This window comes from Macaca fascicularis, chromosome 8 (genome assembly GCF_037993035.2).
Source record: "Macaca fascicularis isolate 582-1 chromosome 8, T2T-MFA8v1.1".
Classification (NCBI taxonomy): Eukaryota; Metazoa; Chordata; class Mammalia; order Primates; family Cercopithecidae; genus Macaca; species Macaca fascicularis.
The window spans coordinates 103,780,218-103,924,396 of NC_088382.1; the positions used below are offsets into that span (position 1 = coordinate 103,780,218).

The 144,179-nt window shown below is 42.1% G+C and overlaps 2 protein-coding genes across 6 annotated transcripts; both read right to left on the minus strand.

Annotated features, from left to right (window-relative positions):
* Positions 1–2,680: 2,680 nt before the first annotated feature.
* Positions 2,681–90,388, minus strand: CDH17 (cadherin 17). 2 transcript variants are annotated; one of them, XM_065519444.2, is made up of 18 exons: positions 90,288–90,388; positions 67,323–67,393; positions 61,838–61,936; positions 49,982–50,116; positions 48,950–49,088; positions 46,511–46,669; positions 46,206–46,405; positions 43,157–43,288; positions 42,685–42,835; positions 38,104–38,319; positions 34,458–34,534; positions 32,351–32,542; positions 20,160–20,404; positions 17,077–17,207; positions 14,279–14,518; positions 6,351–6,467; positions 6,101–6,214; positions 2,681–3,853 (listed from the first exon to the last, which is right to left on the minus strand). In XM_065519444.2, the coding sequence occupies exons 2-18, from the start codon at positions 67,371–67,373 to the stop codon at positions 3,753–3,755; spliced, it is 2,499 nt and encodes an 832-aa protein (XP_065375516.1). In that variant the 5' UTR covers positions 67,374–67,393; positions 90,288–90,388; the 3' UTR covers positions 2,681–3,752. The 2 variants fall into 2 exon arrangements, with proteins under 2 accessions (XP_065375516.1, XP_005563762.3); XM_005563705.5 differs by lacking the exon at positions 90,288–90,388 and adding an exon at positions 81,426–81,512.
* A 31,454-nt stretch (positions 90,389–121,842) lies between these two features.
* Positions 121,843–135,082, minus strand: GEM (GTP binding protein overexpressed in skeletal muscle). 4 transcript variants are annotated; one of them, XM_005563707.4, is made up of 5 exons: positions 134,968–135,082; positions 132,960–133,296; positions 125,954–126,030; positions 124,619–124,823; positions 121,843–123,177 (listed from the first exon to the last, which is right to left on the minus strand). In XM_005563707.4, exons 2-5 carry the CDS (start codon positions 133,285–133,287, stop codon positions 122,900–122,902), a joined length of 888 nt encoding a protein of 295 aa, XP_005563764.1. In that variant the 5' UTR covers positions 133,288–133,296; positions 134,968–135,082; the 3' UTR covers positions 121,843–122,899. The 4 variants fall into 4 exon arrangements, with proteins under 4 accessions (XP_005563764.1, XP_065375518.1, XP_065375519.1 ...); XM_065519446.1 differs by having other exon boundaries at positions 134,878–135,082; XM_065519447.2 differs by having other exon boundaries at positions 134,787–135,082.
* Positions 135,083–144,179: the final 9,097 nt, after the last annotated feature.

Consider the following 144,179-nt stretch of genomic DNA (forward strand, 5'->3'; position numbering starts at 1 on the left):
GCTAGCTTTTGAATGTGTTTGCTCTTGCTTGTCTAGTTCTTTTAATCATGATGTTAGGGTGTCAGTTTTAGATCTTCCCTGCTTTCTCATGTGGGCATTTAGTGCTGTAAAGTTCCCTCTACACACTGCTTTAAATGTGTCCCAGAGATTCTGGTATGTTTTGTCTTTGTTCTCATTGGTTTCAAAGAACATCTTTATTTCTGCCTTCATTTCGTTATTTACCCAGTAGTCATTCAGGAGCAGCTTGTTCAGTTTCCATGTAGTTGTGCAGTTTTGAGTGAGTTTCTTAATCCTGAGTTCTAATTTGATCGCACTGTGGTCAGACAGACTTTGTTATGATTTCCATTCTTTTGCATTTGCTGAGGAGTGCTTTACTCCCAATTTTGCGGTCAATTTTAGAATAAGTGCTATGTGGTGCTGAGAAGAATGTATATTCTGTTGATTTGGGGTGGAGAGTTATCTGTAGTTGTGTATTAGGTCTGCTTGTTCCAGAGCTGAGTTCAAGTCTTGAATATCCTTGTTAATTTTCTGTCTCATTGATCTAATATTAACAGTGGGGTGTTAAAGTCTCCCACTGTCTCTTTGTAGGTCTCTAAGAACTTATTTTATGAATCTGGTGCTCCCATATTGGGTGTACGTATATTTAGGATAGTTAGCTCTTGTCGTTGCATTGATCCCTTTACCATTATGTAATGCCCTTCTTTGTCTTTTTTGATCTTTGTTAAAGTCTGTTTTATCAGAGACTAGGATTGTAACCCCTGTTTTGTTTTTTTTTTTTTTTTTCTTTCCATTTGCTTGGTAAATTTTCCTCTATCCTTTTTTTTTTCTTTTGAGCCTATTTGTGTCTTTGCATGTGAGATGGGTCTCCTGAATACAGCACACTGATGGGTCTTGACTCTATCCAATTTGCCATGCTGTGTCTTTTAATGGAGCATTTAACCCATTTACATTTACGCTTATTATTATATGTGAATTTGATCCTGTCACCATGATGCTAGCTGGTTATTTTGCTGATTAGTTGATGCAGTTTCTTCATAGTGTCATTGGTCTTTATATTTTGGTGTGTTTTTGCAGTGGCTGGTGTCAGTTTTTCCTTCCCATATTTAGTGCTTCTTTCAGGAGCTCTTGTAAGACAAGCCTGGTGTTGACAAAATCGCTCAGCATTTGCTTGTCTGGAAGGGATTTTATTTCTCCTTCACTTATGAAGTTTAGTTTGGATATGAAATTCTGCAATGAAAATTATTTAAGAATGTTGAATATTGGCCCCACTTTCTTCTAGCTTGTAGGTTTCTGCAGAGAGATCCACTGTTAGTCTGATGCGCTTCCCTTTGTAGGTAACCTGAACTTTCTCGCTGGCTGCCTTAAACATTTTTTCCTTCATTACAACCTTGGAGAATCTGATGATTATGTGTCTTGGGATTGCTCTTGAGTAGTATCTTAGCAGTGTTCCTGAATTTGAATGTTGTCTTTAGGATAGGTCTTGCTAGGTTGGGGAAGTTCTCCGTGATATCCTGAAGTGTGTTTTCCAACTTGGTTCCATTCTCCCTGTCACTTTCAGGTACACCAATCAATCGTAGGTTTAGGGTTTAGTCTTTTCACATCATCCCATATATCTTGGAGGCTTTGTTCCTTTTCATTCATTTTTCTGTAATCTTGTCTCTTCTTGCCTTATTTCAGTAAGTTGATCTTCAATCTCTGATACCCTTTATACCACTTGATTGATTTGGCTATTGATACTTGTGTATGCTTCATGAAGTTTTCGTGTTGGGTTTTTCAACTGCATCAGGACGTTTATGTTCTTCTCTAAACGGGTTATTCTAGTTAGCAGTTTCTGTAACCTTGTATTAAGGTTCTTAGCTTCCCTGCGCTGGGTTAGAACATGCTCCTTTAGGTCACAGGACGTTGTTATTACCCACCTTCTGAAGCTGACGTCTTTCAATTTGTCAAACTCATTCTCCATCCAGTTTTGTTCCCTTGCTGAAGAGGAGTTGTGATCATTTGGAGGAGAAGAGGCATTCTGGTTTTTGGAATTTTCAGCATTTTTGCACTGGTTTTTTGTCATCTTCATAGATTTATCTACCTTTGGTCTTTGAGGCTGATGACCTTTGGATGGGGTTTTTGTGTGGGGCTCCTTTTTGTTGATGTTATTGCTTTCTATTTGTTAGTTTTTCTTCTAACAGTCAGGCCTGTCTTCTGGACTTTGCTGGAGGTCCACTCCAGATCCTGTTTGCCTGGGTACCACCAGCATAGGCTGCAGAACAGCAGAGATTGCTGCAGCTCCTTTCTCTGGAAGGTTTGTCCCAGAGGGGCACTAGCCTGATGCCAGCCAGAGCTCTCCTGTATGAGGTGTCTCCCAGGTTGGAGGCATGCGGGGTCAGGGACCCACTTGAGGAGGCAGTCTGTCCCTTAGCAGAGCTCGAGTGCTGTGCTGGGAGAATCTTCCTTATCAGGATTAGCTGCACTCTTCAGAGCCAGCAGACAGGAATGTTTAAGTCTGCTGAAGCTGCGCCCACAGCTGCCCCTTCCCCCAGGTGCTCTGTCCAGGGAGATGGGAGTTTTATCTATAAGCCCCTGACTGGGGCTGCTGGGGAGGCAATTTTTATACACAAAAAGTAACAATTGTTATTCTGTCCTTCCCCTCCACAAATAAAAAGGAAACAGGAAGCAGCAGATCAACAAATAAAACTGACCACAACCAATGTTTATTCTTGATTTGTCACCACTCTTTTCATGGCTTGTTTTCTTCCACATGTTAAATATATAAAAACCAAAACTTTATTAACATACAAATAAAGAAAACATGCGCAGCATGTATGCATGACAGGTAGTGAGGAAACCCGGCCAGCTGACTGGTTCCTGCACCAAGGTTTGCAGAGTAGGTTGTGTTTGAACATCTTCTGTGGGTCTGTGTCATTTCCAAGTTGAAGAATTTCAACCAAAGAGCAACATGTCACATTGGTTAAAGACAGTTAATGACACAGAAGCGTTTCTGTTCATACTAAGGGAAAAGGCTGTTCTTTTATTTATTTCTTTTTCCTGAGTCTTCACTTTTTTCTTCTCTGACAAATGTTTGAAATTCAGTGAAATACCAAAGGAGACAAGGATGAAGGGGACACAGGATGGAATCAGAAAAAAACACAAATGGAATCCAGGAAGTTCTATGGGAGACAACTGATATATCTCCTTGATAAAGAAAAATTGTACAGAATATTTAATGAGTCTGTCTTGCCCCAAAAGGGAAAAACACAAGTAGCTATTTGCAGAGAGGAGAAAATGTCATGGGAAAATGAAAAATATCTCTAATGTCTATGTAGCACATAAAATATCTAAGTAGGCGAGTACAGTGGTTCACACCTGTATTGGGAGACCAAGGCAGGCAGATCACTTGAGGTCAGGAGTTCAAGACCAGCCTGGCCAAGATGGTGAAAGCCCATCTCTACTAAAAATACAAAAATTAGCTGGGAGTGGTGGCAGGTGCCTCTAATCCCAGCTAGTCAGGAAGCTGAGGCAGGAGAATCACTTGAACCCAGGAGGCAGAGGTTGCAGTGAGCCAGGATCGCACCACTGTACTCCATTCTGGGTGACAGAGCAAGACTCCATCTCAAAAAAGAAATATTTAGTAAATATTAAAGGACAAGAGGGAATATCTGTTTAAAAAAGCATAATGCATATGTTAGATGAAAAGTAATAGGATGAGATGGTCGTTATTGAAATAGCACTTGCTGTATAAATTCAAACATTCCTTTTCAAATTCAGCTTCTCAGAGGTTTGACTTCAGATGCTTGAGCACTTTCAACATTATCTTTGCCTTTATCTGTCTTCATGCGGATAAACACAACTGCTAAAATTATACCTAAAAGAAAAAACCCAGGGTCAAATAAATGGGATCTTTTAAAATGTACTGTCACATTCAGTTATAAAGTAGTATCATGGTAGGAAAAAAAATGACTCAACTTCATTTTTGTATGTGGTTCAACAAAGTTTCACTGTCCTAGTGAATAAAGGACTCTAGTCATTGGCCTTTGTAGAGAAATGAGCTTATCATTTATCCTGTTGTATGTATCAAGTTCCAAATCATAGCTGACTTAGCACTTGCTGGATCTTGCCCTAAGAACATAGGACCTAATGTCCCACACTATGGAGTGTATAAGCACCGACAAAGTTCCTGAACTTTATATATACTTAATGTTGATTATTCTTCCCCTTTACTAGAGAAAACAATACAATTAGCACAACCAGAAAGCTGTTCTCTGACCTGCTCACCTCCCTGAAGCTGATTTTCATCGTATCCACACCAACTATCGCATTTCTTTGGGCACCTTCCTCTTGGATCTGGCCTCTGTTGCTGTGGGACCCTGGGTAGACTACTCAAGCTTCTTGGTTTCTCTTACCTGATACATCAAAATTACACTGTGCAGCTCAGCACTGATTGTGTACTGTCAAACAGAGTCCACTATGAAGAAGGGAGTTGTTTTAAGGAAATTAACCTGCTAGTAAGTTTATAGGAGGAATCATGGCAGAAAGGACTGGATGCTCAGAAACTTATAATTGCAGCCCTATCTTGAAAAGAATAAGGGAATGAAACTGTAAAATCCTATTCTATTTCTGGATGTTTCCAAACTCAAGCAGTCTTTAACTTGTGGTAAGATTATGGAATTAAGTTGATATGTTAGGAAAATTGCTATCTGATGTGTAAATTCAAAAACCCTTTCAAGGTGGGAGGGCAAATAGAATAAGAAAAGGCACAGAGGCAGAAGGGACCTTATGTAAGTGAGTGGGACCTCAAAAAGCCAGTGCAATTACCATGAAAAGTGTGCAGCAGATGGTGGTTCTCAGGGAGGAATGATGATCACCATGCACACATTAGGATGGGCAGTGGCCATGATGTGAAGGACCTCCCATGCCATAGGGAGTCTGGACTGAAGGGTATAAAGAAGTGAGACCCCCTTTAGATGCATGAATCAGAGTCCAGTGTGACACAATCATGGGAGAAAAGACCAGATGCTGAGAGAACAATCAATAATACTTAGAATAATCCTAGTCCTTCTTTTAAAAGAAAAAGGATATGAAACCATAAACCCCTTCACTCAGGTACCCATGAAATAATGAAGTATCTATTTCTAATGCTTAACTTGTGGTGGGGACAACAGTTGAAAGAGGGCAATTACTATATATAGGTTGAGTATCCCTAATTTGAAAATCTCTAATCTGAAACTTTTGGGGGACCAACTTGATGCCACAAGCAGAAAATTCTACACCTGACCTTATGTGACAGGTTGCAAGCAAAACTTGGTTTCATACACAGTATTATGTAAAATATTGTATGAAATACCTTCAGACTATGTGTATAAAATGTTTATGAATCATGTGAATTTTGTGTTGAGACTTGGGTCCCATCCCCGAGATATCTAATCATGTATTTGCAAATGTTCAAAAAAAAATCCAAAATCTGAAACACTTATGCTCTCAAGCATTTTGGGTAAGGAAACACTTGGAATAGGCACTGAGTTGTTTGCAAAAAAGAAAAAAACAGCTAGATCAGGGGATTCTACTGTCTAGCCAAGCCAGGGGCTATGGCAGAGGCTGTGGTCATGATGCAATGGGTTATTCTGGGTAATAAAGAATCAGGTTTCTATGCATAGGGAAGTTCTGCACTATACATTTCAGGTATCTCAGCATCATCACTAGAAGGCTAACTTCAGCCTGTAACAATAATGGCAGGTGAGACCATAAACTCTGGTGTAGGATCTGTGTATGTCACTGTTTCCACTACATCAACACAGTGCTTGACACATGGTACCACTACTGTATTTTTTCCCTCTTTATCACAAAAGCTTTGTAACTAGGCATAATATGTAACAATTGATGACCATAAATCCCCTTATATTTCTAAATTAATAAGGCAATAGAGACAGAGGGTGGTACTAAAGCTGTAACTCCAAGAAAGTCTGATGTAATTTGCTGGTGATCTACCTTCTCGGCTATTGCCTGGGTTGCCATTTGAGCAGCCACCAGACCAATCCAGGAAGACAGGCCCTGAGATAAGCTCACATTTCTGAGGCCCAGGATATGACTCTTTGAATTAAGAAATTACACTCACCAATGACCAGAAGAGTGGTCAGCAGTATACCAACTGCCATGCCCACAGTGGGTATCCCAGGCTGGTGACCTGCTGGCCGGAAACAACCATCTTCCCCACAACTGCAGAATGTAACTGAAAAACAGGACAGTATTTGGTAGGATAAATTCTCAAGTGAATAGTTGCAGAATCCCATATCAAAGACAAGAATCTCTTCAAATGGCCCATGGTGACAGATACTAGCCTGAGTTGCCTATAGCAGAATATCTACCTGTTAAAGAAACAGTGCTTTCCAAGGGTGGCCGACCCCCATCATTGATGCGGATCGAGACAACATATTCCTTCTCCTCAAAGTCTGTGTGCCTGGTAGACAGTCGGGCATGAGTACCTGCCAGGACAGGAAAAAAAGACAAAAACAAAAACATGTGAAAATACAACTTCAGACCCTGGATTAGCGGGAATAAAGCTCATTTTGTATCACATACTAAGGTTGACTGGAACATGGCTGGATATGAGTTAAACTGCCCAAAGTATCATCCACATCATTCCACATGTATCTTCCCATAAGGTAAGAAAGAGTTAAAGCATCCTTTAAGTTCTTAATTCATGATTTCTCTGTAGAAATTTATACTAAATACAGTCAATTATCATTTGTAGCACTTATGTTCTATAGTTGCCCCAAACACTGAATTAATGAATGCTGAACCATTGCTCCTAGAGGAAAGACAGAGTTAGTTTCCTGTGAGCTTCTAGTCACATTTTCCCTAACTGATCAATATATAACCTTGGTTTTTTGTGTGTTTCTGTTTAAAGATATCTTATTTAACATATATTGTTCATTCTAACATTTAACTCACATCTAACAGCACTAAAACTTCCTGAACAAAGCTTATCAAACACACATTTAGGTTGGTGGAAAAAAATTACAGTTTTGGACATTACTTTTAATCTGTGACCCAAACCACAATTTTTCTCTGTAAGGCACACATCACAGCCTTCCTGTGCTTAGGAACTCTAGATAGCACTTCAGCACTATAGTTCAGAGCCATTTTTTTTTTTTTTAATCATGGGTCATCTTTTAGGTTTGACCCTGTGTGTGTGTTTTTAAATACTTTAAGTTCTAGGGTACATGTGCACAGTGTGCAGGTTTGATACATAGGTATACACGTGTCATGTTGATATATTGTACTCATCAACTCGTCATTTACATTAGATATTTCTCCTAATGCTGTCCCTCCCCCAGCTCCCCACCCCCGGACAGGCTCCAGTGTGTGATGTTCCCCACCCTTTGACCAAGTGTTCTCATTGTTCAATTCCCACCTATGAGTGAGAACATGCAGTATTTGGTTTTCAGTCCTTGTGATAGTTTGCTGAGAATGATGGTTTCCAGCTTCATCCATGTCCCTGCAAAGGATATGATCATCCTTTTTTATGGCTGCATAGTATTCCATGGTGTATATATGCCATATTTTCTTAATCCAGTCTATCATTGATGGGCATTTGGGTTGGTTCCAAGTCTTTGCTATTGTGAATAGTGCTGCAATAAACATACGTGTGCATGTGTCTTTATAGTAGCATGGTTTATAGTACTCTGGGTATATACCTAGTAATGGGATTGCTGGGTCAAATGGTATTTCTGGTTCTAGATCCTTGAGGAATCGCCACACTGTCTTCCACAATGCTTGAACTAATTTACACTCCCACCAACAGTGTAAAAGCATTCCTATTTCTCCACATCCTCTCCTGCATCTGTTATTTCCTGACTTTTTAATGATTGCCATTCTAACTGCCATTAGATGGTATCTCATTGTGGTTTTGATTTGCATTTCTCTGATGACCAGTGATGATCATGTTCATGTGTCTGCTGGCTGCATAAACTTCTTTTGAGAAGTGTCTGTTCATATCCTTCACCCACTTTTTGATGGGGTTATTTTTTTCTTGTAAATTTGTTTGAGTTCTTTGTAGATTGTGGATATTAGCCCTTTGTCAGAACGGTAGACTGCAAAAATGTTTTTCCATTCTGTATGTTGCCTGTTCACTCTGATGGTAGTTTCCTTTGCTGTGCAGAAGCTCTTTACTTACATCCCATTTGTCAATTTTGGCTTTTGTTGCAATTGCTTTTGGTGTTTTAATCATGAAGTCCTTGCCCATGCCTATGTTCTGAATGGTATTGCCTAGGTTTTTTTCTAGGGATTTTATGGTTTTAAGTCTAACATTTAAGTCTTTAATCCATCTTGAATTAATTTTCGTATAAGGAGTAAGGATCCAGTTTCAGAACCTATCCAGAAATTACACATATTACATAAATTGTGGGAAAAGACATGAATGAAACAGTTATTATATTCTATATGTTCAAGAAGCTACAAGACTAAGAAGTGTAGATAGATACAGAACATTTTAAAAACACGAGTTAATTTATAGAAGAAAACTACAAAGTTTGATATAAAAATAGACTAGGTTGGATTAATGGCTATAATATAGCCATTGAATGTAGCAGAAAAGACAGTAAACTTGAAGATACAGAAATAAAGCTATCCAAAAAGAAACAGAAAAAAAAGTAAGCTTTGAGACAACTTCAGGTGGCCTAATACATGTGTAATCAAATTCCTGAAAGCCAAGAAAGATAGATAGTGCAGAGAAAAACATTTTTGATAAGACAATGGCTAATATTTTTTCCATGTTTGATGAAAACTCCAAATCCTCAGATCCAAGATGATCATCAAACTTCAGGAACAAGAAAAATGAATAAAACACCACCAAGGCAATATAAGCATCAAATTACTTAAAACTAATAAGAGAATATCTTAAAAACACCCAGAGAAAAAAGAATACAAACATTCAATGGAACAAGGAAGAACCATAGTGGGCAGGGCACCCCCGGTGGCTCACGCCTATAATCCCAGCACTTTGGGAGGCCTGGGCAGGCGATTACTTGAGGCCAGGATTTTGAGACCAGTCTGGCCAACATGGAAAAACCCTGTCTCTGTGAACCTGTAATCCCAGCTACTAGGGAGACTGAGTCACGAAAATCACTTGAACTTGGGAGGCTGAGATTGTGCCACTGCACTCCAGCCTGGGCGACAGAGTAAGACTGTCTCAAAAAAAAAAAAAAAAAAAAAAAAAAAAAAAAAAAAAAGGGGTGAAATACCTTTGAAGTACTACAAGAAAAAAATGTCTAAATTTAAAATTATTCTAATCATGTTTTCTGGTTATGATGTAATTAAATTAGAAGTTAGAAAGGTATAGGAAATATTCCCAGAATATCTGGAAACTAAATAACACACTTCTAAATAACACATGATCACAAAAGAAATCTAAAGGGAAAACACAATGTATCAAATTTTGTGGGCCAGGCATGGTGGTTCACTCCTGTAATCCCAGCATTTTGGGAGACTGAGGTGGGAGGCTCACTTGAACCCAGGAGTTTGAGACAAGCCTGAGCAACATACTGTGACCCCCATCTCTACAAAAAATTTAAAAATAAAAAATTAGCCAAGTGTGGTGGCTCATACTTGTAGTTCCAGCTACACGGGAGGCTGAAGCAGGAAAGCTCGTCTGAGCCCAGGAGTTCAAGGCTGCAGCAAGCCATGATCACACCACTGCACTGCAGCCCGGGTGACCGAGGCCCTGTCTATTTAACAAAAAGATCTCAAAGTAATGGCATCAGCTTCCACCTTAATGAAAACAACAAGAACAAAAACACAATGTAAGAAAAATAAAGGAAACAATAAAGATCTGGCCAGTGAAATATAAAACAAAAGCAGAAAAAAATGAAACCAAAAGCTGGTTCTTTGAAAATATCAATAAAATAAACTTCTAGCCAGATTATCAGGGAAAAAGATAATTTGCCAATATCAGAATGAGCGATATCACTATGTATTCTACAGATATTAATATCATGAACTATATCAATAAATTAGATTAATGAAATAGATGAATTATTTGAAAAGTACAAGCTAACAAGCTCAACCAAAAAGAAATATATAAATTGAATTTTTCTATATCTATAAAATAAAATTGAATTTGTAGTTAAAACTTCTTAAAAATACACCAGGCCCAGATAGCTTTACTGGCAAATTCTTTCAAGCTTTAAGAAGAAATACCACTTTTATGCAAACTTGACCAGATAATTGAAGATAAACAGGTGGAATCCTTCCTCATTCTACAAGGCAAAATATATAGACAGACCAACATCCCTCATGAATATAGATGCAAAAATTAAGTTTTAGCAAATCCAACAATACATAAACATGGTAATATTTCATCACGAAGTAGGTGTTATCCCAGGAAGGTGATTTTAGATTCAAAAGTTGATGTAATTCATCAATTAATAGGCCCAAAAAATCAAATCAGCCACATAGTCAATACATGGAGCAAAAGCACTTGAACAATATAATATCCATTTCCAATTTAGAAAAAAAAAAAAAAACCACCTTCAAATAGGAATAAAAGTCAAAGTCCTCAACCTAATAAAGATCACCTACAGAAATAAACCCCACAGCTAATGTCTACTTAATGGTGAAAGGCTAAATGCTTTCTTCCTAAGATCATGAACAAGCCAAGTATTTCTGCTCTTACTACCTCTATTTGACATTTCACTGAAGGTTTCAGCCAGTAATAAACAAAAGGTATACAGATTGAAAAGGAAAAAGTCAGTATTCACAGACAACATGATTGTCTGTGTAGAAAATCTATGAAATCTAAAAAAACAAGGTCAGCAAGGCTGTAGAATACAGATCAGTATACAGAAATCATTACATTCCTATATCTAGAAATATTTAAAATATCAAAAATCTGAAATGCTTAGGGAAAATTTTGCAAGAACTATACACTGAAAACACATTGCTGAAAGAAATTAAAGAGCTAAATAAATGGAGACATATACCACGTTCATGAGTTGGAAGACTTAATTTTGTTAATATGTCAGTTCTCCTCCAGATTCCCCAATAGATTCAACACAATCTCAACAGGAAGAAACGGGCTACATTCTAAAATTTATATAGCAATGAACAAGACAGAATGAAGGAATTTTGAAAAAGAACAGTCAGAAAAATTAATCTACCTGATTTCAAGCCTTATACAGCTACAGTAATCAAGACAATGTTTTATTGGTATAAAAATAAACAGATTGATGAAACAAAAAAATCCAGAACTAGATTTATATATAGGTGGTCACTTGATTTTTGCCAAAGTTGTTAAGATAATTCAATGTAAAAAGGATGTTTTAAACAAATGGTGTTAGAACAGTTAGATAGCTAAGTTAAAAACAATCAACTTTGGTCTTTACCACACCCCGTATGCAAGAATATCTCAGCAATATTATGGGTTTGGTTCTAGATCACTGCAATAAAGCAAATAGCTCAGTGAAGCGAGTCACACAAATTTTTTGTTTTTCTACTGAAATAACAGCTTATATTATACTCTGGACTGTTAATAACATCATACCAAAAAAAAAAAAAAAAAAACCCTAATGTCCATACCTTAATTTAAAAGTACTTTGTTGCCAAAAAATGCTAATGATTATCTGACCCTTCAATGAGTCAATCTTTTTGCTGCTAATCATTTCCTGTCTCAATGTTGGTGGTTGCTAAAGGCTGGGGTGGCTGTGGCAATTTCTGAAAATAAGACAACAATGAAGTTTGTTGCACTTATTGACTTCCTTTCATGAGAGAGTTCTCTGTAGCATGTGATGCTGGCTGATGGCATTTTACCCACAAGAGAACATCTTTCAAAAACTGGAGTAAATCTTCTCAAACACTGCCACTGTTTTATCAACTATGTTTATGGAATATTCTAAATCCTTGCTTGTTATTTCAACAATGTGCATGGCATCTTCACCAGAAGCAGATTCCATTGTTCAAACAAGCAAACAAAACCCACATTGTTCAGTTGTAAGAAGCAACTGTCATTCATTCCAGTTTGATCATGAGATTGCAGCAATTCAGTCACATCATCAAGGTTCTGCTTCTAATTCTAGCTCTATTGTTTTTTTCACCACATTTTCAGCGACTCCTCCGCTGAAATCTTGAACCCCTCAAAGTCATCCATGAGGGTTGGAATCAATTTCTTCCAAACTCCTACTAATGTGTATATTTCAACCTCCTCCCATGAATCACCTTTTTTAAGATGTCATCAAGAATCAAATGTTCTTGATGACATCTAGACTGGTGAATCTTTTCAGAAGGCTTTCAATTTACTTTGCCCAGATCCATCAGAGGAATTACTATCTAATAGCAGCTATTACCTTATGAAATGTATATCTTAAATAATTTGAAAATCAGAATTACTCCTTGATCTGGGGCCTGCAGAATGGATGTGTTAGCAGGCATGAAAACAACATTCATTTCCTTGTACATCTCCACCAGAGCTCTTGAGTAACCAGGTGCATTGTCAATGAGCAGTAATATGTTGAGAGGAATCTTTTTTGGGAGAGAGGAGGTCTCAACAGCGGGCTTAAAATATTCAGTAAACTATGCTGTAAACAGATGTGCTGTCATCTGGGCTTTGTTGTTCCGTTGACAGAGCACAGACAAAGTAGATTTAGCATAATTCTTAAGGGCCCTAGTATTTTAGGAATGCTAAATTAGGGTTGGCTTTAACTTAAAGTCACCAGTTGCATTAGTCCTAATAAAAGCCAGCCTGTCCTTTGAGGCTTTGAAGCCAGGCATTTACTTCTCTAGCTATGGATGTCCAAGATAAAGATGGCATTGTCTTCCAAAAGAAGGCTGTTTTATCTACTTTGAAAAGCTTGTTTATTGTAGCCAGTTTCATTAATGATCTCAGATCTTCTGGATTACTTGCTTCCACTTCAATTTGCTGCATCACTTTGCACTTTGTTATGGAAATAGCTTCTTTCCTTAAACATCATAAATCAACCTCTGCTAGCTTCAAATTTTTATTTTGCAGTTTCCTCACCTCTCTCAGTCTTCACAGAAGTGAGGAGTTAAGGCCTTGCTCTGGGTTAGATTTTGGTTTAAGGGAATATTGTTGCTGTTTTAATCTTCTATCCAGACTCCTCAAACTTTCTGCTTTAATGGCAATAAGGCTATTTTGCTTTATTATTATTATTATTATTATTTGTGTGTTCACTGTAGGTTCACTTTTAATTTCCTTCAATAACTTTTCTTTTGCATTCACAACTTGGCTAAGCATTTCATGCAAGAGGCCTAGTTTTTGGCCAATCTTGGCTATGAACATAACTTTCTCACTAAGCTAAATCACGTCTAGCTTTTGATTTAAAGTGACAGATGTGTGACTCTTCCTTTCACCTGAACACTTATATGCCATTCTAAGGTTATTAATTGGCCTAATTTCAATATTGTGTCTCAGGCACAGGGAGGCACAAGGAGAGGGAGAGACATGAAGCTCCACAACTTAATCATATACCTCCCATATGACCAAGCCATTCTACTCCTCAGTATTTAACCAAGAAAACTGCAAACGTATGTCCCTACACAAAATATTTGTTCACAAATCCTCACAGCAGCTTTGTAATAGCAAAAGTTGGAGTTACAATCAACCAGTGAACAGGTATAGTTCAATGGAACACTACCCCTCAATAAAAAGGAATGAGGTATTGATACATGTAATAACACAGATACATCTCAAAATGAGATGAAAGAAACCAGACCAAAAAAGGTATACATACTATACTATACTATACTATACTATTCTATTCAGATAAACGTATTGGAAATGAAAACTATAGTAATGGAAAGCACATTGATGGTTGCCTGGGGAGAGAGGATGGGTGGGAAGCAGAGATTATAATAGGGCATGAAATATCTTCTGGGGGTGGTAGAAAAGTTCATTGTCTTGAATGTGTTGATGGCGTCAGTGGTATTTACACATAATCAATTCTCATAAAATTGTATACTTTGAATATATATATAAAATATTCAATCTCAAAGTTTTTAAAAATTTCTATAAAATCTGCTTTCCATCTGTCATTGAAAATTTTGCAAATGATGCTTAGGTCATCCAACTGTTCATCTACACCAAGGGAATGCTGTGCGGTCATAATAAGCCTGGGGCTTTGTCCCCTCTGGAGTCCTTCCCTGGGCAAGCTTCCAAAGCATGAACTTCCTTCCTGGAGCATGAGAGAAAGCTCTGTGCTGAGTACTGCAAACCCACCAAGTTAAATAAAACCTACTTTCATCATCCATCTGTGTTTTTTCCCATGTATTTCTGACAACTCACCATTGATTTTGGAAACTTGCCAGTCGTTCTGTAGGCTTTCACTGGCGATGGAAAATGTAAAGTGGGGACCCCGAAATAAGTGCTGATCATCATCAGTAGCCTCGAAAATGAGACTTCCAGGTGCACTGAGGGGATGGCAGAAGTACAAGTCCATGTAGTCCTTGGCCAGCCTGGGAGGGTTGTCATTCACATCCGTAAGGATCAGGTGGAACTGTGACACAGAGCTCAAGGAAGACCCCCCTAAGGAATTGAATGATTGAAACATGGGATCAGCTCACTCATTTTCCTCTTAAATAGAAGGGTTTCCCTTTCTTTAAAAGTCAAGCAGTTAGGTACACTGAGATGCTAGAAAGAAGACGAGCTTTTAGAATCAAAGACCTAGTTTTGTTACTGGTGAAAAAGTCTTATTGACCATCATCATAATAACTAAGATCTATGTGCTAATATTTTACATATATTACTTCACAATAATTCTGAAAACTGAGCTCAGAAGTTGTGTAACTTGCTCAAGGCAGAGAGGTTTTCAATCCAAGAGGTCTAACTCCAGCACTCACACCTTCACTTGCTCCTCACCAGGCCTTAGCATGTTAGTTGAGTTTTCTAAGCTTATTTTCTTCAGCTGTGTAGCTTTGCAAGAATCCCGAATATGAGTGAATGTTCTGGAAAATAGTAAAAGCCTCCACAGACATTATGTAGTATATGACAGGAGTGAAAAACTTGGATCTGCAGCATAACCGGTTGGTAGCTATGTAATCTTGGGCAGTTACTTAATTTCTCAGTGCTTTGGTTCCCTCGTTCATAATATGTGGTCAAGAATAGCACCTACCTTATAGTGTTGCATAAGGAGTAAGTTATTACAATAAGTGCTCGTTATGGGGCTGTCAGTGCAACATAAACACTGACTGTTATCGTGTCCTCCCCGACACCAATCACAGACATTGTTTCTACAACTTCTGACTCTGACCTTGTTTGATTCCAGTAATGTTTTCTTGCTCCTGCTTCATTTCCAGTAAACCCTGTTTTCTTACTTTTCGTCTCAACATCGTCTATGTCCATGACTACACTTAACCAAAGGAGAAAAGGCCGCTGTGTTCTTGAAGTCATTGTATCTATTTATATCATGTCAGTGCCAAAAACTAAAAACAGAACAGGGTTTTGGACCCTGGTTTTGATTTCTGAAACTTCTAGAATGTGAGAGACTCTTGGGACACATCCAGAGTGAAGTTCTGATCCCCATGCTATGAGAAAGGGGTGTGCACAGCATAAAGGCTCAGCCAGAACCTGCCTGCTGCTTCACTGGGAGCTTTTAAATCAAGAGTTAAATGTATACAATGCGATAGTGGAATGTGCTTCACTCAAGCAAGAGACAGAAACAGAGGGCCTGTCCGCTCACACACACCCTTCCCAAGCTGGCACGCGGTTCTGCATTCTACCCTTTTTGGTTTGCCTTGACTGAAGTAATTTTGTTTTTCTTAATCTTTCTGCATGCAGGGGCCATTTTTATGATTCCTGTCTGTTCTCCATTTAGCTCTCAACCCTGGGCCTCACATTTTGAAAGTTTTTTTTTTCAGGGCTGTGATGGGTGGGGGGGTCTAAAAACATTTATTGAGTAATTTGTTTAATTCTCTTTTTTGGCAAACCTGGCAGATACATTTACTAGCTAATTAGAGCCTGATCAACATTGGATCAACAGATTTCCGACTCGTATGTCTGAAAATTCCATTAAAATGCAAAGAAACTCTGTGTTAGTGGCCAGGCTTATTATTGGGTAAACATACTATTCCTATGAATTTATTTTTATTTAAAAAAGTTCTCTGGAACTCCACATTTGGAGCCAGTAGGCAATATATATCACCACAACTGAAATAAATAGGATGCAAAGATTATACAGAAATGGCTCAAACATCCTGGGCTTTTCTGTATAACAGTCTTTCCTTTCAAAAGTTCACCTGATTTCGTCAAAACACAGATACCCTGGTTCACCCAAACCTATGGAATCAGAATCTCCAGGGGTGGACTCCTAGTGTCCATATTCAACAAACTCCCTGGGGATTCTGACACATATCAAAGTAGAGAATATTTCATAAAACATTTTCTGCTTCAAAAAGGATGAGAGTTACAATTTAAGGTTGAAGGAGCAAGTGGTGGTCTAGGTGAACAGGTAAGTGGTTTGACTCCACTCACAGCTCCTGGGAGAAACCCACAACCACATTGGAAGAAGGGAGGTAGTTCAGCCAGGGACACAGAACCCTCTAGAAGAGGCCGTAGCCCCTACAGGAAACCAGAGTGAGCAGCAGCCCTGCTGGGGGCACAGGTGTTTTTCACCTTTAACAAAACCATGAAGGGGCCCAGCGTGGTGGCTCATGCCTGTAATCCCAGAACTTTGGGAGGCGGAGGCAGGCAGATCACCTGAGGTCAGAAGTTTGAGACCAGGCTGGCCAACATAGTGAAACCCTGTCTCTTCTAAAAATACAAAAATTAGCCAGGCGTGGTGGCAGGCACCTGTAACCCCAGCTACTCGGAAGGCTGAGGCAGGAGAATTGCTTGAACCCAGGAGGCGGAGGTTGCAATGCGTGGAGATTGCACTACTGCACTCCAGCCTGACAGAGTGAGATTCCATCTCCAAAAAAAAAAAGGAAGATATGAGCACTCCCTTATACTTTTGTACCTTTCTCATCCTTCCACTTTAATGTTGTGATATTCTGGTGCTTTGGTTCTGTCAGTTTTCTTATCCTCCCTTCCATTTCAACCCAAGTATCTTCTGATAATCTATGTTCCTTTTTATTTTTTTTGCTTACCTACTTCAGTGGCCACCACTTGTACCCGATATGGACTTCCAGCTTCTCTGTCCAATGGAGCCACACTAAAGATCTCACCAGTCACATGGTCAATTTTAAGCCAACCTCTTGTGTCTCCTCTCAGTGAATAGCTTCATCAAATGAAAAGAGCAAAAGAAAGCCTGCATTACTTTGCATGAAAGTGTGAAGCTAGTTCGTGCATCAACTAAATGTTTGTGCATCCTTTAAATATGTTGTAAATAATATACAAATAATGTTAACGATAATCTCAACATTTGTATATTATTTACAACATATTTAAAGGATCTATTATCTCATATTATTAATGCTTTATTTGCATTTCATCTGTCTTCAAAAGGATTTGTTCATCCTTAAAACGTGGTGTTTGTGCTTGTGTTAGGAAGGGTATAGTTCAAAACTTCTGGGGAAAGTAGCTAAACTTTTCTGGCAATCAAAGAATTCAAATTAAAGTAACCCAGAAGTATCTTTTAAAACATCTTAGCAAACCACCCATCTAGAAAATTTGAACAGCCAGTGGTGGAAACGTTGGGTAAGATGGGTGGATACTTATAGACCCTGGTAACACAGTGAATTCCTCATCCAACAAACATATATTGAGTGCTGAGGAAGATCAGGCAGTGGACCAAGGGAGGTGGTCACAAAAAGGGCCTCTCAGGCAAGTGAAAGAGATAGACAGATGAACAGATAATTCCAATAACACGTGGTTAACACAACAGAGGGGGCCCTATGGAATCCAAGACAAGTTTACAGGAATCAGCAAAGTCTTTCTGAAGATGTTAAAGGCAAGAAGAGGATGCTTCAAGCAGAAGGAAGAGTGTGAGCTAAAGCACCAAGGGCCAAGGAACAGCATGGTGAGTGTGGGGTCAGGCATTTCAGCAGCGCTGGGGTATACATGGGAAGCAGAAGCCACAGAGATTTGAAGAGCCAGATTATAAGAAGCAAGGGGCAGCCAGCCAATGATTTAAGCAAGGTGACCTGGCCATATTTGTGTTTTCAACAGAGCTCATTGGTAGGTGTGTGGAAGTTGAGAGAGACAAGACTAGAACCACAGGAAAACCAATGGTACAGCCCTTTAAAAAGCAACACATCATAGTCATGACGATGTCCATGTCTTTAGAGCAAATAATTCCACTCCTGGAAATCTTACCTAAAAAAAAACCAATCTAATCGAAGTTTAAAAAGAATTACATGCATACATCTATTGAAAGCATTTTCTATAATCAAAAATACTAGAAGCAACCTACATGTCAAAGAATAACAGAATGATTAAAAATTATGATGTGTTAATTTCCCACAATGTATTTTTTTAAGTATATTCCATACGCCAAACACTGTGTTAGGTTATAAATATGGGTAATGAATATGAAACCCTTTATACTTCGGATTTCATCCTGAAAGAGATGGAATGCTTTGGAGCATTTTGAAAGAGGAGTCAGATGATCTGATTTACTTTTTTAAAAGGTCACTGACTGCAATTCAGTGAGTAGATTCAGGGTGGGGTGGGGGATGGCGGGGGTAAGGATGAATCCAGAACAGACACAGTGGTGCCTTTGAGTAGGCTGGAAGCGGGGAGAAGCAGGTGGATTCTGAATATATTTCAACAGAAGAATCTATAATATTTGCTGAAGGATTGGATTCAGATCCACTGGCTGCTAATTGATTTTAAGTTTGTGGAGCTTGAGAATTAAATTACTCAGAGCAACACTGGAGTCATCCTTAATTCTTAACAGACTTATTACTCATGTCTGAACTATTGATTATTCCTTACTCCTGAAACACTTCCTTCATTTGTCTTCTGGAACTGTACCTTACAGAACACCTCTTCTCAGTCTCCCTTGCTAACCTCCTCTTCCTGACCTCAACTTAATTGTATATGTATCCTTTCCTTGTTTCATCACGGTAATTTTCTTACGTGCCTTTATTTTTCCCACTGATAAACTTTTTTATTCTCATCTTTGACCAATGATTTTTATAGTATTTTCGTGAAGAAGGTAGGAACTTTTGTGAAATAAATGGTATAAAGATTAAAAACAGTGTCTCCTCATAATTTTTGACTCAGTAGTATCTACACTAAACCATAGAGTATATCCCCTACTGTTCTTTCTTCTCTATAAAACTACAGAAGTAGTTAGAGTAAAACTGTAGGTGGTAACCTTGCTTCTCAATGATCAGATAAAGGTCTTAGAAGTGGATCCAAGTGCCTGAAGGACAGCTCAATGGGAGGCAAGACTCCCTCCAGATGTTTAGAGAAAGTTAAGGAATTGTCTGTCATTCATAGCCACACGCATGATTTAAGTCATGCTGAAATATTTATTATGCCATAGACAGGAGGTGTAATGTACAACAGCAGCAAAAGATCTGAGTTCAAGTCTTATTAACTACATGATCTTAAAGATTTTATAGATATTATACAGATATATACAAACATATTTCTTAAGCAAATTAATCATCATTGTACTTTTTAAGGAAAACTGTGTGGGTCTTATTGAACTGAAAAAAAGGAATTGCTAAGATGGAAATGTTTATACATTTTGTTCAGCCACCTCAGCCAGAGCACCAGCTTCTCCAGGGGTGCTCTTTGGAGCCAAGGAACCTATGTATCCTACATCCAGAAGATTCCCTCAGCCCTGTAAGTTGGCATGGTCTGTCCAGTTGGGCCTTGGTCTCTCTGTCTAGATCTCCAATACACCTTTAAGGCTGGAACCCTTTCTTAAACCCAGCCTAGATAACTGGCTCAGACACAGGGCCTGGTTCATCTTGTCTCTCTCAGAGGTAAACCTCACCTGAACCATCCAGCTCTCAGCTGAGACCTGAAGCTCATGGGCTGGAATGGAACCTCACACTGCTTCCCACTTGTCTGAGACTAGATGCTTATTGATGAACCACCATCCCTCGGAATGCCCCCAGGGTGTTGACACCTTCCTAAACCAAGGCCAAGTTCATCATTGCTGGGTGTGCTGTGAGGGTCAGCCCTGGAGTCAGTGCAGGCCAGCTCCTCCTCCTCCTCCCCACTGACTTTGGTGACCACGCAGCCAGGCCTGCCCAGCACTGTTGCCCTTTACCTTATGTCCAGACCTTCTGGATCCTTGGCAGTCACATTGCCCACTTTAGTGCCTATAGCTACATCCTCACTGACTTTCGCTTGGAATACGTATTGGGAAAATTCAGGTGCTTCATTCACATCTGTCACAAAAAGCGTGAACTTGGCAAAAGAACTTGCATTGTACGTCACACCAGACACTAGAGGCTCAGGATTTTCTGCTTTGAACACAATGTTGGAAATAGCTGCTGTTTCAAAATCAAGAGGCTGTGTAGGAGAAAGAGAGAAAATTAATTTTGGGGTGATTAGATTCATTCCCTATGCTTCTTAAACTCTCATATATTCAATATATGATATTGGGAAAACTGGATATCCACATGCAGGAGAATGAAATTAGACTATCTTATACCATGTATGAAAATCAGTTCAAAATAGATTATAGACAAAACATAAGACCTAAAACTGTAGCACCACTAGAAGAAAACATAGAAGAAAACTCTGACATTGGTCTTGGCAATGATTTTTTAAAATTATTTTTTATTTTTGAGATGGAGCCTCATGCTCTGTCACCCAGCCTTTAGGGCAGTGGTGCGATCTTGGCTCACTGCAAGCTCTGCCTCCCGGGTTTGTTCAAGTGATTCTCCTGCCTCAGAATCCCAAGTGGCTGGGATTACAGGCACCCACCACCACGCCCGGCTAATTTTTGTATTTTTAATAGAGACAAGGTTTCACCATGTTGGCCAGGCTGGTCTCAAATTCCTTACCTCAAGTGATCTGCCCGCCTTGGCCTCCCAAAGTGCTAGGATTACAGGTATGAGCCACCGTGCCTGGCTGGAATAGAAGTTTATCTGACACTCAGTTCTAGAGGCTAGAAAGCCCAAGAACATGGTACAAGCATCTGTTGAGGACTTTGTGCTGTGTTATCCTATGACAGAAGGGCAAACCATCTCACGAGATAGAGGAAACTCACCCTTTTATTTTTAGTAGAGATGGGGGTTCTGCCATGTTGGCCAGGCTGGTCTCAAATTCCTGACCTCAAGTGACCCGCCCACCTCAGCCTTTCCCCATGCATGCACCAACACACACCATCACAACTCACTCTCTAGTTCCTAAGTGCTGTGGCATGATTTTTCACGTGGAAGGGTAGGAACTGTGTGTGAAGACTCAGGGTCATTTGAGATAGAAAAAGCAATTGAAATTTGTTCAAATATGTAAGAGAAAATCATGTAGGCCAACTAAGTGTGAAAATAGAGGTTGTTCATAGTGATAAGCACCCACTGTCTGCAGGGCCTGGCCCTCGTCGACCTCGTGATTGCTACATGTGGTCCATGGTTCAGTTTGGGCTTCTCCCCCTGAAGTGGAGGTGGGCAGAGCAAGCTGGAGTTTCTGACTCACAGGACCCACTCCCAGTGTCAGGGGATGACAGAACTGTCCAGTTGAGATAAAAGCTTAGTAGGCCAAGCAAGAAGGCAGCAGCCCCCAGAATGAGCCTGTGATGGGGACAAAGGACACAGTTCTCTGTTCCTGTCCAGTTCAGCAAAGTCCGGGCCCAGGCAGGCAGCACAGCTGTCCATATGCTTAGGCAGAGCACGTGCATCCATCCTCACCATGAAGCAGGTCCTAAGCACCCTCCCTGGCTTTTCCTCATTCCATCACTGGTCCCAGAGGCAATGGTTTAAAGAAATGAGACACTGTATGTGCAAATGAGAAGCAGCCTGTATTACCAGAAGAGAACGTGCAAGGCTGAGAGTGGAAAGAGAAGACTGTATGGCGAGCTGAGGAGTTGGAACTTCATCCTTGACTAACAAAGTCAGATCTGTGTCTTAGAAAGATAACTCCAGGAGCAGCTGCATGCGGGATGGATTCGAGGTGATCCACACTGGGGCAGGAAGACTAGCTAGAAGGCAGTGTCAGTGTTCCCTAAGCACTGGATGGAAGAACGAATGAAAAGCAGCAGCCTACCATTGAGAATTCTATTCACATAACTTCCACACCTGGAGAAACATCAACTCTTCTGGAGAAATTATAAATGGAAGATGCTACATTAGCAAATGGTAATCAGCAGAGCTGAGCCAAGAACAAGCCTTGTCCGGCCATGTGCATTGTTTTTCATGACATGGGGATATGACTGCAAGACCAAGTCAAGAGACCTGCACTGCCTCTTGGAATGGCCTCAGTCCCATCTGGCAAGACATATTTAAGTTAACTGAAAAAACCTGCTCACACCACAATTCCTTTTGTGCACACAACTGCCTGAAAGGTCAAACCTAGTGATTTAGATTCAACTTGGAGGCAAAGAAAATGCTGAAGGAGAGGGGCTGTGAGACTGGGATATTTACCATTTTCACTAGCGATCACTGATGAGATCAAAGTGTGCACATTAGTTTTCCAGATGACATTTGGGCTAGTTAAAAATAGCTAGTGAATTGAGAATTCAAAAAGATCAGCCATAGTGGAGAAGTGACAAAATTTGCCAGTTAATAAAAGGCAGAACCCTGAATTTCAAGAAACAGAATCCCAGGAGAGGTATTTGAGCCAGGCAGGGTTCAAAGAAATAGCTTTCCTGCTCATGACACACATTTGGCCCCAAGAGCATGATAACCAACCACACGAGAGGCTGGAGCTTGGGCAGCAGTAAATACAGAGCAGGGAGCATTTCTGACAGTTGTTTAATCTGAAGGATCGCTTTGGGCACTTGCCAAAATTATTCATTTCCAGGCTTTCCCCTTGAGAGACTGAGGCTGCAGTCCTCAGTATGCACCATTTGACTCTTTAATTAGGCAAGTTTGGCCCCCTTAGGAGAAAGCATACCTGTCCACAGGTAGAATCCTAGCTCTAATTAATTAGAATCAAGTGATGACACATGTTTAAGTTTGCAACCTGCTGGATGCTGTGTTAGGAACTATATACGTACTTTTGCATTTAATTCTTCAACATCCTTACTAGAAAGGTGCTACCATTTTACCCATTTTTACAGATTGGAAAACTGGGGCCTGAGAGGTTACATCATTTGGTCAAGGCCACAAGCTAGTAAGTGGCAACACCAGGACTCACAGAAATTACATCCTGAGAGGAGCTGGAGACGTGGAGTCAAGTTCCCAGCTCTGCCATCACCAGAAGGCCTGACTGTACCTTGCTGTGGGCCTGAATTTCTGCCTCCCTCAGAATCAGTAGGAGAAGCAAGAGAGTTTATGCAAACAGACTATAGTTGCCATGTATGAGTCCCTTGGTGAATTTTACCTGTGATTAGCACATTTGTAATTCAGATGAACTGTTAATGATATAATTGTGATTAACAAACTTAATTTAAACGTTTAAAAATTATTAACACAGTAGTTCAGAACAGTGGTAGTCCCTTGATGGCTTAATAGGCAAGGACTTAGAAGACAAAGCCATACATAAAAAACCAAATTATATAGTCTATAAAACACTTCAATAACAAATAGTATGGCTACATACCTTTGTTATATTTTTATTCTATATCCTAGTGGGGAATTGGCTAATATTTAGTGTATCCTAATCAAGAATCCACAGTCCAGGGTTGGTTGTTGCTTAGCATCTGAAAGAACCTAATCCAAGATCTGTATCCCAGAGGTAGCTATGATAGCCAACACTATCTCAATCAGAACTAGAAGGTTTGTTAATTAGCAAAGTGATCTTACAAATAAATTTTCTTGGTGATATGAGTGGTGTCCGAGATATGCACTTTGGGCCAGGCGCAGTGGCTCAAACACCTGTAATCCCAGCACTTTGGGAGGCTAAGGCAGGTGGATCACTTGCGCCCAGGAGTTCAAGACCAGCCTGGGCAACATAAGGAGACCCCATCTCTACAAAAATAAAAAATTAGCTGGGTGTGGTGGCACATGCCTGTGGTCCCAGCTACTCAGGAGGCTGAGGTGGGAGGATTACTCAAGCCCAGGAGGTTGAGGCTGCAATGAGCTATGACTGTGGCACTGCACCTGTCTCAGAAAAAAAGATATGCTGTTTGGTTAGTGTATCCCTTAGTCATTGTGAACAGGAGTATAGATATCTGGCCTGGCCAGCAGATTATACCCTGCAGAGTTCCAGGGCTCAGTTCTGTTCTGCCAGTTATCTCCTGCCTCTGGATGGTCGAACAAACCCACTTGCTCAAGGATTGTTATCACAGTGCCCAAGGGACAGACAGCTGGGATGTCATAGGCCTAAAGCACAGGTTGGATGATCACCTATGTGTCTGCTTGTTCATAATTGTATATGGGACAGAATTCATTTATTCATTAAGTCAAGCAATATTTATTGAACCTCTAATATATGCTAGGAGATATAATAGACACTTGAAATAGAATCACATATAAAGTAAGGATGTGACAAAGACTTTGGTCAGAGGCCTACTCTACTGTAGCATACCTCTCGTGTTAGGTTGTGAGGGAGGATACTTATAGCTCTCACCCACCGCTAATCATTGAGGTAGGTGCCAATATCTCCCTAAAAGGGCCCATTAACCACAAATGGCCAAGTTAAACCGCTGTTTAAAAAAAGATGACATATGGGCCTTGTTCATTCTGGGATGGATAGGCCTCTATCTTCCCTTAGATTCCTAGAGAGCTCTGGTCCTGCAAAAGGATAAAAGAAAGTTGCCCCCGTCACCTGCAAAGGAACACCCCAACCCACTGCAAGCTCTGAAAAGTGCCCTTCCCTTTATCCTTTCTCTCTGTGATTTTCTCTCTCCGTGTAGACTGCTGTGAGCACAAGAGGAGGTTGGCATGGTACCTTTTCCAAATGTCAGATTCACACACAAGGCTAAGGCTTTGAGCTGGTCCACAGCAACCTCTCTGCTGAAATGCAGCAGGGCCCTTGGTTCGAGCTGGAATGTTTGGTAACAATGGGATCAGAATTCCAAGACTCTGTCCCAGGGCTTGCTTTAGCACTAGTGCTTTTTCCTTTGTGCTTCTGTCCATTTTCTGTGAAATTATTCTATTTTGTCTTCATTTTTAGCCTCTTTCAGTTTTCTTTTATTCTAGCTCAAAACTGTACTCCAGAGCTTTCTTTTGCAATTTCCAGCACACTGCACTGCAAACCTTAAACAATTAGCCACCCTTGCAAATTCTCTCTGGCCCTTTTTAACAGCGAGGTTTCACTCTCTCCCCTAGGAAAGTATCTTAACTGTAAGTACATTGGATGGCATTGAGTGCTGCTTCCAATTGAGTCATCTGGTAAACCCATGACATGCTCTAAACACAGATGAGGCAGCCACAGAGAAAAGAGTCAAGATTCAGGTGTACATGGCAAGGGACAGGAGTAGATTGAGGGAGGGTTGGGAGAATCCTGTACAAACAGACAGGAACCAAGGTAATTAAGACTCTGACTCAGATTACCCAGTCCTTACAGAGGGAGAGACAGAATGAGAGCCCATGGGCTTATCAATACAGTAAAAGATGAAAGTAAAGCAGCGGGGAGGGGGATTGAAAAGAAACTTGTCTATTGAACCTTGAAAGGAGACCCAGCAGTTTTGTTAATCAAGAGGTATCTCTGCCTGGCACATTAGAATAAAGGGTTTAGCCTAAAAGGCCCATGGGGTCATCCAACCCAACTCCTCACATTTGCAAAGGGGGAAGTGAAAGTGAGGCCCTGAGTGCCACTCCTGGCCCCTAACAGCGTTGCCAGATTTAGCAAATAAAAACATAGAACACAGGGGGCGCCCAAGATGGCTGAATAGGAACAGCTCCAGCCTGCAGCTCCCAGCGTGAGCGACACAGAAGACGGGTGATTTCCGCATTTTCAACTGAGGTACTGGGTTCATCTCACTGGGGCGTGTCGGACAGTCAGTGCTGGTCAGCAGGTGCAGCCTGACCAGTGAGAGCTGAAGCAGGGCAAGGCATCACCTCACCTGGGAAGCACAAGGGGGAAGGGAATTCCTTTTCCTAGCCAAGGGAAACTGAGACACACAACACCTGGAAAATCAGGTAACTCCCACCCTAATACTGCGCTTTACCAAGGGTCTTAGCAAACAGCACACCAAGAGATTATATCCCACACCTGGCCCAGAGGGTCCCACGCCCACGGAGCCTCCCTCATTGCTAGCACAGCAGTCTGACATCTAACTGCAAGGTGGCAGGGAGGCTGGGGGAGGGGTGTCTGCCATTGCTGAGGCTTAGTAGGTAAACAAAGCCTCCAGGAAGATCTAATTGGGTGGAGCCCACCACAGCTCAAGGAGGCCAGCCTGCCTCTGTAGCCTCCACCTCTGGGGACAGGGCATAGCTAAACAAAAAGCAACAGAAACCTCTGCAGATGTAAATGTCCCTGTCTGACAGCTTTGAAGAGAGCAGTGGTTCTCCCAGCACACAGGTTGAGATCTGAGAAGGGACAGACTGCCTGCTCAAGTGGGTCCCTGACCCCTGAGTAGCCTAACTGGGAGACATCCCCAACTAGGTGCAGACTGACACCTCACACGGCTGGTTACACCTCTGAGACGAAGCTTCCAGAACAAGAATCAGTAACACTCGCTGTTCAACGATATTCTATCTTGTGCAGCCTCCGCTGCTGATATCCAGGCAAAGAGGGTCTGGAGTGGACCTCAAGCAAACTCCAACAGACCTGCAGCTGAGGGTCCTGACTGTTAGGAGGAAAACAAACAAACAGAAAGGATACCCACAGCAAAATCCCATCAGTACGTCACCATCATCAAAGACCAAAGGCAGATAAAACCACAAAGATGGGGAAAAAACAGTGCAGAAAAGCTGGAAATAAAAAAAATCAGAGCGCATCTCCCCCTCCAAAGGAACGCAGCTATCACCAGCAACGGAACAAAGCTGGATGGAGAATGACTTTGATGAGTTGAGAGAAGAAGGCTTCAGTCGATCAAACTTCTCAGAGCTAAAGGAGGAACTATGTAACCAGCGCAAAGAAACTAAAAACCTTGAAAAAAGAATGGATGAATGGATAACAAGAATAATCAATGCAAAGAAGACCATAAAAGAACTGATAGAGATGAAAACCATGACACGAGAACTACATGACAAATGCACAAGCTTCAGTAACCAATTCGATCAACTGGAAGAAAGAGTATCGGTGACTGAAGATCAAATGAATGAATTGAAGCAAGAAGAGGAGTGTAGAGAAAAAAGAGTAAAAAGAAATGAACAAAGCCTCCAATAAATATGGGATTATGTGAAAAGACCAAATCTACGTCTGATTGCTGTGCCTGAAAGTGACAGGGAAAATGGAACCAAGTTGGAAAACACTCTGCAGGATATCATCCAGGAGAACTTCCCCAACCTAGTAAGGCAGGCCAAAATTCAAATTCAGGAAATACAGAGAATGCCACAAAGATACTCCTCGAGAAGAGCAACTCAAAGACACATAATTGTCAGATTCACCAAAGTTGAAATGAAGGAAAAAATGTTAAGGGCAGCCAGAGAGAAAGGTCAGGTTACACACAAAGGGAAGCCAATCAGACAGAAAGGTCAGGTTACACACAAAGGGAAGCCCATCAGACTAACAGCAGATCTCTCGGCAGAAACTCTACAAGCCAGAAGAGAGTGGGGGCCAATATTCAACATTCTTAAAGAAAAGAATTTTCAACCCAGAATTTCATATCCAGCCAAACTAAGTTTCATAAGTGAAGGAGAAATAAAATCCTTTACAGACAAGCAAATGCTTAGAGATTTTGTCACCACCAGGCCTGCCTGACAAGAGATCCTGAAGGAAGCACTAAACATGGAAAGGAACAACAGGTACCAGCCATTGCAAAAACATGCCAAAATGTAAAGACCATCGAGGCTAGGAAGAAACTGCATCAACTAACGAGCAAAATAACCAGCTAATATCATAATGACAGGATTAAGTTCACACATAACAATATTAACCTTAAATGTAAATGGACTAAATGGTCCAATTAAAAGGCACAGACTGGCAAATTGGATAGTCAAGACCCATTAGTTTGCTGTACTCAGGAGACCCATCTCACATGCAGAGACACACATAGGCTCAAAATAAAGGGATGAAGGAAGATCTACCAAGCAAATGGAAAACAAAAAAAAGCAGAGGTTGCAATCCTAGTATCTGAAAAAACAGACTTTAAACCACCAAAGATCAAAAGGGACAAAGAAGGCCATTACATAATGGTAAAGGGATCAATTCATCAGGAAGAGCTAACTATCCTAAATATATATGCACCCAATACAGGAGCACCCAGATTCATCAAGCAAGTCCTTAGAGACTTACAAAGAGACTTAGACTCCCATACAATAATAATGGGAGACTTTAACACCCCACTGTCAACACTAGACAGATCAATGAGACAGAAAGTTAGCAAGGATATCCAGGAATTGAACTCAGCTCTGCACCAAGTGGACCTAATAGACATCTACAGAACTCTCCACCCCAAATCAACAGAATATACATTCTACTCAGCACCACATCACACTTATTCCAAAACTGACCACATAGTTGGAGGTAAAGCACTCCTCAGCAAATTTAAAACAACAGAAATTATAACAAACTGTCTCTCAGACCAAGTGCAATCAAACTAGAACTCAGGACTAAGAAACTCAATCAAAACCGCTCAACTACATGGAAACTGAACAACCTGCTCCTGAATGACTACTGGGTACATAACGAAATGAAGGCAGAAATAAACATGTTCTTTGAAACCAATCAGAACAAAGATACAACATACCAGAATCTCTGGGACACATTTAAAGCAGTGTGCAGAGGAAAATTTATAGCACTAACTGCCCAAAAGAGAAAGCAGGAAAGATCTAAAATTGACACCCTAACATCACAATTAAAAGAACTAGAGAAGCAAGAGCAAACACATTCAAAAGCTAGCAGAAGGCAAGAAATAACTAAGATCAGAGCAGAACTGAAGGAGATAGAGACACAAAAAACCCTCCAAAAAATCAATGAATCCAGGAGCTTGTTTTTGGAAAAGATCAACAAAATTGATAGACTGATAGCAAGACTAATAAAGAAGAGAGAAGAATCAAAAGACGCAATAAAAAATGATAAAGGGGATATCACCACTGATCCCACAGAAATACAAACTACCATCAGAGAATACTATAAACACCTCTACGCAAATAAACTAGAAAATCTAGAAGAAATGATTAAATTCCTGGACACATACACTCTCCCAAGACTAAACCAGGAAGAAGTTGAATCCCTGAATAGACAAATAACAGACTCTGAAATTGAGGCAATAATTAATAGCCTACCAACCAAAAAAAGTCCAGGACCAGACGGATTCACAGCCAAATTCTATCAGAGGTACAAGGAAGAGATGGTACCATTCTTTCTGAAACTATTCCAATCAATAGATAAGGAGAGAATCCTCCCTATCTCATTTTATGAGGCCAACATCATCATGATACCAAAGCCTGGCAGAGACACAACCAAAAAAAAGAGAATTTTAGACCAATATCCCTGGTGAACATCAATGTAAAAATCCTCAATAAAATACTGGCAAACCGAATCCAGCAGCACATCAAAAAGCTTATCCACCATGATCAAGTGGGCTTCATCCCTGGGATGCAAGGCTGGTTCAACATACACAAATCAATAAACATAATCCAGCATATAAACAGAACCAAAGACAAAAACCACATGATTATCTTAATAGATGCAGAAAAGGCCTTTGAGAAAATTCAACAGCCCTTCATGCTAAAAATTCTCAATAAATTCAGTATTGATGGAACATATCTCAAAATAATAAGAGCTATTTATGACAAACCCACAGCCAATATCATACTGAATGGCCAAAAACTGGAAGCATTCCCTTTGAAAACTGGCACAAGACAGGGATGCCCTCTCTCACCACTCCTATTCAACATAGTGTTGGAAGTTCTGGTTAGGGCAATCAGGCAAGAGAAAGAAGTAAAGGGTATTCAATTAGGAAAAGAAGAAGTCAAATTGTCCCTGTTTGCAGATGACATGATTGTATATTTAGAAAACCCCATCGTATCAGCCCAAAATCTCCTTAAGCTGATAAGCAACTTCAGCAAAGTCTCAGGATACAAAATCAATGTGCAAAAATCACAAGCATTCTCATACACCAGTAACAGACAAACAGTAAGCCAAATCGTGAATGAACTCCCATTCACAATAGCTTCAAAGAGAATAAAATACCTAGGAATCCAACTTACAAGGGATGTAAAGGACCTCTTCAAGGAGAACTACAAACCACTGCTCAGTGAAATAAAAGAGGACACAAACAAATGGAAGAACATACCATGCTCATGGATAGGAAGAATCAATATTGTGAAAATGGCCATACTGCCCAAGGTAATTTATAGATTCAATGCCATCCCCATTAAGTTACCAATGACTTTTTTCACAGAATTGGAAAAAACTGCTTTAAAGTTCATACAGAACCAAAAAAGAGCCTGCATTTCCAAGACAATCCTAAGCCCAAAGAACAAAACTGGAGGCATCACGCTACCTGACTTCAAACTATACTACAAGTCTACAGTAACCAAAACAGCATGGTACTGGTACCAAACAGAGATATAGACCAACGGAACAGAACAGAGCCCTCAGAAATAATACCACACATTTACAGTCATCTGATCTTTGACAAACATGACAAAAACAAGAAATGGGGAAAGGATTCCCTATTTAATAAACGATGATGGGAAAATTGGCTAGCCATAAGTAGAAAGCTGAAACTGGATCCTTTCCTTACTCCTTATATGAAAATTCAAGATGGATTAGAGACGTAAATGTTAGACCTAAAACCATAAAAACCCTAGAAGAAAACCTAGGTAATACCATTCAGGACATAGCCATGGGCAAGGACTTCATGTCTAAAACACCAAAAGCAACAGTAACAAAGCCAAAATTGACAAATAGGATCTAATTGAACTAAAGAGCTTCTGCACAGCAAAAGAAACTACCATCAGAGTGAACAGGCAACCTACAGAATGGGAGAAAATTTTTGCAATCTACTCATCTGACAAAGGGCTAATATCCAGAACCTACAAAGAACTCAAACAAATTTACAAGAAAAAAACAAACAACCCCATCAAACAGTGGGCAAAGGATATGAACAGACACTTCTCAAAAGAAGACATTCATACCGCCAACAGACACATGAAAAAATGCTCATCATCACTCGACATCAGAGAAATGCAAATCAAAACCACAATGAGATACCATCTCATACCAGTTAGAATGGCAATCATTAAAAAATCAGGAAACAACAGGCGCTGGAGAGGATGTGGAGAAATAGAAACACTCTTACACTGTTGGTGGGACTGTAAACTAGTTCAACCACTGTGGAAGACAGTGTGGTGATTCCTCAAGGATCTAGAACTAGAAATACCATTTGACCAAGCCATCCCATTACTGGGGATATACCCAAAGGATTATAAATCGTGCTGCTATAAAGACACATGCAAATGTATGTTTATTGCAGCAGTATTCAAAATAGCAAAGACTTGGAATCAACCCAAATGTCCATCAGTGACAGACTGGATTAAGAAAATGTAGCACATATACACCATGGAATACTATGCAGCCATAAAAAAGGATGAGTTTATGTCCTTTGTAGGGACATGGATGCAGCTGGAAACCATCATTCTCAGCAAACTATTGCAAGAACAGAAAACCAAACACCGCATGTTCTCACTCACACGTGGGAATTGAACAATGAGATCACTTGGGCACAGGAAGGGGAACATAACACACTGGGGCCTATTGGGGGAAGAGGGGAGGGATAGCATTAGGAGATATACCTAATGTAAATGATGAGTTAATGTGTGCAGCACACCAACATGGCACATGGCATATGTAACAAATCTGCACATTGTGCACATGTACCCTAGAACTTAAAGTATAATAATAAAAAAATAAAAATAAAAAATAAAAACATAAAACACTAAGTTCAATTTGAAGTTCAGATAAATAACAACTTTTTAGTATAAATGTGTCCCAAATATTGCAAGGAACACACTTATACTAAAAAGTTGTTCATCCTGCATTTTATATATTTTATGTGACATTACCTCCCTGTAAAATTTACTTGGCTAACTAGCGACAGAGCCAGGTCTAGAACCCTGACTTTCCGTCTGTCAGGAAGACAGGAATGACTAAGAGGAATCCAGGCATCCAGGAACCCATCACCATGCCTGAGAGGCGGCTGCTAATACATCACCTCTGCTTATAGATCCTCACACTGTCATTAGTAAATTAACCCATAAACAAAGACAAATTATATTAAATAAATGGGCTATTTACCTTTTTAATTATTACATATCCGGTGTTGGTGTGGGGATCTGTGTCAACCCCTAGGCGTCCCTCACTGTCTCCCTTTATGACATGATACAGAATTTTAGAACTCCCAGTAAATGGCTCATCAGCATCAGTGGCCTGGATGGTTAAGATGGTGGACCCAACATTTGTGTCTTCAGCAAGAGTCAGGTTTCCATACTAAGGAGAAAATGGAGAAGGAAACAATGAGGTCTATTGTCATCAAAGCCAAAGGACAAACTTATCTCTCTGGTTTCAGAATAGACACAAGTCATAGTTTGCATCAATCTTCATGGGGCATGTTTTTTCCTATTGATGAATATATTGCAGTTGATTTTAACATCAGTCATACTCATGAGCCGATATCCATTGTACCAAAGAACACAATATCTCAGAGAGCTACTGGTAGGATTCTAAAACAAATTCCCCCTTCTATATCCAATTTGTTAAATAACTTAATTATTGTAGTAGTAATGATATAAATAGCCACCATGTATTGAGTATCTATCAGGTAGTAGGCACTTTATATACATTATTTAATCAATTCTTAAATCAACCAATGAATGGAGGTTGATTAAAAGCTTGAACTTTAGGGTTAAACAGCCTGAATATGAATCATAGGCTTGCTTTTTATTAGTTGGGTGGCTTGAAGCAAGTTACTTCACTTCTTTAAGTGTCAGTTTCATCATCTGTCCAATGAAGACAATAGTAATGGAAACTACTTCATGTTTGCTGTGGGCATTAAGGGAGACAATGCATGTAAAGCTCCTAAATTCTTGGCACATAGTAAGTGCTCAGTAAAGAAAAGCAACAAAACATCGTATGGAGTAGTTATGTTACCATCTCCACTTACGAGGAGCAAAGGCTTGGAGAAGTTAAACCCACCAAGGGTCACACAGCTAGTGGGTCACAGGATTGGGATTCAAAGCCATGTTTGTGCAACTCCAAAGCCTGTTCTCTTGAACACTGGCCTAGACCATCTCCCACTCCGCTAAAAATCCCCCAGATCGTCTCTCTTGGCATTATGATTCTAAAGAGGGTTCTAAGTAGGGATCAGGAGAGAGGACCACGGCATTGAAAGAAGCAGGTTCACTCTCTCTGTCGCCAGATAAGTATTTAAGCTCTGAGACCTCAAGTGCAAGATTCTTACCCTCAATCTAAAAAACACTGTCTCGATAAAAGGCAAGGAGGTCACAAAGTTAGCAAAGGATCAAATGCCCAAGAGAATGGAGGCTGAGAAGAAATGAGTTATTTGATGCCTGCTGAACCTCAGTGCCTGTTATACAAGACATATCCACTCACACCTCTTCCCACCCCTATCCCCCTCATAAATCAATTCCTTTCTTTGTCACAGCCTTGTCCCTATTTTGATTTATGAACATCATCACAGGGCTCTGGGCTGCCTCATAACTGACTTCAAAAATAACATAACAGTCTAGTCAAATGGGCTTCTTGCTCCTTCAAAATAAATAGAGACTTCCCTCCTAAGGGAAACAATGATAAAGTCATCACCAAGTCTGAACGCCCTATCAATGATAAGAAAATAGTAATTTGCATTTTTCTTGAGGTTCTAAATTGACTTTTTTCTTTCTGTCCAGTTAGAATTCTCTCAAATGTCTTGGACACATTTTTCTTTGGCTTAAGTCATAGATTAATTTTTTCTTCTTCCTTTCTCTTACCCAATTATTATAAATTAAATTGCTAACATTCCAAATATTAAATTTTTGACTAAAAATGCTTGAGATCTAGCAGTAAATCTATTTATTGTCCTATACACAAAAATATATAATGACAAACTGCAAGCCGCCATTCAACTTTTTTCAATTTGACAAAGACTGTGGTTGTTGTTTTTAAGAAGCCCTTGGAATAAATGAGCTATTGGCAGGAGTTTATAAACAAATGTTCCCAGACACCTATAATAGTGTTATTGTTCCCCCAAAGATTTTCACTGAAGACGGCCTCTGGGTTATTGGTGCACTGATCAAGATTACCTGTTAAGTCTGGCACTTTTCCTAGCTACTGTCTGTGTCTTTATCCCAGAAGAAAGGGTCAAGTAAAATGAACAAAGTAAAGAAAAATAATGACAACTACTCACATCTGATTTTTCAAAGATGGGGATCTGATCATTGATATCAATAACGTTGATTTGCACAAAACAAAGGGTCTTGAAATCTGAAAACCAAAGTCATATGTCATAAAAATTTTCACTGAAAATCATGCATTAAAATCAGAAATCCACAAGAAAATACTTGGCAAGTGAAGTGACAGCCATAGCCACAATTTTGCAATTGACATGCAATTTATGCCGAGAATGGGTTCTCTGCTTCCCACCTGTACCCAAGTGGTCACCATGTGTGCGGCAGGGTGGCTAAAGACAGATCTAAGAGAGATTTTTCTGGGTTTTTCATTGCTGTCCACCTGCTGTCCTCCTAAGTAAAGTTACGTACGGGCTGTTCCTGAGCAGGATGGCTTTTTTGTGAAGCAGTCTTTTTCTGACTAGTGAAACTTAAGTAATCTTTAAAGTCCAGAGCAAAACTATCCTTCCAGAAAGCCTTCTCTGAGCATCCCAGTGGCTGTCTCTCCTTGTCTGAACACATCCATCCTACATCTGCTCTGCCTACTATGATGGGGAGGTTCAAGGGCCTGCTATCTTCTAAGTAAGGGAGGAACTGGCACAATTAGCTATTCACAAGAGTCTGGCTACCCAGCCTGCAGGAAGCAAGGTGGGGACAGAGGTAGCTCCTGGATCCCTGGAGAAATCACCCAGGCTTTCAGGGATGGGTTTCACAATTCCAAGACCTAGGCAGATAGCAGCTTCAGCTAGATTCCAGATATGTGTGGAGTGCAGGTGGGGACAGGATGCCTGGGGGAGACAGAACAAGAAATAAAATGACAGGTTCTTTGTTGGGTTGCTGTTGTTCTAACCATGGTTAGACATAATGGTTAAGACTCTGGGCTTGGAATTCACTGTTTGGACTCTGGCTCTGCCACTTAGCATATATGTGAGAGCTTGGGTGCCTCACTCCATTTATCTGTAAAATGTGAATAACAGAACTGATGTTTTCATCATAATACAATTGTTAGTGGCCTCTAGATACCAGCAACAGTATTGCTTTACCCGAGTTACTCATTCATCTTCATGATAACTTCATGATATAGTGCTACTGTCATTCCCATTTAATTAACAGATGAGGAAGCCAGGGAATAGAGAAGTTCAGGTAACCTGACCAGGATCACACAAACTAACTAGTGATGGAGCCAGGATTCAAACCCAGAGGCTCCCTTTGCCCTCTGCAGCCACCATCCATTCCTCTGTCTGTGCTCTGTAGCCCAAGGGGCTGATCTTACGAACTGCATCAATGCACATCCTCACCCTGAGGGTAACAGTTGGGTTCTGCCAATGGGAGGCCTGGCAAAAGACTGGAGGGAGAATAGGAAGAACGTGGCTGGGGGTGTCACACCCCTGTTGCCAACAGCCCTCTTCTAGTGACAGGCACAGGCCTTGCTCCTTTGGGGGATGCTCGCCTCCCTGACTTCTTTGGGTTTTAGGGCAGAAAATGCTGCTCACTGTGCTTCACACGTCCTGTTGGTTTCCCTTAACCCTGCCCACAACCTTTGCATACAATCCCTTCTTTAAACTCTTTGAGGGGAGCCTCCATTTCCTGCTGGGATCCTGATTAATATTCCCAGGTAGTTTAGAGTGGGTACTCAATGCACTGGAGATGATCCCAGGGACAGAATCTATTAACAATCCAATTACAACCAAGTGGATATTGACTGAAGTTAAGGCTGGTCCTCAGAACGTTTGTAGGCAACAAGAATGGCTGAAGACTGGAGTGGTCCCAAACCCGGAACCCACTGGCTCACTGCTCTGCACACACCTCGTTTGGCCAGCAGTGGGCCTTTCTGGGTAAAAGGCCCTCCTTGGTTTTATGTAAAACTGTGTTAATTATAACCTAGTCTCTAGTTTTCTGTAGTGCACAGTTGAATGTTTAGTTGTATCAACACACACACGTATTTGAATATATTTTATCATCTGGTCCATATTTTCTGTAGATTTACTCATGCAAATAAACAATTGTAATCTGATTCCCACTTTAAACTTTATCTTCAAATTGCTCCAGGTTCCCATGCATTTCCACATGGATTCCCACTCTCCCATAAGCCCTACATGATTTTGTAACTTGTCATATTCATCCTTCAAAGGCCACCTCAGAGACACCTCTTCCAGAAAGCTGTACCTGTTCTCTCCCTCCACTGAGTCACTTATTTCCTTCATGGGCTACCTTGTGCGGTTCCTTGCAATTTACTGACTCACATGTCCATCCCCTCTACCAGAATGAGTGCTCCCTGAGGATAGAATCATCTATGTCTCCCCAATACCTTGCATGGTGCCTCAAATAGGTAAATGTGGAATAACTGCTGAAAGAATGGACTGCTGAGAGTGTGAAATTGTTAGCTTGTCGTGGATAGGGAAGATTTATTATACTTACATCTGTTCTATCTCTTACAATAATGCTAGACAAATATTAGGGCCTTAATATTTGTCAAATTACTAGGTTTCAAACATTCTGCATTGGGGCCCTACTAAACCTGGCTTCTGCCTAGTATCTCAATATCCCTGCCAAGGAGAGAAACATGAAGCACAGTGTGAAACGTTTCTTATTTGTTCTCCATACCTGTGTCAGCCAACAGAACAATTACTGAATTATATGGTAATCAAAGATTCAGTATGAGTTAACTCAAAAGACCTTCTAGGAGTGTGAGTGTCCTTGAAATGAGTCTCTCTTTGAATCCATGTATTTTATGTGTCCGTGCTTATTTGTTTAACAATGTGTGCAACTGATTGAGAATGCATAGTATTTTATCAGATTCTCAAAGGCTCTTGTGACCCAACAGAGATTAAGAACCACTTGCTCTGCAATTGTGTAAGGAGTATAGGGAAGAATGTCTCCTGATACTGTCAAATGGCCAACTAGAAGCTGATAGGATAAGACAGAACTTCCCGAAAGATGCGCTTCTTCTCCACTTTCCTACAGTAGAGCCCTTTCAGTCTGAAAGCAAGTATTGGGAAATACAATTAGTTTTCCTGTTTGTGATCATGGTCTGCAGAATGTGCCTGGCAGACCTCCAACAACAGGATGTTAACTGACGACGGCCCCACCGTGTGCTCTGGAATCTATTACCACATTCGCACTGAGACCTCACCTCCTCTGGACTGTCCACAGCCAGTGACTGAGAAAAGCAGCAATGGTAAGGCTCGTTTTCAAAGACAATGAATTCCTTTGACAGCCACCTTTAGACTCCCCAACAGCTGTGCCAAGCTTTCCTCAGACTGTTCTAGTCTAGGACATTCCCAGCAGCCTTCCTTCTCCATCTCCCCTTCACTCAGGGTCAGGCATCAGGCTTGCATTTTGGTCTGATGACTCTCCCAGCCTTCTTTGTGCCCTTCTGCAATTTTTTCTCACAGGCTCCCCACCAATAAAATCCTTGTATATTTAATCTCCTTTTGGCATCTGCTTCTCATAGGACCCAAACCAACACAACAATGGTGCCTGAGCTGCAGCTCTGGCCTTTACAGTGTTCAACCAGCTATCTCTGTGTTATGTGTGTTTCACAAAGGAAGCAAAGAAGGTTTAAATGGCATCCTTCTATAACATACCAGACATTAGAGCAGGCAAGTAAGTCATAGCTAGAAGGAAAACAATGATTTGTACTCAAGACAATGGAGTGATACTAACCTTTGTCAGACACCTCTATCGTTAGGTTGTACTGAGGAGTATCTTGCTTCTTCAAGGACTGTTTAGCTAACTGTAACATTCCAGCATAGGTTTGGATTAGGAAGAGTCCATCCATGGGAAGTTTGGGAGTTTGCTCCACAATTCTGTAGTTCAACAAACTGTTGGCAGTATTTTCTTCATCGCTGTCATGTGCAGTAAGGGCCCCAATACTGTTACCTATAAGGAAGGAAAGAAGGAAATCCAACCATTACAGGCTCCATGTAATTAAAATAGTTTCACTGAATAAGCACATTCCTAGAAAACACCAAGAATAACTCGGGATAGCAGACAAACATTCTTAGATTTATTTTGATTCTTCTCATCCTATCATGTAATGGGTTGAATAGTGTATTAGTCAGCCAGGGCTGTCATTAAGTATCACGGATAAAACAACAGAGACTTATTTTCTCACAGTTCTGGAGGACAGAAGTCTGCGATCAAGGTGTTGCAGGGGTTGGTTTCTTCCGAGGCTTCTCCTGGGCTTGTGGGTGGCTGTCTTTTCCTTCCGGTGCCCTCACAGCACCTTCCGTCTGAACCTCCCTATGTCCACATTTCCTCTTATAACGATACCAGTCATACTGGATTAGGGCCCACCATAAGGACATTTTACCTTCATGACCTCTTTAAAAACCTTATCTCCAAATATAGTCACATTCTGAGGTACTAGGGGTTAAAATTTCACCCTATGAATCTGGGGGAGGGGGAACATGTAGCCTAGAACAGAAGGTTATGACCTCAACATATAATTTTGCGGGCATGGGGGACACATTCAGCCTGTAACACCTAGTGCTCCCTCCCAAAACTTCATGTTTACCAGAACCTGAGCATGGGACTCATTTGCAAATAGGGCCTTCACAGATATCACTAGTTAAGGCTCTGGAGATGAAATCATCCTGGATTTAGAGGCAGCCCTAAATCCAATGACAGGTGTACCTGTAAGAAGGAAAACACAGAGATGCACACACAGGAGGAAATGATCTGGAGGAGGAAGCCGGAAGTTGGAGATAGGCTGCCACAAGTAGCCAGGGAACACTAGATGCCAACAAAAGCCAGAAGAGGCAAGGAAAGATTCTCCCCTTGAGACTCTAGAGGGAATGCGGCCCTGCAAGCACCTTGACTTCAGACTTCCAGCCTCCAGGACTAGGAGAGAGCAGATTTCTGTTTTAAACCACCAAGTCAGTGGTGATTTGTTACTGTAGCCCTAGGACACTAATGCACATGGCAAATGGTATCACTAAACAAAGAGAAGCCAACCCTAGATTGCCTCTAAGCAACTTCATGGAACAATTGCAGAGACTGACTCTACACCAAAGATAACACAGGGCAGAGACCAGGCAGGATCCTCTCTGCCATGCTGTAGTTTGTGGTCCTAAGTATTTCATTCCTGTCAGGGTTTCAGTCAAGGGAGTTCTACAAGCCAGTGGCTATGACTTGGTTCTGCACCCAGCTCTGGGCGAGTTCCGACAGCTTCCAGACCATCCTACTTTGGGAGGTGAGAATTGTGGGTCTTTTTATATGCAGCAAGAATCCCACGTAGGAGCTCAAACTTGAATTCATTCCGTTTGTGTAGTTACACCCTCTTACCCATCCACTGACACAGTTTGCATCCACTGACATATATGGAAATTTAGAGGTTTTTTGGTTTTGGGTTGGGGGAGGAAAAAGAAAGTACCTATGTTATATCTACAGTAGAGCTGGACACATGCAGATGTGTCTCATGGGCTGCATGCAGGGACCATCAGAAGAAATAGGACAGAAGAGAATATGTATCTAGTGCATATGGCATGCATATGCCCTTGCAAGAAAAGTGTCTGTGTGCTGGGATGAAAGAGTGTCTTACTAAATTCTGTGGTCCTTTGGTGTCTCAGCAGCCCTGCCATAGCTCTATGCCCTCAGCAAGTGAGCAAGAAACTGAGGACGCTGTCCTCCTGTCACTCACAGGAAACCTCCATGCTGCCAGAGGCACCATGAGGACTTGTGGATCAGTTGGAAGTGAAAGAAACCATGTCTCTGAGTGACTGAGGCCAGGAACAAGTGGCAGCTCAAACTGATACAGGAGTTTATGTAGCATATCTTGGAAATATGCAGAAATATTTAGGGAGGTGGGGCTTTTATGAGAGTCTAAATTTTCTATGTGAATACATAAGACTTGGTGGCAAGTGGGATTCAAGAATAAATGTTAGTGTTGCTAAGACTTGGGGACACGAGTCCCACAAGATACCAAACCGGAGAATGTAAATACACTGGAGAATCCTTTTTTTTTTTTTTTTTTTTTTTGAGACGGAGTCTCACTCTGTTATCCGGGCTGGAGCGCGGTGGCATGATCTCAGCTCACTGCAATCTCCACCTCCCAGGCCCAAGCAATTCTCATGCCTAAGCCTCCCAAGTAGTTGGGATTACAGGCGTGCACCACCACACCTGGATAATTTTTGTAGGTTTTTTTTTTTTTTTAGTAGAGACAGGGTTTTGCCATGTTGGCCAGGCTGGTCTTGAACTCTTCTCAAGTGATCTGCTCATCTTGGCCTCCGAAAGTGCTGGGTGGGGTTACAAGCATGAGCCACTGCACCTGGCCTAATTCAGTATTTTATCAAGGTTTAATTTGTGAATATTTTCACCTACTCATGTCCTGTCAGCTCAGCTAGACAGTAAATCCCCACAAGGTAGGAGCATTGTCTTGTACCTTTTTCAGGTTACACATATAGAATATGCTCAGTTGATTTATAAGAACTCTTGGTCCACTAAAGACTCTGAAATATTTTTACGAAATAAATTCTCACCTTTAGAGAGGCAAATAGCATGCTGAGCCCCTTCAAAATTTATTCTACCAACAATGACTTCTTCAGTCTTAAGAAAACCAGCACTGTCCTCTTCCCAGATGAGGTAGGCGCCTCTAAAAGGGCTCCCAGCAACCCCCCTATCTCCTGATATTTGTACTGTTTCATAACCCCATCCTGTTGAGTGCAGGCTAGGCCTAGCAACTTGTTTCTAATGGCAAAAGTGATGGGATCGCTTCCAAGATTAGGTCATAGAAAGATTGACTTCCATCTTGCTTGTCCTTTCCTGCTCTGCTGTACTCTTTCCCTCTCCCTCAGAACTCTCTGAATTAGAGGTACCCAGCTGAACTTCACCCAGATTCCGAACTCACAGAAACTGTGACATAATACATGTTTGTTGTTTTAAGCTGCCAAGCTTTAGGGCAATCTGTTTTGCAGAAATAGGTAACAAATGCAGTACATGTTTGGCCCAATGTAAAAGAGGCTTGAAGTGTCATGTCCAGGTCAACAAAGGTTGTCAAGATTTTCCACCTTTATTCAGTGTCACAGAACATCCCAGATTTCCCAAGAAGGTGATGGCACACGTGTTTGTTGGCTATTGTTACACATTCCATTGTTACACAATTGTGACTGTGAGAAGATTCTTCCTTATAATGAACTGAAATCCTTCAAGCTGGCACTAACTCTCCCTGTTGTGGCAGGAGTTGAAAACAATCAAAGAGAGGACCTGCACAGAACACAGTGACACAGAACACACTGACAAAAGGTAGCCACATGACACCTGACAGCAAGAAGAAAAATAATGAGCAGTGTGAGCAAACCACTCCAGCAGCACCCACCAAACCTCCGGGAAGGCACCCACTCTGTCAGAGGTGTCTGGTGAGGAGCGGGGGAACCAAAAGAAAATATAAGCCCGTCCACAAAGCATAGGAGGATCTGCCCACAAGGGCAGCAAAGCTCTAGAAATGATAGTCGTGAGGCTGCTACACTTGTAAAGCCTCTGAAATGTACACAGCACAACAGAACAAAACATTTCAAGAAATGCCAGTCTGCTCAGTCAAGGGGCTCACCGCCAAGGGGGAAATAGACAAGCCTTGTCCCAAACCCAGAGAAGCCATAAAACTCCCAGAAATTATAATGTTCTGACAGTAGTTGTTCCTATAGAAAAACTAAAAAGCTATCACAGGACACAGTAAAAGAAAACATAGCAAGACGAAGCAAAAATGATAAAAATAGATGGGACTTGACTTCATCTAGCAGCCTCTTGAATTATATTATCAGCTTCTTAGACAGGGGCGCCCAAGGGTCAAAAGTCAACTTCCACTGGTATTGCTAACTTCTTGCAGGGTGTCTGACTTTGGGTGTAAATGTTTAAATTCTTTGGCAAATGTGATGAGATTGTCTCTTTAATGAGATTATTAGAGGTCAAATAATGTATGGGGAAATCCTGCAAATGCGATATCCCTATATACATGTATATAAGATACTAGTGTAGGTGGCTGTGATACTAATGATAGTGGCAAGGGTGATAATAGTGATAATGGTAGTAGTGGTAGTGGTAGTTATAAAAGCCCCAATTTAAGAATACTATCCAGATACCGTTTGATCCCAAATACGGTCCCTACATGATTCCCAAGGTACAGTCAACCTCTATGCTGTAGAAGGCATGGATTATTGACTCCCAGTAAGGTCCCCGGCTCACATTTTACCCAGCAGAGGAGAGAAACGCAGGGAAGTTAAACAGCATTAGGCAGCTCTCATTTCTTACCCAGTCGTTCATTCTCCTGGACCTCAAATACAGTTACTGGTGATGGACATGTAGGTGGATTATCATTAATGTCTTGAACTTTTACATGAATTTCCAGTGGATATGAAAGTGGTTTTCCATACTCATCCTTTGCAACTGCATAAAAAACATACTACAACAGGAAAGTCAGAGTTAAGACAAGACTCACCCACCACCCTCTGCCAAAGGCAGAGAAAATCGCTGTTTCATTTCTATGTCATTTACTCCCTTATTTTTAATTCACTTAGAACTGGGAGATAAAAAAAATGAGATGGGTCAGAATTATGTGAAAATTATCATGTCTTTGAAAACCAATAATATGCTGGAGTCTGAAATGTGTGTGTGTGTGTGTGTGTGTTGTTTTTTTTTTTTAAGTAAAATCCATTTTGCTCTCAACTGTAGATGGGCATAGGACTTTGTCTTGTCGCCTGTGAAATTACTCTCTTTTACTCACTGCATCCTTTTCTTCTCGGTCCAAGGGCTGAGTCACGTAAATATCTCCTTCCTGGTCAATTGAAAATGGGAATCTTGGCAGCTTCTCTTTGTCAACTAAGGAATATTGCGCACCGGGATCATTCCACCGCACCTACAAGACCCAAAGTCAGTTGTGAGGAAAGCTACATTTGGACTGAGAGAACTGGAAAGGAAATAATTTTCTGGTTCTCAATTTGAAATCTCTGACAACCTTGTATGTCTGTGGTTTCTTATAACAACTGAATTATATTTTTCACTTTTAATCTAAAATAAGCCTGTTTCTCCCCACCAAGTTATATTGCTCGAAAAAAGCACACCAGGAGATGTTTCTTCTCTAAAGCAATTCCTCACAAACCCTCTACAGGGTTTCTTTTGGAAGTCTGACTGTGAAAACTTTCTATCCATGAACCATCAAGTTAAGAAACAAAATGTACTTTGTAGTTGGCAGTGTCTGAGGACCAAGCCGTGATGTATGGTGAGCATCTAACACTCAACAATGAAGATGAACAGGGGCAATAGAGGCCACTCTGAAATCTTCTCCATGCCATTAAGTAAGACAAATGATACAAAAATAAGGACATTCCTTTCCTAAATTTTTAGCCTCAGAGACTTCAGGGATGAGAATAACTGCCAATTCCTAGGGTTGTTTGTAAACAACCTGGCAAAAATAAAAAATAACACAAGTAAGACCAATCTACTTGCTATATAGACAGAGCCTGGTCTGATATATCAATAATGTTTACTGAGTTTGCCACATCCCAGACACAATTCTAAACATATTTATGTGTTATCTCATTTAATCTCCAAACAGTCCTCTGAAGTACAGACTACTGTTATCTCCATTTTACAATGAAGAAACTAGGGCACAAAAAATTTAAGTGATTTGCCCAAGGTCCTACTGCTAGTTGAAATTTTCACAATAAACTATTCTCAGAGCAGCCTGGGAAGGTATCACAGAAGCAACTTTGTTCCTTGCTAATTATTTAAGCATCATGCATTGTCCACGCAAAGACTACCTGTTTGGTTATAAAGTGGGCTCCTCTTGTGTTCTAAAAATTCAGCCTGAGTTCCTCTCCCCTACCCCCCTTCCCCCCTCCTCCCTCTCCTCCCCCGTTCCTTCCACCCACCCTCCCTCCCTCCCTCCTCCCTCCCTCCTCCCTCTCCTCCCCCCTTCCTTGCACCCACCCTCCCTCCCTCCCTCCTCCCTCCCTCCTCCCTCCCTCCTCCCTCCTCCCTCTCCTCCCCCCTTCCTTCCACCCACCCTCCCTCCCTCCCTCCTTCTCTCCCTCTCTCCTTTTGGGTTTCAGAACACCCAGAGCATTTTTTCCAGGCCTGAAAATTGGGTAGACACTCTAGAATGTTTTCTTGGCAGCCTCAAGTCAACTAAGCATGAGTTCTTTGCAGCATTTACAAATCCCTATGGGAGTAACTTGAATAACAGCTACGAAGACTTTAGTCTAAGCCACCAATCTGAAATTCTCATGGTAATGAGTGTTGACATGCTTTCTTTCTAACTGGGAAATCAGAATTCTTTCTGCTGTTCTTCCTTTTTTTTCCCTCCTGAAGTTGAAGTTCATTAATTCAACATTCAATAAATAAATGTCCCTGGGCCCATCTCAATAAATATGATGGAATAGGCCATTCCAGGGCCCCTTAACAATAATAGCATTAAAAAAATTTAGGGGAACTACAGACTAGTACTTCTTCTTATCTTTTAATATCTAATAATTTTATCTACTTTTACAGATACTATCGCAGTTAATCTTCACAAAACACTGAATCATTATCCCTATTTTATTGATGAGACACTGGGGCTCAGAATAGTTAAATGACTTGTTTATGATCAGTCATTTAAGTAATGGAACAGGAATATGATTTTGTTAATCTGCTTCCAAATCCAGGGATGTCCCACTAACCCACAGCTTTCATGTGGAGAAATTTCCTGGGCTTCCAGAAAATATCAAATCTGGGTGGAGTCCAGAGTGAATTTCCAGGAGCTAAGGTAGGAAGGGGCCCAGGGTGAGAGCACATGCCACAGAGGTGGGGAAGTAGGAGCATCTGAACAGAGGGGAGAGGCACACACAGGAGACAGAATGCCAGGTGTGGGGAGTTTCCAAGGGGAAAGGTTCCCTACTATGATCCTTTTACCCCTAGCCAGTCCTATCTCTGTCCCTCAGCCTATGATGGGACAAGTCTATTGGGTCAAGATTTTTCCCACAATAAGAATGAGCAGACTTTCAAAACTATTTGCAACCCCCAAATCAAACTATGTTCATACATACAATGTGTGCACCATATATGACCCACTGCAGGGCAGCCATATCCCACACTGCTAACAGGGAACAACAAACGTCACTGCTGTCTACTTTTAAGGTGAGGGTGAGTGAAGTTCTCTCTGAAAGCAAAAGTATATATCTGATGTAGTTTGGATGTTTTCCCCTCCAAATCTCATGTTGAAATGTAATCCCCAGTATTGGAGGTGAGGCCCAGTGGGAGGTGATTGGATCATGGGGGCGGATCCCCCGTGAATGGCTTAGAACCATGCCCTAGGTGATAAAGTGAGTTCTCACTCTGAGTTCACATGAGACCTGGTGCTTAAATGTGTGTGGCACCTCCCGCCTAACTCTCTTGCTCCCACTGTCATCATGTGATGCTCCTGCTCCCCCTTTGCTTTCTGCTGTGATCGTAATTTTCCCAAGGCCCTCAACAGAAGCCAATGACAGAGCCATGCTTGAACAACCTGCAAAACCATGAGCCAATTAAACTTTTCTTTATGAATTACCTACCTCAGGTATTTCTTTATAGCAATGCAAAAATGGCCTAACACAGTATCTGCATCCAAGTTTCCTGCCCATGAGGCATGGTCAAGTCCAGTGACTCAGGGTCAGAGGCTATATAATTTGCTTTATAATCATGCTATGCAAAAATGTATCTAATAAGTGTATCAGTGAAGACCTTTATGGTGGGTCTCTACAAAGTGAAGCCATTTCTCTAGTTGGCTGTCAGTGTTACTTGGGCTTGGGTACTACCTGAGTGATTTTGATGGGGTGAGGATCAGTCGAGTTTTCCACCATCTCCACAGGTTCTGGTGCTTTCCAAATATTCTCTGTCACTATGATATCCACAGATGTGGTATCACTGAAGGAATTCTCACTCTGGCCTCCCATGTCCTTCACTGAGATCACCAGATTATAGGAAGGATTCTTAGCAGGGTTCAATTCCTGAGATCCTATGAGAAGTAGGGGAGAAGGGAATAGGAAGCATCTCTGGAAGGGACAGACCCAACTCCCTTTTTCTGACTGAGACAGTCCTACCAGGGCACCCCTGAACATACCTTCTCGGGTAAGAGAGATGCCTCCCGTTTTGTTATTGATCTGGAAATACATGACATTGTTGATCATAGGAAGCTGGATGACAATCTGGTAAGAAAGCTGGCCATTGGGAGTGGCCGGATCATCCAGGTCTGTGGCATTGACGTACAAGAAGGGCTTTCCTGTTTAACAAAACATAACCAGAAAAAGAAAACAAGATATTAGTTGAAACCCAAACCAACCATAGCTACTTTTTCCATGTAAAAAGTGGATATATAATAGGGAAAGGTAGGACAATTCACACCAGTGTGGAAATAAATATTTATCCCACTCCCCTTCCCTAAAATAAGGTTTCTCAAGGTCTGGTCCAAGAACCTCTAAGGGTCCCTGAAACTGTTCAAGCGCTCTGTAAAGCTAAAGGTCATGTATGTGTAAAAGATCCATTTAAAGTACAAGATAATTTAATGACTTTTAGTGTAAAAGAATGGAAAATATGGCATTGATATTGATTTCACTTTGCAACTAATCTTTAGGAAACCACAATTTATTAAGTTTGGGTATAGTACTAAAGAATGTCCAGTTATCTGAAAATACTATTAAAATATTCCTTTCTTGTCCAACTGCATATCTGTGTGAGGCTAATTTTCCTTCGTATACTTCAACTAAACTAGCACATGGCAAGAGAATGAATGTAGAAACAAGACATGAGAATCCAAGTGTTTTCTATTAATACAGACATTAAAGAGATTTGCAAAGATTAAAGCAATGCCATTTTTCTCACTATTTTTGTCTTTAAAATCAATTATTTTTCATTAAAACATGTTTAGTGTTATTTTAAATGAATTAATAATTTTTTAAAATTTCTAATACAGTAAATGTTGATAGATATAACCAGTGATGTAGTAGAGACGCCTCATGAGACTCAGTTGTTGAATTTTCAGAAATGTTGTACGTCAATTATTAATACCAATGGTCACTTGAAATAGGCCATGGTACTTGAAATAGGCCATGGTAGGAGTATTTGTAACATGGAAATTGGAAAATTCTACAAATCAGAGCTTTGTCCCCCCAGAAAAATAGCTGTTAAGCCTTTACCAGGACACCACTGGATATAACCCACGTATCTAAAAGTTCTTTGGAGTCCTCAGTAAATTTTAAGAGAATATACAAGTCCTGAAACCAAAAAGTTTGAGAGCCACTGCTCTAGCAGATTCTATTAGTGAAGATAGAAAAGGTATGGCCTGGAGGCTTCACATTTAGCAGAGTCTGTGTGAGTCTTTGGTATGCAGCCTCAGGGACAGGGACATCACTCCACAAAGTAAAGTGAAGTGAATTTTTTCCCAGAATTCTCAGAGGCAGGCATTGAAGAAAGAGAAGGAAAAGATTAAGTAACTTGAAGCGAAGCTTGATGGTGGGATTATGCAAATGGCCCCAAGTCTTGATTAGTATTATTTTAAATGAATATCTTTAAAATTTCTAATACAGTAAATGTTGATAGGTATAACCATATTTCTGAGAACTCTGAAGTCTAATATTCATTTATGTTTTGTGCAACTCTTAGGAGGTGATGCTTCTTTCTAGGTGCCTGCTGGACACACTCACTCCTTAATGGAGAGCTCTTGCGGAAGTGAAAGGTAGAAGGTCAATGTAGCATAGAAAAGGGCTGAGCCATAGATGGGATGTAAGAGAAAAAAAGAGCTGGAAACCACCAGTGACAATATCAATGGAGGTTCCTGAGAAGATACAGGGGAGTAAGCTCAGCTTTCTAGAGTGTTCTAGAGCTCTGAAGTATCTTTAAGATCACCCTAGAAAAGTGTTTTTCAACTGGGGGTAATTTTTGAGACAGAATCTCACTCTGTTGCACAGACCAAGTGCAATAGTGTGATCATGACTTACTACAGCCTCAATCTCCTGGGCTCAAGTGATTGTGCCACCTCAGCCTCCCAAGTAGCTGGGACTACAGGCATGCACCACCACACCTAGCAAACTTTCTTATTTTTTGTAGAGACAGGATCTCACTTTGTTGCCCAAGCTGGTCTCAAACTCCTGGCTTAAGTGATCGTCCCGCCTTGGCCTCCCAAAGTGCTGGGATTTTGTGCCCTCCACCCACCAGAGGACATTTGGCAATGCCTGGAGACATTTTTATTGTCACAACTTGGCAGGGGGCACATAGTGGATAGAGGTCAGGGGGATGCTGCCAATCATCCTACAAGGCACAGAATGGCCTCTGACCAAAAATAGAATGATCAGACCCAAGATGTCATTACGTAGTGCTGTGTTGAGACGTTGAGAGACCATGCTCTGGAGCAATAGAGATAGTCAAACAACTCCCAGATCAGTATGAAATGTGGGTAAGATAGTGCTTATTGAGTGACAGCTGCAGCCGTTAGCCACACAAGTCTGCCCCTTCCACCTGACACCCTTCCATCTTTCCATAAATATCTCTGGCCCCTGCCTGTTACCTGGGCGAGAGTTCTGCCTTACTGAGCCTTCGTACTTTGACTGGAGAAACGTGGGTCGATTGTCATTGACGTCCTTCACTTCTATGGTGATGGGGACTGGACCCTCCACTATAGCTCCATTAGCATCCAGGGCTGCAACCTGATGTTGAGGAAAAGGAAACCATGTTGGTGAGACTGAACTTCATGTCACATGCCCGAAAATCATTTGAAGGAAATTAGAACTCAAAGAACCAATGGCCTGGTGACTGTAGGACAGAAAGAACTCACAAAAGCCCAAATTGGGAGCTGCTAAAATAGGGGTTGTATCAGTCAAGCCTGGCTAATAATGACGGTGACTTTCTATTAGCAGGGTGTTCTGGACACTGAACATGCGTCTATTCTGGATGGCTGGAGTCCATGAAACAAGAGCACTGTGACCCCGAGAATATGAAAGTGTCGGGTTCTCTTCCAGAGCCATTATGGTGGTCAGCCTGCAAGGCCTGCAGCAGAAGTACCAGACAGAAAGCTTTTTTCCATAGTTAGCTCTCTGCCTTTCGTAGGTATTCAGATACCAACAGTGAAAACTAAAGGAGAAAGAGAGGGAGAAGGATCTTTTTAGTCAGCTTCTGGCTACTGGTTCCTTCTGCTTCTTCCAATGCCCAAAGTAGCTCCATCCTAGCGCCGATGCAGCCTTCTTCATGGGTCCCAAGCCAATGCAAGAGCCGTCGGCAGAGACCAGTGAAGTATCACTGATGTGCTGACTTTTGATCCAAGTACCTAAGCATGGTCTTACTTAGATAAGTAATGCCATCAGAGGGTCCTGGCAATGTAAGTGGGGTTACTCTGGTTAAAAAGCCTAAGGAAAAGGATATGTTTGCCACACCTCTCTGTAGTTGGTAAGAAATGGACATATAAGGATTGCAAAGTGTGCCATTAATGTAAGGAAAGTTGTAACTGGATTCTATGCAAGGGAGGAAGATGCCAGCGATACTTCCAGAACAAAGGGTGCTCGCAGAGGTTGGAGTTAGATCCCTTCACCTGGTCTCAATTTACCTGGAGATTGTGTGTGGATCTTGTTTCCCTGTCCAAGGCTTTGGTGTAATACAGAAGTCCCTCCTGTTCTATCTTGAATATGTTGTCTGTCTCCCCAGTTAATTCAAAAGTCACAGCAGGAGGATTGGCCTTAAACTGGGGAAAAAAGCAACAGATTAGGTTGTAAGGGAAAAAACAAAGTTGTGGAATTTGTAGCAAGTCACCAATTTCAGATAAAATTTTCACTGGTTCAATTACCAAATAAGAAATCCTCAAAACTTTTAAAGTGGTACCTTCTAAAAGTTTGTTTGCACAATAACTGTGTAACATTCAACATACATTTTCCTCAAGAAACTGTATACTATTATTCAATACATTGACAAAAGTCACTGATGCTTTAAATTGTAGCTGAGGTTAAAAGGGACTTTTTGGTAATATCTGAAATCTATGACATTACTAGCTTCTAAGAAGCATTAAAAGGGTAGATTTCTTGCTAGGATAAAATATGTCATTTAGCACTTCTAAAAATCGTGACAAAGATTAATAGACATGTTAATGTTAAGGAAAACAATTTATAAGTGGCTTCAACTTAATGCAAATGCTATATGATAATCTATTTTTCAGAAGTGAAGAAAATACTGACCACCATATTTATAGATATGGCTGTATCACTTTTAAGACCACAACAACAGAAAATTCACATAAAACTAAGAAAACATAAAAGTTGTTCAACCTTAAGTTTTAATATACTTTTATATATTTTATTAAATTAAAAACAATATCAATGTTAGTATCAATATAAAGAAATATTGTTGATGGAAATATAAATTCCTATATTCCTTTTAGAAATAACTTGAGGCATAAAATGTTTATAGCCTTTGATAGCAAACATTACTATACAGAATTTACCCTAAGGGAATATTTTTTCAAACGAGTACATGCTTGTAGTGTAAGTAACTTTATTTATAACACCAGTAAGGTTGAAAACTCCTAAAGGGTCATAAAAAGGACAGTGAAATTATTATGGCACATGACCCTGACAGAATATTAATCATTAAAATGTTCATTCTACAAATTATGAAGAAACATAAGAAACAGTGATGTAAAGTAACAGAAGTAAATTTGAGAGTAAATCTAGACTGTAACAGTACCAAAAGAATTCATGTCGGTAGGTAAGAAATGGAATTTAAAATACAAGAACAGTTGATGTGTTAAACGGGTAAGATTATAAGTTAAAAAGTTTTTGTGCATGTTTGTTTGTTGATATTATATTGTTTATATAATAAATGAACATGTTGCTATTTTGTGCTTTAAGAAAAAGACCTGGACATCGGTGAGAAAGGTGGAGTAAGGGCCTGCAGAAAACTGCTCCTCCATAAAAGCAACGAGAACACTGGCAAAAATTGTAAATATCATTTTTTCAGAATATGTGAAATGAACCAGATGCTTGCAAAATCCAAGGAATGTTTATTTAAAAAAAAACAAAAACAAACAACAACAACAACAAAAACCTACTAAATATCAGTGAGAACCAAGCTTTGTGGTGTTTTAATGCACCCTAATCCCATGGTCCTTTCCTAAGACCTGAAGTAGCCTTGAAAGCAACAGCCTCACACCACAGTACCATGGAGAGGGTGAGAAGCATTTGTAGCCTCCCAAAAGCTCCATCACCAGAGAACTATCATTAGCTATCCTGTTGGCATTTCCCTGGAAACACCTACTTATAAGGCTTATCTTCATTTGACCTGACTCAGAATTCACACACTACACACAATTTTTCCCCTGGGGCATTTGTTGAAAACAACCATCAGCAATTGTTCAACACTGCAGTGGCCTGAGGCTGTGATAACAGTTGAAGCAAAGCAGCAGCTGACCAAAACACTTAAAAGGGAAAGCTGGGAAATGAGATGTCCATATGGGGCTTTGAAAATCTCTAATATATTCCTGGCAATCTACAAGGTCACTATCATGAGCAGGGCTGCATGCATGCCTGGGAAAGGCCTGAGAAGGACCTATCCCTCACCTCTGGCTGACTTGGAGGCTCTGCATAAGCAGAAAGTAAAGGCGAAGGCAGAGTTGTAAACTGCCTGTCACATAGTTGAAGGTTGTGTCCCAACATGCACACAGTGCCCCTTGGTAAATGCCAGGAGACATACTGGCTTAAGACATTTAAGGAAATCTCTATCTAGTCATTAGCTGAACACTAAGCTAACTGAGCAGAGACTTCAGTGGCCAGACATGACAAAGAATACAGACTTTACAGAATTCATTAAGGAAAGTCACTAAGCAAACAAACAGCATCAACAACCAACTCCAGGAAAAGAAAGATATATGATTTCTAGAGTTGCCACATCACATTATTTAAAATGTTCAGTTTTCAAATTATGAAATGTACAAAAATATTAAAAAGTTAAGTCAACAGAAACTGTCCCTGAGGAAGCCCAGATGTTGGATTTACTAAATATTTTTAAAAATCTATTTTAGATAGATTCAAAAACTAAAGGAAATCATCTCTAAAGAATTAAAGCTCAAAAACAATGTCTCATCAGATAAAGAATATTAAAAATAGAAATTTTTAAAATAGAAATTCTACAGTTGACAAGGATGATAACTGAAAGGAAAAATTCATAAGAGGGTATTCAAAAGCAGATTTGAGCTAGCAGAAGGAAGAATTTGTAAACTTGAAAATAGATTAATAGAGATTACAGAAAGAAAAAAATGAATAAAAATGAATAGATTCCCATTTTTATTCATGTGGGAACACCATCAAGCAGACAAACACATACATAATAAAAGTTCCAGAAGGAAAGGAAAAAGGGGGAAGAAAGATTATTTGAAGACAGAATGACCCAAAACTTCACGAATTTAAGAAAAACATGAATCTATATATCCAACAATCACAATGAACGCCAAACAGAATAAATTCAAAGAAATCCAAACCTAGTCACATCATATACATTTGAAAGACAGAGAATCTTAAAAGTGCATAGACTCATCACATGCAAAGTGATAAAATTAACAGCTGATTTTCCATGGAGATCAAAAGGCAGTGGAATGACACATTCAAAGTGCTGAAAGAAAAAGAGTAACCAAGAAAGAATTGTAAATCCAACAAAACTATCCTTCAAGATGAGAATAGAATTAACCTATACTACTATCAGACAAAACATCCTTTAAGACAAAATTTTCAGAGACAAAAAAGGATATTCTATAATGATATAAGGGTCAATCTATCAAGAAACCATAGCAATTATAAACATATATGATGCACCTATCAATGAACCTCAAAACACATGAAAGAAAAGCTGACAGAATGGAAAGGAAATTAAATAACTCAACAGTAATAATTGAAGATTTCAAGACTTCACTTTAAATAATAGAATAGAAAATCAATAAGGAAACAGAAGACTTGAACAATACTGTAAACCAATTAGAAGCTAACAGACACCCAACACTCCACCAAACAAAAGCCAATCACATGGAACATTCTCCAGGATAGGTTATATGTTAGACCATAAGCAAGTCTCAATAAATTTAAAGGGATTGAAGTTATACAAAGTATTTGACACTTGAATAAAATTAAAAATAATATAAGGAAATTTGGGAAAATCACAAATATGTGGAAATAACAATATACTCTAAAAACCAAAGGTCAAAGAAGAAATCAAAAGGGAAATTAGAAAATACTTTGATATAAATGAAAACAAAAAGAAACACAGCATGCCAAATCTTATGGGATGCGGATAAAGCAGTACTTGGAGGAAATCTATTGCTGTAAATGTTTAGACTTAAAAAAGATGAAATCCCAAAATAACCTAATCTTCTACTTTAAAAAAACAAGAAAAAGAAGAATAGCAAAGCAACCAGAAGAAAATAATAAAGATCAGAGTGGATATTAATGAAATGGAGAATATAAGAGCACAGGAGAAAAGTCAACAAAACCAGAGTTGCTTATTTGAAAAGATCCACAAAAGTGAAAAATTTTTGGCTGGACTGACCAAGAAAAATGAGGTAAGGTGAAAATAACTAGAATCAGGAATATAACAGGACACACCACTACTAACCTTATAGAAATAGAAAGTATTAAAGAGAATATTGTGAGCAATTATTTTCCCACAAATTAGACAACCTAGATGAAATGGACAAATTTCTAGACAAAAACTACTAAAACTGATTCAAGAACACATAGAAAATCTGAATAGAACTATAACAAGAGACTGCATTAGTAATCAAAAACCTTCCACACACAAAAATGCCCAGAACCAGATGGCTTCCCTAGTGAATATGTACCTAATATGTAAAAAATATGTACCTAATATGTAAAGAAGAAGTAACACCAAACCTTCAGAAATTCTTCCAAAACTAGAAGAGTAAGGAACACTTATTCAATTCATTCTATGAGGCCAATATCCTGATACCCAAACCAGAAAAAAGTCGATGCAAGAAAACTTCAGACCAGTATCTGTTTTGAATATAGACACAAAATTTTTCAATGAAATACTAGCAAACTGAATCCAGCAACATATGAAAAGTGTTATATATCATTACCAAGTGGAAATTATCCCAGAATACAAAGCTGGTTCAATATATGAGGGTCAATTAATGTAATACCCCATATTGATAGAATCAAGGAGAAAAACCACATATTTCAATAGAGGCAGAAAATCATTTGACAAAATCCATCATACTTTCATGATAAAAACACTCAACACACCAGGAATAGAAGGTGACTTCTCAGTCTAATAAAAGGACACCTAAGTAAGCCCCACAGCTAACACTGCACTTAATGGTGAAAGACTGAAAGCTTTCCCCATAAGATCAGAAACAAGACAAGGATACTCAATCTTGCCACTTCTATTTAACATTATACTAGAGATTGTAGCAAGGGAAATTAGGCAAGAACAAGAAATAAAAGGCATAAATATTGGACATAAAAAAGTAAAACTATCACTGTTCACAGATGCCATGATTTTATATAGAGAAAATTCTAAGGAACCTAAAAACACTGTTACAGCTAATAAACAAGTATTATAAGGTTTCACGATAAAAGGTCAATAAACAAAAATCAATCTTTCTATCCATTAGCAAAGAGCAACCCAAAAATGATTTTTTTTTTTTTTTGAGACGGAGTTTCGCTGTCGCCCAGGCTGGAGTGCAGTGGCGCTATCTCGGCTCATTGCAAGCTCCGCCTCCCGGGTTCACTCCATTCTCCTGCCTCAGCCTCCCGAGTACCTGGGACTACAGGTGCCCGCCACCATGCCCGGCTGATTTTTTGTATTTTTAGTAGAGTTGGGATTTCACCGTATTAGCCAGGATGGTCTTGATCTCCTAACCTCGTGATCCGCCCGCCTAGGCCTCCCAAAGTGCTGGGATTAGAGGTGAGAGCCAGGGCGCCCAGTCCAAAAATGATATTTTAAAAATTCCATTTACAATCACAACAAAAAGAATAACATATCTCAGAATAAACTTAAGCAAAGAAATAGGAGGCTTATAAAATGGAAACTACAAAACTCTGTTGAAAGAAATTAAACAAGTTCTAAATAAATGGAAAGACACGTCATATTTACAGATTTAAAAATCTAATGCTGTTAAGATGGCAATACTTCCCAAGTTTATCTACTGATTCAATACAATCCCTATCAAAATTACAGCTGCCTTGTTTGTAGAATTTACAGGCTGATCCTAAAATTCATATGGAAATACAGGGGACTCAGAACAGCCAACAACAAAGTAGGAAGACTTAACATTCTCTAATTTCAAAATTAACTACAAAGGTATAGTTCCAGATAATGCAGTACTGGCATAAACATATATAGATCAATGGAATCAAAGTGGGAGTCCAGAAACAATTCAATTGATTTCTGACGAGGATGCTAAAATAATTCAGTGGGGGCAAGAATCATGTTTTCAATAAATGGTGCTAGAACAACTGGATATCCACATGCAAAAGAATGAAGTTGGACCCTTACCCCATACCATACACAAAACTAACTCAAAATGGATCAAAGACCTAAATAGAAAAACTAAAACTATAAAACTCTGAGAAGAAAGCATAGACATAAATCTTTACGACCCTGAATGAGGCAATGGTTTCTTACATATAACGTCAAAAGTACAAATAACAACAACAAAATAAATTGAACATCAAAATTCAAAGCATTTGTGCTTCAAAGGACACTACCAAGAAAGTGAAAAGATAACTTATAGTAAGAAAATACTTGCAGCAAATCATATCTGATAAGGGAGAACTTGTATATGGAATATGTAAAGATTCTTACAACAATAAAAAGACGACCTGATTAAAAATAGGCAAAGGATTTGAATAGATATTTCTCCAAAGAAGATATATGAATAGTCAATTACCACATGAAAAGATACTCAACATCAGTCATTAGGGAAATATAAAAAAAACCACAGAGAAATACCACTTCACAACCACTAGGATAGCTATAAAAAAAAAAAAAAAAAAAAAGACAGATAATAACAAGTGCTAAGGATATGGAGAAATAGGAACTCATACATTGCCGGTGAAAATGGAAAATGGTTCAGCTGCTTTGAAGAAGAGTTTGTGGTTTCTCAAAAGTTTAAACAGAATTAACTCTGACCCACCAGTCCCACTACTGAGTGTGTGTGCGTCCAAGAGAATCGAAAACATGTACTCATAAAAAGTTGTACATGAACGAATAGCCATAGCAGCATTATTCATTATAGCCATAAATGGAAAAAAAAACAAATGTCCATCAAGTGACACATGGATATCCAAAATGTGATATATCCATATGATGGAATATCACTCAGTCATAAAAAAGAATGGAGTTCTGGTACATGTTACCAACATGGATGAATGTTTAAAACACTACGGTACATAAAAGAAGTCACACATAAAAGGCCACATGTTGTAGGATTCCATTTACATGAAATGTCTAGAACAGGCAAATCTACAGAGACCAAGAGTAGATTAGTGGTTGCCCGGGGCTGAGGGGAGTGGAGGCTGAAGAGTGACTGTTAATAGGCATAGGATTTCTTTGGAGGCTGATGGAAATGTTCTGGAATTAGATAGCAGTGATATTTGCACATCTTTTGAGATACTAAAAACTACTGAATTTTAGAGGCATGAATTTTTAGGGCTACATCTCATTAAAAATGAGAAAAAAAGACCTCTCTCAGATTTATATCCCACTGTCTGATGATCTGGAAGCCCCTGGTGAGTACAGAGCTGGCACTAGTTGAAAAATCCTCAGTGAAATAAGTCTATGGTGGTTCAGTTCATTTTATTTTTGAGGATATATTAATAACCCAAGAACCAACCTCATGGGGCAATGAGTGTTCCTCATGCCTCCGTAGGTCCAGGTGCTGGATGAGAGGATCTGTACACCTACCTCCTCCCCACCACTGAAACAAAGAGCTCCGAGCACATCTTACCAAGGCTGGGTTTACTGCATTCTTTCCACATACAAAGACGGAGAGAGCAGAATGTGCCTGACTAGAAGTCAGGAGACCTGTGTTCTATTGTTGGCTCTGCCATTAACTAACTTAAGCCTCAGTTTCCCCATTTTTAAAACAAGCAGTTGGTACCAAAAGTCTCCAGTGTCTTTTCTAGCGTGAAGCTTCTGTGATTCTAAAAAGAAAATCCCCTTCATCTTCTACTCACTACTCCGTCATCCCAACCCCACGCCCTAACCCAACATACACACACACACCCCTATAAAGAAGAAACATTCAAGCATGATAACCAGGCTATCATTTCCTGCCAAGAAGGGATAACTTTGCAGCATGGCTAACAGAAAAACAAAAAAAACGTGGAGCAGCCCAAGGAATGATTTTTGCTGGCTAGTATCCTCAGAGACTCTGGAATGATCCTACTGAACAGTTTCTAGGTCTGGATGTTTGTCAGTTGTAAAGCTTGTAAGTTGAAGGTTGCATCTATGTACAATCCTGATTCCCTTCAATGGAGTGTGGACCCGTGCTCACAGAACACCTACTCTATTTTGACCTTGAGTCTTTTCATACAGAAATCTCAGAAGTAGCCACAAACTTTGTTTCACAAATACGTTTTATTTAGCTTGTAATTAAAAAAAAAACAAAACAAAAAAAACTATGCCAGTTTTTTTATATCAGTGAATTTTATATAAATATAAAATTTTATGGCTTTTCTAGAAAAATTATAAAATCTAGTACAGTAGTACCCAAATTCTAATTTGTGAAAATTGTCTGGAGCTAAATTGAGCCTATCCCGTTTTGACTTACTCTTAGTTTGCTACAGTCTCCAATCCTTCCTCTTGTCCCAAATACTAAAGACAAGTATCAGAAAACTTTTAATTTCATATTTGTGCAGTTGGATTTTTTTTTAAATCATATCTGTTTGTTGTTATTGTTGTTGTTTGGCTGCTGTTTTTCTTTTCTCCAGATGGCTTCATTTATCACTCAGCTAGCCCCTAAGGGCAGTTGAGATAACTCACCACAGACAGGCGTCTATGCCACACCCAAGCACTCAATTGGCACCTGCATGAGGAAGGCTCCCCAATCTGTATCTCCAGACCCATATTAACACTGTCTCTTAGACCTCTCCACCTGGCTGCCCCACAGATAACCTTAAAATCAACAAGCCTAAGGCCGGGCACAGTGGCTCAAGCCTGTAATCCCAGCACTTTAGGAGGCCGAGACGGGCGGATCACGAGGTCAGGAGATCGAGACCATCCTGGCTAACACGGTGAAACCCCGTCTCTACTAAAAAATACAAAAAACTAGCCGGGCGAGGTGGTGGGCGCCTATAGTCCCAGCTACTCGGGAGGCTGAGGCAGGAGAATGGCGTAAACTCGGGAGGCGGAGCTTGCAGTGAGCTGAGATCCGGCCACTGCCCCCCAGGCTGGGCGACAGAGCAATACTCCATCTCAAAAAAAAAAAAAAAAAAAAATCAAGCCTAAAACTCATTCACTTTTCTCTAAATCTCTAAACTCTCTGTTTCTCACTCAGTGACACCACTAACTACCCAGTCGAGCAAGCCAGAGACCTAAGAGTTATCCTTCTTTCTGTTCCTTTCCTCACCTCCTGTGCTCATTCAGTAACATATAAACAACAGAAGTTTATCGCTCATAGTTCTGAAGGCTGAGAAATCCAAGATCAAGGCACTAGCAGATTCAATGTCTGGTGAGGGCCCACTCCTCACAGATTGCACCTTCCATGTGTCCTTACATGGCAGAAGAGGCAAACAGGCTCCCCCAAGCCTCTTTTATAAGGGCACTAATCCTATTCATAGAGGCAGAGCCCTCATGATCTAATCACCTGCTAAAGACCGTAACTCTTCAGATTATTACATTGGAGATTAGGCTTCGACTTATGAACTTCGTGGGGACACCAACATTCAGACCTCTATAGTTACTCAAACCAGGCCTCCATCACTTCCCGTTGAACTATTGAAAATAGTTTTCTAAGATCCTTTTAACCTCAAGGCTCACCGCCTTTCAGCTTACACTCAGAGTGATCACACAGTAAGTTTCTACAGCACAAATCTAGTTATGCTTTTCCTTATTGAAGCACTCCAGCAGCACCCTGCAGCCTGCTATAGGACGAAGGGCCAGTCCAGCCCATGCTGACCTCAGCAGGCATGCAGACCTTTGACTGCATCCTGTCTCCCACCCTAGACTCTGGCCCACAGGCCAGCTGTCATTGTCTTGACAAGTGCACACCCCCAGGCTTTTTCCCATCCTGTACTCAGTACCTGCTTCCTGACTGTGAGCGCCTGCTCATCTTTGAATACTCTGTTTAGGGGTCAATGAAACCTCTTCTGTTCACTCACTACCATCTTCACTTGAAACTGATCATTCTTAGATTTTAAGTGTTCTCACCACAAAAAAAGAGATAAGTGAGATAATGCATATGTTAATTAGCTTGATTTAGTCATTTCTCTATATACTTCAAAACACGTTGTACACAATATATGCAATTTTGTCAATTAAAAAATAAACATAAAAATCAGTCACTCTTTCTTCACTTACCCTCTGCCCCTTCCACATCCCACCAACCTCCCATGAGAACCTTCAGTGCATGTGTCTGTTTCCTTGTTAGTTTTCTCTTACTAGCTGGTAAGCTCACTGGGGCAGGGATGGAGTCGGGGTCATCCCATATCCCCAGTACCCAGCAGAGCACCTGGTATATACAGTAGTCACTCCGTACATGATTAATAAAAGAAAGTCTGTGAGAGAAAGTAAGTAACTCAACTGTGTGTAAGCCCCTGCCAGAGTCTCCTAGCCAGTTCCCTGAATCTTCTCTTTCCTCCTCTAGTTTGTAGCCAGAGTGACATTTTCTCAATGGAGTCTTGATTCAGATCCATTGCTTTTGAGAAAAACTCAAGATCCTTAGGAGTCAGCGTCCTCCCTGTCTCTGTGGCCTCCTCTCCCACCTGCTCCTCCTGGCTCCATCCTCCCTAGCTGCATGGCCTTCTGCCAGTCCTTGGTATGTCCCCTGCCCTCTCCTGGCAGAGGGCAGCCATCCGTGCTGGGCCTTTTCTAAGCTCTCTTCCCTCCGTTCCTCACCAAGTTAATTCCTCTCAACACATTCACTGCTTCCTCAGGCCCTGACTTCCCTGACTGGAGAGGCGGAGGCCCCTTATAACATCCTACCTCACCGGGCTGCATAGACATGCAAGCATGCCCCTGCCAGCTCTTACTCAGGGGCCCTTTGCCCTAAGCTGGTACCAGTGAAAGAAAGGGGAGGAGAGACAGCTTTCAGCCTCTCCTCTGTGGAGGGGAAATGTCCAGCTCAATACAGTTGTCCCTTGGCATCGGTGGGAGATCATTCCTGGACCCATGCAGATACCAAAATCCACAGATGCTGAAGACCCTTATTTAAAGTGGTGTATTATGGTCATGGAACCTACGTGCATTCTCCCACGTACATTAACCATCTCTAGATTATTTATAATACCCAATACAATGTAAATGCTATATAGATGATTGTTATACTGTATTTTTACATTTGTATTATTTTTATTGTTTTTCCCAAGTATTTTGGATTCTCTGTTGGTTGAATTTGCTGATGCATGAACCCACAGATACAGAGGGCCGTCTGTAAATTTTTGGCAGTTAATGGAGGGCACTTGCCTTAGAAGGTAGCTCAGCAACCTCTGCTACTTCCCTGGTTCATGGGATGGGGAGGGGTCACTGGCACCCCCCAAGAGATTCATCAGCATCCTCCAATCACTTCAGGGCCAAGTGACTTTCTCGGGGGACATGTGGTAAATACAGTAGTGTTTTCCTCTTCTCCACTACATTTCCAGGATTATTTCTGTGTCTTTAATAGCACTTCGGATGGGACTTAGGTCCCTTCCCTTACTCCCACCTGCAGACTGCCACTCCATCTGATACTGTTCATGGTTATCTAACTAAACAAAACATCCACCTCCCAGCACACCTTGGCAATGGCCCAGGTGGGGGCTCAGAGAAGGTGGTGAGGAAAAGGCAGGCCTCTGGCCAGAAAGCTCATTCTAGCACTGAGTCCAGAGAAGCTGTATCTTCCAGTACTTGAAGCAGCAAGCTCACTGATCAGACAGCCTCGAGAGTGAATGGTCATTCCCCTCTCCAGAGACAGGCTTCCTTACTACTCTAGGGGAGAGGCAGAGTCTGCAGGCACCAAACTCCCTGTGGAGGGCTGGGAGCACTCGTCCCAGAGATGATTGAGGAAGTCCAAATAGAATGTCGGTACAATTCTTATGATACTGAGGCCACTCATCTCTCTGTTTAACTTAGCTTCTGAAACCATTCTTGATAATGAGAATGCCATGCCTTTATTTTATTTCCTGCTGTACAATAGATAAGGGAGTAAAAGTCCACCAAGTGAGCATACAAAATCAAGAGGACAGTGATCAAGAGTAGCTTTTACCTGGAATATAATTTGACTCGGTTCTTGGCCTTCATAAATAGAAAATGTCATGGGTTTCAGAGGTCCACTAAACTTCCCCTCTTGGCCATATCCAGTTGCCTGTTAAAAAAGAGAAAATTAGTATCTTGTATGAATATGTCTGTGTCACTTGTGATTTTATTAGGGTTTCCAGCACCAATATATGAAACATAGGATTCTATCATGGCCGAAATCTGATCAAAACAGAAAAGAGTATAATAGCTGTTGAAGCTCTACCACGTCAAAGTAGCTTGTTACAAACCTTTGCGTTGCTTTTCTTAAACATCTGAGAAGAATGTGACATGACAAGAATCACTCTATGAGAAGAATGTTAACATCCCCATATTACAAATGAAGCTTAAAAAGGTTAACACAGCACACATGCTCAGGCCTAACTGAACTAGAGCCCATGGCCTTCCACAATCCCACACTGTCTTCTAAATTCTGTATGTTTTTACTCCAGCTTCATAAAACACCTCCCTCCACTCTTTTTATTTTATAAGGACATTTATAGCAGATGGCCAGCACTCTAGAGTTTTGAATTTATAAGGGGGAGGAAGAAAATATAGATGTATTTAGTACAAAGTTTGCTTGGCACAGATTGAGTTTTAGCCAAATTTGAATCTGAATTTGAATGATAACTTTAAGCAAAGCTTACTATTTTAACATTTGATTAGCTCTTTACATTCATTTAGAAAAAAACAGTAAAAGCACAAAATGTTTACTTTAAGCAGTAGCCCCACAATGGTTCTAAAATCCAAAGACCCTAAACCTAAAAGCTAAGCAGGCTCTGCAGACACCCAAGTCAAGACTGGAGGAGGAGTGAGTGTGGCTGGGATGGTAAGAAGAGTGACGCACACTTGCTAAGTTAGTACATGTGGAGCTCTGTCCTAAGCACATTTAATCCTGACAACAACCGTCTGGGAGGAAGTTACTATTGTTACCCTTGTTTTACAGGTGATGACACTAAGACCCAAAGAGGTTAAACTATTTGCCCAGGTAGTGGCTGGAAGCAAGATTTGAACCTGCAACTCTGGGACCGGCCCTCTCAGCCTCTACGCACCAGCACCCACCAGAGCAGGTGAAATAGCCAAGACAACCTGGAGGGAAAGCTGGCGGGCTGCACTGAAGATGTGCATGAGAGTGTGACTCCCACCATTCCCAGTCTCAGAACATGGGGAGCATCACTGTAGCCCTCACCACAACAGCACCTGTGAGGGCAGATGGAGTGGGTGCCGACAGGAAGGGACAGCCAGTTATGCACCCATGTTAGGGCACCCTCTAGGACCAGGGATTTAGTGTCACATCCCCATGCTGGCCTTCTCTCCTTCCTGGGCAGGTCTTTGGGTCTCCCATTTGTGGTGGAAATCAGGGGTGAAATAGATTGAAATCAGAAGCATGATGTGGCAAGTCAATGGTTTTTGGAGCTAGACCATAAAAATAAAAGAGAAAAAGTCTTCTCACTCCCTGAACTGGGTATGCAGGACAGATTTCCAGGTGCCACTAGGTTGGGGGAAAACCATTTTCTTTCCAGTTATTTAGGGAAAGCAAGCACATGCTTGCCAAGGAAACTGCTCCCTGCTGAGAGTACCCAAAAGCCATCAATATGCCAGTGATCAGAGAAAGGTCTTTGCTGGATCCTTCAGTTTGGGGAATCTTGACTAAGTTGGGTGCTGGATGTCTGGCAAAAGAGCAATAATGAATGAGAATACAGGGGCTTTGAAGTTTGGTCTGTTCTCAGAGTTGTGGTAGGGCCTTAGATTTGCTGCCCCTGGGCCACTGCCAAACCCTCTCCCTTGCTGCCTCCCACCACAGAGGCTGCTAAACCAAGTGTTCCCTTTCACAGGCTCACTTGCTACTAGGAAGGTGGCCAAGTGGCCCAGTTCTGGTTCATGAAATGAGAGGGGAAGTCCATTGGGGGTGGTCAAGCTTCCATTTTCCTGATTTTAAAAAAAGGATAGTTGTGGCTTCCATTGCCCTTTCCTGTGGCTCTTACTGAGACAATGGACCTTGTGTCTGCAGTTGGGGCAGCCATGATGAACCCTGAGAGGACAAACCAGCTCAAATAATGGTGTAGCAAAGAGAAAGTAGCCCAAGTCTCTGCAACATCATGGAATTGCTAAACCTGCCCTGAATTGCCTACTTCAGACTTCTTGTTATCTGAGGAAAATAAACCCCTAATTATTTAAAATGCTCTAAAATCAAATAAGTCAAATTTCCTGTTACTTGCAAGGAAATGCTTTTTTTTTTTTTTTTTTTTTTTTTTTTTTTTTTGAGACAGAGTTTTGCTTTTGTTGCCCAGGCTGGAGTATGGTTGCATGATCTCGGTTCCCTGCAGGTTCAAGTGATTCTCCTGCCTCAGCCTCCCGAGTAGCTGGGATTACAGGAGCCCATCACCATGCCTGGCTAATTTTTTATATTTTTAGTAGATATGGGGTTTCACCATGTTGGCCAGGCTGGTCTCGAACTCCTGACCTTGTGATCTGCCCGCCTCAGCCTCCCAAAGTGCTGGGATTACAGGCATGAGCTACCATGCCTGGCCAAGAAAATGCATTCTTAACTCACAAAGTAATTTTGCCAGACTTCTAGCCCATCTCCTCCTTTCTAAGATTATCTTCCTTTGGGAGCTCTTCTTCCCTTTCACTCCTTTTCCACATTTTTTCCTGTTCCTTCAACTCCTCTAGAAAGTAGGGCATGAGAACTGGGTGGTGTGCAAGACAGATGTCCAGGTACCACCATGGTTGGTTAAGTGAGGTCAGTGCTTTCTGTGGAGCTGCTGCTTAGCAACCAACTCTCTTCATCAGCTTTGCACTCATGTCAGCAAGCAGTCAGTCTTTCAGTTAGTCACACCAGTGAAAACTACATTAGCCACACACAAACAAGGCTGCACTTTTCCAACAAGAACAAGCTGACTCACCCATCAGAAAATGAGAATCAAGTCTTGGTTCCAGGGTTCAAAGTTGTGTGCTCGTAAAAGGGCAACAAATCTCTCTTCCTACCAATTAACATGGCTATTGGGGCTATAAAGATTTCAAAGTGCATGTGCACACTGTGAATCATCAAGCTGCATTCTCCAGAAGTGGGAAGGACAGTGTGGTGGAAACTTGTGAAAGGACAAGAGGGCGGTTTTATGCAGAAGTTGGAGGTAATAGCATTTTCTGTCTTGCACAAAGAAGCGAAAGGAAGAGAATGGAACTGCCATCTTAAAGTCATTTTTAGCATCTTTTATGTGGCAGTAATGAGACTAGATCACCACATAACACCATTTCTTCTGACAAATCCTTTCAAGAAAGTATCTCCAGAGAAGTCCAACAGTAGAGGCAAAGCATTCAGAGATAGAGCTACCTCCAGACTGGAGCCAGAGCCATTGGACCACCAAGCCCCAACTCTTAACCACATTGTTACACTGCCTTCCAGGCCAAAGGACATGTGCAATTGCCAGGTTCACCTACCTGGTAGCTCCATCAGGAGCTCAGTGCAGTGACTATGTAGTTTTGTACCAAACTCATCTTCCTTCTGGAAGTCCTAGGCATAACTCCAAAACAGATGGCTCTGCCTTGGTTTCCTCCGATTCCCTAGTCAGTACCGTTTCCCAAACCCTGGATCACTTATTCACTCTCTCTTTGGTGCCCCTGAAGTACATCCATGCTATGTTTGTGTTTCCAACCCTCTGAAAAATCTATCTCTTGGAAAAGAAAAGATCTACTCACAGTCTGAAGTAAATTAGTGCCTCTGTTGAATAAAGCCCTATGCAGAAGACAAGATTCTTCAAGCAAATTTCCAGTCTTCATAGAAGAGGTGTTGGAAGGAGGTAGGAGAGAGAAGTGGCTCCCTGTCAATACCCCTGAAATCCCACTCCCTGACTTCACCCAGAGACAGCTGTGCTTGTGGCTCTCACCTGGGCAAGACACTGCTACCAGCAGTGGTTGGGCAGTATTTTCACTCTAGATAGAAATCCCACTGGGGTAAGAGTAGAGAAGGAAACCTTATTTTCACCTTTCATCCAGGAATAAAAATGCATGTTCCCGTCTCAGACAAGAAGCAAATGAGACCTAATAATTTGATATTATTATTAAATAATTTAGCAGTGTGCTCAGTGCTGAATCTGCAAAGATGGTAAAAACACAGTCCATTCTTCATGGAGGTCAGGGTCCATACGGATGTAGACACGACACTTAAAATGCTGTAGTAATTATAGTAGCTAATGTTTATTGTGTGTTTAACTGCCAGTCACTGATCCAAGAACTTTGTAAATGCAGTATCTCATTGAATTGCCACAAAACCCCATAAGACAAGTACTATTATTAGATCCATTTCACAGGGCAGAAAACTGAGGTTCGAATCTTAGGTAACTCACCAAATCCCTATCACTGGTAGTGGAGGCACCGAGTTTGAAACCATGTCTGACTTTACCACTACCCTGGGATAACATAGGTGACAAAAGGCATTTGAGGGGGTGGGATGAGGAGAGAGGTCAAGGGGGGATGTTTGATCCAGCCCTTCCACAGTCCTGGGGACAGGCTTCGAGCCTGCAGGCTGTGAGGACTCAGGCCTCTCATAAAATTTGAACTGAAGATTTCCCCCAGGAGGAAGGCTCTGATAGTTTTCAAGTTTCATTCCATTTCACGCTGTCACTATGTGAGCTCTAGGGTATTTTTTGGGACTTGCAATTTGATGTATTATTTATGGATCCCAGAAGAAAGGAAATAAGGTTTGAGGTATGAGGATCTAGAAAATTCCTTCTTTAAAAAAAAAAAAAAGCAAATGCTTCCCCTAAATCTTATAATCTTGTTTCATAATACAGCAATTTTGGGGGCAACATTTATGAACCTCAGGAGTCACGCAGATTTAAAAAAAAAAGGCACCTACTGTTTACCCCAAGGTCAAGGGTGAAGACTCCCCAGTTCCTATTCAGCTCCAAGCTCTAGAAGCCTGTCAGTCAATAGGGTTAGCCCAACAAATGGTTAAACACAACCAGAAAATTCCAAACCATTGATGAAAAGAAAAGTATACAGCAGAACAGGCCTGAAAATATAGAGCAGAGCAGGGCTGAAAATAGAGAAAATGCTTTTCTTGATGTTTTGGTGGTAAGTTTTCATGCACAAAGTTTAAAAAAGAAAGTCAAGATTAAGGGACACAGACTAATTCATGTATCAGTGCAGTGTCATTCCAGATTCCCTGAGCTATACATAGACAGATTTGTTTTCAACATTACCCATAACTGGTATTGGCTTTTAAGAGCTGGAAAGAAAATGCATCCCCTAGTTGAGGGCAGACATGTGATTTGTAGCCATTTCATCAAAAATATCACAGTGGAAAAAGCTATGTTTCCATTCTATACAACAACTTAATTTTGATAGGTCATCTTTTTTTAAGTAATAATAGCCATTCTTTCCCTGGTGTGGGGTAGAAAGATAGCAGCAAATATTCTAGTAAATAAATACAGAAGAACACCCTCTTCTCTTACCAAATAAAGCATAAGAAGACACAGGGAGTGAAGATGGGCCTGAAGTATCATAGTTTTCTTTATTCAAATTCCTGTGAAGAAACCAGAAATAAAAATGGTTAGCTACCAGTCTGTTAAAATCATGTCTTTCCCATCAGTAATAATCAATGGATGATATCCAGTTACAAACCTAGTAAAATGGTATCCCAAAAGGCCAGCCTCTCCAGTGTATGGAGCAGCCCAGTCTTCCAGAAACTTCATATATATAATCCATAGCAATATGCAAGCCAACATCTCAAAACATGCTCACGGTAATTCCATTTTTCTCTAACTGCTTTGCTCTGTTATAATCTTCTTCATTTCAGTGTCTTAAATGATAGGCAATTAGTGTTTGTTTTGGTTTTTGGTTTTGTTTTGGAACAGAGTCTCACTTTGTCATCCAGGCTGGAGTGCAATGGTGCAGTCTCATCTCACTGCAACCTCCACCTCCTGGGTTCGAGCAATTCTCCCACCTTAGCCTCCCAAGTAGCTGGGATTACAAGTGCACATCACCATGCCTGGCTAATTTTTGTATTTTCAGTAAAGACAGGATTTCACCATGTTGGCCAGGCTAGTCTCGAACTCCTGACTTCAGGTGATCTGCCTGCCTTGGCCTCCCAAAGTGCTGGGATTACAGGTGTGAGCCACTGTGCCCAGCCAGCAATGCTTATTCTTTTCAATCCTATTATACAGATGGAGAAGATGTATTTTGGCAAATGCCAGGATAACTAAACACTTTGATTCAAAGCCACAAACATATGAGATCCCACAAGTGGCAAGAACTCAAGAATGCTCACAATTCTTCATTCAAAGATGTCACCAACTGCCTCTTTGGTCTTCTAGATATTATCATTACCTATGCAATAAACCTAAGAAAAAATTTACTTGTTACTATTCCAAAAGAGATCAAACAAAAATCTGAACTCTGTCCTTATTTTCTCCTGTCCGATATTGTTTTTCCCTTCCTCCTTAAGGCTTCCCATTTCACAGAGATTATAACTTTCACTATGAGACATGTCATGACTAATTGATTTTAAGATGTGAGATAAATTTTCCACATGGCCTGAAAAACAGTGTTGTTACCTGTCATGAGTTTGGACTGCCCTCTCCCCAAAAGAGAGTCAAGGAAATATATATATACATATATATACACACATATATATACACATATACACACACACACATATATATATACACTTCCGTTGTTACAGAATCTCACTCTGTCACCTAGGCTGGAGTGCAGTGGTGCAAACTTGGCTCATTGCAAGCTCCGCTCCTGGGTTCACGCTGTTCTCCCGGCTCAGCCTCCTGAGTAGCTGGGACTATAGGCGCCTGCCACCACGCCCAGCTAATTTTTTGTATTTTTAGTAGAGATGGGGTTTTGCCATGTTAGCCAGGATGGTCTCGATCTCCTGACCTCGTGCTCCGCCTGCCTTGACCTTCCAAAGTGCTGGGACTACAGGCGTGAGCCACCGCGCCCAGTTGAGTCAAGGAAATTTTTTCAATGTATTTATTTCACTAAAATTCCAATCACTTTATTATCTCTAGAGATTAGGAATAATCTTGGTTTACTCGTCATCTTATTCTTTAAAGTTTTTCTACATTGAGCACATATCATTAATATCACCAGCATGGAAAATATTTCACTAACATTTTAACCACTCTAAAAATTTAGATCCTGAAAAATTTACATGCCCTATATTTGCATAATTTATATTTGAACTTTAAAGGGTAAAAATGCTATTTCATTTTAGCCTCACCAATGTTCTGGGAGATAAAGAAACAATCCTTTATTAAGCATCACCCAGGATGCAGATTTGTGGAGAGGTCTTTAAAAACAGTAACAAGCTGGAAACGGTGGTTCACACCTAGGTTCACACCTATAAGCCCAGCACTTTGGGAGGCCAAGGCAGGTGGGTCGCTTGAGCTCAGGAGTTGGAGACCAGCCTGGCCAACATGGCGAGACCCCCATCTCTACTAAAAACACAAAAATTAGCCAGGTGTGGTGACGCATTGCCTGTAGTCCCAGCTACTTGTGATACAGCAGGTGGAAAGAAATTATTTAGGCAGACAGTGAGGGTAAGAGTACTCAGTAAGGTTTCCTTTTAACAAAAAGCAGCCCCCAAATCATTTCTTTTCTAACAAAGAGCAGCCTGTAGAATCGAGCTGCAGACATAGATAAGCAAGCTGGAAGTTTGCACAGGTGAATGCCAGCAGCTCTGCCAATAGGAAAATGCCACCTGGGGGCCAGGCATGTTCAACATGGCGGCTCCATCTTCCCTTTACTTTGTAAACCACGTGTACAGTAAGGAACAGACAATATGGCGCTAGCCAGGTAGAGAACCTATCTGCATAATAAAAGATTAGGGTGAGATGGCCAGCTTCTTCACGCACTATGCAAACATCACACCTGGTCCAACCAATCTCTCCAGCCCTGTGTAAATCAGATACCACCTCCTCAAGCTCATATTTAAAACTCTGTGCCATGTCACCACAAAAACTGGAAGACCCACTCGGGTGGCACCCCTCTCTCTGCAGGAGACAGAGCTAATCTCCTTTCTCTTTCTTTTGCCTATTAAACCTCTGCTCTTAAACTCACTTCTTGTTTGCCCGGGTTTTCTATTTCCCTGCCCTGATGACCTCGGGTATTTAGCCCAGACAATGATGTCACTTCACTTGGGAGGCTGAGGTGGGAGGATCACTTGAGCCCAGGAGGCAGAGGTTGCAGCCAGTTGTGATTGCACCACTGCACTGCAGCCTGGGTGACAAAGTGAGGCCCTGTCTCAAAAAACAAAAATAAATAATAAAAATTAAAAATAAAAAAGTAACAGAGTAGTACAGCAGGTAGGCTTAGAGTCAGAAAGCTGGCCTAGCAACCCAGCACCGCTCTCTATAGCTATGTGGCTATGGATATACTACTTCATCTTTTGGTGCCTCAGTCTCTTCACATGGAAAATACATAGCAATTGCTCAATTTTGTCCTCTTGGCCGGGCACGGTGGTTCAAGCCTGTAATCCCAGCACTTTGGGAGGCTGAGGCGGGCAGATCACGAGATCAGCAGTTTAAAACAAGCCTGGCCAACATAGTGAAACCCCGGCTCTACTAAAAATACAAAAATTAGCCAGTGGTGGTGGCGGGCACCTGTAGTCCCAGCTACTTGGGAGGCTGAGGCAGAATTGCTTGAACCCAGAAGGCAGAGGCTGCAGTGAGCCGAGACCGCGCCATTGTACTCCAGCCTGGGTGAAGGAATGAGACTCTGTCTCAAAAAAAAAATAAAAAAAGTTTGTGCTGTTATGATTTTCTCAGATATAATGAGCTGGGGAATTGTTCTTCTCATTTTGTAGGTGAGAAAATCGAGGTTCAAAGTCAAGCAATTTGCCTAAAGACATACAGCTAGGAAGTGACATTACCTTGCCTCCAACCAGATTATCAATTCCAAAGTTTAAACTCTGGAATTTCAACTCTTGCTACTGTGCCTTACACAGTGTGATAGCTACCTAGATGTAGATGTATGACATGGAGCACGGACAGAGATAGAGCCGTAGAGATATATAAATATCATATATGTATATATATTTATACATGCTATATAAATTAAGCAACTTGCCCTGAAATTCCACAACTATTTTAAGGAAAAGCTAGGATTAAAACCCTTCAGGACTCCTAGATTTATAAATTCCTTGAATGTTTAAAAATTAGCTTTTGCAACATAGTTAATTTGGTTGCCACATCCAAACATCATTTTAGAATTAACTCATAAACAAATGAGACATTACTGCTTTAGACTACGTATTTGGTTTGGAAACACATACAAACAAGTAACAACCTCAGGTTCTAGCATATTGCAAGATGATATTATCAATTATAAATGAATAAATTGATATCTAACAAACTGGTTTTCTGTATTAGCAAAATGCACGTGGTCAGCTATCAATCTGTATTTGCTTAATATGAGTAAAAATATAGGCAAAATGATACATTGGGAGATCTTTCTCCTTAAACTCTTCAGCATTCAAGATCTTTCAAATGCTGCTCCCAACTCTTCCAGCCTTATCTGCCACTCCCTTCCCACACCCAGTCATGCCTCCACCCAAATGGACTTTGTACCCCAAGCTCTCTGGCAGCCAAACTCTCACCCCTGCTGTTCTCCTCGCCTGGCACAAGGCCTGGCCTGGAGAAAATGGACAATGGATATTTGCTTAATGAGGTTGGATGGAGACGTTTCCTCATTTCTGCTTCTCATATCTTACCATCTAAGTTCAACTTAATTATTTAAATAGCATTGAACTACACCACTTCTAGTATGTCCCAGATACCGTGCTAAGAATTGGGATACCAAAAAAAGGGGTACAGGGCTCTTCATACTATCCCTTGCATATATCAAGCCCTCATCAGATGTTGGGTAAATTCTAAAGCATTTATGATTACCTAACATGGATATCTTAATAATTTGTTCTTACCTGTAAGAGCTTTCAATAAACATGATATATTAAAGGAAACTCCTTCAACATTCAAAGCTTTATTTTGTAATACATTTTTATTGCTGATGAAAAGAGTTGTTTCTCCTTTGAATACACTAACAGATTTCTGCTCAGTAAATAACCCAGAACTGATCGAACCAGATCATCTCTTCTTGAACTGAGTTTTTTTGTTTTGTTTTGTTTTTTTAACACTTTTAGTCTTCAAAAAAAACACAAGTTGAATGATAGAAAAGCAAATAAAAATAAAAGGAATGCCTTATTTTGGTCCAGATGCTCAGAGAGACCACTGTCTGGGATGTTTGAATGGAACCTAGGAAGTACAAGAAGAAATGTACTTATCCTTTATTTTGTCATTTACATTTAGGCCTGCCCCTCACCAAGGGTTTCCAGTGGGAAGTAGAAGTCATTGCTTTCCATTGCCACACGTAGGGTGCCATGATTTATTTGAAGACAAATCTACCACACCATGTGGTTGTTAGGAGCGTAGACCCGGGAGTTAGACTGACTGGCCTGGGTCTTAACTCCTCCATCGGCTGACTTGTGGCTCTGTCTACTCATTGTAAAGTAGGGATAATAATAATACCTACCTTTGAGAGTTAAGAGATTCAGCGAGTTAATATTTGGAACATTGTTGGTCAAAAATTCATTTTGCCACCCACATTTGCTTAGTCAAAACTGTAAACATTTCTCTTCAAAATTCCCAACTTTTGGTGGTCCACTAATGAAAATATTCTAAAAACAGCCTACACAGGAACATCCTCACGGACAAATGAGGCAGCAAGGCAAAGCCTTTACCCGAATGATTCAAGGCAAACTACACGAATGCTAGGATTATGTCAAAAGCGGACTTTGGTCTCTCAAACAGGTCCCACCTACACTTCCTCCTTCCAGGGATACAATAGCACTCATGAATGGCGTACCATGGGTTGCGATGGTGCTGATGGGAAGCCATCCTTCATCACTGAAATTGCCTGAAACCACCACGCCAGACACATAGGTTTCCTCACAAACACTACTTGGAAAAGAATTGAAATACATTTCCAGAGGATTCTGTGGCATTTTATCTGAACTACCTATAATAGCTGGTTCAACGATCTGCGTGGAATTTTTGCCATTTGTCAGGATTTCTCTCAGATACAAGGACTAAATTCAGACAGTTTCTATGGCAATTATCTGAGCGACCAAGCACACCCTTTGCAACATAGATCAGAGGGTTTTGTGTGTGTGTGTGTGTTTTCAAAAAAAGGAGTTTTGAAAAGAAGGCCTCGGTTCCCAAACTGTGGCTGCCCCTCACCCAGTGGCACCACCACCACCACCACTTGCTCAACAGTAGACCAGGGCACCTGCTTGTAGAGGGGAACCAGGGCTGCTGGGCTTGCTCTGAAGGAGTGGTGCCTCATTTAATCCACCATACAATAGAAGACATGGGAATCCTGCCACAGCCTGAATCTGCATCCAGCCCAAATAACGACAAAGGCTGGATTTTGTCCAGTTTGCTGCATGCATCGATAAGACTTGGTGGTGAATAATTATCTTGCTGATTTCTCAGAACAACTCTATGGAGCAGATGCTATTATGACCTATCTCTTAAAGATGGAAAATCAAACGGTGAAGACCACAGAAATTAAGAGACTTGCCCAAGGTCACACTGCCAGGCTAATTTTCACTCCCTCTGAAACACAAATATCCTGATCATGAGACACCAAGTATCATTTAATCCATTACAGATCTTTCCAAAACATTGAAAAGGTTTTTTTCCCCTACTTTGTAGCTGCTCTTTTTTTCGGGTGCTGACATGACCCGCCCCGACCTGCCTGGAGGAAAAGGCTGCTTTGGTCTGGGAAGTTTTGTTTTTACTGCAAATGTATTTCTGTGTCTCACTATTTCTCCTCATTTCTGTGCTTCACCTTAGGAATCTTCCCTTTTTCAAATCAATCCAAATGCTATGGGTAGAATTGTGTCTCCTTCCCCTCAAAAAGCATATGTTGGAGTCCTCACTTCCAAGCACCTTAAAATGTGACTTTATTTGGAGTCTTTACGGAGGTAATGAAGTTAAAATGAGGTTGTTAGAGTGGGCTCTAATCCACAATAACTGATGTCCTTCTAAGAAGAGATTTGGAGACAGGCTCATCCACAAAGAAAGAACACTGTATGAATGTACAGACGGCCATCTACAAGCCAAGGAGAGAGGTGCGGAGAAGATCCTTCCTTCACAGCTCTCAGGAGGAACCGACCCTACCGCCATCTTGATTTTGGACTTGTGGTCACCAGAGCTGAGACGATAAATACCTGCTGCTTAAGCCTCCCTTTCTGTGGTATTTTGTTAAGGCAGCCCTAGCAAATGAAGACGCTAGGGAACTCTGGTTTAGCCTGTGCTGCCATCCCCGGACAGAGGTGGCCTCACAGGGGGCTCTGCTCAGTCATTAGACACCCAGGGCCCCCTGCATCCCAGCAGCCCACCCAAGGCTTCGTTGATTCTCCCGCCGGGCTCCAAGCTCCCAAGAGGATTAACGGCATTCTTTTTTTTTTTTTTTTTTTTTCAGTTACATAATTAGGTTCTTCTTAAGAAATTTAGAACACAAATTTGTGAGGATACATTCCATTCATCAGGACACACACAGATCGCAGGTAGCCCTGGAGCTGAGGAATAGCTTTGCGTTTTGGTAAAATTTGCCAGTCCATGGCTTTCTGATCAGCCTTGCACTGCACTCTGTAGTCTTATATTTCTCTTTTTCTGTGTCGAAGATCTCACCCTCTTACTGACTAGGCTTCTGCAGCTGCTTCTTAAAGTAGGCATCAGTAAGATGTTTTGGGGTTCTCACACTGCTGATATCGATTTTTTTTTTTTTTTTTTTTTGAGACAGTCTTGCTCTGACGCCCAGGCTGGAGTGTAATGACACCATCTCAGCTCACTGCAACCTCCACCTCCCAGGTTCAAGCGATTCTCATGCCTCAGCCTCCCAAGTAACTGGGATTACAGGTGTGTGCCACCACACCCGGCTAATTTTTGTATTTTTAATGGAGACAGCGTTTTGCCATGTTGGCCAGGCTGGTCTCAAACTCCTGGCCTCAAGTGATCCACCCACCTTGGCCTCCCAAAGTGCTGGGATTATAGGTATGAGCCACCACGCCCAGTCCTGATATCAATTTTTATGGAGGTGGTGATGACAAATTTCTGGTGTGTCCCTCACAGAGGAACTCCATGGAGGACCAGAGGTCCAGCCACAAGTAACAAGCTACTGCCCAGCTTCTCCAGGAAAACCACCCTCCTGCCTTGGGGGCACCGGATGAACAGATGGTCCCAAGGGCCGTGCTGGTCAAAGTTTTCTCACATGCTGACTGCAGAGTTTCTTGTCATGGTTGGACAGCTTTTGAGGCACATCACTAGTAGGATAATATCAAGGCATTTTGTGAAGTTTGACCACCTGGGCATCATCATTCTTGTCACCTCAACTGGGTTTGTAACAGTTGCAAGGTTCTTCTTCTCAATCTTGGGTTTAGTAGCTAAGTACTTCCTCTCGTACATGGCCTTTCTGGAATACATAGCGGATCAGGAATATCTGCTAATTCCTCCAATGAGGACAGGATTTGGGCTGCAGCAACGCTTCTCCTTCTTTGGCTTTTTAGCTCTGAGATTCCCCCTTTTCACCTTGCCACTGGCAAAGCCTTCTTAGCTTCAGGTTTCTTCTCCTTAGTATCCAGCTTCTCAACTTTTTCACCCACCATCTTTCAAGATGGGAAGGTGATGTTTAGATACTCTTCTCATTTAGCCATTTATTTGAGTAAGGACAGGGAGTTTCTAGGTCCCAGATCTCCAAATTTACAAGTCAACACATAAGCATTGATTTTTGTCCCCTGTGTAAAAAGCTAAGTGATAGACAAATCTTAGAGTCAGTCATCTATTATTTAAAAAAAAAAAAAAAAAAGAAGCGTGAAGGGCTTTGAATTAAAATAATTCACCTAGCACTAAGACTGAGCCTGAAGCTTTAAAGAACAAAGAAGTTGCAGAAGGAGAGAGCTACAGAATTTGTTTTCAAGTATCCTAAGGTAGTGTGGGCAAGAAGGGATGTGACTGGAATTCATAGCGCCACCAGGACCAAACAGTGCCAAATATCCTGTGAGCCATTTATTTTTCCTCCTCACTGTATATTGCTAAGAGCGGCATAAATTATAAGGCAAGGCCAGATAAATATAAAGATCAGATGAAAATCTCACTCAAACCATTATTCATCGATTAATGTTCAGATCTGTCACACCCATCTTTTTGGTCTGGCTCACAGATCTCTGGCACCAATTGCATCACTCAAGGTTTAGAGAACCGCAGAAGCATCTGACCAATTTGCACTTTTGACAAATTAAGGACCCAATTAAAGTGGCCATTAATAAGCTAGAAACAAGCAGACAGGTATAAATCTGGGCTTCTGCCTCACACTTCAAGCAGGTTACTCCACATGGGGAGGGAATGGGCAGCTAGATGATTTGTTTTTAGAGCAGAGAGTAAGACAGGGAAGAAGGAAGGAAAGGAGGGAGGGAGGGATGAACATACACACATCAACATAAGCCCAGCTTTCTGTCACTAAACTCTGTAATATAGATATACCAATCTTTCAGTATATGACAATCTGGATTTACACATATGCAAAATTGGAGGTGATTATTTGTTCTACCAATAGGTTCATGATGGGGAAGATGGGCTCACAGGAGGCTAACTGGTCCCCTGGAGAACTTAAAATGGTTTAGATTGATATAATCAATTATAATACACATTACTAGCATAATTATTCTTTTTTAAAAAATGTTTCTCTCACTTTTAAAAAAAAATTACTTTAAGTTCTGGGATACATGTGCAGAATGTGCAGGTTTGTTACATAAGTATACTTGTGCCATGGTGGTTTGCGGCACCCATCAACCCGTCATTTAGGTTTTAGCCCCGCATGCATTAGGGATTTGTCCTAATACTCTCCTTCCCCTTGCCTCCCACCCCAGGACAGGCCCAGATGTGTGATGTTCTCCTGTGTCCATGTGTTCTCATTGTTAACTCCCCCTTATGAGTGAGAACATGCAGTGTTTGGTTTTCTGTTCCTGTGATAGTTTGCTGAGAATGATGGTTCCCAACTTCATCCATGTCCCCACAAATGACATGAAATCATTCTTTTTTACGGCTGCATAGTATTCCATGGTGTATTTGTGCCACATTTTCTTTATCCTTTATTTGTGCCACATTTTCTTATCCATCATTTCTTTATTGATGGGCATTTGGGTTGGTTCCAAGTCTTTGCTATTGTAAATAGGGCTGCAATAAACATACATGTGCGTGTGTCTTTATAGTAAAATGATTTATAATCCTTTGGGTATATACTCAGTAATGGGATTACTAGCATAATTTTTCTTATTAAAGAAAAGAATGACAAGTTCCAAGGAATATTTGAGAGAAGTGTCATGCTTGTTCCTGGTTGGCTTTTGTTCCCCCAGTGCTCCCCAAGACAGAGCAAGGGAAGGGTCAGCTGGGGAGAAGAGGCCTCTCCTCCAAGTCTCCCAAAACATCCCAGCATTGAATGGAAGGGGAGCCAGAGCAGTCACAGGAAAGGAAGCCACTGACCTAGGGACAACAGTGACTGTCCCGCCAGGGTGCTTGCCTGATGTTGTAACTCATTTATGCCTGAGGTTGCAATTTTTTGAATTTTTGCAATCAGACTTTGGCGATGACCTTGAGCAGTAGGATATAAATAACTCCCACATGCTTAGTGTTCCAATAATGGAACACTAGGCATAAATGGGTTTTAAGCAGGCAGTCAGGAAGGATTTCCGCATTGACTTCCCTGACATGTGCAACTATATACCCACAAAAACCCTAGGAAGGTGGCAGGGGGAGACCCTTTCTCCCCCAGATATAGCAGAACTGTATCATAAGCATCTTTCCTGGACTAAAGAGGAGGACTGGAATCACTATTTCTCATAAAAGGTGGCTTGACTTTTTTTTGACAAAGTGTTTATGTATTACACAACATTTCTTTATGTAATATAAAGTTTACGGATGAGCATTTTGTCAAGATAATAAAGCAACACATCCTGGCCTTAGAAATTCAGTAGGAAGTAAATCTAAATTAGGTTCCATCCCGTAGGGTTTAGACACTGAAGGATTGAAAGGAAGGATCAAAAGGAAGGATAGGAAGGAAGGATAGGAAGGATAGGAAGGAAGGAAGGAAGGAAGGAAGGAAGGAAGGAAGGAAGGAAGGAAGGAAAGGAAGGAAAGGAAGGAAAGGAAGGAAAGGAAGGAAAGGAAGGAAAGGAAGGAAAGGAAGGAAAGGAAGGAAAGGAAGGATAGGAAGGATAGGAAGGAAGGATAGGAAGGATAGGAAGGATAGGAAGGAAAGGAAGGAAAGAAAGGAAGGAAAGGAAGGAAAGGAAGGAAAGGAAGGAAAGGAAGGAAAGGAAGGAAAGGAAGGAAGGAAGGAAGGAACTCTAATACCAGTTCATTTGCAAGGTGACCCAAGGCAGGAATTTTAATGCCAAGATTGTGCAGTCATGCTTAAGTATGGCAGGTTCACTTTCCGATTTCTGTAATTAAATCATAACTGACAACTGGGATGGGTAGGAGAGGAAGGGAAAATAAATTTAATTCTGATTAATAAAAGGTGCCAGACCACAATGAAATCTCATTCATGAATTGTTTTCTTAAAAATCATTGGAACTGTTTTAAAAAATAGCAAATGCTCAACAAATGCAAGCTAAGTTAGGCACTTTGGGCAACTTACTTGAACCACACAATCATATAATGTGGGTCCTGTTGTTATGCCACAGAGCAGGAAACTGAGCTTAGAGCACTTGAGGAAGTGGTGTGAATGCAGGGGCCAAGCACGAAGCCACTCTGCTAGATGGCCTCTCGGTGAGGAAGAGAGCTCATCTTTAGCTTAGATGTTAAGGGAACAAATCTACCATTTCCATTCTCTTTGTCCCTCACTTAAGAACAAGTCCTAATATTTTTAAGTAATAAGTATATGGTCAGAAATGAATAACTCAGAAATATCACGAATGAGAGAATTCCATGTCAGTCTTACAGAATATTTGAAGAGAAATTTTCTTTGTACCACATACACAACAATCAAGTATAGCTTAGTTTGTTACGTATTGCTTAAGTGGAAAAAAAAAATTCAACTTTAGTGTAATTAATACCTCAACCACGAGGGGAATATTTGCTTTCATTAAGTTAATATTTCTTGTACCTAAGTAAACATTCCTGTCTGTTCTCACAAGTAACAAATAAGTAAATAGATATTCCCTTAAAATTCAGCGCGTCTTTCTTTGGATAATCAACGAGCAGTTACAGAACAACTAGCCCCATTCTAAATCTGACACCAGAGATTTCTGAATCAATGCAATTTTATGTCAAATCTATACATCTCTACCTATGTGAACCAGCTTCTGTGCAAGCACTGTTTGTCGGCCTCCAGAGCAAGGAGCATGACAATGCCCAGCTTTCCTCCTCAGAGGTGTCACTGTTAATGTGGAAGAAAAATGAGGGACACATCCTTCTAGACTTTTTTTTTTTTTTTACAATGGAACAAAAGGTAGAGTTTCTGCCAGGATATATTTTGCACATCATCCAGCTTTTTTTGTTTTTGTTTTTTGTTTTTTGAGACAGGTTTTCACTCTCTCACCCAGGCTGGAGTGCAGTGGTGCAACCATGGCTCACTGCAGTCTCAAACTCCTGGGCTTAAGGAACCCTCTCACTTCAGCCTCCCAAGTTGCTAGGACTACAGGTAAGTGCCATCATGCCTGGCTAATTTTTAATTTTCTTGTACAGGCAGGGTCTCCCTATGTTCAGACCTCCCAGGCTGGTCTTGAACTCCAGCACAAGTGCTTCTCCCTCCTCAGCTTCTCAAAGTACTGGAATTACAGGAATGAGCCACCACACCCAGCCATATTTTGCCTTTTGAATGAAAAAGGAGGAGGTACCGGAAATGTAACCTTCACCTTGAACAGTGATGACTTTTTTCAGGGGTCATCTGGATGAGTTTCAAAGGATGCCACACCTGCACCTCACCCAAAGACTTATATGGGAACCATGAGAGGGGCTTTAAAAAAATGCTTCATATATATATATACACATACATATATATATATATATATATATATATATATATATATATATATATATGTCTGTGTGTGTGTGTGTATATATATGCAAAAGCAATAGTTTTATTATTCTCATATTTTTGAATCCCACTTCCTGAACATAGAATTAGCTCCTCTCTTGCATAATGGTAGATGCTATTTTTATGGCATTACTGATTTTTTTTCTTATTTTTCTAAAGAATGAAACAGCAATTTCTCAATTCATCCTGAGTCACCTACTTGAACTTTCTCATGGAACAGACAGCTAACATTCACTGGATGTGTACCATGCACCAAGCAACATAGTAAGCTCTTTACCTACTTACCTAATTTACTTCTCACAACTACCTGGTTAGGCAAGTCTCTCCATTTTATAGATGAAAAAAATTAAGGCTCCGAGAGTGACAGCTCTCTGTTCTGTGCCCACAGGCTGGAAAATGATGAAACTGGCCTAACCCATCTGGCCAACCCTGAAGACTCATATGGCACTGTAACTCACTAGAAACCCTCTCTCAGTAAAGGACTCTCTTTGTTTCCTGGTAAGAGCTGAATAGCATCCATCTTCCTTTCATCTAAACATGTGTTTTTCTTCTTTCAAATAATACCTCATTTGCTATTTAAGTTTTTGAAGAAAAATAAAGACAAGAAAATATTAGAGAAGGAACTGTCCTTCCAATCTACTGCTTGGCATCCCCTACCACAGAGGGCATCTGTCCCCATAAAGTCACCTGTCATAAACAAAAGACCAAGACAGAGGCAAAGATTGGACCATTGAAGATACCAATAAGCTGTGCATGACTTACCATAAAAATAACCACACATAAGCAGGTGGTACCTCCACCACCAAGGCCAAAAGCAGTCCAGGAAGCTAAGTAACACACACATCAGCCTCTTCTCCCATTTGTGAAGGCAGGTCTGTCTGTCTGTCTTCAATTCTTATTCTAGTACTTTTACAAAAAGGCTTCTTTTCTTCTTTGCATGTTCCCTCCCTTGCTGTGTCCCAGACAATTCTAAGAATCCCAAATCGAATCTCATTCTCTGAGAAGTAGACAGAATTACATGCTTTTTGAGAATGTGATTCCAACCCCAATTTCTAGAATACAAGAGCCCTAGAGCACCTTAAGACCAGGGACTTTTATACGCTTATCATGAAGAATGGGTGTGATACTTATTTAAACATCAGAGAACTCAATCTCCCCTTTAATTCCACTGCCAAGCTTGATTTCACTGCAGCCACTTCATCAAATGAATTTATAAAATATAGACCAATGAAAAGAAACTACCAAAAAAAAAAAAAAAAAAAAAAAAACACTGTGCTCCACAAGCTAAACTTGTCACACCAGCAACACATTTCCCTTCTCTGCATCTACATAGCCCACCTCAAGGAAAAAATTTATCAAGCGACTTTTTAAGGGTCCTTCCCCTCCATCTACTTTGTCCTTCTGGAATAAATATGTTACTGACACAGTTAAGACATGTCAGCCCTTACCTTTCTGTAAGTCACAAAATGGTGGTTAAAAGTCCTTTTCTTCCATTCAGTGGTTGAGACTCTTGCTACGACTGGAGTTATCTCCCCGAGGAACACTTCCTCTTCCCTGCTTTGCCTCCCAGCCTCTCCCTTCAGCTTCAGTCAAACATTAACCATTAACATTTTTTATTGCTTTTCGAGAGCCACTGGGTATCATAAAAAGTGTCATTATGCTTACTCCAGGAGAGAAATGACTTTGTACCAAAAGAAGTTTAATTTACATCTAATCCATCTCAAAACAGGTTGCTACATTTTTCAATGTAGATGAGTCAATGAAAAGACAAGAAGAGTGGAAAAGTTTTGTGTATCCAACTATCTCTAGAGTGTGAGGTTCATGACATCAAAGACTTTTGTTCATATTTTGCACCCCCAACACTCAGCGCAGGAGACTCAATCCGCAAATATTTGTGTAGATTCCATCTCAAACACAAAAGACAGAGCAGGGGCACCATGTCTGAGCAATGACACAGTTCATTGATAACTGGCCACATGAGACATCGTAAATGACTCAGAAGACATGAGGAAAGACACAGTCTGGCTGTGCCTGCTTTTGAAATCCAAGGGTCCCTTCCAAAGTCTGCAAGAAACAACCGATAGCAAATTTTCACCAAACACAAACCAAGTCCTTTCCCACTCCCCCCCAATTCAGGGAATGGATTTACCTAGGAACAACTCATTTTTCCCCAATCAAAATGAGATTTTTGATTAACCAATAGAAGCCAATGCCGCCAGATTTCTCAAGTCAAGGCTTCTTTTAGACCAATTCCTGATTTCCACACTTTGGTCACTCTGGGAATCCCCACTGAAGGTAAGCATCAATGTCATGTCTGTGTCTGGTGTGTCACACTTGGCCCTGTTTCTGTGGACCTTCTCATGTTCGTTTCTTGGCTTCTCCTGGGCGGGGGTTGTGTTTTCCATTCCTTTCCGGGTGTGCATCTGACAGAGGGAAAGCACGAGAGCCCAGCCCACTCTCTAGCAGGGCTCCCTCCTTTCCAGATTTCATGAGAAGATTTCGTGAGTGCTCTAAGCCACTGCTCTAAGCCACTGCGGGATAGACCTCATTTATCCCCAGGACCCTGCAAGTGAAACCATCTAGTTGCATGCCAGCGGTTAGCATCCTTGGTGGACTGGTGAGTTCAGCAAGTGCCCTTCTTGTTTTGTCCCACATGACTGTCACTCATTTAGAAGAATGAGGTTATTGAGGCTAAGCACTTCCCACATTCTTCATACCTCTGCCCTCCCATTAGCTGAATAAAGTGTGCTTTTTCTACAAAATCAAATCGCTTCCACTTGCCACATGTTTCAGTTCCTGGAATCAAGGGCAAGCATCTCATCACGGGCATTGTTCAGAAAGAAGTTTGAGTCTTCTTTGAAAATTTTAAAATAATAAAGCGCTTTTAAATGTATGAGTTTTCTTCAAAAATAAAGTACATATATATAATTTATAGTCATTGTTTTTCAGCAACAGTAACAATATTTGTGACATGTTGGTATATCAGTTAAAATTTTGTTTTCTCATTTAGCATGTCTGCAAAGTAGATTCCAGTTTATAGATAGAAAGTGGGGGCACAGAGAGGTTTTATTTCTTGTCTAAGTCATACAGCCTTTGACTACAGAATCAGGACTCCAACCCTGGTCTGTCTGATTCAAATTCCATCCTATTCACTATATCTATAGACTATGCCAGATGTTTTTCCTTCCAGTTTTATGTGAGTTTAAAAAAAAAAACCAAAAAAACAAAAAAAAACCCAAGGGCAGAAATCCTTGCATGAGCCCATTCCTGTTGGAAAATGGCCAAGTTCCAACATGGGGTTCCCCTGTACATCACATGCTATCTCTAGTCCCCAGCTTCCAGCTCAAAGAATTAGGTTGATTAAACACTGAAAACGTCAAAACCACCCATCAGAGAAATTAACAGGTGATTGCATTTCTGAATTACAGAGGCTATTTCTGTCCTCTGGGATACCAGGTTAACAAGATTCTGAGAGCTGTTCATATATTCCTTACATGGTTTATACATCCTTCCAGATTAAATCCAAATATTAAGAATGTGCATGTTTCAGGGTAACCACCACTGCATTTTAGGAACTCATTTTCATGAAAAGTGAGACACTGCTAGTTCAATAGACTTGCTAATAATAATAGGAATAAGGAAAATGTAATTGATAAATATTATTGATTTAATTTTCCAAAGCAAAGGAGGTATGATTTACAGGATGAAAACAACTGAAGGCTAGGTGCCGTGGCTCACACCTATAATCCCAGCACTTTGGGAGGCTGAAGCAGGCAGATTATCTGAGGTCAGGAGTTTGAGACCAACCTGGCCAACATGGTGAAACCCCATCTCTACTAAAAATGCAAAAATTAGCCAGGTGTGGTGGCAGGTGCCTATAATCCCATCTACTCATGAGGCTGACTCAGGAGAATCACTTGAACAGTTGCAGTGAGCGGAGATTGTGCCACTGCACTCCAGGCTAGGCGACAAAGCAAGACTGCATCTCCAAAAAAGAAAAAGGAAACAAAACTGAACAAGTGAAAGGACTTGGGCTAATGCTTTCAACTCACAGTTTCATGATGGTGAAAACATTCAACACTTTTGTCTATAATGTTTTAAGCATTCCTCCAATATTATCCCTAGAAAATACATAAGTAATTAATTTATGGATATTTGCTAATAAGAAAGTCTAGATAGCCTCCCAGACAAAAAAGTTATGAAAACTTGGAATTATTCCTAAAAGTCAAAGCATGTTACATTTCTAATATTTATATTCTTTTTAATTTATTTTATTTTTTTGAATGGAGTCTTGCTGTCCCCAAGGCTGGAGTGCAATGGCACAATCTCGGCTCACTGCAACCTCCGCCTCCCAATTTCAAGTGATTCTCCTGCCTCAGCCTCCCAAATAGCTGGAATTACAGGTGTCCACCACCACACCTGGCTAATTTTTTGCATTTTTAGTAGAGACGGGGTTTCACCATGTTGGCCACGCTGGTCTTGAACTCCTGACCTCAGGTGATCTGCCTGCCTTGGCCTCCCAAAGTGCTGGGATTACAGGCATGAGCCACCGTGTCCTGCCTATTTTTATTCTTTAAAACTCAAAATGGAATCTATGAGTGTTAAATTTCTCAATTTTTTAGGTACTTGCATTTTATGTTCTTTATGTGTTACACATTACACATTCAGAATATTTTATCATGAGTCCATCAACACACAACCTTCACCTAATAGAAGTGCAAAATAATATTGTAATTACTTAATATCTGTCTTGCTCTGTTAACTTGATGATGGCAGAAACTTTGTCTTCAATTCGTACTCAGTAAGTGCTTCTTAGAACTCAACTCCATTCAGTTATTTAATTCAGTAATTCTAAATAGTCATGATTACCTGCAGACTCAACCAAGGCCAACAGGAACCCAGAAAAGCAAATAGTTTTGAACCCCCTGAAACTCAGAGTTCACAATTTTTGTTCCACATTTATTTAGTGGAATGAAGTGAAACTAATTTTCTGCTAGTCATTGTTTTCGGCTGAAGCAGAATCTTCCTTAACTACTTTCTCTGTTCAGGACAGAGTCCATTTTCTGATAAATTTAAGCAAAACAGCTCTTAGTTTCATGTAGCTCATAATTTTTTGGAGACAGGGTCTCACTCTGTCACAGGCTGATAGGCTGGAGTGCAATGGTGCGATCTCGGCTCACCGCAGCCTTGGCCCCTCAGGCTCAAGCCATCCTCCCACCTAAGCCTCCCAAGTAGCTCGGACTACAGGGACACACCATCATGTCCCTTTTTTTTTTTGTAGAGATGGGGTTTCATCCATCCAGGCTGGCCTCCGACTCCTGGGGTCTAGTGATCTGGCCACCTCAGCCTCTCAAAGTGCTGGGAATACAAGCGTGAGGCACCGCGCCCAGCCTATACTTACTTCTGAGTTTGGGTTTGGGGTTTTTGTTTGGAGGATTTTCTGTTGTTGAGTTTTGTTTTTAGCAGTTTTCCAAACCAGAACACTTGAGAGAATTATGACAAGATTTAAAACTTAGATAACAAAATGAATCACTAGTTCGAAAGCAAGAAACACTGAATCATACATAATGCTGTTTAAAAATCTCAGCTGACAGCCACCTTGTGATATTCTGAAAAATATTTAAGGAAGATAGTTTGAGGCTAGTAAAGATTTTCTTCCCCACTATCTACTCTGACAGAAGTGGACCCACTTTGTACTTTGTTTATTCCAGGAAGATTTTTCACTTCATCTATAGATGCTGGCTCCAATCAACTGCCCAGTAGGCAGGGCCCTTAATCTGGCTCCAGCTACCCATGCCATGAAATTGCTGGAGAATCTCGTGAATGGGATGGCTAATAAGTATTCACATCATCAGTTGTACATTGGACAAATGCCTTCCAGGTCTTTCCAAACTAGAGTTCACAAAACTAGGGCTTACACTATGAAATCCTTGTTCAGGGTATGTCCCTGCATCCCTTACTCTGTTGCCCAAGCTAGACTGCAGTATGCAATCATGGCTCACTGCAGCCTTGATTTCCTGGGCATAAGTAGTCATCCTGCCTCAGCCTCCAAAGTAGCTAGGACTACAGGCAAGTGCCACCACACCAGCTAATTTTAAAATTTTTTGTAGAGATAGGTTCTGTGTTGCTCAGGCTGGTCTTGAACTCCTGAGCTCAAGTGATTCTCCTGCCTCGGTCTCCCAAAGTGCTGGTATTACAGATGTGAGCCACCGTGCCTGGCTGGCACTCTGGATTTCTGATGCAGGTGATTATATGGGCCCTTATGAGAAACACTAGCTTAAGGAGTCATTGCTTTATCCTCCAGTAAATATTATTTAACAAAGCCTATTCTGAATTGAGATTAAGTACCCCACCATGTAGAACCCATTTCTGCAGGAATGTCTGAGATAATGATGCAGTCTGATGTTGAACACGCAAGCTGGATTTGGTAGACATAAGCATGCTCATCTTCCCTCAGACATTTTTTTCTTCAGACAGCTAAGCTTTTTATTTGATCTTGGAGTTTCTTTAAATTCCAAGAAATGACAATATTATTGGTTTTCTGAGACCTATCTCTGTCTCTTATCAGATTTCACCTAACAAGCTTTTGCACCTATCCAGCTCATGCTCAGATCACAGCATCTGGCTTCCATCTTCACTGCTCCACTGAAACCATCCTCACCAAGGTTGCCAACAACCTGCTCATGATAATCAGATGGACACTCTTCAGTCTGCACCTCATCTGACCTCTCACAACTTTCAACACCATGGCAAGCTCACCTCAAATTTCCCTTTACCCCGGCTTCCTTGCTAATACTCTGATTTTTCCTTCCACCTCTTGAGCCAGTCCCTTGCAGTCCTACCTGTGGCTCATCCAACTCCTTGGGCCCAATCCCAGGTTATCTTGTCTTGTCACTCACTCTGTGGAGGTCAACTCTGCTCCCATCTATTTGCCAACATCTCAAGTCTCTCTAGACCAGATCTCTCCTCTGGTCAAAGCTCTGGTTTTCTATATCCAACTGACTATTCCACAACTTCCCCAAGGTGTCCCATGAGCACAAAAAACTCCACACAGCCATAATGAACTGTACTGTTTTAATTCTCCAAAACATATGTCTCCTAGAACACTACCCCTTCATGTTAGCCCTGGCAGTCATCACTGCTTAGCCAGACAGTGTGCGGTGACTGTCTAGGAAGTCCTGTCATGGGGTCAAGTAGGAGACCAGCATGCATGTGAGCTTTGTTTGGAAGGACTCAGACTTGGACACTAAGGCTTATTAAATGGTCTCCCTTCTCTGCCTGTGGGTCTCTCATTAGGCACCAAAACAGGATTGCCTATGGAAATTCTGCCCTTAAGAGAAGTATTTCCTGAGAAAGAATACTCTTTTTAGTAAATGGTGAAATTGATCTTCACATGCAAAATAATGGAACTGGACCCTGACCTCACACCATTCAGAAAAATTAAAATATATCAAATACATAAATTATAAGGGCTGAAACTATAAAATTCTAAGAAGAAAGCAGGGGTAAATCTTTATGACCTTGGATTTGGAAATGGTGTCTTAGCTATGACTCTCAAAGCACAAATAACAATAGAAAAGAAAACATAAATTGGACTGGACTTCATCAAAATTAAGAACTTTTGCAATTCAAAAAACACTATTAAGAAAGTGAAAACCAATTTATAGAAAGAAAATATTTGTAAATCACGTATCTGACAAATGAACTGTATCTAGAAGATATAAACAACTCTTAAAACTCAATAAACAACCCAATCAAAAAATAGACAAAGGATCTGAATAGAAATTTTTTAAAAGATACACAAATAGCCAAAAAGCACATGAAAAGATGCTCATCCTTAGGCATAAGCAAAATGCAAATCAAAACCACAATAAGATGCCGTTTCATACCCACCAGGGTGTTTCATACCCACCAGGACAGTTATAATAAAAAAGAAATAATACCAAGTGTTGAAGATGTGGAGAAACTAGAATCCTCACACACTTCTGGTGGGAAATGTAAAATCACGCAACCACTTCGGAAAACAGTCTGAGAGTTTTATCAAAAACTTAAATATAGAGTCACCATTTGACTTAGCAATTTCACTCCTAGGTATACAGCCAAGAGAAATAAAAACATCACACAAAAATTTGTACACGAATATTCACAGCAGCATTATTCATAATAGCCAAGAGATAGAAACAACCCAAATGTTCAACTGATGGATAAAATGTGGTATATCCATATGACAGAATATGAGTCAGCCATAAAAAGATATGAAATACTGATATTACAAGACTAAACCTTGAAAACGTTATGCTTAGTGAAAAAAGTCAGATAAAAAAGGCCTAATATTATATGATTCCATTCACATGAAATGTCCGGAATAGGCAAGTCCATAGACACAGAAAGTAGATTTCAGAGTTGCCTGCAGTTGGGGGGCCGAGGAGGAATTTGAAGCTGAGAGCTAAAAGATATGGGGCTTCTTTTGAGAGTGATGAACGTTTTCTAAGATTTGTTGTGGTGGTGGTTGCACAACTCTGAGAATAGACTAAAAACTACTGAATTGTGCACTTTAAGTTGGTAAGCTGTATGGTATGTCAGTTATATCCCAACAAAGCTGTTCTTTGAACTGACATAAATATACAGAACATAGGCTAAATATTTTCAGTCACCTTGGTCTAGGCCCTTCAGATCATTTTGCTCTATTACCGGAAATGTCTTAGGGTTTTCAAAATCATTTATTTTCCTTTAAGTATGAGGTTGTTTTTTAAAATTTAACTAATTTTACCTATTATTTGACCTCTTTTGTTTTTTATGTTTTTAAATGTGAATAAGAACATTTCAGTACACAAAGATTATCTTTGCCTGGATAAAGTAGAAAATGACAATGTGGGCACAATGGTCCTTCAGCCCCTCTGATAGTGTCTCAGCTCAAGCAGTTCAGCCCTAGATAAACCTGACTTGACTGCCTGCCTGAACGAGGACTATTTTCTTTCTTCTATGTGACTGACTACACCTAGTAACTCAGGAGACAAGGAGGCCAAATTCTCCTCCCTTTGGTTTCCCACTCAGGATAACATTCGGCCTGGTCTCAGGAACAATCCAGGAGTTTCTGGAAAAGCCATGTTATCTTCAAACTAGGATTTTCCAATAGCTACAGGAGGAAACAGAGGAAATGAAAGCTCACATCGGCAATCTGCGTAATTCGCCTGCCTTGGGTGGTCCACAGGAGCGGTCCACAGGAGCAGCCCACGATGCAGGGGAGGAGGAGGGGAGAACAGAAGCCCTGCTGGGGAGAGACCATCTGGCTCTACCAATGAGCCTCAGCCAGCGCCAGATCACTTCTAAGAAGGCCTGGGAAGAGGCTGGCGGAGGACCCTCACTTCCTTGCTGGAGTCCCACTTGGCCCACATGCTCCTACTTTAAACCTGATTACACAGACCAGCTTCTCAAAAAGGGAGGGCTCCAGAGGGTTGTTTTTTAATTCCCAGATCTTCCCAAGTCTGCTCTCCTAAGCTTGAGAAACAAAGGGAATTGCCTAGAACTAGGACTGTATCTAAAGGGATTTACAAGACAGAGGTAGCTGTACTTTTTCTAAGTTATCACTTTATACAAAAGAAAATCAGTGGTAGTTAACTACACAAGACTTGACTAGAAGTTATCCGAACTCCATCCCTCTTCTTTATAAAGAGAGGTTTTTCTCAGTACAAATAAGTTTTTAGTAGAGGGGTTCTTAACCCCGGCTGCATGGAGCCACAGGGATTCTGATTTGATTGGTCTTTGGTGAAGCCTGGCAGCAGTCATTCTTAACGTTTCCCTTGGTTCCAACGTGCAGCCAAAGCTGAGAACTACTGGCTTGCTTCTACCGTCTACCAAGCACTTTTGCTCTGCATATATTATCTCATTTAATCTTCACAGCAACACTGGAAGGTATTTTTACTACTTTACAAATAAAGAAATAAAGGAACAAAGAAGATACAAATTGATTCTTTAAGATTTGAATGCAGATCTGATTCAAAAAATAATCATAATTAAAGCCTGAGCTGCTACCTTCGGCGAAGCTCCCATAGCAGCCGCTGAATGAGCCTCCTGCTCAGCTCTACTTACCTCCCAGGAGCCGCAATCAGACAAGGGTGGGTGGGGGGACTCACATCCACTAAGCAGATTGATCAACTCAGATCCACAGCCAAAATATCATATTTCCACCCTGATTACATTCTCACCAGTCGCCCCTCCCGCTTGATCTTTCTGAGCATTATATTTTTGGGAATCCTGCCTTAGCTGAGAAGCCTGCTTAGGTAGCATTTTCAAGAACCAGTAATACCCACCACTTTACCCTCTAGAGCGTTTCCTCCCACAGCTCCGCTCTGACTGATGTCCCCTTATACTTCCTCCCCATCTCCCTTGTTACAGAGCAATAGCATCACCTGACCCCTTCGAATGCAGCCGCTCTCTTTCAGCTGGCCAGGAGGCAGGCATCCTCTCCCACAGCTAATAAGGAAGTGGTTAACTTCACTGTAGATCGGCTCAACTCAGACAAGCCAGGCATAGCCAACCGATACTGTTCAGAGTTATGCGTAACGCCAGGAGCAACTTGCCCCCAGCAATAACTGAATTGTCTTGATTCAGTGGACTTTCTAAAATGTGCCCTCCCCTCAATATTGAAAATCCTCTTCAGGACCAGGGTAGAAAGTGGCTCCCAATACAGCAATGCTTAATTTAATATTGGAATGTTAAATACAATGTTCTGGAATTTAACACGGTCTGCAAGGACCTTGGACTTTCTGAAATTATTTTTTTTATATCGCTGGAATACAGGTTCCTTTTCTTTTTTGGCCACAAAGCAAAGAAGTATAGAAAGAATTACCAAAAGTAAAAGTAAAAAAATAAAAATAAATAAAAACAAAGAATTACCAGGGACCCAGTCTCACGGGACTCAGTGTCAATGGCATATGTCCTGAGCTTGACGTGGGCAATGAGAACTTATTTCTCCCAATCTTGATTCAGCTCCCTAATAATTAGTCTGGTATTCTTTAAGGCAGATTGGTTTTATGGTAGACACACCTGACAGCAATAACTTAAGCATAATCTGAGCATGCTCCTGTAGGGCAGATGCACCTGAATGTGTGTTCTGAGCTCGGGAATCCGGGAGTGGCCAACACGGAGACTGGTTCCTTGTCTATGAGGAACATCTGAGCATCTCCCATGGCACCTTCCACCCTCGGCCCCCATCTTATGGAACATGGGCCACACTGGGGACCTTTGTTTTGGGTTTAATGAAGGTTGCCAGATGGAGGTTGTTAGAGGGAGGGTGTTAAGTGAAAATGCTGTATAAACTGATGCTCTTTGCAAGTAGTTACACTTCTCCTGTACAGCCCACTGCCGCTGGACCCTGTCCCCCTGCCTGTGAGCCCCCAGTAAAATCCCATGTCTCATTTGCTGGCTCTGGGGCTCTTCTTTAGCCTCTTGAGTCTTGTGCCAGAGGTCTTCGAACCCTGAAAGAGTTGATAGGGGTTGGGCATAACACTGTTTAAGACCAAAAATAGAGACTGGCAAATTAGGACTGAATCCCAATTCCAAGGCTATTCTCTAGCCTTGATATTCTTCACCAATATGGGTTTGGAAATTCTAATGTGGACCCTCGATATCACACCCCTCCTCTGTCTGTTTGGGCTCAGAAATATTATGGCCCAACCAAGGAAGTAAAACTAAAGTGGATTACTGGTCTTTGTTAGGGAGATCGGAACCCTGTTTGTCTAAAAATGGTATCAAGTTATTTCAGTACATGTTGAAGGTGTAAAGAGGACATCCCAACATTTTCTATAAATTACTTTTCTAAAGAGCCTTTCAGCTCTACTTGCCCTGACTTAAAAAGTATTTTTCATTCATCTTCCAGCCACACTCAGACCAGAAACTGGTAGCAGTTAGCCTCCTTATCTGTCACAAGCCTAAGCAACTGGTGGCCGATCACCCTATCTCATGCTATTACCTAGGTCGTTAGGAAGCTAAAATTAAAACCTGGTGTCATTAACATACCAGACCAAATACAGAGAAAGCCACAGAAAGTCCAGTTCAGACCCTCTTACAAGTTTCTATTTTAAAAATAAAATACAGCAAGCTTCAGTGAGAGACCTTAAAATGGGTCACTAGACATCACAGTGAACACGATTTTGTCGTACTATTAATATTTCTTAGCAAATGGTTTTGGGAAGCATGGTGGGAACCCTGATTTCTGTCAGTACCCACTAAATCGTTGCCCTGACTTTATAATCCCACAGCAATGTCTTCATATTTTGTGAAGTCTAGAACCGTTCGCAGCGGGAAACTTGCACACTTATAGCCGAATTGCAAAAAGTCCATCTAAAGTTAAAGACTCACGGGTTGTTTTGCCACCAGAAATGTTCATATATTGGATTTAGGGGTGGGCTCAATTTCCACTTTGTTAATTTAATTAACTTTGTTAAATTAACAATTTAATTAAACAGTTACTTTGCTGACCTTTAGTTAGCTAATGTCTGTTCTGTGCCAGGCACTGGGCAAAGTGCTTGGCTTATGTTATCTCTAATGTGCACAAATCTGAAAGGCAGGTCAAATTGCCAATCCCCATTTATAGTTGAGGAGTCTGAGGCTCAGGGAACTCAAATATCTTGCTCAAGTTCACATAGCTGGCAGGTGACAAAGCCTGGATTTGAATCAGGCGTGCTGACTCACAACCGTTGCCACTGTGAAAGCTGTTCCTAATCTATGCGATGTCCTAGTCACCACCTCTACCTCAATACCCTGGCCATGCCCTTCTCTCATCACTTGCCCTTGTGGTGGTTTTACTGCTACCAACCAGAAGAGGCCTTCGTAGGTAACTGACTCTGTTTTACAACACTCTAAAAGAGAATCGGAAGAATTTACGCCAAAACTAAAATCGTTGCTTTGGGTAAACTCTAATGTTCAAGTAGGTAATGTTAAACAGGCCCTATTAACCCTTATGCTCTTATCCCTCTGCAATATATTTACATAAATTCCCCCAGACGGCGCTGTCTAAATACATTGGTCTCCATTTCAGATGCTGCCTGGAGTCACTAAGTTTCTCCTGAGATTGGGGAAGGCAACTGGTGATCACTTTCCTTAGCTTTTCCAGGCTTCAATCAAGTTTGCCATGGGCTGTGGATCATGAGGAAAAGTTTCTCTTCTAGAAATCCTCCAGTTAATAAATGAAGAGAGGGTGATAGAATTAGAATATTACCATTTTACAAACCCCTATCAAAGTAAGTCTAAGCAAGGGTCATCCATGGCTGCTACCTCACAGAAAGAGAGACAGCTGGTCATTATGTGCCTCCTCGTAGATATGAAATGCTACTTAGGAAGGATTCTTGACAAAAGTATTGTGTCTGGATCAGATCAAATTGATTTTAGATTCACCTAACAATTGTGAAATTGCCAGAATCAAAATGGAGTTGCCAATGTTAAAAATCAAAACAAACCCTGACAAATAGACCCATGGAAGACCATGAAGACAGGTTGTCATGCTTGTATGCCTAATAACAAAACTATCACAAAAGCCTCAAAAACCACAATCTTGCACAACGGCCACTGCAACCTTACACAAAAAATACTTCTACGAGGACATCAGACCAGCAACTGCCTGTCTAACTGCATCGGGATCACCTTTGTTATTAATCTTTATGGCCAAGTATAATCACTTCAGAACAATTATGTAATCCTCCTTATTTTTTCCTTTAAAAACCTTTGTCTTTCTTTACCTCCCTGAATCCATGCATAGTTTACTATGGCAGGCATATTCCTATTGCAATGATCTATTTCCAAATAAATATTTCCTTTTAGAAAGCATTTCTCTGTCATTCAGGTTGACAATGTAAGAGGAAATCTCTTTGCTGTCATTGTATAGAAGATGTGGAGACATTCTCTGTATTGGCATTTTTCTATGTCCACCCTTGATGAAAGCAAAGGGTGGAATGTTAAAGGGCAACTGAGTCAAGACTTTCCACAGCAGTATTGGTTAATGAAGTCCATCCAGGATATAGCTTTCCAGTAATCAATTTGATCCCAGAATAGTGTAAGAGACCCAGAAGAGTACACATAGTCAGATACCAAAATTCACCTTGAAAAATCTTAGACTGTTGTCCAAGCATGGTGGCTCATGCCTATAATCCCAGAACTTTGGGAGGCTGAGGTGAGCAGGTCATGAGTTCAAGAGATTGAGACCATTCTGGCCAACATGGTGAAACCTCATCTCTACTAAAAATACAAAAAATTAGCTGGGTGTGGTGGCATACGCCTGTAGTCCCAGCTACTCGGGAGGCTGAGGCAGGAGGATCACTTGAACCCGGGAGGCAGAGGTTGCAGTGAGCTGAGATTGTGCCACTGCACTCCAGCCTGACCACAGAGCAAGACTCTGTCTTAAAAAAACAAAACAAAAACAAAAAGAAATCTTATACTGTTTTCAGAAATCATACTTTTAGCAATTATATCAATATTAATTATTCTAAAATATATATAGTAAGGCAGGTAAGTAATTATGTTAATATTGTCTGCAACCAAGATTTTAGGTAGAAGAAAGAAGATATATAAATATAAAATCAAAGGAGCTAAATTTAAAAAAACCCTGTGATACTAAATTCAAACTCAAAATATTAGTATGAACCCATGATGCATTTTCTTCAAAGTCGTGTTTTCAATTCTGTCCACTGAAAAAGGCTGGGAACAATGACCAACTCTTAAGCAATGGGCAGCCCTAAAGCCAACTTATAATTTATTTTTTCTTGTTTTTTTTGAGACGGGGTTTCACTTTTATTGCCCAGGCTAGGGTGCAATGGCACAATCTCGGCTCACCACCACCTCCGCCTCCCAGGTTTAAGCAATTCTCCTGCCTCAGCCTCCCAAGTAGCTGGGATTACAGGCATGTGCCACCATGCCCAGCTAATTTTTGTATTTTTAGTAAAGACGGGGTTTCGCCATGTTGGTCAGGCTACTCTCAAACTCCTGACCTCGTGATCTGCCTGCCTCAGCCTCCCAAAATGCTGGGCCCGATCCTATAATTTTTAAAAATCATTGGCAAATGATATTTAAATGAACCAACCCTCCTTGGAGAAATCACTGACCATAGTTCTGGGGCAGGAAAAGTACATGTATGTGCCTAGCACATTTATCATACCAGACAGCAAGGAATTTACTAAAAACTGATTGTTTCAAAGCATTTAGAAGCCAAAAAGAAGTGGTTATCACCAGGAAACTATGGAAAACTTTAGAACAAGTAAGAACAATGACTTTGATGAATTTAAACAAATCAGATGTGTTAAAATCTGTGAGATCATAATTACACTTGACAGCAAATACTCACTGACCACGTTTAGTGGATGCCAGGGAACCACATTATCCACCTGAAAACACGAAAATACAGGGCAGGAATCAAGGGTTTTGCCTGTCCTTGCTGTATAAACAGTATATCAGGGTCATTTTTCAAGGTAAAGTTTCTCTTTATGTAAGTCTTTCATAAATGAAGGAATGATGGAATTAAAATATTACCATTTTGCAACCCCTGCTGAAATAATGGATGTAAACAGGTCATCAGTGGCTGCTGCATCACAGAGACAACTGGTCCGTATGCGTCTCCTAAGAGAAGTATGCAATATTTCTAATGGAGGATTCTTGGCAAATAAGTTCGACTTGAATCAGATCAAACTTCCAGTTCTAGAGTCTAGCATTTATAGGAAACGCTGGTCAGAAAAAATGGTTGCAGATGAAATGCACTTCAGGGTTGCAATCAGCAAAACACAAAATGTGAGAAACTGCAGGACAATGCCTCTGTTTCTTCCTATATAAACTGAAAAAAAAGGAGAGAAGAAACCTGCACATTAAAAAAAGTGTTTAAAGAATGTTGAAACAAACCAACTCTTAAAAAATAAAAAAGGAAAAAATAATACAATTAGAGAAATTTGAATGTCGTCTATTTTTAAGTATGATAATAGTTATGTGGTTTTAGTTTTTTAAAAGAGTTCTTATCATTTACCAATACATATGGACATCGTTATGGATGAAATGCGTTGCTGCCTTGGATCTGCCTCAAAAGAATCCATTTGGGTTGAACAGGGTGGCTAGTGTGGTGCGGGGAAGCAGACAGGAAACAAGATTGGGCATGAGCTTACTCTTCCCCATGCTGGGTGATGGCATACGGGGGTTTATTAACTCATTACTTTATTCTCTCTTCTTTTGCTTATGTTTTAAATTTTCTATTAAAAAACATCAGAATGTGAAATCACACACACACAAACACACATCGTGCTCTTGTTTTTGAACAGAGGATCTGGGTCAATAATTGGGTGAATGGTGATTTTTATAAAATAATCAAGTCATTTACCTCCTTAAGGATAATAATGAACATGTTCTCATTGGAAAGCTGCCCAAGAAGAGACTACTCAACCATAGTATCATGTGCTGAATTCTCTTTATTTCACATTCTTGATCTGGCCTTACAGAAAATTTGAGTGAAGATTTCTGAATTAAAAGGAAAAATTTGGAAGTCGAAGTACTAAAATGAGTATTGAAACATGAGAACTGTTCTACCTTCTCAGCATCTAAGTAGTGTAAAATCTCTCCCCTGAGCTGGGATTCACATCCAGGTGGGTGCAAAGTGAAACAGAAATAGCGCATGCAGGCACAAAGCCAGTAGCCTGGGAGTCAGGGGGGATGGAGGGAGAATGGGAAGATTGTCCACTTGAGACTAAGCCTCCGGAATTTGCAGGAATTGTGGGGATCACTGCAGCATAATTTAAAGTTCTATAGAGTTTTGTCTGAATCTCCAGTGGTCAGGGAAATCTGAGCTGATGACAAGGTTACAATTATACTACATGCCATTCATAAATTATCATTCCAGATGATGTACTAAGCAGTTTACATTAATTGCCTTGTTGAACCTTTATAACTCTCTTGCCCCAACCACCATGACATAGATATTATCACCACATTTTGACAGAAAAGAAGAAGAAGGTCCAGGGAAACTGAGTAACTTACTCAAGGTCACACAGCTGGTGAGTGAGGTAACTTGTCCTCTAACCTAGGGCAGTCTGCCTGCAAAACTCTTTCCCCACAGTCTGTGTTTCACTTGCCATGGAGCAGCACTTTATGGACACCCGTGGTTGTTGTCGCTGCAGGGGTCATACACAGAGCATTTCCTGGGTAAAAATTCTAATCCTTGCAAGAAAGACAACAGCACATTTGGGAAAGTCAGTGAGTTCTGAAGACGGATCGTGCCTCGGTCATTTATCTAGGCAGCAAATGTAAAAGCGTTCAGAGAGTCTGGCAGGTGCTGGTGAAAAACAAAAAATAAGAATGTGTATTTCCCAGCTCCTTTTTCCCATTATCTTATATCACTTTTAAATAGATCATGAAGGATATTTTAGACAAATGCAGCCCCTTTTCCCCTGTGGCAATTAATGCAATAAAAGCTAATTTATTTAGCATCCTATTGATTAGAAAGCAGTGATACAATACAATGAGAATTGATGACCACAAACATGACTCAAACGCGGCCAGATATCCTAAAGAAGTTTATGACTCATCATCAAAACACAATTATATTCCAGAGAGGCCAAGTATTAAATGTATTTTATTGAATTAAGTTTATCTGACACTGTTCAGCCACAAATGGTCATGTGAAATCCATAGAACCAGAATACCTGATTAGCCAGAATAACACATTCTCCGACCACACTGGCTTTTCTACCATTGGATCTAGACAGACATGACCCTCTGCAACATACATATTTACTGCATCACTTGAAGATTGTGGAAAGGATAGACTTAGAGCTGAACTGGAAAGTATATGACAGAAAAATGTGTGGAGACAATTATTTCATAATATATCACTTCTAAGAAGAAATTAAGCACTATAATTTGGGAGCCTGCAGTGATGCCTCGGCGCATTGAGTGAGGTCCCTGGCATCAATTTTGTTTAAGAAATACCATGTGTAGAGGGCCTGTGTATGCCCAATAACTGGCAAGGGCTCCTAAGTGGCAGCTATTGTTCTTATGATCATATTATAATTATTAAATCATGATGCTTGTCTTATAGGTATTTATAATAGAACTAGGTTGGTAGAAACTGGCTTGTGTTGTCTTTTATCTTCAAAAGAGGAATAGGTGTGTGTCTTTGGTCTTACTTTGAGTTAAGATTTACTTAAACATAGTGCAATCTAATAATCACCAAACTATTCCTTCATTTTCTGCTTTTAATTTATCTCAAACAAGCAAATAAATGAAAAGCAGGCATGAGACAAAAAGGCTATTTTCCACAAAATCTCTGTGGAAAAAGGGCTGTGAGCCCAGTTGTTGTGTAAAGTTCCTCAGTCCAGAGAAGGCAGCAGAGAAGGCCAGTGTTGGTGGGGTGCAGTGGTTCACGCCTGTCATTCCAGCTTTGGAGGCCAAGGTGGGCCAATTGCTTTGAGCTCAGGAGTTCAAGACCACTTTGGGCAACATGGCAAAACTGCATCTCTACAAAAAATACAAAAATTAGTGGGGCGTGGCCACCATGTGCCTGTAGTCCCAGCTACTCAGGAGGCTGAGGTTAGAGAATCATTTGAGCCTGGGAAGTGGAGTCGAGATCGTGCCACTGCATGCCAGCCTGGGTGACAGAGTGAGACCCTGTCTCAGGAAAAAAAGAGAGAGAATGCCAATGTCGTCATTGTCTCTCTGTCTCTCTCTGAGTCAGTGCTCTCCAGAGAAACAGAGCCAATAGGATATGTATCTCTGTACAGAAAGATTTCTTTTAAGGAATTGGCCCATGCAATTAAAGGTTGGCAAATCTAAAATCCACAGGGTGGGCTGGTTGACTGAAGACCCAGGAAAAGCCAACGTTTTGGCTGGAGCCCGAAGGCCAGCTTTCTGCCGCAGAATCCCATCTTGTTGAGGGAGGTCAGTCTTTTGTTCTTTTCAGGCCTTTGACAGATCAGATGAGGCCCACCGGTACTAGGGAGGGCAACCTGCTTTACTCATGGTGCACAGATTAAAATGGTAATTACATCCAAAACACCCTCACAGAAATATCCAGAATTGTGTTTGACTACATACCTGGACACCATGGCCCAGCCAAGTTGATACAGAAAATTAACCATCATAATCTCTAATATCTCCTTCTTTCCCTCTGTCTCTGTCTCCATCTCTCTTTCTCTCTCTCTCTCTCTCTCTCTCTCTTTCTCTCTCTCTCTCTCTCTGTCTCTCTCTCACACACACACACACACACACACACACGCGAGCAAAGTTTATCACAAAGTAAGGAAGAAATGCTGGGTGCAGTGGCTCACGCCTGTAATCCCAGCACTTTGGGAGGCCAAGGTGGGCAGATGACCTGAGGTCAGGAATTTGAGACCAGCCTGGCCAACATATCAAAACCCCATCTCTACTAAAAATACAAAAATTAGCCAGGCCATGGTGGCACATGCCTGTAGTCTCAGCTACTTGGGAGCTGAGGCAGGAGAATCACTTGAACCCAGGAGGCGGAGGTTGCAGTGAGCCGAGATTGCGCCGTTGCACTCCAGCCTGGGCAACAGAGTGAGACTCCATCTCAAAAAACAAACAAAAAAACAAAGTGAGGAAGGAAGCATCAAGGTGTGATGCCAACAACCAAAGCTATCTTGAGACCCTCTGAGAAGGCCATACCTGAGGACAAGAGCACTGAGCATTATTGCATCAATTCCAAATAGGACTTCATCTCTTCTTTCATGAGAAAAATAATTCATTGATTCTGAAAAACAGCATTCATTATCTACCTACGATGCCATTTTTGAAACTTCTCAGGTAAATATTTTTCTATCCCCATCTCACAGATAAAGAAACTCTTTTCAGTTAGGTGACAGGCCCCAGCATCCATTGCTAAAAGATGGAAGAATCTAAATTTCAACACAGGTCCTCAAATATCTCTTGTGATTTCTCTCCATGCTGCCCCACAGATAAGGAAAACAACAATGTCAGCAAATGTCTCTAACAGAAGAAACCTGCAATGTTGAGTGTGAAGTAGTACACTTTGTTCCAGGATTCCATCTCCGTTTAGGGGATGTGTGGGAAGGAGCACTCACAGATAGATATACATCCAAGCCCATGGCCTGCAAACCAGAACCTCTCCTTCTAAAGAGATTTGTAGATGCTTATGGGAGCAAGAATTGCCCAACCTACCACACTCTCTAGGCAAACATCATCTGTTGGAGATTCCGACTGAGGCCCTGGAAAGGCTCCCACATGGGCCATCTGCCAGGCCTCTGATGTCGGCCAACTGCCAAGCTTAGGCTAACGGTTGCTTGTAGTTGGTGGCAGAGCTGTTCCAGAGAACTACTGAGATATAGGCAGCTGATGACAAGGCTGCTCTTTTGTCTCTAGCTGGCCCCACACAGCACTCTGAGCAACCCACTCCAGGGGTCCTCTTGGGAAACCACGTCCTTGGATCATGCTTAGCACTGCCCTTGTTCTAGCCGGGCGTGGTGGCACGCGACTGTAATTCCAGCTACTCAGGAGGCTGAGGCAGGAGAATCACTTGAACCCGGGAGGTAGAGGTTGCAGTGAGCCGAGATCGCACCACTCTACTCCAGCCTGGGCAAAAGAGTGAGACTCCATCTCGAAAAAACGGAAAAAAAAGAACTGCCCTTATTCATGGCTGGATGTTCAGAGGGTGGAAACATGGAGAAGGTGGTTGTTATAGAAGCACTTGTGCTGTGTGCTTTTAAAGTTTGGGTTCGGATTAGTTCTGGGAACGTGGTTTACCTTCTTTCTTCCTCCTGTGCCCTCTTTCGACCCTCCACACAACTTTGTACATCAAATGGCAAAAAGTATCCTACTCCTGCCTTAGTTCGTTATCTGACCTACAGTAGGACCAGAGGCCTGGAAAATGGGGGAGAAGCCGAGTGTGTGGTAGAACCACAGGTATTCTAGATGCAGGCATGCCTGAGAATCACACCCCAGTCCATGGCTTCCACCCACCTGGGACTTCAGAGGAAGCTAGTTCCGCCACGGCCGTCTCCTAGTGAAAGCGACACAGGAGGGCCTGCCTTCCCCTCTGCAGCGCCTCTTGCTGCAAACACTTGGCCAGTGCACATTGGCCAAACCTCTGAATGTCAGAGCCAAGCTGAAAACCAGTGCAAGATCCATCTATCTAAGACAAGGCAGCTATGGGCATGTCCAAATTATAGTTGCAGAGGGGTAATCCCAGGCTGTTTAGGACAAAGATAACAATCAGAAACCAGGAAAATGGTTGCTTTAATTCAAAAGCCACATTACTAGCAATAAAGTGATAACCATGACAGGATTCCTGTGCAGAGGGTCCTGCACCAGGAAAAAGACAACATTAACTCATTCGTATCTGAAAACATTAGCTATGATGTACTTACTATTATTATCACTATTTTCTAGTGAGGAAACTCTGACTCAGGGAGCGTAAACTTGCACAAAGTAACTCAGCTAGTGAATTGGTACCACCAGGATTGGAAGCCAGGAAGTCTGATTCCCAAGTCTAAAAACGTAACCACTCTATTATACTGCATTCTGATTGTATAACATTTTTATGCTTATGAGGCATTGTCAGGCCTGTTGTCTGTTGAGATTTATCATTTTTTTAAATTCCTCCATCTTATTTTGCATAATAGTATCACATCTATTGGTTTATAATAAAGACTATAATAAAATTGTATGTTTTCTGGCCAGGCATAGTGGCTCACACCTGTAATCTCAGCGCTTTGGGAGGCTGAGGTAGGAGAATAGCTTGAAGCAAGGAGTTCAAGTCCAGCCTGGGCAACAAGGCAAGATCCATCTCTACTAAAAATTTAAAAAAAAAAAAAAAAAAAAAAAAAAAAAAACCTGGGCACAGTGGTGTGAACCTGCAATCTAGCCTGGGCAACAAAGCAAGACCCCGTCTCCACTAAAAAATTTTTTAAAAAGCTGGGCGTGGTGGTGCACGCCTGTAGTCCCAGCTACATGGGAGGCTGAGGTGGGAAGATTGCTGGAGCCCAGGAGTTTGAGGCTGCAGTGAACTAGGATCGTGCCACTGTACTCCAGCCTGGGCAACAGAGAAAGACCCCATTTCTTTAAAAAAAAATGTTTACCAAATATTTTATAATTTAAATTTTTTCCCACTAAATAAGATCCTATCTGTGCCGTTTCTCCACAATTTTCCAAATACATGACTTTTACTGGGCTAACCAATTTTACCCCAAGGAGGCTGTTGAAAACATGAGATCACATACTCACAAGGGAAGTGCGTACTCCTTTCCTTACACCATGTTGCTTCTTTTAGGTCACAGTGAGGTTTAGTTTCTTTCAAGACTGTTTCTATTTTATCAGAAATTAAGACCTTGAATTAAGTACTAATTCATTTTCACATCTCAGTGAATGAGATGAAAGGAAACTGAAGTGAGATTTGAGTTTTTTGGTTTTCACTTTTGGGGAGAGATTTCTTTTTTTAACACGGGGTCTTCCTGAAGTCATACCATGGAGATAATCTCATTTGGGGTCTGTAGGTAGGTGAGCAACCTGTTTCAAGACGAAAAGAAATTTTATAGGGTTTTAAAAGATGTCATTCCAATGCCTTAAACAGTCCTGATAGTGTTACAGGCAATACTATGACCTGACTCTTCACATAGTTGCTGTGACATCATAACATCTTTTTTTTTTGAGATGAAGTCTCACTCTTGTCCCCCAGGCTGGAGTGCAATGGCACAATCTTGGCTCAGTGAAAACTCCGCCTCCCAGGTTCAAGCGATTATCCTGCCTCAGCCTCCCGAGTAGCTGGGATTACAGGCACCTGCCACCACACTTGAATAATTTTTGTACTTTTAGTAGAGACGGGATTTCACCATGTTGGCCAGGCTGGTCTCAAACTCCTGACCTCGGGTGAACCGCCTGCCTTGGCCTCCCAAAGTGCTGGGATTACAGGTGTGAGCCACCACGCCCAGCCTGTCATAACATCTTTAAGCCTCAGTTTTCTCAACTACAAAATTGAGCCAGTAATATCTACTTCTTGGGTTTAGTAAGATGTTACTAAAATACTAAAGACGGCCAGGCACGGTGGTTCACGCCTGTAATACCAGCATGCTGGGAGGCCAAGTCAGGCAGATCACTTGAGTCCAGGAGTTCAAGACCAGCCTGGGCAACATGGTGAAACTTCTTCTCTATAAAAAATACAAAAAATATAAGACAGGCGTGGTGGCATGCACCTGCAGTCCCAGCTACTTGGGAGGCTGAGGTGGGAGGATCACCTGAGCCCAGGAGGTTGAGGCTGCAGTGAGCCATGATCACGCCATTGCACTCCAGCCTGGGTGCCAGAGTGAGACCTTATCACAAACAAAAAAGACCTAACACAACGCCTGACACAAGGATGCAAAGAATAACAGCTGCAATTTCCACGATTTCCCTAGTCAGAGCTCTACCAGTCACCAGCTGTAACTCTTCTAGATTCAGTTTCCTTGTATGTATATTTAAATGTCAAAGGGTCCTGCTGACTGGGACTCCCTGTAATTCCATGATGTCCTCTGTCTCCCTGCCACCCAGCGTGCTGCTGACTGCCCCCACTGGGCTGGTACTCAGACCTCGCCCAGGCTCCTATTAGCAGATTTTCACATCTCCGCCCACATCTACTATCTCCAAGATGTCTGCACTGAGCTAAGTGTGCCCGTTATACACTACTCAAGCACTTGCACAAGTGTGAGGTACACAAAACGAATGTTGGGCTGAAGAAAACTCAACGTGGAAAAGAAAGGGGAGACCCAAGTTTGCCAAAGAATTTTCTAATGTTCTTAATAATCTACAGTTGGCAGAGCTAATGGTTCCCCCAAGCAGTGGAAGTGTCTCTTTTGCATTCTTCCAACACTAGCATGCCCCAGCCCAGAATAACGGCAGCACCACCTCTCTACCCATTGTCATCACATTTGCTTGGAAACTGGACCAAAGAGTGAAGCAAACCAAGGATAAGCTTAGTAAACCATAGGATGCTGAAGGAATAAAACAGTAATTACACACTAGCCACTGCTTACCGAACACTTACTGTGCATCTAAGTACAACCATGTAGACATCCTCACAACAATCCTACGATGTAGGTACCTATTTATGAAGTAGGAATTTTAATTATCCTCATTTTCAGATGAGGGAACTGAGGCAGAGAGAGGTGAGGTGGCCCATCCTCAGAGCCCTTCTTCACCACCACATTATACTGCCTATGATACAAGAGTAACAGTGATGATAGCTTACATGTAGTGAGCATCTGCAATGCACGGGGTGCTTTATCAATGGAACAGGAAAAAGGAAACGGTTCCTGTAAAGAAAAACAAAAAATAAAAACAGCTTGTAGATGTCCATATTTTAGGCAAGAAATTCATCTCAGAGGTTCATGGTGTTTTTAATGTATTCCAGTAGTCTTCAACCCTAGCTACACTTTAGAACAACCTGGGGACCTTTTAAGCAATAGCAATATCTAAAACCTACCCCAGACCTGGGTGTGGAACCCAGATATCAGTAATTTTTTAAAACTTTGCAGATCACGCTTGTGCCCAGCATGTTGAGAACCACTGGTTTACTTCATTCAAACATACTTAGGATATTTTTCTGTTGTGAACATGATTGGAAAGAAAAAAAAAATGTCAACAAAGAAAAATAAATATTATACAAGAATTTGGAGACTTCTTCAAAAAGAAAGAAGAGTCAGGGCCTGTAGAATCAGGAGAAGAGAATATCTGGAAAGAGCTCTAGCCCAGGTGGAGACCCTGAAGATCCAACAACAAGACAATAGGCGAGACCCTGAGGGGAAAGACGGCATGGGAGGCTGCAAAAAGTGGATACAACACTTCATTCCTTCTGTATCCGTGCCCTTTGCAATACGGCTTTGGAGCTTCTCCCATTCAAACGTGGCATCTATTTCTCCTCCCCTTGAATATGGGCTGACCCTGTGACTTGCTTTGATCAGCAGAATGCAGTGGAGTCCCAGTTCAAGCCCAGGTCTCGGAAACCTTGCATCCCACGCACTCACCATGTCCACAAACAAGCCTAAGGCTCATCTGCTTCAAGTTGACAGACCACGTGGACCAGAGCCCAAGTGTCCCAGCCAAGTCTCCAGACATGTGAGAGGGTCCCAGCAAGATTAGCAAATGGACCCGCAGTTTCTCGAATACCCATATGAAAATCCGGCAGAAGCTGGAAGAGCCACCCAGCTGATCCTAAATTGCTGATACACAGGATTATGATCACTGAGTCTGGGGATGATTTGAGGACAGTTGTGTTGAATTAGCTAAATAGTCAGTGAGACGGGGGAGAGACATGAGAGGGTAATGTCTAGCAGTCAGTTTTAAGTTGTTATCTGGTCTGGGCTGTAAACCCCCTTAAACCACCCCAGCTAGGCCCAAATCTTCCATAAACACACAACCCTGGTGAATGATGCCTTTCCTAGTGCATAGTGGGAGGGGTGGAGAAGGTAATAACAGGAGCGAAGTAGTGGCAGGAAAGATGCAGAGGGGGCTTCACAGCTCCACAGAGGCAGGAAACCAGAGTGGGAGGTCATCAGGAAGAAAAGCAAATCCCCCAAAGAATCCCCAGAGCAGTGAGGGAGGGGAGATTGGACAAGCCAGAGCATGTGGAATGGGCCTTGGGTGAGTCTGTTGGAATATAAAAGAAACGGGTGACACTGTCAGGCTGGAGGGCTGGAAACACCTGCAGCAGACCCCTGTCCAATTCTCACACCCACCCTGACAGGGAGAGATTTATCACCCTCATTTTATCAGTGAGAAATCCAAGGATTGGAGAGGTTAAGTAACCTCCCCAGGATGACTCACCCGGGAAGTGGTGGAACCAGGTGTGCCTGACTCAAGCTCTCCGAGTAGATCTAATGAGCAAGTCAGAATTCTGAACGTCTTTTCCCGAAACTCCAAACTCCCAGGTCCTCACTGCACTAGTGAATAGCACAGAGGGGCGGGGCAGGGAATAACAGGAAAAAATAAAGGAAGAAATTGTCAACAAAGAAAAATAAATGTTGTACATGAATGTGGAGCCCTCCAAATTCTTATCTGAAGTGTGAATAAAGTGATCCCAAATCCTCAGATCCAGATTCTCCCATCCCAATCAGCCGCCTGAGACTTTTCACTCCAATGAGCACTCCTGTTGGCTTCCTTGATTTCCCCTCCACTGTTTTCAACAGAAGTCAGTGTGTCAGCTCCTGTGCTCACAACGTCCTTCCCGCCCCTGGAGGGACTGGTCCTCCATCAGGAGCTGAGAAGCAGCCTGGGGTCACATGAACACTTTCCACTCACTCCAGTCACCCAATTCCTCCTCCCCAGAGTTTGTGCTCTGCTCCAAAGCGCAGAGCAAGCCACGCACACACATACAGACACTCACACACACGTACACACGCCACACACTAACATACACACACCACAAACATACACTCACCACACATTTGCACACACACCACCCACATACATATCACACACACCACACACTTGCACACACACTCGCGCACACACACATACATACACTCGCACACACACGAGTGTTTGCTGCTCCTCACATGGTACAGTAGGGAAAACCAAGACACGCTCGGGGTTACAGGGAACATCTGAACCGAGAAGAGCCTGCCCGGTAGCTCCTGTTCCCACCCCCCTCTCTCTCTCTGGAGACACAATCAGTCATGTGTGTACCCTAAGAATTTCCCCCCTAAAAAACTGTGGCCGGGCGAGGTGGTTCACGCCCGTAATCCCAGCACTTTGGGAGGCCTAGGCGGGTGGATCACCTGAGGTCAGGAGTTCGAGACCAGCCTGACCAACGTGGTGAAACCCCATCTCTACTGAAAAAAAAAAAAAAGTTGGCCAGGTGTGGTGGCACATGTCTGTTATCCCAGCTATTTGGGAGGCTGAGGCAGGAGAATTGCTTGAACCCGGGAGGCGGAGGTAATAGTGAGCCGAGATCGCGTCATTGCACTCCAGCCTGGGCGACAGAGCAAGACTGTGTCCAAAAAAAAAAAAAAAAAAAAAAAAAAAACAAAAAAAAAAAACTTGTTTCTTGGGGAGAAAACAGAAAAACAAAAACAACTACCGCTTGATTTCTCTTTCAACTTCCAAGAGAATAGGCTTGATTACACCTCCCCAGGTCGCCTGGAGGTGGGAAAGCGGACAATTAAGCCCATTTCTTCCCCATCTGCTCGGGTTTTGTCTTGCGTATCTGCCCGCTGGCGCTTCAGAGTCTGGAGGAATCCCGAGCGGCACCTCCCTCTCCCTGCATCCCCGGCAGAGAATTCCCCTCCCCGCGCGGGGGAGCCCATCCCTGAGGACTCGGGCAGGTCAGATGAGAATTAGAGGAAAGTGAAGCGCCTTCTCCTCGCGCTGAGGGCAAAGCCAGTGTGCAGCCTCCCGTGGGTGAGGAGCTTTTATGACAACGAATCCTGTGTTTTATGGGAGGGCGGTGTGCAGACAGCGCGGGCCGAGTCCCTGGGTTCCGGGGCATGACCGTGGGCGTCTCCCGCGGTGACTCAGAAATGCTGCCTCACACCATCTCGCACCATCTCTGTGGAGGCCGTGACCTTCATTCACTGGATGTCTGTCACTGGGGGTGGGGGTGACCTCGCAGTTGTCAGAGCCACTCTCCTGGGGCTCAGGACTGGGGTCACCCCCCCACCCCCACCCGGCACTTCCAGCTTCATCTCTCGGGGCGCTCTGTTTACTCCTCCTAGGCCTGTGCCTGAGCTGCTGGCTACCTTAAAATGTCCCCTTGGAGCTTCTGCGCTTCCCACACACTTCCTGTTGCTAATAGCTGAGGCCGAGCTTAGCACGACTGCTTGCAGGATAAAGACCAGGGCCTGCGGGGCCAGGTTTCAGCAGGCAATGAGGACCCCACTTACCGTCACCCACGTACCTTAAGGGACCGCCTGGGTTCCCTCACATCCAGTGAACTGCCAGCCCTACTTCCAGCCCTCCAAGTCTGGAAAATCACAGGAGCGGAGGGAGAGGAGCCCAGGGGCTGTAGCTGGGGAGCCCTGGCTTAGAATTCAGAAGGGCTGGAGTTAGAATCCTGTGCTTTCACTGAGTGTCCTGGGCTGTTATTGAACCTCTCCCAGCCTCTTGGTAAAAGGGAGATTCTACTGCTTGCCTCGCGGGGTTGTGTCAAGATAAAGGGGCCACAGAGAGTAGGTGTGAGCTCAGTCCACCCATGTGGCAGGTCAGCTCTGCCCATGTCTCTAGAAACCGAGGTCAGGGCTTCAGCCCAACCCTTTCTGTCAGTGGAGGGTGAGGTGAGCTATTTCTATCCCCTTTAAGCCTCCACTCCACATCTGTGGGTTGGGGGTGCATCTCCTGATTTTTCAGCCTTTCCACAATGGCAGGAGGTCACACAGCAGCCCTGAGGTGAGGACACTGCGTGGCCCAGGTGAATGTGGTACTCGCTGTACCCAAGCGCTAGATAGAGGGGACCAAGGCAGGCTTCAGGAAGAAGAAAGGCCTTTCAGGCCTGAGGGTAGCAGGAGCCCAGATGGCAGGCACTGGGGAGGGGAGGGCCTCAACCCTTAGCAGTGCCTTTCCCAGATCCCTTTTGGAAAGTGACCGGGTGCTCCCGCCTCTCCGCTGGCTCTTATTAGGGGCCTCTGAGTCTGTGGCACCTGGGATGGCTTTGGGGCCTTGAATGTCTGTGGGCCCCGTCAAGCCCCAGCCTCGGGCCTTCAGGCCGGGAATCCACCAAGGTCTCTTTGCAGCAGCTCCCTGGGCTCCTCTGCATTGCCCCCTTCCTCCAGGAGGAATCTGCCAAAGGGACAGGCTCCTGCCTTCTGGCCAGGGACAGAGCCCATTGTCCTCCCCATCCCCTCTGGTGATTCCAGAGGCAGGCAGACCCAGGATCAAAGGCTGCTGACAAGCTGTAGGATTCTGGGCAAAGTACTCAGTCTCTCTGAGCCTGTTTCCTCCTCTGTAAAATGACAATCATAGGCCCTGTGAGATTTCCATGAAATGGTATCTGTGTCAGGACCCAAAGTAAGTGGTTGGCAAATGATAGCTGTTATTTCATTGCGTGGGGACATCTGGGAGGAGCGAGAAGAGTCACAGTCAGCTGCAGAGCAGAGCACACTGGACTGAGAAGCAGATCTGAATTCAAGTCCAGTTCTGCTTAATAGCCGTGTGTCCTTAGACAAGTCCCTTGACCTCCAACCAATGAGAAGAACAACGCGTCTCTCAGCACAGTTGTGACAATGCCTGTGGAAGCACACAGTGTCCAAGGGCTGCCATCGTCAGGCATTGTTTCACAGACTCAGAATGTGAGAGCAGCAGGAGGCCCTCCACACATCTTCACAAGGGCATGTAGCATGCCTGATTTAACGTCACGTCCCTGAATCACTCGAACACCGGAGGCAGAGGTCGTCATGAGCCAAGATCGCATCACTGCACTCCAGCCTGGGCAACAGAGCAAGACCCTGTCTCAAAAAATCATAATAATAATAATGATAATAATGCCACGTCCCTCTAGCACAGAGCCCCACGCTAATCAAAACTTGGTAAATGTTCGTTTTTGAATTAGTTGATTTAGCCCAACTCTTCTCACTTTATAGAGGAAAAATAAATTCTGAAGGATAGAGGAGACCAAAATATTTATGGAAGAGCTGAGGCTGCACCCCAGATCCCCAGTTTCTGGCTTCCTGGTTCACATTCTAGAAAATACCTCCTTCGGTACCAGGAGCACTCCCACTACCCATCGCATCAGTCCCAGCTTTTTTTGCATTCAGTTTTCAGATTATTAATCCCCAAACCTGGCCTTCTGCAAAGCAAGGTTAGTCTTTGAGATCAGAGGATTAGGAAGCCGCCTTCCAACCTTGAGAGGCGCAGCCCCCACATCTTTCCATCCCCAGTCACCCCAAGCCAGTAGCTGTCAGATACTCAAGAGTTAGCAAAGCAGGCACCTGGCCAAGGTCATGCTGATACCTGCCTGGCCACATAGCCAGACCCTCTCCTGGGTGTCTACAGGGACTTCCAAAGCACAGCTCTAAGGGGGTAGTCATGGCGAATTTAGTGTATCAGGATGAGGAAACTGAACGGTGTTGGTTGTATGTATGCTCCTTCAGAACAAGTTCATTATTCATTTTTGGAAGACCAAAATGCTATAGCATTTTGGGTTTTGTTGGTTTTTTTTTTTTTTTAATTCTTTTTATTTTTAGTAGAGATAGGTCTCACTATGTTGCTCAGACTGGTCTTGAACTCCTGGGCTCAAGCGATCCTCCTGCATCAGCCTCCCCAAATGTTGGGATTATAGGCATGAGCCATGGCATGTGGCTTGCATTTTGAAAAACAGAGTTCTTTCTACCTCCAGGAGCCTTATCAGCCTTTGTCCCAAGGTGTAGGTCAGTGTTCGTTGAAGACCTGCTCTATCAAAATCTCTCATTAAGTCTCTACAAGAACATTGTTCTTTTTATTAGCATAGAGGAGCATTTCCCAAAACATGTTCTGTGGAACATGAATCCTGTGAGATGCAGCTGAGGGTTTTATGGACAAATAGGTATGAGAAATGCTACACACTATTCCTCCCGGCCGGAAATTCACAAAGCAGTATCAATAGCTCTGAGAACATTTTCAGTGAAGAAAAGTAGTGGGTGTCTATTGCTTGGCCTGCCCAGCACTCCTTTCTCCCTCCTTTGGTAACAGCATTCAAGTTTTCCTTTGGGGAACAACTCCCTCCCTCCCAGCCACCATGACCCTGCATTTCATGTGGTCCTATTTGTTGAGACCATTCAGCGACAATGCTGCCTCATCCTCAGCACGCACACACACACACACACACACACGCACTCCCACCTGCAGGCCCCTAGCCAAATGTGGTAGCCAGTGCAGAATTACATGCTCAAAAAAGATTACTGGAACTGAATCTCTCAGATCATAGCACTCTTAGAAGCTGTCCATAACTTCCTGTTACTAAGACTCTTAAATCTTTCCCAGATCCTGTACATCCAGTGATTTGATCATTCATCTTTTCCTTTAATTCCTGTGAACTATCTAAAATTATTCCAATAATTTTCCTTTTTTCCTTAAGTTTGTCTATCTCAATTGCTGTTGCTTGCAACAATGAACTCTAGTTGATGAAGGAAACCAGTTTCCCACAAGCAGAAGATAATGAAATTGGACGCTTATTCTATATGCAAGGATTAACTCAAAATGGATCAAAGACCTAAATATAAGAGCTAAAACCATAACATCTTAGAAGAAAACACAAAGAAAGTCTTTGGCAGTGGTTTCTTGAATATGACACCAAAGACACAAGCAACAAAAGAAAAAATAGATCAATTGGACTTCACTGAAATTAAACTTTTGTGGCTCAAAGGACACTATCAACAAATTGAAAAAGAAATCCACAGAATGGGAGAAAATATTTGCAAATCAAGTCTAATAAATAATTAATATTCAGAGCATATAATGAACTCCTGCAACTCAACAATAGCAACAAAAAATAAATGACCCAGTTTAAAAATGAGCAAATGATTTGAATAGACATTTCTCCAAAGAAGAGATACAAATGGCCAGTATGCACATGAAGAGGTGTTCAACATCGCTAATCATTAGGGAAATGCAAATCAAAACTACAACGAGATACAACTTCACATCCAATGGGAATGATTATTATGTATTTTTAAACAAACACACAGAAAATAGAAAGTGTTGGTAATGATGTGTAGGAATTGGAACGTGCGTCCATTGCTGGTAGGAGCAGAAAATGCTGCAGCCTCTGTGGAAAACAGTATTGACAGTTCCTAAAAAAAATTTAAAATGGAATTATCATAGGATCCAGTAATTCCACTTCTGGGCCCAAAAGAATTGAAAGCAGGAACTCAAACAGATACTTATACAATGTTCATAGCAGCATTACTCACAGTAGCCAAAAGATGGAAGCAATCCAATTATCTATCGCCAATGGGATAAGCAAAATGTGGCATATACAATGGAATAAGTTTTTTTTAAGATTGAGAAGGAGTCTCGCTATGTTGTTCAGGCTGGTCTCTAACTCCAGAGCTTAAGGAATCCTCCCACCTCAGCCTCCCCAGTAGCTGAAACTACAGGCTTGTGCCACTGCTCCCAGCTGGAATAATATTTAGTTTTTAAAATAAGGGACATTCTGACACATGCTCCAACTTGGATGAACCTTGAATACATTATGCTAAGTGAAAGAAGCCAGTCACAAAAAGACAAATATTGTATAGGTACGTGGAGTAGTCAGATTCTTACAAACAGAAAGTAGAATGATGGTTGCCAGGGGCTGGGGAGAGGGCAAAATGGAGTGTTATTTTATAATGGGTATAGAGTTTCAGTTTGAGATGATGAAAAATTTCTGAGTATGGAAGGTGGTGATGATTACACAACAATGTGAATATACTTTAACGCACAAAACTGTACACTTAAAAATTGTTAAGATGGGCTGGGCACAGTGGCTCATGCCAGTAATCCCCACACTTTGGGAGGCCAAGGCAGAGGATCATTTAAGGTCGAGAGTTGGAGACCAGCCTGTGCAACATAGTGAGACCCTGTCTCTACAAAAAATTTTAAAATTAGCCAGGCATGGCAGTGTGCACCTAAAGTCCCAGCTACAGAGAAGCCTGAGGTGGGATCCATAAGTTCAAAGCTACAGTGAGCTATGACTGTGCCACTGCACTCCAGCCTGGGTGACAGGTGAAAACCTGTCTCTAAAAAAAATTTTTTTTAATGATTAAAATGGTAAATTTTATGTTATGTGTATTTTACCACAATAAAAATAAGAAAACCATTTTGCTTTCTTTAACTGAACTTTCCCTGAATTATTTGACCATGGAAATCCCCGTTTTCATCAGAATTCACATTAATATAATACAACAGAGAGCAAGGGTCCCAGAGAACACACTTGGGAAAGGCTGGCCTGTGGCATTATGACGGGACCTCCAAGGATAGAAACCCCATGGTGGCGCAGGGTGAGGCACTCACCGCAGGTGGAGGAGAAACACATTGGACCAGTCATTAGGGAAGGAAGATGCTTGTATCTCACTTGGTAAACTAGCATTCGGGGAAGAGCACTAGAATTGCAGAGGGCAGGGAAAGCATCTTCTTCTCTGCATTTTGACATTATGATATCTATGAGGTAGCTTCTGAGTGGGGGTTCTTAAGGGGAATACCCTATTGGAGGCAGGATTGGAAGCTTGCAAACAAATCCAGGCAGGAGGCCTGAGATAACATGCCTCTCAACATATGCCCCAAGAGGTAGGGGGCTAAGTACCTCTGATACTGTAGATTGTTTTGTTTACATGTCGAATACAGGTTGCTTAGCAACCTCAGAACTGAATAAAGGCTTTTTGAAAATTTTAGCCTGTTCTCAGCTGCTAAGGGGAACTCCTTTGGCCAGGGAGTTTGTTTCATCCTTTGACCAGGGCATTACGGCTGGATTACCCATGAGAACAGTACTAAGGCTGCCCAATGGGAGGACGAAAATTTGGGATAATAGAGTAGGAGAGTCTCTGGTTAGACAGCCAGTCCCTACTTCCAGAATTCCTCCCAGGACGAATCTCTGAAGGCTCTTGGTTTTCATTTGAATAAAGAAAATAATACAATATAGCTAAAAGTTTTTGAGTTTTCATTATGTGCCAGGGAAAGCGCCAAGCACTTAGTAGGCATTTTCCATTTATTCCCCTGAAAAAAAAAAAAAAAACCTAAGAAGTGGATTACTTTTTAATTCATTTACTCAAATTCTCCATTCGGATGAAAAAGCTGAGCTTTAGAAAGATGAAGTTACTTGCCCAAGTTACCCAGATGGGAACCAGTGGAGCCAGGATTCAAACCTTGGCAACTGGATTCCAGAACCCACCCTGTTCATTGCCACTTTACCCCATCTTTTCAGCCACCCTCCACACACCTCTACAGTCTGCTTCTTCCTTCTTAGTAGCAAAGCAGGTGGATTCTTCCCGTCCACTTCTGTCTTTTTTTTTTTCCTGTACTCAGAATTTTAACTGGGAGCACCTGTGAAACCCTGGCGGCCCATTTATCTGTTGGTGATGTTCTGCTTTTAAGCTGGGAAATGGACCATGTCACCTTCAACCAGAGTTTTTATGAGTCAAACATCTTCCTCTTCAGCGTGTAAAATAGCATTTCTCATTGCCCAGTCTGCAGAGAGTCTCAAAGACATAGTAAAGGAAATCAAATGAAGAGTTTCCTTCTCTTGCTGCCAGAAGAGACAGAGCTGGCGTTTTCCCAACTGCTAATGTTTCTAAACTGGCTTTATGTGTTCCCAGGGACAACAGTCAAGCCCAGTCCAATAGGTCAACAAACTAGGTGAGAGTCTGTCTGCATGCTGGAGACAGGGCCCAATGTGGGGGTGGGCATTGAGAGACCCACTGTTCCCAAAGATATCTTTCCTGTGCCAGCCAAATACATGCAATGCCTGTCATTCTCCCTCAAACAATGGTGAATGAATTGAAGTGCAAACAAATCCTTATGCCACCTCACATGTGCATAGCACTTTAATAACCCTGCAGAGATTCGAATGCTCTTTAGAGATTACGAATCATTTGTACTTATCTCAGTCTTAAAAACCCTCCAAGGCAGGTATCATTATTCTTACTTTATATAGGAGGATGTTAAAGTTCACTCATCTAAGGCTTTCACCCAAGCCCAGTGTTCTCTGGATGTAGAATTTTAGCACTCATTGACATCTCTTACACAATTCTTTCACCTGGCAGAAGTCTGAAACTAGGACAAGTAAATTTTGGTTGGTGTCCTAAGAAAAGCCACGTCTGGCATGTGGCATAAGGACAAGAAGGAAGGGCCAAGCAAGGGGACCAAAGAGCCTGTCTCTGCAGAGCTGGGAAGGGGTCACTTGCCTAATCCTGATGTGGAGCCAAGTGGCTGCACTACACGCTTGTGGGAAAGCCCTTGAGCTGGGATCTGGAGCCTCAGGGTTCAGGCCAGGGTTCAGGCCAGCTGGGCTACTGAGTCACCTAGAGCACATCACGCTTGTCAGGGCATCATTTTCTCTCTGTATGAAAAGGATTTGGGGGATTTGACATCTAAGGTCCTCTCAAGCTCTAATAAGCTTGAGTCATCTTCGGGGGTCAGTAGGTCTGCATGTGCTTCCGTGTGACAATGAGAGCTAAATATATGTCAGCTCCTTCCAGCCTCATCAACATCACCATCTTGGCTGTGACTCAGATCATCCACACATGATGAGTAAACTGTGCCCTTCGCATTGTGCTGCGTGGAGCTGAGCGTGGGGGGGTCACAGTCAAGGCTGCCTGCCTGCCTGCCTCCCTGGGCTACTGCCCTATGGCGTGGCAGTCCTTGTCCAAAAGACATCAGGAAGCCCTGGCTCTACCTATTTTTCCCCTACCCAGCTCAGAGGTACTTTTGCCCAATCACTCCTCAAATAATCCAAGCTACTCACACTGCTGTTTCCAAGTTTTGAAACACATTATGGCAGGCCACCAGCTCCATCTTATTAGCAAATAGATGAGTCACAGGGCCATTTCCTTTGGATTTTTAAGTAACATTTCCACTTCTACCTCATTGTCTTGTCTGGCCTGATGTCTGCAAAGAGAGAGGTCACTACTTTCAAATATATGTGTGTTTTAGTCAAATAAATCCTGACTGCTCGAGCTGCACACCTTCAACACTGTTCCTTGCCCATTTCCTGATGTCACGCATTTGCCCTTCCTCTGTGTCTGTGGGTATGCCTGAGAAGTAGGAGTTCCCCCTTTAGATACTTATTTTAGAATATCTGCCATCTGGATGGGATGAAGAAAATGTGGTATATTGCACAATGGAATACTATTCAGTCAACAAAAAGAACACAATGATGTATTTAGCAGCAAGATGGGTAGAACTAGCAGCCATTCTTTGAAGTGAAACAACTCAGAAACAGAGAGACAAATACTGCATGGTCTCACTTATAAATGGGAGCTAAATAATGTGTACACATGGACGTAGAGTGTGGAATTATAGACCATGGAGACTTGGAAGGATGAGGAAGTGGGAGTAAGGTGAGGAATGATAAATTACTTAGTGGGTACAATGTACTTTATTTGGGTGAGGGATACCCTAAAAACCCTGACTTCATAGCACTCTGCAATATAGTCATGTTACAAAATTACACATGTACTTCATAAACTTATACAAATAAAAATTAATCAATCAATAAAATATCTGCCATCTGTCCTGCAATTATTCCCTACCTTTAATCAAGACTGGTTTAAATGTGTATGTTGGCTGGGCATGGTGGCTCATGCCTATAATCCTAGCACTTTGCGAGGCCGAGACAGGTGGATCACAAGGTCAGGACATCGAGACCATCCTGGCTAACACGGTGAAACCCTGTCTGTACTAAAAATACAAAAAAAAATTAGCAGGACGTGGTGGCAAGCGCCTGTACTCCCAGCTACTCGGGAGTCTGAGGCAGGAGAATGGTGTGAGTCAGGAGGAGCAGCTTGCAGTGAGCCAAGATTGCGCCACTGCACTCCAGCCTGGGCGACAGAGCGAGACTCTGTCTCAAAAAAAAAAAAGAAGTGTATGTAATGTGTGTATATATATCTGAGTGCATACACACACATATATGCACAATAGGTATGTACGTATATGCAAATAAAATTGTAGTACCTTTCAAGAAAGTGTCCTCCAAAGCTATCTCAAATTATCCACGAGGTACTTTCTCCAAATCAAGCAACTGCCTTGGGGCCACTGAGTGATACTAGCAAGAGTACTTCTCAATTCTCCTGTATTTTGACTTTTTCAGAAGCCTGACAGTAAGGGGATAGCTTCTCTATTTACAATGAAGTGGTTTAAAACATTAATACAACAGAAGATACAAGAACATTTTTGTTTTGATTTATTTGAGCATGATCCCAGCAAAACTGAAATAACAATTACTTGTCCTGAGTACCAGAAAGGGCATGCTCTAGGATACTCACCTTCCTTGGTAGATGCTGGAATAAATAAATAAGACTGACAGCATTCCCATTTTTAGAATATACGTATTGAAAAGTGGAGCAAGACAAGAGTCTCATTGATATGTTTTACTAATTGTAGTACTGTGCTCTTCCTTCAGCTGTGAGTCCCCTCTCTCCCACCTCTACCCTATTCCCCAACACATGCACGTGCGTGCACACACACACACACACACACCAGCATACACGCATGCAGACACAGGATCACCTGTATGTTCTTTTGCTAAAAATCTCATGTCCTTGGTTTGCATAGATTAATTTTTTCCCTAGCTGCATGACAAGAAAAACAGGTGGATAATATTTACTTCCTCATTTCCCTGGGGTTGGACTGGATGAATTACTGATGGTTTAGGTAGAGTCTGTTGTTTTGTGGCTGTCTCCCATCAAGTCACATGACTGGACTCCATATCTTACTCCAGCGCAATCTTGTCACCAGGGCCTTGGCCAGGGCTTGTGTCTGGCCAGAATGGCTCCCTTTCCCTACTGCTGTCATTTTGTGCTGCTGTCTGTCTGGCTATTGTGGGCATCAGGCCTCAACACTTTGTGTGTACTTCTCACAGAAAACCTTGAATGCTGCCAGACACATGTGCTCTCTAAGTCCAATAAGCACAGCAAATGCCCCTGATGAAGGACTTCCTTCCTTCTGCCTGAAATGCCTTACTCACGACTCTCGTCCCAGCGTTGCAGTGGCTTCCTCATTGGTCTCCTTGGATGGGTCTCATGACTCAGTTCCTGCCAGGCTCAGCTCTTCTTGGCGATGTCCTGAAGCAGCACCACTCTGATCTGTCACACCCCTGTTTAGAAATATTCAAGTATCTGCATTACCTTCCACATTTCTCAGTTTGGAGCTCAATGTATTCTACAATTGCTTCCCAACTTACCTTTCCAGTTCGCTCTCTCTCCACATCCTGGGCAAACAATAAGTTGGTAAGTTAAGTGCTTTACATTTCATCCTAATGACATTCCTATAAGGTGTATGTTATTATCCCTGTTTTTCAGATGAAGAAATTGAGGCATATTAAGATTAACTTGCCCTAAGTAACCCAGTGTATTTAGTTTCCTGGGGCTGCTGATATTACCATAAACTTGATGGCTTAAAATAACAGAAATGTATCCGTTTCCAGTTCTGGAGTATAGAAATCCAAAAATCATGATGTTGGCAGGGCCACATGTCCTCTGAAGGAGTTAGAGAAAGATCCTTCCTTGTCTCTTCAGCTCTGGTGCTTGTAAACATTCCTTGGCATTGCAACCCCAATCTCTGCATGACCTTCTTCCCTCTCTGTCCCCTCTGTGTCAAAATCTCTCTTCTTTCTCTTATAAAGGCACCACATATTGGAATTAGGGTTCACCCTTAATCCGGGATGATTTCGTCCTGAGATCCTTAACTAGTACATCTGCATAGACCCTATTTCCCAATAAAGTCATATTTTGAGGGTCAAGTGGACACAAATTTTGGAGAAAGACTGTTTAACCCACTACACCCAACAAGTAAGAATTTGAAACTGAATCTCTCAGGCTATCAAGCATCATACATTAACAGCTTAACTTAACGCCCCCCAGAAAGCTCCTGGCCAAATTGGAATTCGCTCATTTTTCTATATAGATTTTTCCCTTTCCTGCCTCTCTGTCATTGCTCATACTGTTTTCTTTACATAGGCCAATTTTTCCCTTTGTCTTCCTTTCAACCAATCCTACCTGTGGAAATCTTGTGTAGTCTTCAAGATGAAGCTCAACATCACTTCCTCTAAGAAGACATCCATGGGCTGGTGCAGTGGCTCACGCCTATAATTCCAGCACTTTGGGAGGCCAAGGCGGGTAGATCACTTGGGGCCAGGGGTTCCAGACCAGCCTGGCCAACACAGTGAAACCCCGTCTCTACCAAAAAACATAAAAATTAGCCGGGCATGGTGGCACCCACCTGTAATCCCAACTACTCAGAGTCTGAGGCAGGAGAATTGCTTGAACCCAGGAGGTGGAGGTTGGAGTGAGCTGAGATTGTGCCACTGCACTCCAGTCTGGGCAACAGAGCACAATTCTGTCTCAAAAATAAATAAATAAATAAATAAGAAGACATTCATTACTACAACAGCCAAGCAAAGGATTTTTCTCCCACCTGAGCTAAACTGCCTTACTGCACATGTCTCCGATGGCCCATATTATCTTCAACCTCATGTTGTAGGTTTCTGTGCAGTTGTCTCCATTCCTGACATCTGCTTCCTGCCATTGTTAACCACATTACAAGCACCTTAAAGGCAAAACTGCCTCCTCCCACCATGTGTTCTCCACAGTACTTTTCAGAAGCCGGAGCTCCACAAATTTGCCCAAGTGAATTTAGAATCATCTGCATCTTTCTCTGCATTGAATAGTTCATGTGTTTGTAAGCAAAAACGTAGGATGCTTAAAAAACTCACCTTTCCCCAATGCTCCCACTTTCTCCAACTGGAATTTTTTTAATGGCCTAATTTTCTTTTCCACATCTAACTCAATCATCTTAACAATTTTTTTCATCATTTGGATTTTATCTAATGGATAAAAATCAAGTCCCTTCCTGGTATAATTCTCTCACAATTTCTTTATTTTCTTCCTATCACCAGTGCTACCTCCTTTTCAGGACAAATTTATTACTCTTGAGATCTCTCAAGATGAGGATAACATCTTAGCCATCATTATATTCCTAGCAGCTATTAGCACCTGGGTGTCCACTAATATTTGAAGACTGCACGAGTGTGTGAAGGTGTGGACGCTGCACTAAAGCAGGCAGAGTCAGAGCTGTCCCTGAGATGATGACTTAACTTTTGCAGGTCTCACATAATCCTTACCACAACCCTATGAGGTGGGCATTCTTCCCATGTTACAGATGGGAAAACTGAGGCTGTGAGATAGTAAAGAACTTGACTCTTGGCCACACATCCAGTAAGTGATGAAACCAGATTGAAACCCAGGTTTCTCTGACCCCGGAGCTAAAACTCTTAACCAAAAATCCTCTCAGATTGGATTGCAGTTGGCAATATCCTGCCCTGCTTCAAGCCAAAGGAATGTGGTCACGACAACCTTGAACATACCATTAAACCTGGGAGCCTTGGCATCTATTGGCCATTTGGTTGGGAAGGTCTAAAAGAAGTGATGAGGAAACTTGAGATTGAGAGAAGAGAAAAGTAGTGTAAAGAATATATATGCATTGCATGTGTGTGTGTGTGTGTGTGTGTGTGTGTATTCTGTGTATACGATGATACATGGGGATGAAACAGGCTGTGTTTATAGGAAAGTTTTGGAGATAAGAATATACAAATGACCAGGAGTCACAGGTGGACCTCAGTCCTAGCTCAGACACTTAGCATCTGAACAAACTTGGACCAGTCATTTATCCACCTGAATTAGTTTGCTGTGAGATGGACTGTTGACCTCACAAAGGCATTGGAAGGATCTATGAAGTTCAAGAAGAAAGTTTGTAGAATCCCAGTATATGCAGTGCACTGCACTGATGAGTAGAAGAGTAAGGAGGAACAGAGTGGTGGTCCCTGATTTGAAGGAGTTTCCATTCAAATTAGGGGAAACAGACGTGTAAAACTAACTCTAAATGATACAGAATGGAAAATGTGCAACCATGGAAAGGAACATCTCTTGAGCTCTTTACTGTATGGTGGGTTAAAAGATGTTAATCTCACAATAGACTTACAAAGTGGGTATTATTAGCAATCCCATTTTGCAGATGAGAAAACTGATAGCTAGAAACCTTTAACCTTTACTCCAAAAGCCACGATACTAAATTCCACAGCCAAAATTCACCCCACATCTATGTAACCTGAATCTTTACTTGTATCATCCATCTCCCCATGCTATTGCCTTGAGCAATTTTAAGATGCAAAGCACATTGAGATGGGAACCTTTGTGCTCAACTTGGAAAAAGGAGGAGAAAGGGCAACAAAAACAGAGCAGAGACCCCCTTTAAAACTGTGTCACTTTAAGGCCAGGCGTGATGGCTTATGGCTGTAATCCCAGCACTTTGGGAGGCCAAGGCAGGCAGATCACCTGAGGTCAAGAGTTTGAGACCAGTCTGGTCAATATGCTGAAACCCTGTCTCTACTAAAAATACAAAAATTAGCCTGGCATGGTGGTGCACGCTGTAGTCCCAGCTACTTGGGGGGCTATGGCAGGAGAATCGCTTGAACCCAGAAGGCGGAGGTTGCAGTGAGCCAAGATCACGCCACTGCACTTCAGCCTGGGTGACAGAGCAAGACTCCATCTCAAAAAAAACAACTGTGTCACTTTAGGGAATGTCTGAAGTCCCATGATTGTCACCATCATTGTGTGTCTGACTACAAACTCAGAAAGCTAGGGAGAAGAGAGTGAAATAGGGTACATATAGGGCCAGAGAAGATGTGAAGGCAGAACACCAGGAAGTTCCATTCCAGCAAAAGGGCTGCATACAGCCACTGGATAGATGCCAAGTGATTAATGTCAAGCCGTATTAATGTCAGAAAGGAGAATCTGGTGAAAGCTTTGCCTGGCTAGATCTCGGGTTGGAAATCACTAGTTTCCTTTATTTTATTTCCCCCTAATCCTTTATAACTTCCTCTAATGCCTTAGTCAAGCTTAAGACCATGAGCCTCCAGGGAGCAAAGCGAGGCCCATCTGTTCAGTCAGGCATTTGCCAGACCAAAAATGTCAATCTAGCTTTTCCTGTAACAGCATTGAGATGACCCCAAATACTTCCCAACGGTATCAGCCAAAAATAACTTTGCATTACCGTGAATCGTGATTCCAAAGCAGAGATGTCAGGGATACCCTTTAAAACGGATAATGACTGGGCTATTGCTGGTGAGAAAAAAGAAAGAAAACAACAGGCATATGTCTCTTTGGAATGTGCTTGCTCTAAAGGCTGTATAAAAATAATCCTAATCATCTTGCTTGGGGAGGAAAACCAATCAAGAATGCCTTTTTTCAAATATTTTCTTTTATTATAAGACATATAGGTAAAAACTTGCATATTTTGAAAAAGATAGAAAATGGTAATAAAATGGATATTTTTCTTATTAAGAAATATGTTCATAAATATGCTTTATCAAATGTTAAAATGGTTATTTTGCAAAATAATAATAAATAGAGCAGAGCTGTGACATACAAGGATCAACCAAAGTACTGGAAGTTTTTATGCTATATGTTTTATAAAAATTCAGACTTCTGATTATACATTAAAAATTGACATTTTGCACTACAGGGTATCAATAATTTTGATTTTAAAAATATTTTTATGATGACTCCATGAATTCAAAACTAATAAAACATAAAAGGTGGTTTGACTAAATAGAATCTGATTCAAGTAATTTTCCCCTAAATAAGAAATTGTAAGATATAATTTTTGAGCCTATAAGGGATACATGTATCAGTTCCCAATTCTACACATCTCGGTGGGCACTGAACAAAAATTGTTTGCCAAGCCTTTGTTTCCAGCAAGGTCCACATTATTTCTTTTCACAGTTTGATGGAACAATAATAGTCACGATTCTGATGAGCCTAGTCCTACAATTCTAGCTCCATCGATCTTAGATTCATAGAAAGTTTTCCCTCCTTTGAAGAAACTCATTAACAGCTTTCTTATATTTGTTTATGACCCATTGGCCTCAAAGTCACATATCAGAACACTGGGCAAAATTTTTAATGCAAAAATTTCTTGTTCTAGGCATTCTTTGTAAGCTTTACTTCTCTACTATCCAGAAGAGAAGAAACACATGTGAACACCAAACACATCCTCTAACGAGTCTTGGATGTTCAAATAGCAAGGTCAGGCTTTTCCTGGAAATAAATACTCACTTTTTACAAAAATCTTCCATTTCCCATGCATCATGTTGCCCACAAGGCTAATACGTCAGCTCCCTGCTACAATGGGGGAAACCACAACTAACAACACTGAAGTATCCAATCTAATATAGATTATTGGTCCCAATGGCCTTCAACAATGTCCATCGAAGGGACATCTGGGTGACTCTGGGTTCCTAGAGTACAGAGAGGTCATGGCAGGATTTGGACTTGAGCTTGAAGGCCATATTCTTGTTGTTTTTGGCCACGATCTTGCCCCAGAAGCGCCTGGCTTTCCTGGGCATGCTCTCCTTCCTTTTCTGATAGGCCAGTCGCCGCTCATTCTTCTCCTTGCTGTCCCGCCGGAGGCGCACCTGCCGCACAATGCCCTCAAACAGCTCCTTCACGTTGTGCTGGACAGCTGCGGAGGTCTCGATGAACTTGCAGTCAAACACCACTGCACAGGCTCTCCCTTCTGGGAAGGAAAGAAAGAGGTGAGAGGGGCTGCAGAGCACAGTCCCGCACAGCACACAGTCAAGCTGGATGGTTCTTCGAGGTAACACTAAGTCAGCTGTATATGCAGTGGATAGAGGATGCTGCTGCAGCACGGGCCCTCCCAGGGCATGAATAGAAAATGTCTCACTGGAGGATCCTTGGAAGTAAGGGAGACAGGCTTTAGACCTGGCCCACCATATATTCACTGTCCGAAGGTCCATTTCATCAAATACAGTGATATTTGTTATAACAGTAAAAGCCATATCCTTAGTTTACTGCAGACTTACAATGTGCCAAGACCAAGGCTAAGTTGTTTATAAACGCTGTTTTCAATGTCCACAACAATCTTGGAAAATACATTATTATCCCTGTCGAATACATGAAGAAACTGAGGGGAGTCTCCTCTGCAGGTGAAGTTCACACAGCCTGTAAGTGGCAGTGAATCCAGGTCTGCTCAGTTCTCAAGCCCACACTCAACTCTTTCTCCTGACCCAGTTTCCAGAATTGGGAATAAGAATTCTACTACTTAGCTTTCCTCTCTTTAAAAGAAAATAAAAATAAAAATGAAAATAAAGCAATAATGAGATATCTTGGGAAAAAATTGAGAATTGTACAAATGTGTAATACAGTTAAATTATACAAGCTTTTCTGTGACAGTCTCAATTGCAAGTATCTCATTGTGTTCAATGACCACGCATCAAGTTTTGGTTTGGAAAAAAAATGATTACTGTAGACAGTTGTGTCCTAGTAGGAAGACATTCCCAAACTAGCATGTACATTGTCTTTATCAGGTGTCTTTCCTCCTCAGCAGGGCCTGGCAATGCAGTATTTTAGTTTTATAATTATATAAGGGATCAAATCTGAATTAGGCCAGTAAAATCTCAAGGGTTGTAAAAGCACTTGGGTGCCCACTCAGAAGACAGAGATTTTCCCTGAACTAAGTACGAAGAAGAATATGTGACCCCATCAGACTGATGCCTTAAATGAAATTTCAGAAGCCAGGGATGGGGAGTAGGAGAGTAGGACAGTGTTTCTAGGGCTTACAGGAACCAGAGTCAGCCAGAGTAGAATTCTTTTTCCTCAATGAAACTCTTTCTCATGGTTCCCCTAAATCAGAGTTCCCTATCCTTCTTGCATGAAGATGCTACTTTCCTTTCCCTGTACTCTTGGGAATTCCAGGAAACTCCTTAAAAGCGGGAAGATTAGCATCCTGCAGGTAGACCAGATGGACAAAGGAGAGTAACTAGTGTGGAGGAGACTGAGTGGGACTGTAGGAGTCTGAGAAACACACCTGAAATTTCACATAGCATCTTTATGAGTTCCTAGATCCAGCCTCGTGGAAGGAGGGAAGAACCTGTGTCTGAAGGAAAATGCACGTGATCCAGTGACTGTTTCTGCAGTATTGGCTCTGCTCCTCTTACCTGATACAGACACTTCCCGGCACCGCACTAAGTCACTTTTGTTGCCAACCAAAATTATGGGAATGTCCTCTGTCTGCCGAGCCCTGCGAAGCTGAATTCGTAGCTCAGATGCCTTCTCGAAGCTCGCTCGGTCTGTGATTGAGTAGACAATCAGGTATGCGTCCCCGACCTGCATGCAGTGGTCGTGGAGCCATTCATTTTCCCCCTAATGAAACAATAAGATCTTCTGTGAGTTCAGTTACATCAGGGAATGAAGCGTCAGTTTGCAAAAAAAAACACTATGTGTGTCCTAAAGTACCCTTGCTGACAGGAGGAAGGAAGAAAATCGCTTCCGACTCCCCAAAAGTATTGGTCTTCCATGCCTATAAGATGTCTGGTGGCTGTAAAAATTGCTAGCCTGTCCACTATTTATGCCAAAAAGTTTTTACTTTTCAATATCTTCTACAGCTTGATTTGATAAATTACACAACTACTCTGCCAAACAGCATTTCCAGCTTCTATTTAATCTACCATAATGAGCATTTTCTGACTTCCCAAAAACTCCCTTTTGCCTTTTCCAAGTGATGAGATTAAGAACAGTTTTGTGGGACTAGGAGGGTTTTCAATAAACAGAAGTTTAGCACATAGGTTCTGAAGTTTTTTTTTTTGTTTGTTTGTTTGTTTTTTTGAGACGGAGTCTTGCTCTGTCGCCCAGGCTGGAGTGCAGTGGCCGGATCTCAGCTCACTGCAAGCTCCGCCTCCCGGTTTACCCCATTCTCCTGCCTCAGCCTCCCGAGTAGCTGGGACTACAGGCGCCCGCCACCTCGCCCAGCTAGTTTTTCTTGTATTTTTTCGTAGAGACGGGGTTTCGCCGTGTTCACCAGGATGGTCTCTATCTCCTGACCTCGTGATCCGCCCGTCTCGGCCTCCCAAAGTGCTGGGATTACAGGCTTGAGCCACTGCGCCCAGCCAGGTTCTGAAGTTTTTTAAATCTTTAAAAAGCCAATGTTGAAGACTAGTATTGAGAATCTCAATATCTTCATATAAAATGGATTTATGTTATTTAAAGTAACTGTCCATGCCTGTTTGTATTTTCCCTAAAACAAACAAACTTTTTGGGTGTGTTTTTTAATAGAAGTAAAGGCAAGTCACTACAACTTGCTTGTTATTCAGAACTCATTTGTTAATGACCTGTTCCTTAGAACAGTCTCATCCTTCAGAAGTATGCTTTTAATCAAGAAAATGAGCCCACCTCATCTGGAACACCCACTATATAGGACAAGGTCACCCTCGCACCAAACAGTTTGTTGGAAGGAAAGCCCTGAAGGAATTTGGAGAGCTACAGGCTCTGCATACCTTATTTTCCCACATATCCAGGAGTATAATCGTTGCACTTTCCCCATCAACCATCAGGGTTCGTTCATATGTATCTTCTAGAAAAGAAAGAACAAAGATATTGGAGTCAGGCGAATATGCAACACTTCTCCATAAGAGAGTCAGGTAGAAAATTATGCTAGAACATAAACTTACTAAATATGCAATTAATTATGTAAGTATACAAATATTTTCAAAGGCAAATTACTATATTTTGTCACCTTCAACAACATTCTACATATAATTCCTCCAGTCCTTATCCAGCAGAACGTCTCTCTCGAACACATATCACTAAACCACATGGAGTAAAAGACATTTGTTTGCATCATTCCTGGACCTTTTGTATGGGAAAATCATTTATGAGGATAAACTTACTTAAGAGCTTTTGACTCAGATTCAATGGTTAATGCCATGGGGAAACGTTAACCACCCAGTGAAACTGTAAGCTGCATTTTCCTGAGTCCATTGTACCTTTCAGTGGGTAGTTACTGAACACTCACTAGCAATTTCAGGAGCTCTGAGCTCAGAGACATTGCTCCTCTTTGGACAAGTGCAAGAAAGAATCTTGAGACTCTCCCTGTTTTGGCTGTAGTTTTCTTCCTTTTCTTAAAAAAATGCTGTTCCCTAGGGCTTGTTTTCCCATCTTGAGTATAACAGAAATGCAGCCTCCAGCTCTACGTGGTAATGGAAACTTTCCTCCCTGCACTTGAGCCCAGATCGTGTGTAGGTGAAGGGCAAACACAGTACAGCGCAATGGGCCAAAACAGTTCCAGCCTGGAAAATCCAGGGAGCAGGCATAGAAAGGGGCGCAGTGGGATTTCTGCAAGTGGGATTTCACTCATCCCAATACCATTGAGCCCATCCCCACTCTATTTTCACAATGAGGTTTCCTGTTTTGAATTTCATCTTTTGAAAATTATGACTTTCATAATGATTTATCACTTTTCTTCTGGTTCTTTTCGTCTAGAATTTTTTCCCTCAAATATCCACAATGCCTGTTCCCTTACCTCCCTCTGGGAGAGGTGCTTCCTGGCCATCCATTTAAAATTGCAACACTTCTCTCCCACAGTATTCCTTCCCTGTTTTATATTTCTCCATCTCACCTATTGCCACCTAACATACAACACATTTAACTTACTCATTCTATTATTTTCTGTCCCTCCTGCCCCTCCTCGTACTGTTAGGGCAGACATTTGCATTTGTGCCGTTTACTGTGTCCCCCAGCACATTGGTACATTGCTGGTGCACAATAAAGTCTGTGCAGTGAACGAATGATAAATATAGCATTGTGGCTGCAAAAACAAGCAAACCTGAATTGGAATCCAGGTGCCATCACTTATGAACTCTGGGGGTCTGCGCCACTTGGGCTCTCTGAGCCTCAGTTTTCCTCATCTGTGCAATGGGATTGATAATAGTACTCACACCTTAGGGCTATGTGACAATTACCTATATTAAGTCTGGGCACAAAGTAGAAACTCAATCAGTGTTAGCCATTATCACTTCTTCAGGTGAAGGAAGCTGGTTCTTACCATACTCAGCACTTCCTCACTACAGATAAATCCTAGCTTAAGAGAGCTACATTGGAACCAGGGCACTTCTTGTTTTACAATAACGAGGGGTTTATGAAAAACACTGCTCCTGGTTTAATGCTTCATCATCTAAGAACTGGAATCAGGAGAGGTTTCCCTTCCTTACGCAAGGAAAACTTGGACAAATAAGAACAGAGTTAACCAGGGATGTCCCTGTCTTTCTGTGAGTTTCCCCACCTCCCACAGTGTCATTCTTCTAATCAGTAAGTGTTTGCCCCTGGGGAATTAAAACTCTGTCATGCCTATCGTGTGCCTTCTCACAATACGCAGAAGGAACGAGATCACAGTGGGACTATTTGGATTACGGGGGGTAGAGCCTCACAACCTCAACATGCAAATTAGACAATGCAATGGAGACCATCAGAGCCTGGGCAGCACAGAGCGGGGATGGCCTGACCGCTGCTTCCCTTCCCACCACAGGGGTCTTAGCTTTTCTCTAAAACCCCTCCCTGCACTCAGACAACTCCTTCAATGATGGAGGAACTTTCCCAGCTCACCACTCAGGTACAGGGAACTTGCTTGAGTGCCCAGTCATTCAAATAGAAACATACCGTGTTCCAATTGCTGATGGGAAAAGAAAAACCCAACTTTCTCCTGGCTTAAGAGATATCAGAACAAGTCTAGAGAAAAAGTGGACTAAGGATCACAGCCATGAAAGTAGAAACACGATGCTTTGCAAGCTCTGATCTTACCTTTGCCTGAAAATTACTGTGTTGGAGGCCTGGGAGGCTAAAACAATCCATCTCCTCCCTACTCAGCACGTGTGCTCTCCTTTTGATCCCCCACCCCAGTACATGAGTTTAGATACGGCCTCTGGCTATGTGCACCAGGACCCTTCCAGCACACATGGCATCCCAACTGAAGGCTCTCCCCTAACCAGGTGCAAGCCTGGGAGTAACCAGAGCTCCAGGTTTCTCTTCATCTAAGTTGCTCAGCTCATCTTTTATCCTTTTCAAGTGCTAATCAGGTGAGAAGGGAAGGAAAGGAATACCAGACTCTTGGAGAGCTCTTTGAAATTTGCTTCCCGTAAAGGTGTGGAGAAAGGTTTGGATACTGATTAGCCTCTGTGAAGCTTTTCAGTAATCTGGGTCTGGGGACACCCCCACTTCTCCAGTACACTGGAAGAAAGCTGGGGTGTCTGTCCACTCTCTATGTAGCAAGAGAACTCATGCTGATGGGGACGGACAGAGGTTCTACAAAGGGTGATGGTGGTCAGTAGCCACTTTCTCTAAACCAGTGTGTCTTTCCTCATTTGATCCCCCTGACAGACTCTCTCCTTAACCAAACTTTAGTCAGACTCCTCTGAATCCTCTTCTCTACCGGGCCTCCACCCTGGGCTTCCATTTCCATCCTGGCAGAATCCAGCTTTAGCAAGAATCCTGCTAAGTCAGTTTAGTGAGAATCCCCCACCTTCAATATCTGATCAAATTCCTCACCCACCACCTCTGATGTCTAAGTCCTTGGCCTGACTTCAGCAAGAATCCCCCCTAACCTTGACGTCTCCTCTTAGTAATTTTCCATCCTCTGCCCCCTCCCACCTGCTCCTTGGCCAAGTGCCCAGTTGTTCTTCTTGTATTTGGAGTTGAGCCCCATCTCTCCCCGCTATTGGGATGCCTATTGCAATGGTCCTGAATAAGGTCTTCCTTACCATGTTAATAATTTTTTTGTTAGCGCCTCTTGTGCTTGGAGGTGAGGCCCCTTCTGCCCGAGACTGGCTCTAGTGCTGTGTGTGGAACCCGCCCAAGTGTTCTCTCACTGCCAGAACCGACTCCTGCAGCACCTCTAAAGTTCCGAGACTCCAGCATCCCTCTCCCTGAAAACTTTCAACTGCTTCCAGCTTTCATAGCTCAGGGGATCCCAAGGAACCTCGGAATAAATGCCTGCTCTACAAATACTGTCTTCTCCTTTACTGGCCCAGTCCCCTCTGCACAGCTCCAAGGGCCCCAGCCAACAGTGACCAAAGTGGACAGGGGCCACAAGCAAGGAAACCGCCACTTTTGAAAGATAAGCACATCAAAAGGAAATGGTAGATTCAGAATCAGCTCTAACTAATGCTCATTTTGTACTTATTATGTGTCAGGCACCATGTTCCACGCTCAACATGTTATCTCCTTTAATCCTCGTAACACCCTATGAAGGAGGTATTACCCCAATTACACTAATGAGGCAGCTTGAGGAGGCTAAGTGGCTTCTCCAAGAGCACCCAGCTAAGTCAGTGTCACAGCTGTGTCTAAACCCATTCATCAAACCCCAAGCCCAATAAGACTTCCATACTTTGCTGTATATATGTGGTGTGCCTTCCCACCTAGCTCAGGGCTTCCAAATCCTACTTGTTCCTAGGGTTCAGCTCAGAGACCATCTTTTCCATGAACCTTATTTTATTTTATTTTATTTATTTTATTGAGATAGAGTTTCACTTTTGTTGCCCAGGCTGGAATGCAATGGCAAGATCTCAGCTTACTGCAACCTCCACCTCCTGGGTTTAAGCGACTCGCCTGTCTCAGCCTCCTGAGTAGCTGGGATTACAGGCACCTGCGGATTACAGGCACCTGCCACCATGCCCGGCTAATTTTTTGTATTTTTAGTAGAGATGGGGTTTTACCATGTTGGCCAGGCTGGTCTTGAACTCCTGACCTCAGGTGATCCACCTGCCTCAGCCTCCCAAAGTGTTGGGATTACAGGTGTGAGCCACCGTGCCCGGCCAACCACGAAGCTCTTAAATCCACAGTCAGAGGTAATGTTTTCACCTCTGAATTCCCACAGCACTCTCCTTACACCGCTTTCAAGACACCACATCCTATCTCAATTTCTACTTGGTGTATACATTATGCTCCATTGCATACTGTGAGCATCTCCGCAGAAGAAGCCCCATGACTATGACTCTTCGCATGTCCCCGGAGTGCCTCGCCAAGCTCTCTGCTATACATTCAGTAACTTCTTAGGAATGAATGAATGAATGGTATTCAGTGTGTACAGAGAGTCATAAGATTACTGCAGTATAATTATAACAATATCCATCTTTATTAGGAGAAATAATTATGAGAATATTATGTCGATTTTTTCTTATAGTAGATGCTGATTTAAAAAAAAAAAATGTAGGGGTGTGCCTTAGAAAACCTTCCTCTTGGGAAGCAAAGCCAACTAGTGATTCCAGCAGGTCCTACAGATTCTCTGTGTAAGAAGCTAGGGAAAGGATTCCCTTTCTCTCTTGTGATTGAACCCAAATCCTGTGTCTTTTCATGGTGCCCTGAAGCCCCAGGATCAGCCATGTGCCTGATGCCCAATCTGCTGTCATATTGGGCATCTCTGTCTCTCTCAACAAAGAAGTTCCCAAAATATCTGGGAAGCCTACCTTTCCAAATTCCAGGTATGAGTCAGTCTTCTTAACATTTTATGCCTATGGGAATAGTACCCTCTGGATACATACCACTCCATTCTAATGGACAAACATTTTTTTAAAGTCTACTATCCACTAACTTTTTTCAATTCTTCCCCTTAAAAACAAACCAAAAAAAACCTCCCAGTCGATCTCTTCCTTATGTCAATGCCCAAAGCACTGTATTGTTACTGCTTCAAGTATTAGTTAATGTGATCCTGCTCTGCAACATAGCCACTGACACTTAGCTCATTAAGGAGCATGGTATACCTCATCCATCACCATGTACCCCAGAGCTTAGGACAAGAGCCAGCTGCGTGGCTGATGCCCAGTGCGCTGTCATACTTAGTATTTGGAAGCTAAATCCTGGGGCTGCAGGGGGCCATGAAAAGACACAGGATTTGGGTTCAGTCACAACTAGATTTGAATCCTGGTCATGCCATGTACTAGTTTTTTCACCCTGGGAAAGTCACTTGACTTTGTAAGCCTCCATTTCTTCACCCATAAAATAGGTATATTAATGCCAGATTGATTCAAGTATTATCAAAAACATGTGTGGGAAGTACTTAGCACAGTGCCTGGCACATAGCAAGTTCCCCAGAAATGGTAAAATGAACTGAACTAAGATTATAAAATCCCAAATTCTAAATCTACCTTCCTTATTGGGTGATTCTGGATAAAGCTCTTGGTCCCCCTGAGACTTAGTTTGCTCATGAATACAAGAACTTTGTGAAGACCAAAATAAACATGAGCAGATATAAGGCACCTAACAATGTGCCTCTCCCATTGCAAACATTCACTCTAAATGTCAGTCCCTTCCTCCCATTTCTCTTTCCTAGCAAGTCACCTGGCAGCCTTTACAAAGAAGGAGGGAATCAATTGTACAACACTGGCCCTATTTCTCCCTTTACTCTTGTGAGATTCCAGGAGCCAGGAGAGAAATCAATGTTACATCAATGAGTCATCATTTATAGCCCACTTCCTGAGCTGCCTCATGAAGCAGTGAACTCCTTGACACTGAGACAGTCAAGAAGAATAAAACCTCCAGATGAGATGGGCTGTGGGTAGTGAGGAATAGTATTAATATGCATCAATGCAGGGGAGAACTGAGTCATCGCTGAGACACCTCCCTACTCTGTGATTCAGTTGTGAGTCGCGACAGAACACAGAACATGTGACTTGGGGAAACACTGAGCAGTGCTTCCTTTATTTCTGTAGCGGTGAATAGGGACACGTAACTACCCTGGTCGCATACCCTCAGACTGAAGCCGTGGCTGAAAGACACTTTATGGACGGCATTGGCTATCAGGATCTTCGTATTACTTAGCAGAACATAGGGCTGTACTTTACCCCTAGCTGAAGAATACATGCATTTTGAGATAATGTCACCTCAAAACAGTTTTGGAAATAGGCCAGGTTCCAATCAATAAATAGATGAAATAAAATTGTACAGGGAAAATTGTCTTGAAAAGCTGTCAGACTCTATACAAATTATCATTGTTATACTTCACATTTTAAAAAATTATTATACTATTTCAAATACAGATTTTGAACTATTTTACACCCACAAAAGTTTCTAATATTGGTAGAAGCAAACTGATCAAGCCATCCTAACAGCTTTTCCAACTGGCTTGTTTTAGGTATAACCATGGAAAAAGGCTGTGCCTATACTGAATTCCGGGAAGAATGTTCAAGTCAGAGTCAGCAGAAGTCAGAGGTGGGGCGCTGACCCTCTGGCTATGCCCTCTCTAATCAGCCTTCCCCCACCCATTTAGAATTGAAATCTGAAAAATTCCCTTTCTGGCCCAGGTTCAATAGATTTTGGTCCTGTCTACAAGCTTTTTCATTTTATTGCCCTGAGAGCCTGTGCTTGGGCTTTTCTGGAGACTCAGCTCCCCCATCAATTGTCCAAAATGCATAAACCTTAGCTCCCAACTCTGCAGGTAAATAAGCCACCCACCTTCGCTCTTTCTTCCTGGGCCACGCCTGATGGAAAGAAGCCCACTGGGGCTGGGACACCTACCTCCCAGCACCTCGCAGTCGCTGTCCATGCTGTCATGCACACCTGCAAAGATGTTGGCCAGAGTGGACTTGCCCACCCCCTGCTCCCCTATGAGCACCACTCGGTAGTAGGTGTTCCCTGACTCAGAGGAGATGACTGAGTCTGTGGAGTCAGAGGACCAGCTTCGGCGGCAGTGGTCCTCAGGGGCAGCAGAATGGCGGTTTCGGTGGCTGTACTGGTGGGGCTCTTTCTGGACCATCAGATGCCTGCCATCGGCTGGGATGCTCCAGCGCTGCTGCTGCGGCTGCATGCCCACAGTGCCCTGGCGCATGGTGACATTCAGAGTCATCGTTGGGTCCTGGGGAGCAAAGCAGCCAAGATGGCAGCATTAGTAAGCATGAGTGAGAGCTCTGCTCAAATACATGGTCAGTCATCAGTAATATTATATTAGATGAGATGAGAAGCAAGTATCCCTAACATAAAAAACACCAATTAAACAGTCTCCAAAGCCCAACAAGACAGGCTTTCAACTGGACACACACACACATACACACACACTGCCCACACTGTCAGTAACCAGCTCCTCAGGCAGACTGTCATTTGCATGGAAAAAATAATACTGTTAACATCAACCACTGCCCATGGGCTTACCCCTTCCTCAAAGCAGACCTGGATCAAAGAAGAGCTGCACTCGGAGCTGGCACAAAGGCAGCTGGAAAGAACCAGCAGCCTCCAGAGATGACTTGAAAAGCAACAAGTTAATGTTGCTGGGGACCAACTGGTCAGGTTAGCTGCTCTTGTCTAAACTTGGCTCTTAATTGCACCAGTGTCCAGCAGGTTTTGTGCCTCAGTGGGAAACACGTGGCAATGACATCACCCCCACCCCTCCCCACCGCAACCCTGGCTGGACTGGACAGGCACTTATTGGAACTTCCATGTTTAGTAAAGTTGCTTTGATGCTCTCCAGCTGCCTGGAGAGCATCCACCTGCCATTATTGGGGGTAGAGGGGAAATTTTCTGCTTAAAGTTTATGCCTCAGCTGTGCCCTCTTATCCACAGATGCCACTTTTAAAGCATCTCAGCTCCAAACCTAGACACCCTGGCAGAGAAATGATCTGCTCATGTTCAGACCTAGCAAATTTGCACAGAAAGTGCCTCATTCTTAACAAACCACGTCCATTCTCAAGAGTTCTTTAATTCAACTCAGATTCCTTTCTTGAGACAGAGTCTTGCTCTGTCACCCAGGCTGGAGTGTAGTGGCAGGATCACAGCTCACTGTAGCCTCCAACTCCACTTCAGCCTCCCAAGGAGCTGGGACTACAGACCTGCACCACCACGCCCACTAGTTTTTTTATTTTTATTTTTTGGTAGAGACGGTGGTCTCACAATGTTGCCCAGGCTGGTCTCCAACTCCTGGGGTCAAGTGATCCTCCTGCCTCGGCTTCCCAAAGTGCTGAGACCACAGGCCTGAGCCACCATTCTCAGCCCCCCTTCTTGAAGCAAATCAGAAGGCTGAAGACTACCCTAAATGATATTCAACAACTTCGCTACAACTTTCCCTTTGCAGACTGCCTCCCCTAGCCGGAAGGTCTGTTTTTCTGGCTACTGGCGACGAAGTGTAAGTAGGCACATTGCAATCAGCAAGATGCACAAACAGTGCTTTCCCACCCTCACCCCCACACTCCATACCCCAACACCTCGCCACTAACCAGGACCACCAGCTGGTTTTTTAGTCTCAAAAGCAGCACCTCAGTTGGCAGACTTACATTCAAACAACAAATACATAAAGCATCATTAAGGGCTGCCCTCTCTGACCACTCGATCTGTAGGAGGAGGTGACTGTCCTACCGAATTGAACTAAGGAACCTGCTGATGAGAAGCGACATCCTTTGCACTTGAAGCTCTGACCCCCACCAGAAAATCCCAGCACAGAACGCACGTTTCAGGGGTTCTTTTCTCAACTTCGAAAGTTCTGCGGGCTGGGAAACTCCCACTCTCTCCCTTCTCCGTCCCGGGCCGCCCCCCTTACTTGGCTCGGCCGGATCGGCGTCGGGGCGTCAGCGTATCGCGTGGGTCTGCGCTGGGATACCCGGGCCAAGGAGCGGGTAGTGCTGCGCTGTGCCCGCCGTCCGTGCCCGCCGCCTACAGCCGCCGCGGCCGGGCGGTTTATAACTAGCCCAGCCGACCCGCCGCGGGGCTTTTCCGTGACGTCAGCGCCCCCGCCGGGAGGGGGCGGCTCTGCAGCAAACTCGGAGTTGCAGCCACTTGGCTAAATCGGTTACTCGCAGTCACATGACCCCTTCTCTCTCCATTTAAAAAATAATGACAGTTCAATCCTGGGCCTCCTTTATTTTGTTTTATTTTCTTTTTTACCAGGTGAACACAGGAAAATGGAAAAATACTCTAAGTGCCACTTAATCGTCCTTCCCAGCAAAACACTTGCAAGCTAGCGGGATAAAGGATGGAGGGAGAAGCAGGTTTGAGTTGAGAGCTCAGCTTTGCCAAGAAAACAGGGATCAACCTGGAATGCGCAGAGACTTTAGCCTCCAGGATGAGACTGCAGCCACCTTGAATGGCCAAGGCTTGTTTTAACCGCATCTTCTGCAAGGAAGACAGCCTCTGTCACCTTCTCTCTGGATAGGGGGAAGCAGATGGAGCCCCACAAAGCTTTGTTTCCCTTCTCTGGCAAGGACCCAGAGAGAAGGGGCCAGAAAGAGGTGAGGAAAGAGGACAAGACCTTGAAAAGGGCAGTTTGGGAAAACAATTTAATTGAGGATCCAAGCAGATTGTGCTAAATGTTGTTGGCCCTGCTGCTCTGGGCCAGAATGCTGAGGCTTCTCAATCAGGGAATTTAATCAGCATCTCAATCACCAGCATCTCTGTACCAGGCTCCCTGGCAAGGCTACACCTTGGGCATGAGCCAATACAGCCTGGCCATGGGGAGGAGCACTGAGCCCACGGCCCCTATGAGAGACTCCTGTGAACAAAGGGCACAGGATAATAACTACTACTACCATTTACTATGTACCTCTGAGGACCTCTGCTTAGTAGGTACTGTTAGGCCTCCTGGGACCTTAATCCTTACTACACTCCTGCAAGGTGACTCAATTGCTACCCTCATTGTATGGAGGAGGAAGATGACATAGGGCCAGACAACTTGCCCAAGGTCATACTGCTGGTATAAGTGGCAGGGTCAGGACTCAAAGCCTGGTTTGCCTGAGTCTCTGCACTGCACCACTAAGTGAAGGATTTCAATGACCTCTTTCCGGGGACATGGGTATTTCCCAGATGCTGTGTTTAGAGATGATGCTGGCCTCTCCAACATACTCGTCCGCTTTTTCAGCCAGCTTCATCTCTGGGTTGGCTGGTGGCTCCGGGAAGCAGCCAAAGGCACCAGCATCTATTGAAGCAGTGGACTCTGCTGTGATTAGAGTCGATTCACAGTTATCCTGCAGGCATTTATCTGCTTTGGAAATTAGCTACATGACCAGCTGCTGAGACCTGCTAGGTCCCAAGCTAGCAAAGGTGGAATACACAGAGTAATGAAAACTTAGAATTCCTTTAGTCTCAGGTTTGTGGCCCCAATCTCCTACTTATCTTATACATAAGAAACCTGAGACCTAGAGAGATGATGACCGCTTAGGACATGGCAGAGCTGGAACTACAACCTGGGGATCATAATTCTCTGGATGCCCTTTGCTTCTGTCAAGTTTTTCTTCTGGGTTTAGCTGACAGGGAGTGGCTACAGATGTGGGGAAAGGGAAAAAGGAGGAGATGGGGGTGAGGAGAGATCATCTCCAAGGGTATATCACTGACTCCATTCTAAAACACATGTAGTTGATGAATAACCTGCGTTTCAAAATGTTCCATGCTTTTTCCATACTGACACTCCTACTCTGTCAACTGGTCTCAACAGAAACATTATAGGAGTAAAAACTAAGAAGAAATCAGTTTATAAGCATATGATATAGTTTCTTAGTTCTACTTGTGCCCATTGATAAGAACCTGATACTTCACACTCATAAGAACCTAATTCTGCCCAGGCGCGGTGGCTCATGCCTGTTATCCCAGCGCTTCGGGAGGCTGAGGAGGGTGGATCACGAGGTCAGGAGTTCGAGACCAGCCTGGCCAACATAGTGAAACCCTGTCTCTACTAAAAACACAAAAAAATAGCCGGGCGTGATGGCGGAAGCCTGTAATCCCAGCTACCCAGGAGGTTGAGGCAGGAGAATCACTTGAACTTGGGAGGTGGAGGTTGCAGTGAGCCAAAATCATGCCATTGCACTCCAGCTTGGGCAACAGAGCAAGACTCCATTTCAAACAAAAAGCTAATTCTATGCCTAGGCAATATCTACTATGAAATATTTGTCATTGGTATATGTGAAACATACAAAAGAAAATGAACTCCAAGGACTGGGGAAGGGGAAGGGGGCACATAGCAATGTTGTGTTTGGATAATAGAACAATTTTTAAATTTCTTAAATTGTTTGTCTCACAAGAAGCTACATGAACACAAACAAGAAAACTAAGAGTCTTGACTGAATAACAGTTAAGTTGGAGTAACTATTTAGAGAAAAATCTTAGTTATACTTCACAAAAAGCACATCTGAGAGCCAAATCTCATCTAGCCAAGTCCCAGATCCCTCAACCAAGATTCCAGCTCACTGGGATCATCTTGAGGGTGTGGAACTGGAGAGAAAAAGTAGAATCAGGGCATTTGGGTAAGTGGCAAGTTTTGAAGAGGAAAAATTGGCAGAATGTTGTTTCTTGTTCTATGAATTATTCTCTCCATATTCTTTCTGCCAGCATTTGAAGGCTTCCTCAGTTTCTAGCTACAATGAGTAGCTCAAGAGTATAGCAAAGAGGCAGAATTCAAAGCAACAAAAATAACTCACATTTACTGGCCAAAATACATGCCTATCTCAGCTAACCTGCATCACCCCTGCAGTTACCCATATTCTACAGAGAAACATGCTGAGGAATGAGGTTAAATAACCAGCCCAGGGTCACAGAGCAGTTAGGTGGCAGATCTGCACTCTCTGGGGCCAAAGCCTTAACTGCTGTTCTAATTACAGTAGGGGATATATGTCACTCCTCGTTTCCATACTAGCCCCACCTTGGTCTACCACCTTCCTAAAACCCTCAAAAGAGAAGTTTTTGTCTGATTAGCCCATGACCTTCACTGGGCCACCTGTTCCTAGTGGGCAGGGTTACTCTACTTAAAGGCATGAGCCATCCTCTCCTCTCTCTTTCCTCCACATCGCTGCCGTAGGGGAGAAGGTGACCTTGGGGTCCGTTCAGGGACTCTGCCCACTACTCTGCCACTGTCACTGTCACTTAGCATGTAGACTTGAGCAACCAGGTCCCATGATTTCAAATGGGATGAGAAAGGAAGGAAAGAGTTAGGGAAAGAATAGAACCTTTGACCAGGGTTGTAAATCAGGGCATCCGGGACTTGCACAGACATTAAGATAATATTACTTTGAATACCGTGTCTTGAAAACTCTAAGAGGGAGAGATGATGGGTAGGCTCAGGATCTGTACATGCCTGAGTCCATCATTCTATTCTAAAAGCTGTAATTCTATTTGGAAAACAACAGAATCATCTATACTATAGACTTACTACAACCAAGGTCATGCCTGCCCAAGCCATCAAGTAAATGCTACTTAGTGGTAAAGGAGACGCCATGCAAACATTCTCCCTGTCCCAACAACAAGGAGGTAGATTATAGACTGAACACTGAGTAGGTGACAAATTAAATGGATTTTTTCCTACTGTTTTTTAAATTTTTTTTTCTTTTTTCTTTTTTTTTGTATGTTTTTTGAGAGATGGAATCTTGCTATGTTGCCCAGGCTGGCCTCACTACTCACAGGCTCAAGTGATCCTCCAGCTTCAGCCTCCTGAGTTGCTGGGACTATAGTTGCTGGAGTCTGTTTTGCATTTTAATGCCTTTAGGCAAAGCATGCTGGCCAGTTTCCCACAATCCTTACTCATCCTCAATATATTCTACTTCAAGCAGTTTCTCTCATTTATACTATCTACCTGGCCCCTAAAGGCATTTGACTTTGTGATCTTTGCCTGGGCTGAAAGAAATGGTAGGGGATTTAACATCAGAAAAGGAGGTTCAAATCCAGGCCCTTCCTCTTATGCATGTGATGCTGGGGATGTCACCAAGCCCCAGAGGCCTTCGCTTCTGCTGTTCTGAGAACTAAAGAGTTACAGAATGTGAAAGTGCTTGTTAACCACGGAGCACTATGTCAATGAGAGTGATTACGATTATGACGCAGGAGCCAAGGATTGAAGCTCAGCCACCTGCCCTCGGTTTTGCTGCCTCTTAAGGCTCCAGCTAAATTAATCCAGCAGAATTCAAGACACATGGGGTAGAGGGAGGATGGGCGAGAAATGTGCTCATAGATGTTACTAGGAAAATATCATTAGCGAGGAGGTTGTTGTAAACAAGAAGATGGGGGCCAAATACCCAGCACACATCACAGGTCTCCACCAGCCACAAAACATTCAGAGGAGGAGCTGGGTGGGAGGCAATTTGCAAAGTGTCTGAGCACAAAAAGAACCACCCACTCACTTTGGGAAGTCTAAAGAAGGAAAGAATTACTATATGGAAAATCATTGCTTTAGAGAAGGGGGAAAAAAAGGCTTCAGTTGCAAAATCAAGAGAGCCCTGATTATAAGAAAATAAAGACGGAAGAGAAGATGGCTAAGAATAACCTGTCAGCATCCAGAGGCCTGCGAGATCCAGATGGATCCTCCAGCTGCATCCTCCTCAGACCAGCCCCCAGCTTCTCATCAGACGCTTGCTGAGCAGATTGAATTTTCCATTGAAAAAATTCTTAGTTATCACCCTTTCTTCCCTCCAATGGCCCAGCCTGCTGCAGGCCTGGAGAGCACCAGTGGCAGAGGTAGCTAGAGCCCTTCCTTCTAAAAGCTTGCAGAGTAAGTGCAGAATGTATCTCAGTAGGCTGGGAGGAGCCTCCTAAAGAAAGCAAATATTTTCTTCCCAGGCTTCCTCAATCCATCCACATTCATTCATTAAACGACAGATAACTATTGAGAATCTACTTTATGTAAAGACCTGTTCCAAGGGTTAAGAATATGATCCTTACATTCACAGAACTTTTTACTCTGGTAGGAGAAATAATAAAGAAATAAAGTATCACCATGTTCAGTCATTCATGCATTCATTCTTTCTCTGAGCATGCTACCCTTTAACCTCCATTTTGTCTTCTGCAAATACGGAATGATAATACTGAAAGGAAGTATAAAGTAGGGATTAAGGGCATACCCATTCAGAGGTCTGACAACACCCAGGTCAGTGAAAATGTAAAGAATGGGAGCTCTCATGCCCAGCAGGTGGGAGTGTAAGTTCATAAGGCCACTTTGGAAATCAACCATCAACACCTAAGATGTGCATATCCTTTGAGATCCGGCAATTCCACTTCTAAATGTGCATCTTATATGTTACATAAAAAGCAAACACAAAGATGCTCATGAAAACACTGTTTGCAACAGCAACAATCAGAAACCAACTAATGGCCATCAATGAATAAATGCATTGTGGTATATTTACACAATGAAATAGTATACAGCACTGAAAATGGATGAAGTAGATCTACTTGTATCAACAGAAGTAAATATTGAGACTATATGGTAACTTGAAGAAGCAAATTGCAGGATATCAACAGGGTAATACTTTATATAATTTTTAAATACCACACTAGTATTTTATGGTTAAATACACAGTTAGTAAAAGGATAGCAACGAGGATGAGAAAAATAGACATCAACTTCAGAATAGAATTATCTCAAGTGATGGAGGGGAAAGACAATTAGATGCACAGAAGACTTCTCAAAAACAACCAAGAAGCCAGGAAATACTTGCATAATAAGATCAAAGTGCTCAGTGAAAATAATTGTTAATGTGGAATTTTATGCCCAACTAAATTGTAGTTGAACAATGTGAGCTAAACAGATCGAATGCAGTGGCTCACACCTATAATCCCAGAACTTTGGGAGCCAAGGCGGGTGGATCACTTGAGGTCAGGAGTTCAAAACCAGCCTGGCCAATATGGTGAAACTCTCTCTCCACAAAAAAATACAAAAATTAGCCAGACATGGTGGCAGGCACCTGTAATCCCAGCTACTCGGGAGGCTGGGGCAGGAGAATCACTTTGCAGAGGTTGCAGTGAGCTGAGATCACACCACTGCACTCCAGCCTGGGTGACAGAGAGACTCTGTCTCAAATAAATAAACAAGTAAATAAAAATAAAACCCCAATGTGAGCCTAACAAATATTTATTGAGTACTTGTTATTACTAAGCAATATCCTAAGCTGCAGAGACACAGATTTATATAAGTCTAGGTTTCTGTCCTCAAGGAGCTTAAAGTCTGATATTCCTTTCCCCAGAAAGTACCAAATCCATGAGAAGATCATCTAGGAGCTACATAAAAGCTTTAGCCCAGTGCATATTTGGTTTCCCAACCAATGCAACATTTTTCCTAGAGTTCCCTCCCTCAGCAACAGAATGATTAATGAGATTATTTTGACCCAAGGAGTCAAAAACAAGAATAATGCAGTCCTTGATTTAGCCAATTATAATAACATGGGGATTCTTCAATGATAAATTTAGAAAGGCCAAAGGAAGAAACAGCTGGGTTGAAGACATGGGCAATTAACACCTTCCATACGTGGTTATAAGTATTCCCATCTGCCTGCTTTGTTTGCTTAATCTCACTATCTTCCTGATTTCCAGGTCTTTATTGAAACAGGTGGATGGTTTCTCCAACACTTAAAAGGCAGCAAGACTCTTTAGCTTTGGTAGGGTGCAAGTAGCTCACCCCTGCAATGAACATCATCCAGAATGTTTTAAAACAATAAAAATGAATGAAGCCCTTAACTGATGAAAAGTTGTATGTCTAAGTTTCTGTGATTTTGTAAAGATTCCTTCATACTCCTTTTAAAATCTTTGAGTAACAAACTGTTACCCTGTGTTCTCTACATAAGCAAGGTATCATTTTTAACCCAGAATAGTGCATTTACTGGAGTTGGTGAAGTTAATAGATGAAATAATGATTATAGTGGCTAGCATATATGCCAGGCACTGATGTGCATTATCTAACTTAATCTTCACAACAACTCAATGAAGCAAGTACTATTATTATTATCCTCTTACATATACAGAGACTGAGATCAGGTAACACAGCTAGGAACTGGCAGACTTCATCTAACTCTTTTTTTGTTTTGTTTTGTTTTGTTTTGAGACAGGTTCTCTGTCACCCACACTGGAGTGCAGTGGTGCACTCATGGCTCACTGCAGCCTCAGTCTCCCCAGGCTCAAGTGATTCTCCCATCTTAGCTTCCTAAGTAGCTGGGACTATAGACATACACCACCATACCCAGCTAATATTTTTGTATTTTGCAATACATGGTTTCACCATGTTGCTCAGGCTGGCCTCAAACTCCTGGACTCAAGAAATCTGCCCACCTTGGCCTCCCAAAATGCTGGGATTATAGGCATGAGCCACCATGCCTGGCCACCATCTAACTCTTATCTACCACTCTGGTCCGTGCAGTGAGACTCTCCTCAACTCTGAAGTGCAGACACCAGCACTGGGTAGTGGTAAGTAAGTGAAAAAAATTGGGCAATGTTATATTAGTACAGAGGTGGCTGTATGCAGCATAGGTCAGCCTCCTTCACAAGACTGGGAGCTGCTGGAAGGGAGGACTATTCCTGTCCCTCTCTGTGTCCCAGCTCCTAGGAGCAAACCTGGCACACAGCGGCAACTCAGTATGTGTCCGTTGAAAAACTGAATAAAGGAACAACATGCACCATCACCTTATCTGGTCAGTTATTTAAAAGCCCCTAATTTCATCATTGCACGGTAACTCTGCAGAAGGACAGGCTTTCATCCCAGGCAGTGGAACAGAGTGATTCAACAGTCAGGTGCTAGGCTCTCACGATGTGCCAAGGTATGACAAGGCCCCACACTGGAGGGATCAGGACCCAGAAGGAAAGAAAGATGTCCACACATAGGGTGTGATCGGATGCAGAATGTGGTGAGATGCAATGCTAGATGTAACACAATGAATGAGATGAGGACGCAGACCACAGGGTCTCCTCCCTTGCGAGAGAGCCTCCCCGGCCCTCAGCATGCCTGCCTGGGCCCATGAAGCACACTCTTGTAATTGCAATATCCTCTCCCTTGGGAAGAACAACACTGGAAACCATCTCCTCTGGTCCCCTCCTCAGGTCCTTCTCCTTCCATGGAGAAGGATTGACCTCCCTGATTGGCGGAATCAGGGAAGAAACTGAGCATGTGCAATCAGGTCTCCTTACTTGTTCACTGGAGCAAGGCTGCCTGCAGGATGGGGCATTTCTTTTCCTCTTCCTCTTCCTTCAGGTGGCACAAGGTTTGCAGTTGCTCTCTGCATGAACAATATGGCAATCCTAGTGGACGGCCCTCCAACAGCTTTCCCTCTCAGAGGATGGATCATAATTGGTCTAACTTGGTCAAGTAAGCTCATCTCCTTTATCACGGATTGGTCTAAATATGGGCATTTGATCTCATTGTGGTCAATAAGATGCAAAAGAATGAAAGCTCTTGGGAAAGAAATAAAAAGAAATCCCTCCTTTGCCAAACCACCTCTTCCTGTCTCCCAAATCTACAATCTGAAAACTTTTGAGGTTTATCGCTCCTTTAAACCTCAACTTACACGGAGGTGGGGATCATATCTGATGTATTTAGCACTGCACAGTCAGTATCTAGCATAGTGCCTGGCTCATAGGTGGCATTTAATAATTATATTGACTGGTTGAATACAGAAGGCGATTACTTCCAGCTAGAGTGATTGAGAAGGCTTTATATAGTGATATTAAGATGAGCCTTTAAATGTAATAATACTTGTAACGTTAATGAGAATAACAAGAAACTGAAATGTAGAAAGTTTGATTAACTTGCCCAAGGTCCCACAGCCAGAAAATGGTAAAGCTAAAGATTTCAACCCCAACTTCTGATTTCAGAGAACACGGACTTAATCCAGTAGGCCACTGGGAACCATAAATTCAACAATTCAACTCAACAACCATGTAAAATACTTATTAGATGGCAGCTTCTAGGAATACAAATAAATGACAGTCCCTGTACAAGATGGTCAGGAAGAGAAACCAAGTAATTAACAATATTAATAGCTTCCCATTATTGAGCCAGGTATTTTGTCAACTGATT

Excerpts from the sequence above, each read along its gene's own strand:
- CDH17 (XM_065519444.2), bottom strand. The coding sequence starts at position 67,373 with ATGATACTTCAGGCCCATCTTCACTCCCTGTGTCTTCTTATGCTTTAT. Across the intron at positions 43,289-46,205 it reads ACCCCATCAAAATCACTCAG|GTGCGGTGGAATGATCCCGG; the intron begins GTAGTACCCAAG and ends TGGGTCTTGTAG. Across the intron at positions 20,405-32,350 it reads GATATGTAATAATTAAAAAG|CCTCTTGATTTTGAAACAGC; the intron begins GTAAATAGCCCA and ends TCTCCTACACAG.
- GEM (XM_005563707.4), bottom strand. The coding sequence starts at position 133,287 with ATGACTCTGAATGTCACCATGCGCCAGGGCACTGTGGGCATGCAGCCG. Across the intron at positions 126,031-132,959 it reads CGACTGCGAGGTGCTGGGAG|AAGATACATATGAACGAACC; the intron begins GTAGGTGTCCCA and ends TTTCTTTTCTAG. Across the intron at positions 124,824-125,953 it reads TGGATATGTGGGAAAATAAG|GGGGAAAATGAATGGCTCCA; the intron begins GTATGCAGAGCC and ends TTGTTTCATTAG.